At 33.9% G+C, this 144,179-nt stretch overlaps 3 protein-coding genes and 1 non-coding gene across 4 annotated transcripts; 1 reads left to right on the plus strand and 3 right to left on the minus strand.

Moving 5' to 3' along the window:
- Positions 1 to 24,566: 24,566 nt before the first annotated feature.
- On the minus strand, positions 24,567 to 24,672 carry LOC128032209 (small nucleolar RNA R71). The gene has a single exon (XR_008188337.1). It is a non-coding gene; the product is annotated as a small nucleolar RNA R71 (small nucleolar RNA).
- Positions 24,673 to 50,662: 25,990 nt separating this feature from the next.
- LOC105793588 (uncharacterized) lies at positions 50,663 to 51,256 on the minus strand. The gene has a single exon (XM_012622477.2). The coding sequence runs from the start codon at positions 51,254 to 51,256 to the stop codon at positions 50,663 to 50,665; it is 594 nt and encodes a 197-aa protein (XP_012477931.2).
- Positions 51,257 to 71,913: 20,657 nt separating this feature from the next.
- LOC105791047 (egg cell-secreted protein 1.3) lies at positions 71,914 to 72,501 on the minus strand. The gene has a single exon (XM_012618923.2). The coding sequence runs from the start codon at positions 72,499 to 72,501 to the stop codon at positions 71,914 to 71,916; it is 588 nt and encodes a 195-aa protein (XP_012474377.2).
- Positions 72,502 to 89,759: 17,258 nt separating this feature from the next.
- On the plus strand, positions 89,760 to 97,395 carry LOC105791048 (protein S-acyltransferase 24). The gene is made up of 13 exons (XM_012618925.2): positions 89,760 to 90,440; positions 90,723 to 90,863; positions 91,525 to 91,637; positions 91,861 to 91,940; positions 92,081 to 92,244; positions 92,892 to 93,030; positions 93,140 to 93,239; positions 93,953 to 94,010; positions 94,198 to 94,275; positions 94,369 to 94,467; positions 95,069 to 95,147; positions 95,246 to 95,394; positions 96,764 to 97,395. Exons 1-13 carry the CDS (start codon positions 90,141 to 90,143, stop codon positions 97,250 to 97,252), a joined length of 1,989 nt encoding a protein of 662 aa, XP_012474379.1. The 5' UTR covers positions 89,760 to 90,140; the 3' UTR covers positions 97,253 to 97,395.
- Positions 97,396 to 144,179: the final 46,784 nt, after the last annotated feature.

Consider the following 144,179-nt stretch of genomic DNA (forward strand, 5'->3'; position numbering starts at 1 on the left):
TATAACAAATATATCATGTCGTCCCTATAATTCATATATTCATAAAACAACAATCCATGTAAATCATGTAACTTTTAAATCATGTAAATCATATAACATTTATATCAAAATTTTTTCCTAAGAATAACTGAAATTTTCCGTAACAGAAATTTAGTAACTTATACATATCAACGGTAATTCATCCATATAATTACATAGCTTATTCATATAATCAGTAACAATAATTATGCCCGTTGAACCTATTAGAACATCGAGGGATACACGGCTGATACACTATAAGTGTATTTATCAGAAATTCATCAATTCATTGTCATTTTCGCTCTTTCGAGCCATGATCGGTAAGCTCATTCCGAGCTAAATAAACGGTAAGCTCTATTGAGCTGAAACGGTAAGCTCCGTAGAGCTGAAACGGTAAGCTCATACGAGCTGTGGTGAGTCCGCAACAAATGCAGGAGCTCGACCAAATGGTAACCCTAGTGACAGGTCACTCATATCCGTCAATTTTCTAAAGTTCAAACGGGCTTAGTATTATCCAATTTCATCAATTAAGCAATGAAAAAAAATCAATAACTCAATTTCTCAATTCATAGGTGTATATATATATATATATATATATAATATTATTGAGTACATACATTTAAATACTCAAAATTTCATATTAAAAGCCTATTATCATGCTAAATCTATATAACGATATAGTATTTGTAACATTTCATTTGCATTCATGTAAACAATAATATAATAGTATACTTGGTAATTTAAAATTCAAGTATATCATTCATTCAACTTACATACATTCATTTTGGACAATTACAAATATTTAATAATTCAATTCTAGCTACACGAACTTACCTCGTATTTGCTCGAATACTTTCGTCTACCCGTCTAACTTTTGTTTCCAATCAAGTTCCGTATTTGTTTATCTTGATCTATATAAATTCAAATTTAACTCATTTATTCACCAAATCAATCAATTCAATCCATATAAATATATTTTGGCATTTTACAAAATAGCCTTCATATTTTCACATTTTGACACTTTAGTTCCTAATTCACAAATATTATGAAATTTCTTTATACGTATTCTTAGCCAAATAATATATATCTTCTAATCAGCCCATATTTTCATTTATTTCACATTTCTAACATAATATTTTTATTTTTTATTAAATCCCTAAAGCTCATTTTGTCAAAATTTACTTTATAAAACTTGTATATATTTCAATACCCATCAATAATCTAGCATAATACTTCAAAATATACTAGTATTCAATAATGGTATATTTCAAAATCATCAAAATTTTCAGAAATTGAGGTACGGGCTAGCTAGAATACAAAGCAACGATCTCAAAAACGTATAAATTATTAAAAACGAAATAAAAACCATACCCTAATTGAGAATCTAAGCTTGGCCGAATGTAAAAGCCAATACTTTGGCTTTCTAACTTCAAAATTGTGTAGAAAGAAAATGACTGCCACTTTCTGTTTTGTTTTTTTTTTAAACTTTAATTCACTATTAATAACTATTTTACCAAATTAACCTTAATGAAATAAAAGCATAATTCACATATTTTAAGGTCATTTATGACTAGCACCACTATCATTGGTCCAATGACATAATAAGGACCTCTCATTCAACTTATCAGCAAATAAATACTCTTAACTTATAGCATGCTACTTTTACATTTTACGCGATTAAGTCCTTTTTATCAAATTAAGTATTTAAACGGTAAAATTTCTTAATGAAATTTTTATACTATAATTCCATCATGCTGTAAAACTTATTAAAATAATATAATAAATATTTTTAATCGGTTAAGTGGTCCCGAAACCACTGTTCCGATCAGACTCAAAAACGGGTTATTACAAGGCCCCTTGTGTCTCGAGACTCCCCTCACATATTTTACTAATTTAGCTTCAATGTTTGGATGTTCTGAGACAAGGGGTTCTTGTCTTGAGACCTAAAATAAGGCGAAATATATTTTCGGTTCGATGTTTACTTGTCTTGAGATAATGAGATCCTCATCTTAAGACTATGCAACCATGTCTTGAAACATGTTCGTTTAGTCTTGAGACCATTTCCTAGAAATGTACCATTCGCTCATTTTTGTTCTTACTGTCTCGAGATATAACCAATGTATCTAGACACTATACTACCAAAATGTCAAAACATGCAAACTTTCCAACAAGCAAGCGATGCCAAAATACTTCCTAAATCAATCTAAAGTTGCACCAAGCCAAAACATATCCAACTGACATGTAAAAACATAATAAATATCCTAAAATCATGGCGTTTCATGCATCTCATTTTAGTACTAGTAATTAGATAGTTAAGCAAGCTAAATACATACTTTAACTACTTAAACCAAGTAGCAAATTGAACAATTACCAACACAACAACCATTTTAGCATATATCAATCTAAAGCACACCTATTTAACATATCTATATCTATACAACAAAAGATGAGTAAAATCCAAAATCACTCAACCATTCATCAAGGCATGCATCAATAATAACTTTACAAATCAAAATGAGATATGGACTTCAAAACACTTCCTAATGAATTAGGTACATGCCACATATAACTAAACATAGAAAACCATTACAACTGATGACTGAGCTAAGAATTGATGGCTTGGATGCTGACAAGATCACGACACATGAAAAATCTAAGTCAAACCTATGCATAGAAACAAATGAAACCATATGGTGAGTCTTGAATACTTAATGATACTAACATAATTTGAACTCGAACATAAAACTATTAAAATGATTGTTAAATATTAATTGATGATTTGGATTAAATTATAATGTTAGTTAAATTGAAGGTTATGTTTGAAAATGGGAAACTTACATGGTTAAGTAATGGTGATGAGTTAATATGTAAGTAATTACATGATTTGGATAAGAGATGGCCTATTTGAAGCTTTAGAGTGCTTAGGATACAAATGACATGTCATTAGAGGTTATTACAGTCTTAGCTGTTGGTCTTGGATGTCCTATCGATGGATGAGGTCCTGTATTTGTTGTGGATTTTCCATAGATCGTGTGAGTAGCATCATGTAGCCAAACATCCCGACCTATAGCTTATGTGTGCAGACCCATTTTACAGCTCATGTGAGCATTTATAAATACAGCTCATGTAAGTATTTTCCCACGTATCCAATGTTATATCACTGTGGTTCATCCAGTATTAAATGATATACGAATGAGTTATATGAAATGACTATATGTAAATTGACATATGAAAGGAACATTTATGAAATTGCTATATGGTATTAGGCATTGAATGGAATGTGTCATGTAATATAAACATGAGATGGATGATTAAGTTACATTTTTTATTTACGAACATTATGATATGGTTTTAAGTTCTTATGTATGTGAACTCACTAGCTTGTGAGATTTATGATGTGTATAGGAATTGAATGAACTCATGAGCTTGTTAATGAAATTATGCATGAATTGTAAAAATTGATCCTATTCGGTAAGTTTACATTTATGTTTTATACGAACTTACTAAGCATTGATTGCTTATGTTAGTTGCTTTCTTTCCTTGTATATCATCAGAAAACTCAATCGGTTGGAAGTTCAAGTTGGAGCGCACACACTATCCATTCTTCAAATCGGTAGAAGTTTTGGTCATTTTGATGTTGGGTTATAAATGGCATGTAATAGGAGCTTTTAAGTTCTTTTGTTATGATGTTGATTAAACTTTGGTTTAAGCATACTTGTGGATTTGTATATATCTTTTGGTTTTGGCTTATATATTTCCATATATATGTGTCTTTAGTTATTTGTTTTATGCTTCTTGAAAATGGTTGAGATATGGTAAAGTTGTAGGTGAATGGAATGGATGAATTAGTATGCTTGGCATGTGTATAAGGTAAGGGCTTGTGATCTTTGAATGTGAATTTAGTTTGGTGTGTGAATTTAGGTTGAATTTTTTGGTATGTTTTAAGCATGTTTGAGTGTGTTTTAAAGGTGTGGAATTGGTTTAGCTTGGTACTTAAGAAATGAGTGATGATTTTCCTTGTTTTGGAAGTTATTTTGGGTGCATACATCCTCGGACACGGGCTATCACACGACCATGTGGCCTATTTAATTTTTGTAATATCCCTAAATCGAGTCTAGTAGTTTTAGGTATATTTTTCGGGTTACGAGTTTGAAACTAGGAATTTATAGGTTCCTAGTAATTTTTAATTTAATTTAGGAGATTAATTTCATATAAAATCGATTAAAAAATAATCCGAAAAAATAAAAATATTTTTGGAAAATTAATTTTAAAGTAATTAAAGAATTATTAGTGAGAATAATTAATTTGGGTTGAAAAAGAATTTTAAAATAATTTTTATTGGTGGTTAATTTGAGCTAAATTTAAATATTAATTAAATTGGGTTTAATTGTAAAATAAGGGAAATTTTGGAGTACTTATTTGACAAATAAACCTTAAAATTTAGAATTTTGGAGGGAAAGGATCAATTGGTAAAGTAAGGGAAATGTTGGAGTGGTCATTAGGCAAATTCCCCAACGTTTAAATTCTGGTGGGTTATTTTAGTTTTAAACACAATGTATCTAGCCTAGTTTTCACACAATTTACATCAAATTGGAGAGCTATAATTTCGTTTTCTTTGCATGGTTTTAAAGATCTATCATCAAAGAATAGATCCAACTAATTTCCTTCTTAAAATACTTTTTCAATTCACCTGAAATTTGTAACAACCGATTTTCAGTAAAATCAGAACAGTAGTTTTGGGACCATAAATTCAAAGTTAAAAAATTTATTTTATTATTATTTTATTGCTGACAGTATGATAGTCGTACCGTATAAAAATTTCAGTAAGAAATTTTACCGTTTACATGTTTAATTTGATAAAAAGGACTAAATCGCGTAAAGTGTAAAAGTTGAGTTCTAGTAGCTAAAGGTATTAAATAGCTATAGAACCTTACAATAAGAGTCCATATATGGTAATTAGACCACTAATGAAGATAGTGGAATGTGATGGCTTGGCATTTGTGTAAAATTTAAAGTTTTTAAAGGTTATAATTGTAATTTGGTAATTAAATGATAATTAAAATAAGAAAAACGCATTAATCTTCTTCATTCATCAAGCCACCACTGAAATTTCTTGTTCTTCTAAGCTAGGGATTCGACAATCTTCATTGTTGCTAAATTGGTATGAATTTTTGTCCCTTTTCAATTATTTTTATGTTTTCAGGATCGTTGTAACTTAATGTAGCTAACTAGGGGACGAATTTGTGAAACTGTTAAACTATTAGAGTTTTGCAATTATTGAATATGCATGATTTTTGATGAGTTATGGAAGAAAATGGATAGTTATTGTTAGATAAACAACTTTTGTTTAGTGATTTTTGATGAAAATGTCAAATAGGGATTAAATTGAAAAATAGAAAATTTTACATGGTGAAATTATGAAATAAATGAAATATAGGGCTTGCTAGGACCTAATTGATATTTGACTATAGTGGGTTCTGGTGAACTTGCATGAATTTCCATTTTTATGAGCTAGGGACTAAATTGCAAAGAAATTAAAAGTATAGGGGAAAAATAGTAATATTGCGAAAATATGATTTTGGGTTAAATTGATTAAAGTACATAGTAAATTGAGTTAAATTTATCCGTATAGATAAAGACAGACCTTGAACGGCTTTAGATCGGGGCAAAGAGAAAGTCTCAGATTAATTGCCTCCGTATCTACGTATACTCGTGGAGGTAAGTTCGTGCAATTAAATTGTGTATATACGTTTTTAACTGAATTATACTTGTACTTTAAATTGCTATACATACATATCGGTTTCATATCCAATGACGTACGATAACTACCGAGCCCCGTTTGAACCGTAGGAATTCGTAGGATACAAATGACATGTCATTACGGTTTACATGATTCGGGTGCTGGTCCTGAACATCCTATCGATGGATAAGGTCTAGCATATGTTGCGGATACTCCATAACTCGTGTGAGCAGCATCGTGTAGCTACGTTCTGACCCACAGCTCGTGTGAGTAGGCCCATTTTCACAGCTCGTGTGAGCATACTAATTTACAGCTCATGTGAGCATACCGATTCACAGCTCATGTGAGCATACATGTACAGGATTTGACGAATTGTAGTTATATGAGTTAGCGCACTATGTGTGAGCTATCCGGGGTATGCAACTGTATTCTAATGGTTCAACGGGCATTATTCTGATACGAAATGGTAAGGGTTTATTAAGGAATATTACAGGGATACATATGAATTATATGGAAATGTTGTTACATGGTATATGGAAAATTGAATTGGATGATATATGTATATGAAACTTAATCAATTGTTGTGCTCATCCATGATTATTGGTTTGTATATGTATTTATATGGCTAACATGGTTGGTGTACATGTGTTTAGGCATTTGGCCAAATTATGTTGGGGTATGCTATGTTTATCTTATCTATTTTGTGATTAAATGGTAAGTTATGTTTTAAGTTATACGGACTTACTAAGCTTAAATGCTTACTTTGTATTATTTTTCATGTTTTATAGTGTATCAGAAGCTCGTTCGGGTTGAAAGCTTGTCGGAGCTATATCACACAATCCATCGGCTCTTTTGGTACTTTCGACTGCTTAATTTTGGTTATAATGGCATGTATAGGTATTTTGGCTAATGTTGGCCCATGTGTTTTGGTTGTTGAAATGGCCATTTGGTTTGGCTTGTGTTATGGTATTTTTGATGATGAAATGAATTTAGTTTTGGTATGTAAACATTAGCCTTGATAAGGTTAATGTTTGCCTAATGTTGGCCCATGTGTGCCTTGCAATAGGTTGAATATGTGGTGAATTGGTACCTCATTATGTATGATTTATATGGTTATTTGATACTAGTTATAGATTGGCATTTTGGTGCCAAATGGTTTGTGTTTTGGTAAATAAATTTATGGTATGTATTGATGTAAATCTAGTTGGAAGTTAGTTGATCATTTTGGCCAAATTGAGTACATGGGTATACATATTTACGTGTTGTCATTTGAGGTGCCTATGGGCATATTGGTTGTATGTTATTATACCTTGTGTTCATAGCTGGATTTTGTCTGATTTTGGTGCCTTTTTATGGCTTGCATATATGTGTAATTTTAGGTGTAGGTACATGCTAAGATGGGTAAGAAAAATGGCTTGTAAAATGACATATTTTTGTCCACAAGGGTAGAGACATAGGCATATGTCTCAGCCGTGTGTGACATACGGCCAAGCAACACGGTCGTGTGTCCACTATAGCTTTCAAAGGGTTTCAAGTCAGGCTGTTACACAGCCTGACACACGGGCGTGTGGCTTGGCCGTATAACCCAAGTCAGTGAGTTACACGGGCATGGACATGGACATGGGTTGGGACACGACCGTGTGTCCCTACTTCGAATACCCACATGACCTGAGGCATGGGTGTGTCTCTTGGTTATGTGACCCCTGCAGTTTTGAAAATTTTCCTTATTTCCCGAAAAATTCTCTGAGTTTTTGATTTAGTTCTGACTTGTTCCAAAAATATTTGTAGGGCCTCGAGGGATCGTATAAGGGACAATATAAATGTTTTGATTTGGATTGGTTTTAATATGATTATTGATATGATTCTAAATTTTTGAAATTTATGTTTGTTTGTTTTAAAAACTCCAGTAATGCTTCGTAACCATGTTCCAGTGACGGATACGGGTTAGGGGTGTTACAAAATTATTTTCAAAAGTAGCCAAAAATATTATAAAATATCTCAAGCTTCTTAAGTCAAGATTTTCAATCAACAATTTTAAAGCAAATCAAAGGTAATCTTCAATCCTAAACTTGTTTTTATGAAGATTAGAAACATTTTTACATGATTTGAGAGTCAAATAATGTAACGCCCCAGAATTTCTAATTTTGTTATTGTGAAAATATGGCACAAATATCTGTCAGCTTTAGTGGTTATGTGTTCTAGGAGTGTTTGAAAGGTCCCAAGTTAAAGTCTTCGCTTGGGAAAATTTCGGTATTTTGAATGAATTAGGCCTTACTCTTGTTTAGTAGGCTTTTATTTGATTGTTGGGTAAAGTACATAAGAATGGGTTGGCTGGTCTGGTGGTTAAATGATGTGTTATTATGGTGGAGGTCTTGTGCTTGAATCCCTGTGAAGGCAAAGGCATTATTTTTTTGCTCAGATTTCGGGATAGAGTTGTGTAATAGGGGGATTCTAAGTAGTGGATGTGTAGTGGGAATTAGGGGAGAAGATTAAGGGATTTTGGGGGTTATGGGGATTTTTTCACCCATAACCAAATTTTGACTCTCTTTTCCAAAAAAATTTATGCCGTCTATTCTTCTCCCTCTCCTCTTGCCGAAATTCTCTGAGTTTTTCCATCTTTCTCTTCTTTTTCTTCTTCTTGACTTTTCCCTAATCCATTTATTTTCCTTCGTTTTCGCACGCGATTAGTGCTCGCTTAGTTTCGGTAAGTGTTTCTCTTCGTTTCTATCATGAATCTCTTAACGACTGAAGTAGTAATGTTTTTTCTCTACGATTTGGGCATAGGGGGAGGCTCGGACTAGTGAATTCAGTTTTCTCGTCTTAACAATAGTTAAACGGAGGGTTGTTGTTGGTAGTAAGTTGGGTTTCTGTTCGTTCTTAGTTGTTAATTCGCTTGTAAATCTATTAATTTGATGTTAAGTGTCTTTATTATAGGTTTTGGAGTGCTCGGGGACTGTTTTAGCATCAAACAAACCTAGGTGTGTACCCAAAATGCAAAAAAAAGGGATTCGGCGAAAAGCCGAAATTGCTTGCTGTTTGGATAGCAATAGTAGGCTAACTTTGAAAAATCACCATAAATTGTGAAAATCGAATTAGAGTAAATATGGAATTAAAGATTATTGTGTCTAGTTTCTCATAGAAGAAATGGTGTAAGTAATGAAATTATAAATCGTGAGGTATAATAAACTTTGTGAGACAAGGTCAGAATGAATTCGGGTTCCCCTGTTCTGACTTTGGAAAATCATCAAAAATTGGATAAAAATAACTAGGGGTTAGAATTTACATGCTTAAATTATTAATGAGTATATTTTCAATAGAAACAAAGGGAAACATCATCCAAATTTTTTACTAAGAGATGATTAATTTTTACCAAAGAAGGGACGAAACTATCAGACAGCAGATTAGGGGTAAGTTTGAAATTTTACTGTACTTATTCGCTCAACCAAAAATTCTAAAAATTTTATGGTAGAAAGGTATTTGAGTCTAGTTTGAAAGACATCAAGCAGATCTTAATTCGAAACTCTGTAGCTCAAGATATAAATAATTTAGTAATAGTGACTCAAGTAGACAACTTTGAAGACACATATAAGTAAATACTGAAAACATATATGAATAATTAACTAGCACGGGTTACATTAAAAATGGATCACATGGCTAAGGCCAAATTGGGCCGACTGGGCCACATGGGTGTGTGAGCCCATTTTTCTAAAAAGTTCTGTAAGGTTGCATGGGTCGCCCAAGTTGACTGTGGACCTACTGTAGGGTTGGTAAGCTTTACTTAGACCCCTATATGTGTGATCTGTCTGTCTGATTTCTATACCGAGCATGACTTATGATATCTGAATGTATGAACTATTAATTGCATAATGGCATGACATATTTTGTATGTTGCATTGCATCGGGGTGGGTTGATGATATTTGGAGGAAGTGTCTGAAAGGCTATTAAGACTATTATCTGGCAGCTCAGCTACAACCTTCGGATTATGTGCTGAATTTTGGTACAGCATGGTGTGTAGGGATAGGTGGGTTGATTTAATCCCCACATGGTGTGTAGGGTTGGACAGATATGGTGTGTAGAGGTGGAAACACGAAAATTTATGTGTTCTTACATGCCCTTTTTAACTTAAAATCATGCTATTTCGGTTAAATTCTTGTCGAAAAATAATTAAATATTATAAAATAATTAAATTATGTTAAAAATATGAACATGATGAATTTTAATTAATTTTATAGTTAATTTTGATTAATTTTGACTATTTTCGACAAATTTGCACAAAGGGCGAAAATTGGCTCGGCAGACAATGCTCGAAGAATAAAACTGAGAAGCAATTTGAAGCATCGAGGAAAATTTATTTCCAGCCTAAGATGGTCCAAAAATGTGTGTTAATTCATAATATAATTAATTTTAATTTATTCCCAATTTAATTTGGGTTAAATAAATTATTATTAATTAATTACGGAAAAAAAGGTCTAGTTGAACCGCATTGGTTGAACCGAATCTAGTGAACCGAACCAGCCACCAATTGGGCTGTCCAGAACCGTCCATATGCTGACCCAAATCAGCATTTTAGCTGACTAAATAAGCTTGCAAAGAAGCCCTTGAAGAACTTTCAACCTTGCATTCAAACCCCTCCAAAAAATGTGGCTTTATGGATTTGCCCCAGGCTATTTTTAGCAACGTTGAATCTCTCAACTTTTCCATGTGTGTGGCCAGCCAAGGGGGGTCTCTTTGGCTGATGGAATTTGCTATTTTTAGCAGCCACAATTAGCTATAAAAGCCACCCTTGCTGATCTTTCAGCTTATCCCTCACACTCTCATTCTCTCTTCTCCTCTCTCACTTTCTCTCAACTTTTCCTTCCCATTTTTCATTTTGTTCAAGTGTCGATTTTTTCTCTTGGGAAAGAGGTCCTCATCAGCCATTTTTGAGCAGCAATTAAAGTGTTCATAAGCCACCTTGATAGCCGAGGAACGGAGAACGAAGAATGCTTGATTATATTTAAGTGTTGGGTTGATTATATTTTGCCTATTTCAATTATTGAAATTGTGTTTGTGCTATTATAGGCCTTGGTAAGATGCTTGATTAAGTAAAATTATGCCTAAGTTATTCTTGCAATATTGATTGTTAGATAACTAATGAATTAATTATTAAATTGTATTGGAATTGTAATTAGTCGACACAATACTTAATCAATGTCGAAACCACTTTTTTATTTTGGAAAATGGGGATCGACTTTTGAAAATAAAATGGGAGTCGCCACAGATCTTTTATTAAGGTGTGACCGGTTCACCATTAAAATGATTTTTTGGTCTACGAATTTCGAGAAAATAGGTTCGGGAGTCGGTTACGCACGAGGAAGGGTTAGCACCCTCGTAACGCCCAAAATTGGTACCGATTTGATTGTTTAATGTCTTAGTGCCGAGGATTTGAAAAGATTTTAAAATACGATCCTTTTAAAGTTCAAATTTGAATAAACCAAATAGAATAACAGGATGCACTCATTTTGAAGAAATAAATTGCTACACTCAGTGAGTTAGAGTGCAACAATTCAATTGTCAAAATTAAGTATTTTCAAATTTTGAAATTAATTTTGAAGAGGTTGTTCGGTCATTTAAGTCAAAAGAGAAATCAGAATCCAGTAAGTTAGCTTTCGATTTCTCAAGTTCTTAAACACCAAACATTGCCTTTATTTTAAAATCGGGATAATGTAATGTCACATCCAATAAGTTAGGATCCGCATTTTGAAATCCTAAATGCTTAGTTTTAAAATTGTATGGTTTTGCCAAAATAAACATTCGACTTATTCAAATCGTCGAGAAGAATTGCATTGAGAAGTTAGGGCACAATTCTCTCGAAAATTATGAATACCAGACCTTTTGAAAATTATGAAATAGAACGATTTTGACGCTCCAATGAAACACAATTTAAAAGTAAATGCAATATGATTGAGCCAGTAATGTAATATGTAAAAGATACAATTTGTGATTTAAATGTGCACTAAGGGATAATAGACAAATAATGAATAAATTAGACAGAAATAGCAATAACAATTTTAATCATATTGTGTAAATACCAATATTAACGATTGAAAATTAGAAGAAATTAATAATCAATTTCAAAAGACACCTTAAGGTAAAAATATAGCCTAAAAATATTATTTCTACAATGGTTTTAAAAAGTAACAATATATGTGAGTTTAGAAATATATTTAAAATAAAATTAAGAATAATATAAAATAAAATACATTTATTGAATGAATTTTGAAATGAATATTATAAGATGTATAAGCATGGATCTAGAATAAATATTTCATAAGAATATTGTAAATAATAATATATAATAATATACATTGGAATATTTTGCATAAGTAAAATATATAGAAATTGGTATAAAAGAATATAATTTGGAATCATTGATCGATTATACAAAATAAATTATTATATAAATAACATTAAATAATAAAAATGCATGATAAAATACTAATGTATCATAATAAGACAACATTTTAAAAATAATATTTGACAAATTTTAAAACAAATATATGATAATAAATCTAAAATACTAAAATAATGAATTTAATTCACAAATAAAAATACATAAGAAAAATTGAATATCATTATTTACAAAAGATTTAAAATCATAAAATATAATAATAAAATAAATAAATAAACAAAAGGTATAAACAAATAAAAATGTAAGAATAATAGCAGAAAAAAAACGAGAGAGAAAAAAGATTAAAAAGAACAATAAATATAATAGTAAACATAACTAAAAATGATTAAACCAAAATTGAAACATTTAAAGGATTAAAATTGCAATCAATTCAAAATTAGGGGACTAAAACAGCAAATAAACGTACGAATCTGTGTGCTCAAATCTCGTCCGTGAAAACGGCACCGTTCTACCATGGATTTAAATGAAACTAGAATTAAATGCGAGGTAACAATTAAAAAATGAAGAAAAAACTGAATTGAAATGAAAAGAAAATGCGGAGGGGCTTGTTGCGCAATAATCCCATCAAACCCAAAACGCGCGGATCCTTCCCCCGGGTCGGGTCATCGCGAGGGTCAACAGGCCTTTAAACGGTGCCATTTCCTTCGTTATAAAAATAGAACTAAACCCTAAAATTAGCAGCCTATTCTTATTTTGGAGAAAACCTAAAACAAAAATAAAAAAAAGGGCTCCCTGCGCCGCTTCATTCCCCGGCCAGTCGGAAGCTCTCCGATCCATTGCCCCAACTCCGATTAAGACGAAGAGGATGATGATTCGGATTCGCCACAAAGGTAAAACGCTTAACTCTCCATCCATTTCCTTTTCTCAAACAGTGAATAAATGAAAAAGCAATCTAAAAGTCGAAAAAGAAAATCAAGAGGAACGAAAAACTCAAAATCACCTTTTTTCCTCTGAATCTTTTTTTCTATTCAATATTCGTGTAAAAAAAAAGGGGCCCCCTTTACAGAATTTAGAACGGCTTTTATACCCGAAAAAAGAAAAAACTAATAAAAATCCCAATACCGAAAGACTATTTCCCCCGATCCCTTTTTTTACATTTTTCTTGTTTTTTCTATTTTCTCTGATTTGCTGCCAATTTCTGCCCCCCTTTTCGTTCGTTCGTCCTCTATCGCTTTGTGTGTTGCAGGTGTTTGTTGCATTGCAGGTACGGGTACGGAGACGCGTGACGTGGCTCGGTGCGTATGAGGGTAGAGGCTAGCGTGGAGCGGCTACACACGCGCAGGCGTAACACGTGCAAGGAAAAGGCCTGGTGGTTGCGGCGCTGGTTGGGGTTGATGCTAGGGTTTCCCCTTCTGTTGTAACCAGGTCGGGGTTAGGCTAATTTGGGCTTTAGGGTTTTAATTCTTATTGGGCCATTCAAGCCATTGTAATTTTGGGTTTAAATTTTCTATAAATGGACTGTACTAATTGGACCTTTATTTATGTGATATTTTTTCATATATAGGTTTTAATAGTTGGGCTCGGGCCGGGCAAAAATGGGCTCTTATAGCTGCCCCTCTTTGCTCATTGTCGTGTAACGGGAATGAAGCAAAGACTAAAAAGGGCCAATTTTGCCCGGTCGTGCAAGACCTTGGTAGTTCTTTTTCTTCAAGAAACCTCATTCCATCCTACTGCATCTTCAGAGGTATAGGAACTGGTGCTCTTCTTCAAGTAGCCTCATTCCATCCACTACATCTTCAGAGGTATAGGAATTGGTACCTCGATCCATTCTACCGCAACGTCGAGGAGATAGGATTTGTAACTCGTAACTTTAATCTGTTTAACTGTGATGTCGAGGAAGCAAGATTCGCTATTGTAGCTTCAATCTATTCCACTACACCGCCTGAGAAATAAGATTCGCTGTTGTAGCTTTAATCTTTAACTACAATTTCGAGGAAGCAAGATTTGCCATTGTGGCTTTAATCTGTACCACTGCAGCGCCAGGGAAATAAGATTCGCTGTTGTAGCTTTAATCTTTTTAACTGCAATGTCGGGGAACCAAGATTCATCGATGTGGCTTTAATCTGTTCCATCAGTCTGCTCCGCTACAACTTCAGGGAGATAAGACCTGATGCGGTCCACTCTACTGCAACTTCAGAGAGATAAGATCTATTACTTTAATCCGTTCCACTACAACTTCATAAGATTATCGGCTTCAATCTGCTCCACTGCAACCTCTGGGAGATAAGATTTGCTTACTTAGTCTGCTCCGCTGCAACCTCAGGGAGATAGGACCCGATGCGATCCACTCTACTGCAACTTCAGAGAGATAAGGTCTATTACTTTAATCTGCTCCACTACAACTTCAGGGAGATAGGATTATCGACTTCAATCTGCTCCATGTAACCTCAGGGAGATAAGGTTTGCTTTCTTCGATCTGCCCCACTGCAACCTCAGGGGGATAAGACCTGCTTACTCAGTCTGCTCCACTGCAACCTCAGGGAGATAAGACTTGATGCGATCCACTCTACTGCAACTTCAGATAGATAAGATCTATTACTTTAATCCTCTCCACTACAACTTCAGGGAGATAGGATTATCGACTTCAATCTGCTCCCTGCAACCTCAGGGAGACAAGATTTGCTTTCTTCGATCTGCCCCACTGCAACCTCAGGGGGATAAGACTTGCTTACTCAGTCTGCTCCACTGCAACCTCAGGGAGATAAGACTTGATGCGATCCATTCTACTGCAACTTCGGAGAGATAAGATCTATTACTTTAATCCGCTCCACTACAACTTCAGGGAGATAGGATTATCGACTTTAATCTGCTCCCTACAACCTCAGAGAGACAAGATTTGCTTTCTTCGATCTGCCCCACTGTAACTTCAGGGGGATAAGACATGTTTGATAAACTTAATTATGTCTAATTATTAGGATGATATGATCAAAATGAATCCAATGCTCCTAACTAGACATGTGTGAATGGTGTTCGTATGAATGTAGAATGTTATTTTTTTCGAGACTGATCCTGCTTAAGATGTCATTACTCGAAGTTTATTAAGGTTTTAACACTGACGTGCTACAACGCCCTCTTACTTGTTCGGTTTTTCTGAAGAAACATTTAGTCTGGTTGCCTCCCGACTGTAAACCTCAAAGTTTAATCCATTGGGGCACAAAATTGTACTATCATTCTCCCAATGTAATCCACGAGTAGAAATATGGTTTTTCGTCAATCCTCTTTTATCACAATTCAAGGATATAGGATATTAATCTTTCTGGTCCCCTTACACCATTTCCAGGGTGTCGTACCAAAGACTCATGCGCAAATGAAGGCTCTCTTCTCCGAGGTAACCTCTTCCTATTGTCTGGTGATCATTGCTTGCTTGTTTATTTAAGCTTTGTCATTAACCTGACATCTTGTCATTTTGTTCAGTCAATGCATTTGACAACAAAATCCAAAGAGAAAGTCCAAATTTAGACTCTTCCTTCTCAAATTTCCAACCTTAAACTTGGTGCGTTCTAAACAATAGTCCTGTTTCAGGTTCCTGTATTATTTAGAAACTTTTCAGGGTAATATGCAAAACTTCCTTTGTGAAAGTTTTATTAGTCCATTAATCATTATTCCAATGCAACATGCTTGCAAAAAGGGTCATAATAATGGATATGAATAAAGTTGGTTCTGAGCATAGCTCGAAAGAACAAATTATCAAAAATAGTAAAGAAGGATGACAAAGAAGTTGATTGGGAATGTGTATCTTAGAAAAGAATGAAATATTCCAAGAACAACGAATTCAATATAAATAGTATAAAAATTGGGTACCCCAGATATTGCAGCTTGAACTTCTTTGTACAAACTTTTTGAAGACCATTCTGAGTTTGACATGTGTTTAGGAGATCTACAGTCTTTGTCGATGCCCCGAGATGTCGCATACCCTTTCCTATTGATTCAGGTATAACAAGATCACCACATGCCCAAAGATTCAAGTTGTTTTGATCGCTTCATGCCCCATTTTGATCAATATTTGAGCCGCCCTTTTCGGGTTTTCAACTCAAATCCCCTTTGGTCTCAAGGCACCCTTTGCGGGTTTTCACCTTGGCCTCTCTATTTTTACTTTTTTATTTTTTATTTTTCATTCTTCATTTTTTTTTGTTTTTGACTCAAAGTGCCCTCTGCGGGTCTTCACCTTGGTCCTTTTTTCTTCTTTAAACAAAGTATTTCTTGACTGGATCTGAGTTTATAGGATTAGCAATCTCACTCAGGATCAGTGCTCCTCTGAAAAATGTCTTCTTTACAATATAGGGACATTCTTGGTTTGGCATTCATTTCCCTCTAGAATCCTTTCGTTGAGGAATGATCTTTTTCGACATCCAGCCCTCTAGTGGAATTCTCTGAGATGACCCTGTTTATTATGGACTCGTATCATTTGTTTCTAGTATATCCGACCCTGATGAATAGCTTTTAACCCTTTTCCTAGGTCCAACTGATCACATCGCGATTGGATCCCTCCAACTAATACCCGGAGAGAGGGGACTTCAATAGGTAAAACTACCTCAATCCTGTAAACCACAGAGAGAGATGTTGTCCCAGTACAGATGTTCGACAAGCAATGAGGGCATATGGTAATTTCCCATGCCAATCCTTGTAAATCTTAGTCATTTTTCTTCAATTTTCTTGATGTTCATCTCTAGGAAATTCAGTGACGAATCGTGGTGTCTGCTTCTAAATTGATTTCAGACCTCAGTTATCATGCTATTGTTCAAGTTCAATGCATTTTCCAATACCATCTTCTCTGGAATTCTATATAAGCATATGATGACATTGGCGTATGAAACAGCCTCTAATGATCTAAAAAATGAAGCAATGCCCATTAGAAGTCTTCGATAATGGTGATGTCCATGCCCCATTTTGCTTAAAATTTGAGTCGCCCTTTTCGGGTTTTCAACTCAAAACCACCTTTGGTCACAAAGTACCCTTTGCAGGTTTTCGCCTTGACCTCTCCTTTTCTTTTTCCTTTTTCCATTTTCATTTTGACTTTGATTTTGATTTTTCTTTTTCTTATTTTTTTGTTTTTGATCTTGATTTTGATGATTTTTTTTTGAATTGGATCTGAACCCATAGGATTAGGCAAGTCCTTGTTATCCCTTTTGACCAGAACCAATATTTTTCTTGATAAAGTCTCCCACATAAGATCTCTCACTTTCATCTTGTATGCGAAAAACCTTCTTTGGTAACAGATTTCTTTCATAGAGCCTTTTGGGGCACAACTACGACAGAAAACTTTGGATCTTAATCAAAGTAAAATCTAACAACATCTTGAAGGGAAGGAAACTCGACTTTAAATGGGCAAAGCTATGTTGAGTCAGCGAGAAAGGCATTGCCCCAACGAAGAATTGCATCGTTCATACTGCAAATCTCTGACATCGCGCTGTTGTGCAGATTTTATTACTCGTGCTTAACCCAGACATATCCTGGTATGATCATACAAAGACATCCTTGAACTCTAGAATAACTTAATGAGGTCTCACTTCATCTTTGTGGTCATGCCAATTCCAATCTTCACCCAGCTCACAATTTCTAATGGTTCCTCGTGAGGTAGGATCTGCCTGTTCTCTTATTCTACCATCCTCAACAAGTCTACAGATAGGCTACAATCCATGTCATTTTCAAAGTCACAAGATCCCTCTAAAAACATATCTCGCTCAAAAGGAGATTCTAAGTCTGTAGCAGCGTCACTCAAGTCATTGATATCTGGGGACCTATAGTAAGTACCGAAGAATGTATAAATTCATGAATAATTATTTGTACCATATGATTATGAATGAATGAATGATGTGGAAGAAAATCCAAAAGAATGAAATAATCAGAAATAATTATTCAAGAAGAATGAAAGAACATTGGCTCAAAAGTGATCACAAAGATATATTTCATTAAAATAATAACGTTCAGACATTAGCCTATTTCACAAAGAAGTTCTCATTGCTTCTAGGCTAAAAGCAACAACTGTGTTCTGAACATTAATCTAAATAAGCTCTAGATACTACAGGGATTTCTTCCGCAGTCTAATTGCTTAGAACACTCCAGGTTTATAATGACAGATATCTAATAAGGTCCCTTTTCATTCGTGTCTTCATATATGTCACTGGTGTGAACACTTACCAACATTGTGTGTATGTTTTTTCTCACAAAGCTTCATCTCCTTGTCGTCCATTATGCCCTGAACCAAGGCCTTGCATTCCATACTCTCTTGGGTCTCGGACCCCTTCTTATGATGGAACTCACCATGGCTCCTTGTCTTTCCTCGGTTTCCTCCTGAATCAGAAATAACTAATCCCCTTCCTGCCTTCACGTCTACCCCGTTATCAATATGATTGGGTAGTGGATTTTCTATGCTAGACGAGTCATCAAATCTGACAACACCCATGTTAATGAGTCTTTCAACCAGTTTCTTGAAAGCAGTGTAGTTTTCTATCGAATGCCCCGTGATTCCTGTATGATAGTCGCATTGTGCGTTCGCGTCATACCATTTGGGATACGGAGGTTGTATGGGTTTTAAGTAGAAGGGGGCCACTACATGTGCATTAAATAGGCTTTGATATAGCTCTTGATATGACATCGAAATTGGTGTGAACCGGAGCTTCTCAGTACCTGGTTTCACTCCAGATTCTTGTCTCAATGAGCCTTGTTGATTAGCAACCACCTTCCTTGGTTGGTTCACTGTAATTGACTGGTTGTATATACTCACATGGTTCACTTCATTCTCCTTTTTCTTTGGGACTGACCTTCTATTATCCTTCTTATTCCCCATCTTCCTTGGGGCCTTTGTAATACCTGGGTACTCCACCCTAGACTGCTTTATTTCTGCTGGGTTATCAGGAAAATTGTTTCGCAAATTGGATCCTGGGTCTGTCAAGCAACTGATTGGTATCGATGTACCAGTCTGGTATTGTTGTGATCTGATGATAAAGAGTGCCCCTTGTGGACGCCCATCTGGCTGGACCTGGATGCTTGTCGGAGTACAATCTAGGGAATAGGTCAGATCCTCATTATCAACCCTAAAGTGGACCACCGGGTCTTTCCTTTTTTCTAACTTTCCACTAGCAATCGGTTGAACTGGCTCATCATGGTTCTCTATAATTCTAGCATCTAATTTCTCATCTCCTGTTGAAATTCGGTCAATTGCTCCTGCATCTGTATCTACATTCGCTCTAATTTTTCCAACCTTTGTTCCATTTCTCTAGTCTTTGCTTGGATACCGTAAGAGTGTTTGGTTGGTTGGTTTTCCAAATTAGCTGAAATAAATTTACTCAATTAGACTCTTTCAATGGATTTGTGCATGCGATGTCATGTAATGCAAATGCATGAAAAGAATGTCTAAAGAGACATTGATTCTGATTCAATTACATTTAGAAAACTTTACTAGAAGGCAAATTCCTTTACATAAAGCAGATGCATGTACGGCTTCGCCTTTATATTTCACGAGACAACATCGATCTTTTTTCTTCATCCGCATGTTTGAGATAATCTCACCAATTTCCAATAGATGTCACTGCTAGCTCCTTTTCTTGATCTTGGTCGCGATCCATCATCTGCCCATCTTCATAAGGCTCGTCAGCTTCTTTAAGTGAGTTGGAGTGTCGAAGGCTCTTAGACAATCGCCTTGAATCCTCAGGCCACGAAGCAAGCTCACAAACTCTTCCATTGCTCTTCTTGTGTTTCTCAGAATATATTCAGGCAACCGTATTGTTTTCCACTTTATCAAGGAATCCGTATTCCATGACAATCTTTCTAATTTAGTAATTGGATTTGGATCAATATCTCTTTCCTAAGATGCAAATGCAATGCAATGCAATCACAATACAACAAGAGGGGTTAGTACAAAATAGAAGCAAACAAGGAAAACAAAAGTACCTAGTCGGGTAACCGCTAGGGATTTGGAGGGGCTCTACCTAGGATGGGTTCCTAAGGTCTTCTACATGCGGTTTGGCTCTAAAGTCAAGGTACCCGAACCAGCAGATTCCTCGATCTTCACCAATTATAGGCTCATCCAGACCGAGTTCGATTCAGGGGAATACATTTCTCTATGGCTGCACGGAGATGAAAATCTCATGAAGACATAGGTACAGATGTATCCCGAAAGTGATTCACTATCCTGCACGGAGGTAAAAACCTCACGAAGGAGTAGCTTCTCACTCCCACTTAAAAGGACAAGACTAAACAGTCTTATGCAATATGATGCCAAAATATACAACTCAATTTACAATAATCATGCAAACAAGTGCAAAGAAAAGATCGTAATTTTTCAAATCAAATTTTCAATTTTCGACAATAAGACAGAAAACAATCAATTTTACGGCTTGACTCTCTAAAGGTCCCCAGTGGAGTCACCAAGCTGTCGAAACAACTTTTTTATTTTGGAAAATGGGGATCGAATTTTGAAAATAAAATGGGAGTCGCCACCGATATTTTATTAAGGTGTGACCGGTTCAACATTAAAATGATTTCTTGGTCTACAAATTTCGAGAAAATATTTTCGGGAGTCGGTTACACACGAGGAAGGGTTAGCACCCTCGTAACGCCCAAAATTGGTACCGATTTGATTGTTTAATGTCTTAGTGCCGAGGATTTGAAAAGATTTTAAAATACGATCCTTTTAAAGTTCAAATTTGAATAAACCAAATAGAATAACAGGATGCACTCATTTTGAAGAAATAAATTGCTACACTCAGTGAGTTAGAGTGCAACAATTCAATTGTCAAAATTAAGTATTTTCAAATTTTGAAATTAATTTTGAAGAGGTTGTTCGGTCATTTAAGTCAAAAGAGAAATCAGAATCCAGTAAGTTAGCTTTCGATTTCTCGAAGTTCTTAAACACCAAACATTGCCTTTATTTTAAAATCAGGATAACAGAATGTCACATCCAATAAGTTAGGATCCGGCATTTTGAAATCCTAAATGCTTAGTTTTAAAATTGTATGGTTTTGCCAAAATAAACATTCGACTTATTCAAATCCGTCGAGAAGAATTGCAGCCCAGTAAGTTAGGGCACAATTCTCTCGAAAATTATGAATACCAGACCTTTTTGAAAATTATGAAATAGAACGATTTTGACGTTCCAATGAAACACAATTTAAAAGTAAATGCAATATGATTGAGCCGTAATGTAATATGTAAAAGATACAATTTGTGATTTAAATGTGCACTAAGGGATAATAGACAAATAATGAATAAATTAGAATGAAATAGCAATAACAATTTTAATCATATTGTGTAAATACCAATATTAACGATTGAAAATTAGAAGAAATTAATAATCAATTTCAAAAGACACCTTAAGGTAAAAATATAGCCTAAAAATATTATTTCTACAATGGTTTTAAAAAGTAACAATATATGTGAGTTTAGAAATATATTTAAAATAAAATTAAGAATAATATAAAATAAAATACATTTATTCAAATGAATTTTGAAATGAATATTATAAGATGTATAAGCATGGATCTAGAATAAATATTTCATAAGCATATTGTAAATAATAATATATAATAATATACATTGGAATATTTTGCATAAGGAAAATATATAGAAATTGATATAAAAGAATATAATTTGGAATCATTAAATAATAAAAATGCATGATAAAATACTAATGTATCATAATAAGACAACATTTTAAAAATAATATTTGACAAATTTTTAAAACAAATATATGATAATAAATCTAAAATACTAAAATAATGAATTTAATTCACAAATAAAAATACATAAGCAAAATTGAATATCATTATTTACAAAAGATTTAAAATCATAAAATATAAAAATAAAATAAATAAATAAACAAAAGGTATAAACAAATAAAAATGTAAGAAAAATAGCGAGAAAAAAACGAGAGAGAAAAAAGATTAAAAAGAACAATAAATATAATAGTAAACATAACTAAAAACGATTAAACCAAAATTGAAACATTTGAAGGATTAAAATTGCAATCGATTCAAAATTAGGGGACTAAAACAGCAAATAAACACACGAATCTGTGTGCTCAAATCTCGTCCGCGAAAACGGCGCCGTTCTACCATGTATTTAAAAGAAACTAGAATTAAATGCGAGGTAACAATTAAAAAATGAAAAAAAAACTGAATTGAAATGAAAAGAAAATGCGGAGGGGCTTGTTGCGTAATAATCCCATCAAACCCAAAACGCGCGGATCCTTCCCCCAGGTCGGGTCACCGCGCGGGTCAACAGGCCTTTAAACGGCGCCGTTTCCTTCGTTATAAAAACAAAACTAAACCCTAAAATTAGCAGCCTATTCTTATTTTGGGCTCCCTGCGCCGCTTCATGCCCCGGCCAGTCGGAAGTTCTCCGATCCATCAGCCCAACTCCGATTAAGACGAAGAGGACGATGATTCGAGTTCGCCGCAAAGGTAAAACACTTAACTCTCCCTCCATTTCCTTTTCTCAAACAGTGAATAAAAGAAAAAAGCAATCTAAAAGTCGAAAAAGAAAATAAAAAGGAACGAAAAACTCAAAATCACCTTTTTTTTGCTCTGAATCTTTTTTCTATTCAATATTCATGTAAAAAAAGAGGGCCCCCTTTACAGAATTTAGAACGGCTTTTATAGCCGAAAAAATAAAAACTAATAAAAATCCCAATACCGAAAGACTATTTCCCCCGATCCCTTTTTTATATTTTTCTTGTTTTTTTCTATTTTCTCTGATTTGCTGCCGATTTCTGCCCCCCCTTTTCGTTCGTTCATCCTCTGTCGCTTTGTGTGTTGCAGGTGTTTGCTGCATTGCAGGTATGGGTACGGAGACGCGTGACGTGGCTTGGTGCGTACGAGGGCAGAGGCTGGCGTGGAGCGGCTACACGCGCAGCGTAACACGTCTTGAGGAAAAGGCACAGTGGTTCTTGTTGTTGGTTGGGGCTGATGCTAGGGTTTCCCCTTCTGTTGTAATCAGGTTGGGGCTAGGCTAATTTGGGCTTTAGGGTTTTAATTCTTATTGGGCCATTCGGGCCATTGTAATTTTGGGTTTAAATTTTCTGTAAATGGACTGTACTAATTGGACCTTTATTTATGTGATATTTTTTCATATATGGGTTTTAATAGTTGGGCTTGGGCCGGGCAAAAATGGGCTCTTACAATCAGTGCATGTTTATTCTTCTAAGGTAGCTGAAGTTAATTTAGCATTGTATTTGGCGATACATATGTCTTACATAACTTGTAAGATTATTGTGATATATCTGTTTCAAGGTAGAAATACTCTGTTACCTTCCTTGATCTTTTATATGCTTGTGAAGATTGATTAATCGCTTGGATTGACATTGAAAAATGTTCAAGAGATTGATTAATTTAATAAGTATGTATGAGCAGTAGTTAGCAAATTACCGAGTTGCCGTGAATTTTTTCGTAGCAGTATAAACATAAAGTTTAATAACTCTAAGTTGAAGGAATGTAATTAATCCAACACAATTATATCATCTTGATTAAACCTCATTTGAAATCGTGCATTAGAACCTTTTTATTTTTAAATTTTTTTTACTTAGTTTTTAACCCTTAGTTGTTAATCATCTTTAAACCAAAATATTTTCCATCACCAAAGTATTTTAACATTAATTTCATAAATATTCTTTTTTACAGTCCCTGTGGGTACGATAACTTGACATTTACATGTCACTTTATTACTTGTTGCGATTGTGTACACTTGCACATTTTCGTCGTTCCAAGTTTTAAAAAAAAGCCATTATTTGTAAATCTGTTTTTACATTTTAGTTTATTTATTTTCCTGTTTAAATCTTTACTTACTTAATCTTTCTGTGATTATTTTAGGTGTTTAAGAGTATTGACTAGATTATCAACTTACTCTCTATGGACCCTGAAATAGAACGAACCTTTCGACAGCGAAGAAGACAAGCGAACCAGAGAATGACCGAAGAGATAAACTTTGAGAATATGAATCAAAGGAACGGAGCAAACCTTTTTCAGAATCCTATCCTTATTGATGATGATAGGGATAGAGCTTTACGACAGTATGCCGTGCTAGTATTTAATGATCTTAATCCGGGTATTAGGAGACCTGAAATCAAGGCACAACAATTCGAGCTGAAGCCAATCATGTTCTAGATGCTTTAGACTGTGGGCCAATTCAGTGGAATGCCTACTGAAGATCCTCATCTTCACTTAAGACTATTTATGGAAGTGAGCGATTCTTTCAAGTTAGCTGGAGTACCCGAAGATGCATTACGACTGAAGCTATTCCCATATTCGCTAAGGGACAGAGCTAGTGCCTGGTTGAACTCATTGCTACCGAACTCCATTTCTACATGGCAAGAGTTAGCCGAGAGATTCCTCATGAAGTATTTCCTACCGAGCAAGAATGTCAAGTTGAGGAATGAGATCACTGCTTCGAACAAATGGATGATGAGTCCCTGTATGAGGCATGGGAAAGGAACAAAGAGTTATTATGAAAGTGCCATCATCATGGAATCTCAAATTGCAGTCAACTTGAGACATTCTATAATGGTCTCAACGCTCACACGAGGATGGTAGTGGACGCCTCTGCTAATGGTGCTCTCCTTTCTAAGTCTTATAATGAGGCTTATGAAATTATTGAAAGGATTGTCAGCAACAATTATCAATGGCCAACCAATCGAGCAGTGTCAGAAAGATGAGTCACTGGAATACATGAAGTGGACGCTCTCACTTCACTCGCATCTCAGGTATCTTCAAAACCCTCAATGCTTAAGAATCTTACCATTAATGGGTCTAACAGTTTTGCAACCCAACCACCTAACCAATTTGAGAATATAGTCTGTGTGTATTGTGGGGAAGGACATTTGTTTGAAGAATGTCCATCGAACCCCGAATCCATATATTACATGGGTAACCAGAACCAAAACCAAGGGAGGCAAGGACTGCAATCCAACTTTTATAACTCATCGTGGTGAAATCACTCGAATTTTTCCTGGACTAACCAAGGGGCTGGAACCAGTAACACTTACCCCCAACCTAAACCAACTTAGCCGCCTAGTTTCCCTCAACAAGTTTAGAAACCAACCTAAGCAGAACCATGCAATCGCTTAGAGAATCTATTGAAGGCATACATTACGAAATATGACGCCACTCTAAGGAATTTGGAGAATCAAGTGGGCCAGCTTGCTACTAAACTCAGGAACTGACCACAAGGTGCTCTACTTAGTGACTCGGAGAATCCGAGAAATCTGGGGAAGGAACATTGTAAAACATTGAAATTAAGGAGTGGAAAGACAGTAGAGCCCAACACTATCGAAGTTGAAAAGGAGCCATTTGATGCTCAAGATTCAGAAGAAGTTCAACCAAGTGTTGAAATTCCAGTTTCACCAGAACTAGAATCTGTAAAACCCAACAAAGTAACCTCAGGACCAGTTAATTCTGATCAACTGACAATGTCGTTAGATGCAGAATTGCCGCCAAAGATGAATCAACCAGAATCAGTCCCAGTAATGACACCACCACCACCATACCCTCAAAGACTTCAGAAACAGAAGTAGGAGATCCAATTCAAGAAGTTCCTTGACGTACTCAAGCAACTTCACATCAACATCTCATTGGTTGAATCACTTGAGCGAATGCCAAACTACGTCAAGTTCATGAAAGATATCTAGTCTAAGAAACAAAGACTTGGAGAATTTGAGATAGTAGCTCTGACGAAGGAATGCAGTGCATATCTTCAAGACAAACTACCCCTAAAATTGAAAGATCATGAATGTTTTACCATACTGTGCAACATTGGAGCAACATATTGTGGCAAGGCATTATGTGACTTAGGTGTAAGTATCAACTTAATGTCTATGTCAATATTTAGGAAGTTTGGGATAGGAGAAGTTAAACCAACTACAGTTACGCTTCAACTAGCAGATCGATCCTTAGCACATCCAAAAGGAAAAATTGAGGACGTATTGGTACGTGTAGATAAGTTTATCTTTCCTGCTGACTTTGTAATTCTATATTTTGAGGTAGACAAAGAAGTACCAATCATCCTAGGAAGGTCGTTCCTAGCAACTGGAATGACCCTTATTGATGTGCAGACGGGCGAGCTCACTATGTGTGTTCAGGATGATCAGGTAACATTTAACGTCTTTAAGTCTATGCGATTTCCTGACACAATGGATGATTGCTCTGCAGTGTCCGATTTAGAGGATTTAATAGTGGACAAGGAACTCAACTATGTTGAGGACCCACTGGAAAGAATTTTGACATCGGATCCTTCAAATGATGAAGAGGAGGATGAATACTTAGCTTTGCTAGAAGCTAATCAAAGGGGATTTAATCCTCAATCTCATTTTGAATCTTTGGAGTTAGAAAAGAGGGACTATTATCAACCAAAAGCGTCGATCGAGGAGCCACCTAAATTAGAACTCAAGGTATCACCTTCTCATTTAAAATATGTTTATTTAGGTAATGCTTCTACTCTGTCTGTGATTGTTTCAGTAGAATTGACCACTAAGCAAGAAGAGAAACTTATCTTAGTTCTGAAACAATTCAATAAGGCCATCGGATGGACCATAGCCGATATTCACAGCATTAGTCCATCTGTATACATGCACAAGATTATCCTAGAAGATGGAAAAAAAGGGACGATCGATGGACAATGGAGACTGAACCCCATCATGAAGGTCAAAGTAACAAAAGAGATCATCAAGTGGTTAGATGCGGGTATCATCTATCTCATCGTAGACAGTTCATGGGTAAGCCCGGTCCAGTGCGTGCCAAAAAAAGGAGGTATCACGGTCGTAGAGAATGAGAACAACGAGTTGATACCGACTAGAATGGTTACGGGATGGAGAATCTACATCGATTACCGGAAGCTGAACAAGGCGACTAGGAAAGATCACTTCCCTTTGCCGTTCTTGGACCAGATGCTGGATAGACTTGCAGGATGAGATTACTACTATTTTTTGATGGATACTCAGGGTATAATCAGATGACAGTAGCACCGGAAGATCAACACAAAATGACATTCACCTGCCCGTACGGTACGTTTGCATCTAGACGCATGCCATTTGGTTTATGTAATGCACCTGCTATATTTCAAAGATGTATGATGTCTATTTTTACTAACATGGTTGAGAAATATTTGGAAGTTTTTATGAACAATTTTTCAGTATTCGAAGATACTTACGATGATTGCTTAGCCAATCTAACTAAGGTACTAAGGTGATGCGAAAAAACAAATCTCGTACTCAACTAGGAAAAGTGTCATTTTATGGTACGAGAATGAGATGTTCTAGGGCATCAGATAACAAGACATGGGATCGAAGTAGACAAAGCAAAGGTAGATGTTATTAAAAAACTCCCACCTCCAACATCTATAAAGGGTGTTAGGAGCTTTTTGGGCCACACCAGTTTTTATCGAAGATTTATCAAGGACTTCTCCAAATTTGCTAAACCCTTATGTAAATTATTGGAGAAGGACTCTATATTCAAGTTTGATGAGGAATGCTTAAAAGCCTTCAATGATTTGAAGAGTCGATTAGTCATGGCACCTATAATCGTCACACCAGACTGGGATTTGCCATTCATCCCATCTACTACGCAAGTCGAACCCTAACAGGAGCTCAACTGAATTATACGGTAATAGAAAAAGAGTTACTTGCTATTGTGTTTGCTTTCGAAAAGTTTCGATATTATCTGGTAGGACCAAAGTGACTGTCTATACGGACCACTCGGTAATTAAGTATTTACTTGCAAAGAAAGACGTTAAGCTGAGGCTGATCTGATAGGTACTTCTACTTTAAGAGTTCGATCTAGAAATTTAAGATCGAAAGGGAGTCGAAAATCAAGTAGCAGATCACTTGTCCAGATTAGAGCCACAAGAAGGGAATTCTCCTCTTATACCAATTCAGGAGACGTTTCCAGACGAACATATCCTGAAGGTAAATCATGTCCATAATACCCCTTGGTTTGCTGATATTGCTAACTATTTAGCTTGTGGTTTGATGCCAATTGATAAGACGTATCAACAAAGGAAAAAGTTTCTTCACGATGTGAAGTACTATTTTCGGGAAGAGCCATGTGTTTAAAAGTGTGCAAATCAGAAGATCAAGAGATGCATGGCAGAAGATGAAATACCGAAGATTTTATACCACTGTCACTCAGCTCCAAGTGGGGGAAACTTTGGAGCTACACGTACAGCGGCCAAAGTATTGCAAGCCAGATTCTTTTGGCCAACACTATTCAAGGATGCATATGCTTACGTAAAGAGCTGTGATCGATGTCAAAGGGTTGGAAATGTCACCAACAGAAATGAGATGCCTCGAACAAACATCATTGAGGTAGAGTTGTTCGATGTATGGGGTATTGACTTTCTTGGTCCTTTTCCTCCGTGTTGCGGTCACAAGCACATACTAGTAGCAGTAGACTATGTGTCTAAGTGGGTCGAGGTTGAGGCATATCCGACAAACGATGCTAAGGTTGTGATGAAGTTTTTGCAGAAGCATGTGTTCACAAGGTTTGGAACCCCAAGAGCTATCATTAGTGATAAAGTATCCCACTTTAAGAACAAGTGGTTAAAATGGTTATTAGACAAGCACAGTGTAAAACACAAGGTTGCAACAGCTTACCATTCGCAGACAAATGGGCAAGCTGAACTGGCAAATAAGGAGATCAAAAGCATACTTGAGAAGGTAGTCTTCCCGAACCGAAGAGATTGGTCCACAAGATTAGGTGATGCTTTATGGGCTTACAGAACAGCATACAAGACACCGTTAGGGATGTCACCCTATAGGTTGCTCTTTGGGAAAGCCTGCCATCTACCATTGGAGTTAGAGCACAAAGCTTACTAGGCTCTTCAGTAGCTGAATTTGGATCCTAAGCTCGCAAAAGAGAAACGGATGTTCCAACTCAATGAGTTAGAAGAGTTTCGAATGTTCTCATATGAAAATGCCAAATTACTTAAAGAAAGACTCAAGAAATGGCATGACAACCACATTCGAGTTCGAGAATTTGAAGCAGGTCAACAAGTCTTATTGTTCAATTCCAGATTGAAGTTCTTTCCAGGTAAGCTAAAATCATGTTGGTCCGGTCCATTTACGATTCACCAAGTCTATCTATACGGAGTTATTGAACTCCAAGGTAAGGGAGGTAATTTTCGAGTTAATGCTCAGCGCCTGAAACATTATTTGGGAGATAAAATTGAACGGGATAAAACCTCGTACATTTTATTGGATACTTAATTTTTCATTTTTTTGAATAAATGATTTAGGGTATATTTTCGGGTAAAGTATGTTTAAATAAATTCTGTCTAGGAGTTTGGAACTTAAGCGGGACCGTTTGTGACCCCTCTAATCTTCCAAGAAATTATCCCCTAAATGGAAAAATAAATTTTTAGTTTCAAATAAAAGGGTCAATTTTGATCCAAGTTTTAATTTGCAACTCAATTTTAAATTTTCATTAAGTCTAGGGACTTAATTGAATTATTTTTAAAATTTAGTCGCTCTTTTCGTAAATAATAAAAAAAACTAGGTGCCTTTCTTTGTGAATATTTTGAAAAGCATCTAGAATAAATATCTTTAATATTATTAATAATTTGATAAACTTTAATATATAATTATATTATTTATAATTTATATATTAATTTTTATCAACTTAGCTTATAATTAGGATTAATTAGGAATTTTTTTTATTTTTGCACAATAAAATAAGAGATGGGAATCAAAAGTAAATATGGCAAGTAGTAAAGTCTAAAGTGTGGCAATAGGTATATGCATGTCTAGGATTGGATCTAGGAATAGCTCGGTACTTAAGCAGTCAAATTGACTTACCTCCTCTTTTCTGGAATCCTACTTGATGTATAGTATCTATTCACTTTAAATAATGAGAACATTGTTCATTTTAAGTTGGGGGTCTGAAAATTGAAATTATTTCCACTCAGAATAATTTTTTTTCTTTTAATTATGAATATGATATATTTTTGTTCAATAAATTTGAATTTTTTTAAGTATGCTAAATTTAAGTATGAATAAAGTTTGATTATTTCAATAAATTGTTATGTTAGCTTAATAATGACATGAAATGTATTTCTAATAAAGCATGCAAATCATACCATAAAATTTTAGTTCTTTGGGAAAGCTAGGCATGCATGAAAGTTTAAGTCTTTAGAATTGACTTAGTAGTTTCTTGAGGCAAAATCCTAGGAAGCATGGAATGTTGAAAATGATTTAGGCAACTATTGTTTGGACCATTTGAGCCTTTCAAGCCAACCATGATGAAATTTTTATCCTTTGAAACCCAACTTTGAAACTTTATGGCCTAATTTTATTTGAACCCTTACAAAGTTAGCCATCACTTTTCTTAATTATCTTAAAAATGTCTCAAACACTAGACTCAGTACTATTCAAAGTATTCTTTGAAAATAAGTTTGGGAGAGTTGCAAAGAAGTATGAAATGCTCTAAAAATTGTAGTACCTGCAGTAAAATACTCGAAAAAAGAGAGCATATGTACTTGAAGTAAATTGCACTAAAGAACATGTGAAAAGGAAAGAAAATTTGATGTATTGAAGGTAATTATTTCGAAAGGTCCGATACAAGCTGAATCTAGGGTTTTTTTAAACCTAAAATTATCTATCTTTTACCTACACCTAAGCCCAGCCATGTTACAACCTTGTTAAAGACCTATTGATTAAAAGTTCCAATGTTACCTACATTAGTGGAGAGAAATTGCTCTGTTCAACATATGAAGACATTAGTTAAGCTTAATGATTGCAGTTTAATTTTGAATAAGGGATTAAAATCAAATTGGTAGGGATTAACATGTCTTTAAGAAACATTTAGTCTAATTTTTCTATTGTAGTAATTGTTGAGATTAATTTGAACAATATATATACTTGAGTAGCATAATTATCAAATTTCTTGTTTTTGGGCATAAGTATATTGATTTCATGATTTTGGGAAGAATGTTGTTCTGAAGGAGTTTTTCAAAAAGTGCTTCCGAGAAAATTCTTTTCAAATTTTTGCATTACTCGGGACAAGCAATGAATTAAGTTTGGGGGTGTGGAAACACGAAAATTTATGTGTTTTTACATGCCCTTTTTAAACTTAAAATCATGCTATTTTGGTTAAATTCTTGTCGAAAAATAATTAAATATTAAAAAATAATTAAATTATGTTAAAAATATGAACATGATGAATTTTAATTAATTTTATAGTTAATTTTTATTAATTTTGACTATTTTCGACAGATTTGCACAAAGGGCGCAAATTACCTCGGCAAACAATGCTCGAAGAATAAAATCGAGAAGCAATTTGAAGCATCGAGGCAAATTTATTTCCAGCCTAAGATGGTCCAAAAATGTGTGTTAATTCATAATATAATTAATTTTAATTTATTCCCAATTTAATTTGGGCTAAATAAATTATTGTTAATTAATTATGAAAAAAAGGGTCTAGTTGAACCGCATTAGTTGAACCGAATCTAGTGAACCGAACCAGCCACCAATTGCGCTTCCCAGAACCGTCCTTATGCTGACAAAAATCATAATTTTAGCTGACTAAATAAGCTTGCAAAGAAGCACTTGAAGAACTTTCAACCTTGCATTCAAACCCCTCCAAAAAATGTGGCTTTATGGATTTGCCCTAGGCTATTTTTAGCAAAGTTGAATCTCTCAACTTCGCCATGTGTGTGGCCAGCCAAGGGGGGTCTCTTTGGCTGATGGAATTTGCTATTTTTAGCAGCCACAATCAGCTATAAAAGCCACCCCTTGCTGATCATTCAATTCATCCCTCACACCCACATTCTCTCTTCTCCTCTCTCATTTTCTCTCAACTTTTCCTTCTCATTTTTCCTTTTGTTCAAGTGCCGATTTCTCCTCTTGGGAAAAAGGTACTCATCAACCATTTTTGAGAATCAATTTAAGTGTTCATAAGCCTCCTTGATAGTCGAGGACAACAGAGAAGAAGAACGGAGAAATCAGTCAAGCCACGGAGAAACACCGGATTTGCTTCTTGTTCCCTATCTCTTTAAATTTCATTGTTGTTTTGACAAACATGTTTATGAATATTTATGCGATTGAAATGGTTATTTTAATAAATCTAGCTTGAATTTAATCCATGTTGGGTTGTTTATATTTTGCCTGCTTGAATTATTGAAATTGTGTTTGTGCTGTTATAGGCTTCGATAAGATGCTTGATTAAGTAAAATCATGCCTAAGTTATTCTTACAATATTAATTGTTAGATAACTAATGAATTAATTATTAAATCGTATTGAAATTTTAATTAGTCGACACAATACTTAATCAGTGCATGTTTATTCTTCTAAGGTAGCTGAAGTTAATTTAGCATTGCATTTGGCAATACATATGCTTTGCATAACTTGCAAGGTTATTGTGATTAAACTGTTTCAAGGTAGGAATACTCTGTTACCTCACTTGATCTTTTATATGCTTGTGAAGATTGATTAATTGCTGGGATTGACAATGAAAAATATTCAAGAGATTGATTAATTTAATAAGTATGTATGAGCAGTAGTTAGCAAATTATCGAGTTGCCGTGAATTTGTTCGTAGCAGTATAAACTTAAGTTTAATAATTCTAAGTTGAAGGAATGTAATTAATCCAACACAATTGGTGTTTGATTTAATTGGTGTTTGATGTGCATGAAATTAATTGAGGCTTAATTGATATCGATAAATTCAATTGAAGTTGTGTGTATATGTATGTGAGTTAATTGTAGTTAAATCGGGTTAAATTGGTCATTGAAATGTGCAAAATCAGGTTTTAAATAGAGTTTTTCACAAAATTAGGTACAGTGGTTTTCACACGAGCGTGTGTCTGTCCACATGGGTGTGTGGAAACTGGAGCTATCACACACGGGCGTGTAGGATTTCCACATGGGCATGCGCGATCTGCGAAAAAGATTTTCACGACATGAACACGAGCATTTAATGACAGATGGTCTGTGGGACACAGCTGTGTGGGTTTTGGGGGGTTTGAATTTTTATCTTTTTAAATTTGTATTCTAATTTGTTTAAGTTACGATTTAGTCCTGAAAATTGATTAGTCTAATTAGAGCCTTAGATGATAAGAAAACTTGGTAAAATTTTAAGATTAGTCTCATAATAGGTAAAAATCAATAGAAACACACTTAATTTGTAACTCAAAATAGATCTAGTTTGTATTTGTTACAATTTAGTCCATAATAGTAAAACTTGAATTAGACATAGCAAACGAACTCAATTTAAGCTGGAATTTTTATGTTTGCATAATTTTGAATAAAAGAAACTCGATAAAAATTTAGATCTAAAATCGGGTTAGTTTTACCATAGGTGGTAAAATGGCAAAAATGCCTTTAGGTTAAATTACCCAGAAAAAGTGTAAAGTTGGCTCATAGTTTGCTTCCACGTTAATAAATAACTAATATTCAGATAAGATTTAGGTGTTATAAGGTCGGTGTGTGTCTTGAGTGGTCATTAATCAGAGAGTCACTTAAGTGGCTAATGTAACGCTTCTAATTTGGGCCAATCCATCCCAGTCGGGTTTGGGGTGTCACAATTTTGGTACAAGTTTTTCCCACATGGTCACAGGTTGTTTCAAGGCCTAGCGACATGGTCATCTGACCCTATTTTTGAATTGTACATGGTTTGGCCACATGACCATGTTCCTGAGCTACACGGTTTGGGCTCTGTCACACGGCCTGCCCATACGGCTATGTGACCCCTGTTTTCATTTTTTGCTACACTTTTCTGTTTTGTTTTAGATTAGTCCCTAATTGTTTCCAGATTGATTTTTAGGTTCCGTATACTCAACTTAAAGCTCGTTTTTGTATGGATGTTATGAATGGTGATTAGTTATGAATAATTAGTATATAAATTAATATTTGATTGGTTTTATGATGTATGAAGATTAGTTATGTATCGTAATACTCTATAACCTTAATCCGACAATGAAGATGGGTAAGGGGTATTATAGGCCTCTTTAAGCCTTTTTTGGTCTTGTCTCAGGCAATTGATATGTGCTCTAATTGTAGGTTATTGTCCTTCAGTTCCACATTTGGATCCTTCAGAACCCCCTCATAACCATTGATTCCTTAAGTTGTGCTTCAACATTTTCAGCAAGTTTTGCTTACTAATGAAGTTGAGCATTCTCGTTCTAAACCCTCTGTAGTAGGTATTCTTGCTCTTATTGTTTATTTAATAAAGCTACATATTGTTCCCTCATGCTGATGAGCTTATCTTGTTGGAGATGTCCCAACGGCTTGATCACAACCAAGTTAAAGAATGATGGTTTAGGACATGCCTAAAACAACGGTAATTCCTCGACTCAGATCAACAATTGAAAATTTTTAACAAACAAAAAAAAATACCTGAAGGATCGATGGAACCTAAGTTGTCAGCCCTAGGAATCGAGGCTTTTGTTGCAAGAATAAGAGGAACATTCAAGAACACATCATTAGCGGCATCTTGTGGTTCACCTTTAGGAGGGTCACTTAACACTTTCAGAGGCTTGGCATCAGGTAGTGCTGGAGGAAACAAGAGTACCCCTTGATCTTCCATAACTTTATATGGCAAATTAGGCTTTCTTAGTATACTTATTGAGCTTATTCTTAAGCAAAGCAGCGCCTTCGCCGTAGTTTTTTTTTTGTAATTTTTAGATTTTAATTTAATAAGTGGAAATGCCTAACTTTTACTCATTTTAATACCAAAATTGGTCAATAGTGCCAATGGGGGCCCTAACGTATGTTTGAGTGATATAGCGACGTGTTGGAGGTTAAAAACGAGCGAGAACGACACTAAGGGAGAGGGTATTACAGTATCCAAACCTTAGAATCATGATACCTCCAACATACTCGAGATTGGAGACCACTTTTTAGTGGTATCGTGATATCCATTTTGGGCATTGCTGTATCCACCCTCCAAGTGGACCCTCAAGTTCGAAATTGTACGAGGTATCGCGATACCGATATCTTGAGGGGATAAAATTGGAAAAAGGGTAGTTTTTTCCACCCAAAGCACCAATCATTGAAAACCCATTCAAGGGTATTTGGGCACACAAATTGGGTCAAAATAGCTGCTATATTAGCCAAATTTTGGTTGAGTGAAAAAGGAGGCCACATTACCTTAGTTTAGGTTTAGTTTTCCTTAGCTTTTCTCTTAGCTTTTCTTCCTCTTTTTCTTGGGTTTCCTATTTCATTTCCTTAGTTGTAGGTTTTACATTCCCCTACAACTTTTCTTCATGTTTTAGTTGTTTTTAGCATTAGTCAAGTTAGTTATCACTGTAGCTTAGGTTTATTTTTACTTTTTGTCCCTATACCTTGTTGTAAAACATCTCTAGATTTAATCTAATGTATTTCACTTTCTTTTACTTTGAATTTGTTAAAGTTTGTTCCTTTTTTGTTTATTGCTTTAGATTTTCTTATTGAATGCTTCTCTCTATATGCTTTTTAAGTTTTCTTGCATAAAAATATCAACTTTTATATTTTTCTCAAGTTTTGCTTCAATGGCTTCTTTGGTTTCCATTTTCATGGTTGTTAGTTTTATTTCCGGCATGAGTAGCTAAACTTTTAAGGGGTATGGAGATGTGGTGAGCTAATTTTTAGATGAAAAACCAAATCATAATAAATTGGACTAATTTGGATGAACTTAAAAACTTAGGATTGACGACTCTAAGGTAACATTTAGGCAAGTGAGATCGAGAGGAGATTTTGTTAGACACCAATTTATTAGTCTTGGGTTAATCGATATGATCGAAAGATAATTCGAATTAATTTGTCTAACCTGGTAAAGTGGAGGCCGAGAGGTAAAACGGAGCCATTTTGGGAGTTTAAGCAATTTGGATCCTTAATTCAAGGATTATTGAACCACATTAATTTCAATCAATAACTATTTGTTATTTAATTGTTAATTTCATAACTTTACATGTTTTACAATTTAGTCCTTGCTAGTTAGATAGTAAATTAAATTAACTTATGTTGACTTCATGTGTTGCCGTAAAATAATTTTCTACGATTAGTTGGTTAGACCCTTTATTTCACACGCACGTTATTTAGAAATTGTTTAATCTATCATTCTCTTGGTGGGTTCGATCATTGGAATACTCTAGTGTTCCATTGCAACACCACAAATATTAAGAATGACCTGTCACACTTGCAATAAAGTTGTGACTTTTATATCTTATTTTAATTCCCAAGTGTTGACCTTCATATCTCTCTCTATTCGTTCGTGACGATGGAGAGAGAGAGAGAGGGAGGTGCAGTCACCCCTCTTCTGACTCCTACCTGTAGCAACCTTGTCTCGATTAGCAGGAGACACAACACTTGGCTCCTGGATAATGATGCCTCCCGACCTTCACCCTTCAGCAACTGTGGATGTCTTTTGCCTCTAGTCTAGCCTTGAAGGTTCTTTCATTAGACTTTTGTCACCAACTCGAGGAACTATTCGAAAGAATCTGGTTTAAAAATATTTTTTTATCAAAGTGGAAAATTAAAATTTGAAATATTAGTAGGTTTGTAATATTTATAGAAATAAACATTTCCCAAAAATTACCTATGCTTTGTGCGAGACGAATCGTTGACATTCCTGACTTTCAACCAGATAACTTTCTCCGCTATTCTCGTACCACGAATCGCTTCGAGTATGGGTTCAAATAGTCACAAATCAAACACAAAACCAAAAATAATTTTTCTTACTTCTATTAGAAAAGTAAATAATATTTATTTCATAGAAATAACAACATCAATTCAATTCATCATTCCCTTTTTCATCATTCTACACTTCAGGTATGAACTTACTATTTCATTACCTTTCCACACCCGTTTCATATGCATAACACACAAGACATAAGCATATCATTCAATAATAGCCACAAGCTAGTGCATTTAAACATAATTCTTTTTGGAACTAACCCATGATAAACCATTTCAATAGGAACTACATAATTTAAACCTTAACACCCTTTCATGATCACAAGCATATTTCCATTTAGGAATTTACAATTCCAATGCATAACTTATAAGTTTAACGTGGCATAATCCAACCACAACTTGGCCAAAGCCTAAGCATGTACACCAAACATGTTAGCCAAATAAGCATATAACATAAACATTATAAACATGGATGAGCAAAACATTTATTCTTGTATCATATACATATATCATCCATTTCCACTTTCAATAAACCATGTAATACCATTTCAATGAAATTCACATGTATCTATATCTTAGCTCATATCAAACTCCTACCACTTCATATCCGAATAATGCCCATTGAACCATTTAGAATATCTTTGGATACCTGGGATAACTCACACATAGTGTGCTAGCTCATATAATTGTAATCCATCAATTTATGTACATGTATACTCATATGAGCTGTGAATTGATATGCTCACTCGAGTTATAGGTCGGTATGCTGTCACGAGCTATAAATTTGTATGCTCACACGAGTTGTGGGTCGAACCGTAGCTACACAATGCTGCGCATACGAGCTGTGCAGTATCCGCAACACATGCAGGACCTCAGCCATCGCTAGGATGTTCAATACCAGTACCCAAATCATGTAATGACATGTCATTTGTATCCTATGAATTCCTAAGGTTTAAACGGGGCTCGGTAATCATTGTACGTCTTTTCATAACACAGTAAATTGTATACTAATATATATATATTGATTTAATCACAATATAATCACATATTAACATTCAATTTAATCAAAATTATACATAATACAGTTCATAAGAACTTACCTGACTAAATTGTAGAAATACCAAAGTTCAGGGGCATTTTTATAATTTTCCATTTTTCTCAATTTTCCACCTGATCTTCATCTAAATTAATAATCTCATTCAATTTATCAATTTAGGCATTAAAACAATGTATTTCATGAAATTTGGATATATTTCCAATTTTACTTAATTGCCCCTAAAGTTTTAGTTTTATTCGATTTAGTCCCTAAGCCCGAAACATGCAAATTAACCATTTTTTCCCAAAATTGAACTTAGCTGAATTTTTATGCTATCCAAAATAGCCCATTTGTGCAACAATTTCACATTAAATCGATGTACTTTTATTAATTTAACAATTTAGTCCCTAATTGGTAAGTTCATCAAAAATCACTTAATAAAATACTTTTAAATATCAATCAACATTCTAAATTCATCATTTAACATCTAAATCACAAGGTTCATCAAATGGAAACATTCAAAATCTTTAACAGTTTCAAAATCGAAGGTACGGGTTAGTTGGACCTAATTGCAACGATCTCAAAAACATAAAAATTAAAAGTAATAGGGCTAAAATCACATACCATGCAAATATAATACCATGGAAAAAAGCTTCATCACAAAAATGGCCTTTTCCTCCATTAGAATTCAGTGAAGATAGGTTGTAAAAGATGATAATGGATTTTGGTTTTATTTTAATTAATTTAATTACAAAATTACCATTTTGTCCACTTAAATTATCATCCAATTTCATGCTTTTAGTTGCCCAAAACCGTCCACTGACCTCTTGAATGGTCTGATTACCATTTAATTCCCTTTTCCTTTATTCAATTAACAATTTAATCACTCAAATCAAATAATGATCAATTTTTACTTATTTTATGATTTAGTCCTTTTTAATTAATTAACTATCGAAACTTAAAATTTTTCAACAAAACTTTAATACCACCTTAATGACACTCCATAAATATTTATAAAAATATTTAAGCCTCGGTTTTTAGAAACGAGGCCCTGATCCTCATTTTCTAAAACCACTTAACCTTAGGGTCTAACCAATTAAACTTAATAAATCGCTTATAAAACAAAAATCACTATATCAAAAAACTTTTCAAAGTCACAATTAACTTGTAAATAATAAATATAATATTTACAAATTTACTCGTCCGATTTGGTGGCCCCGAAACCACTATTTTCGACACTAGTGAAAAACGGGTTGTTACAAATGGTGTTCGCCTTACATGTCAAGCAACTAAATTGCAAGCTTCCACCTTTAAGCCTACTTATGCTGGTCTATTTGCCTTGCCATGAGAAACTGGATTCTTAATAGCCAAAGGAACATAGTGACAAAAAGAATGGCCACCTTTTTTAGGGAAATCTACAGTACAGAACTATTTTATTTGGGGGAGATCATCTTTTAGGAGATAATCAAGCATGCAGATAGGGTCTACAACAAGTTAAGTCTTCCATTTCCTTCTCTCATTTTTCAGATTTTGTATAATGAAAATTCTAAAGTTGTTTTGGCTACTAAAAAGTATGAGAGAAAGCTTGCGAAGTTGAAGTTCTCCTACAAGTGGGTTGAAGGAAAAAATAAAGTTGTTATACCTAAAACTGGTCTTGAAGCAGTAGAAAAAAAACCAGTGCCAATAGGAGTGGCCACTGAGGAAGGCACTACTATTAATCTCTCAACCTTTGAACAACAAATGCTCCATCACCTTGATGTTGAGATTGCCTCCCAAGAGAAATCCATTCAATAGCTCGAAGCCAATGTTGGTCGTACAATATCCTTGAGAAGTGGCCTGCTTTCCAAGTTGCTTCATTGAAGTTTGGCAAATCTATTGAAGAAATATAGGGAGTATTAGGTAGAAAGAGAGATTTTGAATTGAAGGAAGCATTGATAGGAATGCTATAAATATAATGATTTGATCAGGCTTCCTCTTCTGATTTGGTATGATTATTTTTCTACTTCTAGCCTACAATTCTTTTGTTGATTTTGAGAAGACGACTGGTCAGCTTTCTACTACAACTTGTTGTTGGATTGTATCTTCATACTCTTAACTGTAATTCTGGATGGTTGTTATATTTTGGACCTTATGCTATCAGCTAGAACTATGGTGTGAACCTTAAGTATTGTGATTATTAATGGTGGTTTGTTTCAAAATGCATTAATGGTTATTTTGCTTGGTTATATTAATAGTTGTAGTATGAAGTATTAAGGGTTGTTGCTGAGGGCGAGCATTGTTATGGTTGGTTGAAATGCTCTCCTAATATGTTCTATTAAAAAAATTCTAAATACAGAGATTGTTAAGCCATTTTTCATCTAATGCTTAGAACAGTGTCAACTGCCTCTAGCATTGAGAATCTGGAAAGATACCATGTTTAGATTGGGAAATTTTAGAAAATAATATTTTGGGTTGTGATATACTTGGATGATTATGATTCTTGTCAGCCCATCCTTGATATCTAATCTATTAATTCTTGGTGTTTTGAAGATTTGTTGGGATTGAATCGAACTCAATTTACATCCCTAAAACTATGGATCGAATCAAGTTGAATAATGGGAAGATATCTTTTGCTAAATGAAAGACTTATCTTTTGTGATTTATTTCTTATTTATCTTCCTTACGTTAAAGGATAATTAAATGTATAGATTGGATTATGTTAGTAAGTCTATACTTATAGAAAGCATGTGAAATTGTATAGGTTTTGTATAAAAGAAAAGAGAGCACCTATTTCTTTCAATGAGGAACTTAAAACAAAGAGTTCATTTTTTTGTAATAATCAAGTGTACTACTTGGTTAAAGTGTCCTAAATTTTCAAGGGGAAAACTTAGAGGGGAGATGTTTAGATCTTAGGTACAAAAGCGAGATATTAATACTGGTGAGTGTTAAAGCTTGGATTCAGTTTTTGTACAAAGAGCTAAGATAGTGAATATTCTATCTGGGCAAGGCCACGTAGATGCAACGAAACCGAACTGCATAAACAACTATTCTATTCTTTACTTTTCTGCACTTTACATTTCTGTGCCTAAAGTAGTTGGAACTATTTTTGGCCCTACTTCTACTACTGCTTGTGTCTTGTTCAAATATCAATTTGGACCCAACTAGTTATATTATAAATGTATTAAATAATAATGTTATTTTGAGTTCTAAAGTAAATAATATATATGTTGTAAGTGTCGAAGGCTATTTTTACTTTGGTAAAGTCATATCTAAAGTAATTTTCAATATTTTATTTCAATAATGTTATTAATAAAATAATTATATTTTTTTGTTTTTAATTTAAACATTATATTAAAAATATTTTATCGAAATCAATATAATTTTGGAAAACTATATGCACAATTACATTATACATGTTGTACTTCTAATAGCCATAATTAAAAGTATTAATAATAGTTCATAAAAATACCTAATGTGTAAACTTGTTGAGTTGTTTATTCATGATAATATTTTTACTTCAGTAGAATTGTATCTAAATTAATTTTTAATATATTATTATTATTATTATTATTATTATTATTGTAAGATCCCATTTTTGCCCGGCCCGAGCCCAATTATTAAAGCCCAGATATAAAAAATATCACATAAATAAAGGTCCAATTAGTACAGTCCAGACTACAAAATTTGGCCCAAAATTTGCCTGAAACTCAATTACAAATAGAAATAAAATACCTAACCCGAAATACTAACTAAACCTAACCCGAATTACCCATTAAACCCTAGCCCAATCACCATGCAGCCCAAAACAAAATCAGAGGCAGGGAATCCTAGAAGCTCCTAGCGCCGTTTCCCCACACGCGAGCCTCCACCGCCGCAGCCACCAGAACCCTCCCTGGCACGTGCACTGCCCTCCACGTCACGATACGGCCTCCGTACCCGTACCTGCAATGCAACAAACACCTGCAACACACAAAGCGACAGAGGACGAATGAACGAAAAAAGAGAAATAGCAGCAAAAAAAAAGAAAAAGAAAATAGGAGAAAAACGAAATACATTTTTTGTAATTTCCTTTTTACTTTCGGCTATATAAAGCCATTTTTCAACATTTGTAAGGGGACGCATACTGTATCGAAAGGAGGAAATAAAAAAATTAATTTTTTTATGGTGGTTCTCTTTTTCTTATTTTCTTTCCCTGCGTTTTTTGTGGCTCTTTCATTTTTTTATTATATACATATAGCAACAAGGAAAAGAAAGGAGGAGAGGAGAAGTCTACCTTCTGGAGTACGCCGTTGAAGCCTTTATCCTCTCCAGTTAGAATCGGGGATAGATGGGTAAAGGTTTTGAGTCTGAAACTGCGCATGGGGGGGAAGAGATTATTACTTTTTTTTAGGGTTGATTTGTGAGTCATAAGTGACTGTTAATTTTAGGCTTAATTTAGCCTCTCTCTTTTTTTACGAATGAAATGACGTCGTTCCGAGCCTGTTGCAGTGGCCATGATACGACGCCGTTTAGAGGCTTAGATCCGCGTGGTGACCCGACCCGAGGGCAGGATCTACGCGTTTTGGTTTTTTGGTCTATTTGCGCAGCGAGCCCCTCTGTGTTTTGTATTGTTTCAATTTGATTTCCGTCAATTTTTTAATTTATACCGCATATTTGAGTCGGATTTCACTTGGACCCAAGTTTAAATGGCGTCGTTTTCCACGAGTGATTTTGAGTATTCAGATTTTTGCGTCTAATTTTGTTTTAGTCCCTTAGTTTTAAACCGATAGCCAATTTAGTCCTTTCAAACATTTTAATTTTAATTTAGTCATTTTTAGTTGTTTTTACTATTTTTAATATTCTCTTTAATTTTATTATTTCTATTGCTGTTATTTTTACTTTTTATTTTTATTTTTGATTAAACCTTTTATTCAATTTTTTTGTATACATATATTATTATTCTTCGTGATTTTAAATCTTTTATTAGACATTGATCTTTAATTTTGTTTATATGTTTTATTTGTATTATAAATTCGTCATACTATTATTTTAGAATTATTTATAATGCATTAAATTTAAATTTGTTACATATTATTACCCTTTTTTAAAATATTATTAGTATTATAAGTTTATTACGTATTATGATTTTAAATTCATCATGTACCATTACTTAAAGTTATCACAATTTTACATTTTATGAAAATAATATATTTTAAAATTAACTTATATATTTTAAATTTTAAAACAAGCTATGCAATAATATTCTTATATAGTACCATTACGTATATATGTATGTACAATTTATATTAAATTATCTCTTTGTATACATAGGATATATTGATTTTTTTATCTTTATGTATCTCATTAAAATTTGATAATCGGTTTATTTAGTTTTTGAATATTGGTATTGATATTTGCATAATGTTATTAAGATCGTTGTTGCTATTCTTGTTTGAATTTATCTATTGCTTGTTTATTATTCGTTGGTGTATGTTTAGATTACAAGTTATCCTTTTACTTGTATATTGTCGTTCAATCGCACTACATAGGCTTTAAAAAATCATTATGATGCTTTAAAGTATTAAGATCATTTTATTCCAAAAATTTTCAAAATACTTGGTGTTCACGATTCCCGAGAGGATCGTGCCCTAACTTACTGGGCTTCGATTCTTTTCGTTGAATTTAGATAGCCAAGTATTTCTTTTGCAATAAAATCACACGGGTTCAAAATAAAAGTTCTCTCGGGATTTCAAAATGTTGGATCCTAACTTATTGGATATGGCATTTTGCTACCTTGAGTTCAAGATTTCTAAAAATAAAGGCAATATTCTATATTTAGGAATTTCGGGAAATTGAACCCTAACTTACTAGGTTTTGATTTCTCATTTAACCCAAATAATTGAATATCCTTCTCAAAATGCATAGGTTTTAAAAGTCAAGAGATAAACTTAATTTTGAGGATTTAAAATTTCGCACTCTAACTTACTGAGTGTGACAATTTATTTCTTTGAAATAAGTGAATCTCATCGCCCAATTCATTTTACTCAAGTTTTCTTTTCAAAGGATCGTATTTTAAAATCTTTTCAAAATTTCGACATTAAGACAATAAACAATCGATTCGGTACCAATTTTGGGCGTTACGAGGGTGCTAACCCTTCCTCGTGCGTAACCGACTCCCGAACCTGTTTTCTCAAATTTCGCAGACCAAAATCATTTTCAAGGTGAGCCAATCACACCTTAATAAAGGGTCGGTGGCGACTCCCATTTTATTTTTATTTTTTTTAGTCAACAACAAACTTTTTTGTTTTTCAAAAAAAATAGTTTCGACAATTATTATTATTATTATAACCTTTCTTTAGTCTAAACGTTACATTATGGCATCAAGAATTTAGGTATAAACCAAATTGAAAGGAAGTGAAAATATGAGGACTAAAAGTGTAATTTATTTCACAAAGTGAATTTTGGGGGTAAAGTGAATGTGAGAATTATTAAAGAGGTGCTATAGACTTTTCCTAAAAGATTATACATATAATTTTCAATTAGAAGAGAATTATATCTAGGAAAGTATGGTAGCCATTAGATTTTATTTAAGGTTGACTTTGACCTTTGTGATGGAATAAAAGCAAGAAAAAACATGAGCAAATGGCTATTTCCCCATTTTAGTGGAGAGTAATAATAAAAAAAAGGACACAATCGGTTATTTTGGTTTTGATTTAGGGTGAGTTTGGATGGGCGGTGCGTTTACCTGCGGTTAGTGTAAAAACAGCGGTGGCGGTGAGATTAGATACTATAGCGATACTATAGCGTGAGACAAAAAGTAAGCTAAACGCACCGCACCGCACCGCACCGCACCCAATTGTCCATCCAAACCCACCCTTAGTCGGTGGGGCAGGTTGGTTTGTTTCGACCTTGATTTGATTAATTATTTCGTTTGATTCTCGATTTTTGAATCCCAAAGTCAAACTAAGTAAAAAAAACTAAATTATTTTATATTACTTTTTACTTAGGCTTAAATGTCAAAAAGTCATTTATAAAAAGTAAAAATGCAATTAACCCCTTTAGAGAAAAAGGCTTAATGACAAATTTGGCTACTAACGTTTACATGTTTTTTCAAAATAGCCCTAATTGTATTTTTGAGCCTTTTTTCTCCATCAACATTATTCTTTTTTTTCAAATTGTTTTTTTTGTTACTGATTTGATGAAAATATCGTTAAAAAGTTAACGAGGATGATGTGAAATTTCATATGTGGAATATTTTAATGAGATGTAATTTATTACTTAGACAACCCAATAAATAAATAATTCATGAAGTTAAAAAACTCTTAATTTAAAAAATAAGCGTAATTATCTAAAAAGTTTTTCAAAATGAATGCATACATTTATTATTTTCGGTTTGATTTATTAATTATCTTTTGGAACCTCTCAGTACACAAACATATGTATTCATTTTGAAACTTTTTTAGATAATTACATTTATTTTCTTTAAATTAAGAGTTACTTTTTAATTTCATGTATGTTTTTTAATTTATTATTTTCACATGTAATTATCTTATTGGGTTACCTAAGTAATAAATTACATCTTATTAAAAATATTCCACGTCATATTCATTAAATTTTTTAACGGTAGTTTAATCAAATATGTTAGAAAAAACAGTTTGAAGAAAAAAAACCAAGGTTAATGGCCAAAAAATACAATTAGGGCCATTTTGACAAAACATGTAAACGTTAGTGGTCAAATTTGTCATGAAGCCAAAAAAACAAGGTTCATCCTATTGAGCCCTTAGTGAACCCCAAAAATAATCAACTAGACCCTTCCATTAATGGAAACCATTAGTTAACCTTTTTGACTGTTAACTTTGTTGACATGGCAAATGACGCTGACATGGCATACTGACATGTCAAACAAAGTTGACTTAGCATGCCACATCAAGAATAAAAAATTTAAGAAAATTATGTGTGCGGATGTAGCATGCCTCATCAGCAAAAAATAAAAAAAAATAAAAAAACGTATAAAAATATTTTAAATTAATAAAAATGTATAAACATCTACAATGAACCTAGACAACCATTTGTCCATATTCAAAAAATAGACAACTAGTTGACCAGATTCATTCAAGATGAGTGCAAAACTATCTTTTTAAATTTATAAAATTTGCTAAGTATTATAAAAATTTAAATATGTAAAAATAATAAAAATTACTAAAAATTAAAATCTATAAAAAATCGGTGTTATAAAATAAAAAGATGAAAGTAAAGAACAAAGAAAATAAGAGAGCAAAAGAGAGTATATTTTATTGATCAATCAGAATATTTACAAAGCTTCTCCAAAGTCTCTAGTTATAGGCATAAGAAGTATAAATAAAATACAGATCTACTTCTATTGACTATTAGAATTTAAAGCACTTCAAAACTTATCTTGATCTTGATGGACATCCTCTTAATAAGATATTCATAACACTCCCCCTTGGATGTCCATTGGTAGATAATGTGCTTCGTTAAAACCTTGCTAAGATAAAAACTCTGTAGGAAAAAAATCCTAGTGAAGGAAAAAACAGCACACATATTTATAATACAGATAATATGCTACCTCATTAAAAACATTTCCAAGAAAACCCAATGGGACAAAACCTTGATTAAGGGAAAGAGTACATGTATTTACTCCCCCTTGCTAAAACATCACATACTTTCTCATATTCTACGTATTCAATCTTGAATACTAGTTTTTCAAATGACTATTTGAATGTATTTGTTAATCATTTATATCACCATTCTTTTGAAAGTCATGAGTAAAGGAAATTTTGGGGAAATATATTTAATCTCTTCAGGGTTTCAACAATAATCATAAAAAATTTAATCATAATTCTTCTATAAAAACACAAATAGGTATTTTCGATCATTTTATAATCCTCATTCAACTACTATTCACTAAGTCTACCACATATGTTCACATTATATCAATTCACATAAATGACCAATTTCTCTATAATTTTAATATGCTTCGGCATTCTAAATCCTTCAAGGATTTTAATATAAACCTTACACTATACAATGATTCATAAAAGTTGTAACAACAACCATTAGACATAAGTTAAATCTTTTATGAACTGTCAGTTTAATAATATATCTAAAGGTTATTGTATCCACCACAAAAGAATATTATATCTTTTCATAAACAATTCCAGGGCTTAGCAAAAAACTTCATATTTCTATTCCGCTTTTGCAAAACTACTTCATTTGTACCCTTACTGGCTTTATACCTTTAGATATTTGGACTACTTTTCCAAAAAATCCACGAATTTAATTGTACTTGAGCTACATCTTTCTATTTTGACCAATCTATTCCATATCTATATTTCTCAATAGATTTATTCAAGATTCTCCTCTTATTTCATTAGTTCAACAATAATATTGCATGCAAAACCATTATCGACAATTTTTATTATTCGGCTCCACATTTTCTCAAATTGATATAACTTATCGAGATTTCTTTATTTCCATTACATTAATCTTCAGTTTTAGGTACCTGAAACTCTTCTAGAGTTTTACTTATTAGTTATGTCTTAAGTCTCTTTTGGAGCATCCGCCTTCACTATATGACCATCTAGAAGAATTTTCATCTTTGGAACTGATCAGTCTATTATTTATTCTAATTGATTGCCCTACAGAGACTTTGATTCAAGTTAAAATATTAGATGGTATATAAAACTTAGTTATTCTCATTAAGTTTGTAAATACATCTGACAGTTAACTTGTAATGAGATATCCCTTGTTGAACTTCTGTTTCAAATTACTCTCCCTTTAACTCATTACAAGTTATTATTTCTCTCCCTCTAATGTCAGGAAAACTATCAAATCAAAGTGGTAATAAAAAATCATGTCATAATTGAATCTCCAATACATTCAAAACATCTAATAATACAAAGAGACTTGTAATTGATATATATTCTCAGCTTTCTTTGAGAATTCACTCACTTTTGTGCATTGTGGTGGAGCAATTAGAACATATATGCACATACAAAAATTCAAAGATATGAAATATTTAGCTCTTGATCAAAAATGAATTGTAATAGAGTATTTATAACTTATTGGCTTGATGCGTACAACACGTAAATTAACATAATTTCATGTTGAAAAGGTCAAAATGAATTATAATGGAGAGTATTTATAACTTATTGGCTTGATGCATACAACACGTAAATTAACATAATTTCATGTTAAAAGAGGAAGTTTAGTTCTCATAAGTAATGGTTTAGACATTAATTAGAGGCGTTTAATCAATAATTTCTCTAAACCATTATGCGCATAAATAACAAACTTTTAAAAAATTCAAACTTAATCAATAAAATATTGAGATATAAACTCATTAGTATTAGCAAGATGAATTATCTTAATTGCATGATTTGAAATTAATTATTTAAACAAGCAATCTTGCAAACAACAGGTTACAAGTTGATAACACATACGTGATTATTTTGTAGATGCATTTACCAAAATCATATAATATCAAAACCATCCACATGGCGGATGAATGGGCCCATAAAAATTTTAGAAATTCAATACATTAAATCTCAAATTTAGCCAGTGAGCTTATAGTAATCAATTTTCATTGAGAACAAGCAACAAATGAGAATTCTTTAAATTAAAGAATCTTCTAGTTTTTTAATGAATGTCCATATGAATTCTCAATTAATTTTCGCATCATATTGGATGCAGGATGGTCTGACTGGTCACACCAAGTAGTAAATGCATTTGTATCAGTAAACTTCTGATTTACTTTAACATGCATTTCAATTGTACTAATAATGTCAATATAAATTGTGACAAATTGATCTTTTCATTGTCATTCCTTTTACTTTGTATCCACATATAAGTACTACTGTGACATTTACAACTGGAAATGTCTAAATCAATGTGAAGTTTATAATGCCACTAAGTCATTAAAATAAATTTAATTTCCAAACAATTTTATGCAATATTCACTTAAGGGAATATGCCAAAATCTTCAAATGCAGGGCATTTGGTCTAGTGGTATGATTTTCACTTAGGGTGCGAAAGGTCCAAAGTTCGATTCAAAATATAAATAACCCAATCCTCCTTTGATTCATATGAAATATAATATTTTTCTTCATTCACAATCTCAATTTGGTATCCATTATAATGAATTTATTTTAAATCCAATGGATTAACCATCACAATATATTAATATATTGCTCTTCTACAGCTTTCGACTAATTTTGTACTACCAAATATTGGAATAATATAGATAATTTTTTTCCATCTGTAATGATAGAATTCATTACTACATTCTCATATCATTCCTCAAAGAAGATTAACAGAAACAAAATATTTGGGCATACGCCACATATGTGGCCAATATTCTTTCATATTACATTGATAACATAAGTTATCGTTGACCCTTGAAGAGTTATCTTGAAAACTCTCAGTGTTCTCTTATTTATTACTATGTTCCCACTTTTAGTGGTCCATGATTATATCTTTTATTTTCTTTATGTTTGCATTCACTTCAGGGAATGCAACAAATCTAGTAGGACAGACTTCTAAACACCTCTATTGATTCTTTATTTCATAATCACCATCGCAAAAAAATGTGGATTTCAAAACAAAATCTACCTATTCATGTTTTTCATGATTAGTCTCCAATTATAATAAATATGATATAATAAATAAATCATAGTAAAATATACCTGAAGATCTTTAACACCATCATTGTCACCTTGGCTATTATTACGAGCACCGTTATAAGTACTAAAATTGTAACACCCTAAAATAGGGCCTAGGAGTTTTAGGGGTATTTTAGGAATTTTAGCCTTAGAGTGTTCAAAAGTTAGTAGCATGGTAAATTAGAATTATATTCAACTATGACATCTTAGTTGTTAAATCAAATTCTAAAAATGTGCTTTAGAAACCCTTAATTTTAGAAAAAGGACTGATTTGTAACAAAGTCAAAACTATGAGCATTTATGTTACAATTTTACCAAAATTTTTAAAAACCCGACCTAAAAACCTCGATCCCCAGCATAATTCATGATAGCTTCTTCCATTCTTTTTAAAGTTATCGTCCCTTATTTTTCCCTCACCATTTCGATTGATTTTTGATTCCCAAACCACAATATTTCTAATGACTATAAATGAAGTATAAATGAAGTAGAGATCTACTTCTAATGACTATAAAAACTTAAAGTACAGTAATTATTTTCCTTACATATAGCTTATATTTTGGTTTTTCTTTTTTCTTTCTCTTGTCTTTCTCTCACCTCTCTCCACATGGAAGATTACATTACATCCTATACATCTTGAATTCTATCATAACTTTATTCAACTTTTACAAGCTTTAATAATTTTGAATTCTTTCATAGCACCTTCAGTCGCATTTTATTAATTACATCATGGTGTTATCCGTAATTAGTCAATCCGAGTACTAACACATTTATGCTTCATCTTTAGAAACATTCAGAACATGCTAAAACCATAAAGCAAAAAATTTAAAATTTTAACATATCACATATGGACATGGGGCATATATAATTTATTTCCAATATAAATCCAAAGTTTAAAATTTTCAACATATGAAATTATATCATTCAGTGGTGCTATATAAATTTTATAGCATTATATCATCCTGTGTCTGTATAAATTTATATCATGACAGTATATTAAATATAAAACCATATTTTTATTATCAAGAATCAAAACTTAGCCCTAACACACAAAAAGAAACCATCTTCCTTCTAAATATGTCTTGTAATGTTTTTCTTTTCAATTATAAAATGATATATAGAAGAAGAAAAAAAACTAATCTTGTAGGATTTTCTCTATGTAAGGGCTTGAACTAGTTGAGGATATTTAGTTCATTTAGGTGCTGTTGCCGTTGCCGTCTCACCACAGTAGTTCTTCAAATATGGAGGGAAGTATGGGTAAAAAGGGAACAATATAGGCCAGCAGTCGTCGTTGAGTTTCATTATGGCATTGCAACAAGCAGGACTAATAATAGTAAACATTTGACCACCGAAAAATGAATTAATAATCTCCGTAACACACCCATTAACGTTAGAAAGTGAAGACCAGCATTTATCAACTTCACTTCCAGATTGCAATGGCGATGACACCTTGTTGATGCCATTCAATATCGGTCCTGCAGATGGTGCTGGAGATGAACAAGAAGTCCTGAGAAATGGGGGGGAAAAGGGGTTGAAAGGGAACATTTTAAGCCAACAATCATCACTAATATGAGTGATGGCCTGACAACAATCGGGGCCAATAACACCTATTTCTCCATAGAAAAATGAAGCAGATATCTCCAACATACAACCTTGTATGCTGGTAAGGGCTGACCAACATTTTTGAGCTTCACTAGGCTGAAAAGGTGCCAGGCTTGGCATTGGTGCCAATGGAAATGGATGCAGTAGTTGTTGCGAATTTCCTACAGTGATAAACATAGCCATGAATGCTAAATTTAAAAGAAGAGGCGATGGCTTTCTTGGTACCGACATTATACTAATTTTAGTAGGAAATAATCTATAAGCCTTTGTTATCTTTGTGTTGGCGAGGTGTCTATGGATCAATGGAAAAATATATTATATAGGTGGGAATGTGCAATAATATGTTAGTAATATTGAAACGTTTTTATTTATTAATTTGTGAAACTGTTTTTAACTTGAATGCAACATTTAGTAAAAGATAGTAATTGAACTTTCTGTTTTTAATTTGTAGAAACTTAATATAAGGTTTCAATGAAAGACTAAATTTGGAAAAGTGTATTTTTTGTATATAGCATTTTTCAGTTTGGGTTTAGAAACTAATCTACTGAAGGAACACATCGCAATGTGATAGAGTCGTTATTGTATACATTTTTGAACATGAGGAAGCACCGTTGAACAAATAAAAAAGAATAGGAAAAGATAGCAAATTTTCCCTCTTACCGCGTTCAAAAATTTTCTATTACAATGGACTCGGTATAAGATAAGAGTATTACTCATTTGAAAAAGTGAAACAAAATAGAAAAAAGAATAGCTTAATAATAGGGGTTTACTCCCGTATACTTAACCACGTAAGTAAGTATTCATATCATTTTTTTTGGTAAACTATCTATTTAGTCACCCAAGTTTACACGTATTCCTATTTTGGTCACTCCTTTTAAAAATTATTATTTTAGTCATTCCCATTACGTAAGTTGTCAATTTTTGTCACTCTACAGTTAAATGCATTTGGTCACCAGACGAAAACGTAACAATCTTTTCATTGGTATAATAACAATTTTAGCCCTTAACACTTTGCACATTCTATCAATATGGTCCTAATTCTTAAAATTTTCAAAAATTTAATCTTCATTGTTTGCACATTTTGTCAATTTAGCACAAGTTCTCAAAAATAAAAAAATTATAATTTTAAAAATTTAAAATATATATTATTTATTATAAAAACATAAAAATATTAAATATTAAAATATATATAATTACATTATAACTTTTAAATCATGTTTGGCCATTAAAATTTTAGGCCAATAAGATTGCAAGATGCGTTAAAATTATGTAAATATATTTTAATTTTAAAACCTTTCAATATTTTTATACTCTTAATTAAAATAACAAAACATAAAGAGTTTTGAAACCCAAAAAAGGGTTTCGAAACCCTTCTCTCTCAATTAGTTGTATATATCAAGTTTGTTTTTGGTTCTTTTGCTCAAAGTCTTTGGATTTTTTCCTTAACTTCTCTCTTGAAACCAAAATTTTTAAACTCATAAATTTCTCGACCTCTCCTTTGACAATTTTCATCTTAAAATTTCACCCATACCTTGAAACACGTGAATGATGCAGTTATGAATGAACTAAAAATCTAACTAAGGCAAGTGCACCTATCAATTAATAGTATAGCTATGGTAAGCACAAATATCATTCCCACGAATACTAAAAGTATTAGTAATTACCGTCTTTCTATTATTTAACCGATAAATTTGAATGATTGATTAAAAACTAAAATTAACTAATTTAATTAACTACGAACACAACAAAGAACAAATCAAGAAAATAATCGATTAACACCAAGAAGCGAAACAAAACCCAGGAAAGAATTCGCCTAGATTTCATCTATCATTATCAATCTAAATTACGCATTTTACTCACTTAAAATCATGATCCGTAGAAATTCCTAGATTATGCTAATATCTCTTACGAGAGTAAGAGCAACTGACTCTAAGTTGATTAATTAAAATTTCTTTCTAATTAAAACCCCTATTATCACATTAACTCGATTTATGGATTCCTCTATTAGATTTGACTCTAATCCTATATATTTATGTCGTCTTATTTCTAAGATTGCATGCAACTCCACTCAATTATGTTAGATCTACTCTTAAAAAGACTCTATTCTTCATTTGATTTAAGCACATCAAACATAATGACAGAATCTATCATAGGGTTCATCTCCTCTAGGTATTTAGAAAATTAGTTCATGCTTGAAAATAAAAACACCTTAGAGACAGTATAACCGAAAGAAATAAAGAAACTCATGATAATCTCTTGAGAAATCAACTAGGACTCTTCAATCTTGACGAAATCTGCTTCAGATCGGTTTCAATGGTGTTTTTCAAGTTTTTTTCTTGAATATTCTATGACGACTCTCTCTATCTTCTTATTTTTGTCATATATACGTCTTAGAATGCCTAAAAACTTAAAAACTGCGTTTTCCTACAGTTTAGGGTCCAAATTCGTGAAATTGACATGGCCTACTACATGGTCGTGTGGCAACCAGTGTGGCTCACACGATTGTTTGGAAGGGGTCAGCTCGTGTGGCTCCTGTAACTCACTTCGATTTTTTTATTTTCGCTTGTTTTTCGCTCCCAAATGCTCTCCTAAGTATAAAAACATGAATTTAAAGGATTAGGAGCATAAAATTCACCATTAACATCGAATAATCACCCAAAAACACATTAAGAATGAGATTAAAACATGTTACTTTTAGCACCTATCAAATATCCCCACACTTAAGCGTTTGCTTGTCCTCAAGCAAAATCCTCAACCCACAATCAAGTTAAGTTTTCTCAATTTATTATTCCCACTAAAAATGTCTTAGGATAATTTACAGATAATCATGCATTGGAAATTTACACTAAAATGACACTAAACTATACAAGCAATCCATGTAGAGAATTTTAAGCTTTAAAAACATTAGGAATCTCACTTATCTCAATAATTACCTAAAATTCAAACTCGACATTTACTCAAAGCACTCAAAGTGTTTAAGGTTTAAGTAATATGCACTCAATAGTCGAACAAGAAATGTCATTATCATAGGCTTGCTTGAAAATCAAATCTCCACCACTATATAATGAGACGACACATCAATCAAGAGGTCTTTACAAGGTTGTAATGGGGCTTCGGTTAAAGGTATGGAAAATGTCAGAAAAGTTGGTTAAAATCGAGAATCGAGTTGATGAGTTACCAAACTAGAAAAAATCAGTTTTTGAATTAAATGAATTTACACCAACAAGAAATAAAAATGAAAATGAGCTTTTCAACTGAATATCAAACGAATGATTCAAGCTCAATCAATTTTTTTCTTTTTTTATCACATTTTTTTTTTTTGCAAAAGAAATTCAACAATAGAAATGATGAAACATAGTTAGGGAACTAACCACATCTCAACAAAAAGGGAGTCAATAAAGAGGAAAATTTTACAACATAGATATGGGTTACGAGTTATCATGAACAAGTGATAAAAAATGTGTTAGGTTCAACGGTGTTTTCTAGGGATTAATTCAACGGGTAAGTTATTTAAAGGTTAAATGGGTTAAATCCTAAGTGTCTTTATTATCTCAGTATATCAAATCAATAATATGGTCTCGACATGTATAACCGAAGAAAGTTCTAGAATTACAAATCAAGTTGACATACTCACAACCAAAAATAGAATGAGCACTAAAAATATATATGCTCTACATACTCAAAAGCTCACAAAAAATTTATGGTTTTGATGTCAAACTTGAAAATTTAAAATTTCAGAAAAATATTTCAATTCAGGAGACAATATAAAATAATAATTTCGAAAAATAACTTATCATGCTTGACTCTCTCGTTTCTTAAAGTATAAATAAAAAATGCACAAAATCCACAAATTATTCCAAAAGTAATTAATAAAACTTCAAATTAAAAAAATATTAACTTTCGTGATATGTGTGATAAAATTACTTAAACATGAACAATAATTCAAGGATTTTATCGCATAAATATATAAACAACCTCCCTACACTTAAGATGTACATTATCCTCAATGTACAAACAGATATAAACAGAATAGTACAATATCATAAGAGAAGGAGAGAACTGAAACTACCCTGAATAAGGATGAATTTGCCAGAATAGTGAAAATCGAAATCGTAGGCGAATCTAAATGAAGTACATGTTTCCGAGCAAACTAATAAGAAAATAAACAAAAATAAATAAGATAAAGAGATAACAACTAGAAAAACAACCGACAAAATAATAAAACTAATAGTTCATAATTAAATTAAAAAACAAAAACATATAAGTCTAAAAAATAAAATAAAACAACTAATGAAAAATAAAAGAAAAAATGAAAATAAAAATAAAATAATTAAAACAGAAAATTAAAGTAAATAAATTATTGGCGTCGTGTGAGGTGTCGGGATCGCGAGGCGTATGACCTAGTGGAGAGATTGGGACATGCTGGCATATGTGCTGCAAATACACCTCAATGCCATCGATTAGCGTTGACTGCTGCTGCTGAAAGCGATAGATATCGTCAAGTGTGACCAAATGCAAAGGCGCAGCAATAGAGTGACTGGCAGGATGACTGGGAATGGGTCTCGGTGTTCGTGGAAGGCCATCGTCTAGATGCTCATCGTCCTCATGCTCCTAATTCGGATGAAGCAACACATACTAATCACCGAAGGCCCTGGGCTAGCGAGTGACCATCCTCATATGTTTCATTACACTCAAGCCCCATGGTGTCATATCCCCAACCAAAGTAAAAGTATCAATCTACTCAAGGGTCTCGAGGGCCGAAGTAACGAGCCAAGTATGTTACATCTAGACCCATACATAGAAGCCCTCTCTGTGATCGCTTACTCTGATGACAACAGCATTGGGCTATGAAGTGGGCTAGATTGACTAGATATCGTATGTGCATACTACATAAAAAGTATGTATCAAAAGTGCCCACAACACCTGTCCTCTCCTTTCGGTCAATCAACATGTGAGCTAAGATGACGTTAATGTAGTGTAGGGCCAGAGGTAAGCACCAAGCCTTAAACTGGCTTGGGTTGTACGGAGTGGAAACCTCAGAAATGTCAGCCCAGCAGAGAGAGGTCGATCAATGGATGTGCTGTGGAAGGGTGGAGAACTTGTGCATGGCCAAATCTCATCAGAATATAGGCCGAGAGCGACACCAAATCCCACAATACTGAAATGCCAAATGATACCCCCAAAACGGAATGATATAGCTCGTGGTTCATCCCCCGATAAAAATACTGTTTGTTGAAAAATATAGAGCAAAACTCCAATGTAAGCTCAGCATATGTCGACTGTAACACCCCAAACCCGGCCTAAACGTTATGGCCGAATTTGGTAATGATACAATAAAGGGGTTTTAAAAATAGTGAAAATTCATTGAAGCTTTGTAACCCATTATCATTATTATAACTTTTATTGAAAACGTTATTTAATTAATTTATTTTCCAAATCATAATTTACAGCGGAAGTCTTATAATCGTTATATTTTGGAAATCCAACTTGTCTTTTCAGAAAAATATTTATTTTCGTAAAACTGTGATTTCAGTCAGACATCGCAATAAAAGAATAAAAATGCATCCAAAACCAAATTCCAATAAATACAAAACTCCCAGAAATAGTCCTTAATTTAATTAAAACCAATATTTAAGGTTAGTTTACAATCTCATGGGCACCGTGAGACTCCGTCGCACCGATCCGCCTAAGTCTGTGGATTATGGGCCCATAATCCTTAATGACCTTACAGTAGGCCCATAGTCGATCGAAACGACTCATGCGACCCAAGGGAAAATTATAGAATTATGGGCCCATATACCCGTGTGCCTTGTCCGTGTGGCCCACACGGCTACACTCAAGCCATCACATGGCTGTGTCTTACACATGGCCATGCCTTCGTCAACCACACGGTCGTGTCTCGTACACGGCCAATCACACGGCCAACCACACGTTCGTGTGGTGTTGATAGACTAGTTTTTCAGCTTTTGCCGAAGTTCGATTTTTTGCATTTTTGGTACACACCTAGTTCATTTTTCGTAGCGAAATAATCCCGAAACTCCTGAAACCTAAGAACAACACCAAAAACCTGATCAATTCCAATTATCAAAGCCAATCTATCCCCAAACGACATACTTGAGAAACTACTTCAAACGAAGGATCGATCACTTACCAAAATGGATACGATAGCCCGAACATGCTACACGCTGGAAAACACGTTTTGATCCCCTTAAGCAATACCTATACAAGAAATCACCACTTTACCAAAGAAGGAAGAAATCGAAAAGAAAAGTTTGGAAGAGGAAAATTTGGAGAAGAACATCAAAAATAAAAATTTGGAGAGAGAAACAAAATAAAAATAAAAATTAGTATTTTGACAATATCCCACTAAATCACAACCCCTATTATCCAACTAAACCTTAACCACTTTAGAACTCCAACTCCACCCAAACACTATCAGACAATCGAAGCAAAAATAACATCCACGCTCGCGCAGGGATTCGAACACAAGACCTCCAACACACCAACTCCATTATCACTCGAACTAGCAGGCTCATTCTAATATAGATTAACAAACATTTTTAAATAAGCCCACTAAAAAGGGATAAGGCTCAAATCTAAAATAAAAATATTTTGCCAAAAGGAAGACTTGAACCCAAGACCTCACACACATACCCAGAACACTTAACCACTGTAGCAAATACTTATCTGAGTCAGAATTCAAAGATACAAAAATAAATTTATCAGGGCGTTACGTCGACTCCATGATCACGAAGAACCCTCCAGAAGTTCTTGAAGTTGAGCCTTAAGCTCTGTAAGCTCTTTTGGTGCCATACAGTATGGAGCGATAAACACTGGAGCTGTACTCGGAAGAAGCTCAATGCCAAACTCAACTTCTCGATTCAAAGGTAAACCCGACAACTCCTCAGGAAAAATATCTAAAAAATCTCTCACTGTTCTGATATCCCCGAAAGAAGAGTCACAAAAGCTGAAACACTGATGAAAGCCATATACGCCTCACAACCTTTTCGAACTAATTCCTCAGCTACAAGAGCGGAGATCACATTAGACAAATAATCTTGACACTCACCGATCACAACCACCTCCTTATCATCCTCGGTCCTCAGAACAACCCTTTTAGTCGCGCAATCTAAACTAACTCAGTGCTTAACCAACCAATCCATACCTAGAATCAAGTCAAACTCCCCAACCGATAACTCCATTAGATTTTCCATAAATATGGCCCCTTGCACTCCTATAAATTTTATTAACCCGAACAGATTGCCCCAATGGACTCAATATAGTAATCTCACTAGAAGTGCTCTCAATGGAAATCCCCAGGTTTTGAGAAACAGTACTAGCTACATAGGAGTGTGTAGAATCTATGTCTATCAAAGCAGTATAAGGTACATCGAAAATAAAGAACGTACCCATGATAACGTCAGGAGTGTCTCTATACTCTCAGCGTCGAGCAGCATAAACCAACGCAGGTTGTCTCACCTCAATCTGACTAACACCTCTGTCCGGTGCTCTCTAACCATGACCCTTTTTTTTTATCCACGGCCCTAATCGGGCCACGGCCTCTAGGTGGCTACTGAACTGTCCACTGAAGCTATACAAAACCCGGTCTTGAAGCTTGCATCTGATTTGCCCACTATGGACACTCCCTAATACAGTGCTCCAAAGATCCACACCTTAAACAAACCCCTATCCTCCTCCAACACTAGCCCGGATGGCGCCTACCACAATCTTCACATGGTTGAATCCCAGTAAGAGCAACAAGAACCCCCACTCTAACCGGCCCATCAGATCTGACCTTTTTCTTAGGCCTCTAAATAGAACTAGAGGGCTCTGACTCCCTCTTATTCTTGCCTCTCTCACGGTCCCTATTCTGGCGCTCCACGCGCTTAACTTTCTTGGCAATCTTCGCCTTATCCAAAAGAACAGAAAACTCGCACTCCCTCTGCAGAGCAATCAGAATCCTCAAACTATCTCTGAGATAGTTCTCAAAGTGAACACACTTCTCATACTCAGACACCACCATGCCTCGAGCGTAGCTGTTCAACCTTAGAAACTCAGCCTTATACTTGGCCACTGATCTATCAGTCTATCTGAGATTCATAAACTCACGTTTACGAGAAATAACGTAGCTCGCATCCACATATTTCCCCTAAAAAGTAGTTTTGAAAAAGTTCTAGTTTAGACGATCTGGCTGAGTACCCTCCTCAACCGATAATTACTACTGATACACCTTGTCGCGAAGCAAAAAGACTGCACCCTTAAGTTTCTGCTTAGGAGTATAGTCTATATCGTTCATAATCCTCTTGGTGGCCTCCAACCAATACTCGGCCACAGTAGAGGCAACTCTAGTAACACCCCTAAACAGCTCAGCTCTATTGGACCGGAGTCATTCAATTACCGACCCACGACCCCTAGTTCCAGAATGAGGTCCAGTGACCCTCTCCAATATCCTCATCATGGCTTCGGATAGCTCAGCAGATATTTTATGCGTAACTTATCAGAAGTTCAGAAACTTTTTCAAAGGTTTCAGTTTCTAACTATTTTAGTACATTTTCAGAAAGTACTAACTACAGTGTTTTCAGAATATACTATCTAAATTCAGAAATACTTACAGGATCGGTGCTGGAGACTCAGTGTACCATATACTTTCTCAAAATTATCAAGATTAGTCGAAAACCAATTCTTTTTGAAACCCAATTTTGGAACACAAAATTTACAGCCCGAGTTTTGTAACCTGAATTTGATACCACTAAATTTAACACCCCAAACCCGACCTAGACATTATGGCCGAATCCGGTAATGATACAATAAAGGGGTTTTAAAAACAGTGCAAATTCATTGAAGCTTTGTAACCCATTATCATTATTATAACTTTTATTGAAAACGCTATTTAATTAATTTACTTGCCAAATCATAATTTACAGCGGAAGTCATAAAATCGTTATATTTTGGAAATCCAATTCGTATTTTTAGAAAAATATTTATTTTCATAAAACCGAGGTTTCAGGAAAACATCACAATAAAATAAAAATGCATCCAAAACCAAATTAACAACCAGCAGTCCGGAGAGTCCAATAAATACAAAACTCCTAGAAACAATCCTTAATTTAATTAAAATCAATATTTAAGGTCAGTTTACGACCTCGTGGTCACCGTGAGATTCCATCGCACCGATCTGCCTAAGTCTGTGGATTACCTGAACAGAACAGACAAACAAACATGTGTTTTCGAAAAATCAGTGTGTAACCCAACAGAAATAGACATGCATTACAAACAGATATCACATACACGGTCAGATTTAGATTCAGACTCGGACTAACGTCCTTTACATAAATAGATACAAATACAGATACAGATACAGATATTTCATGCTTGACATGCTTGCATTCAGATATCAGATATATATAAGTAGCAGAATAATAAAACGTGCATATCAGTGTCCTACTCAGAGCAAACTATCAGAATATCAGATTACATAAACTAGGGTTTGGTTAGCCTTTAACGACCCTACAGTAGGCCCACAGTCGATCAAAACGATCCGTACGATCCTAGGGAAAATTTTAGAATTATGGGCCCACATGCACATGCCCGTGTGGTTTGCCCGTGTGGGCCCAAATGGCTTGGCCCAGAACCTACATGCCCATGTAGCATGCCTGTTTGGGCACACACGCTTAACTTGGCCTAGCTCGTGTGGTCCACACGGCCACACTCAAGTGGCTGGGGGGTTATGTGTGAAACAACCGTGTGAAGGCTTGGGGAACAGGAGCGACGCCAACGACGAGAAAAGAAACGGTAATGAGAAGAGACGAGGAAATGAGGGGGGATGGGTTTGGGTGGTGGTGGTGGTTTGAAGGTGAGGGTGGAATCGGTTAAACGAGACAACTGACGACAATAGGAGATCAGCGGTGTAAAGAGAGTAGGAAAGGAGAGGAGAGAAGATCGGGGTTAGGGGAAAAATAACGTATGCGTGGTGGTTAGTGGACGGATCAACGAGTTAGAGGCACACTGATGGTGAAGTGGAGGGACAGTCAATGAAGGACTTAGCTCAACAACGTGAAGGTTTGGGTATGGGGGAACGTGAGGAGCGGCGGTTGATTGAGGAAGATGAGAGTAAAAATTTTAAAGTTTGAGTGTTAAAAATATGGCACGGTCATGTAGTTGGCTCATGTTGGGCCATACAGTCCTGCCTTGAAACTGTGTATGTTCTTTCAGCCCGTGTGTAACACCAAAAATTGAACAAAATGAGCCAAGTTTCCACATGGCCTTGGACATGCCCATGTGTCCAGCCCGTGTGTCACACACGACTGTGTACGATGCTCGTTCGCTTCACCTATGCCCGTATGCGTGGTTGTATAGGTCACATAGTCTATCACACGCTCGTGTGTCAGGCTGTGTGTCCCATACGATTGTGTCTCCAGGTCGTGTGAATCACCCCAGACCGTGTAGAACTTTTTTTTTTAATTTTTTAAAAATTTTTAAAGTAATAAAAATAAAAATAAATGTACTATATATATGTATATATTTTTTTGAATTTTTTAAATAATAAAAATAAATGTACTAATGGTTTTTTTGAAATAACATGGAAGTAAAATAAATATATAAAATAAAAACACTCAGGTTGCCTCTTGAGAAGTGTTTATTTAGAGTCTAAGCTCGACTTCCCTTTTAAGCTAATAGTCAATGAGGATCTTAGAGTCGAAGCTCATCTCTCTCGTTATTAGTATTACCACTAAAATAAAGTTTGAGACGAAGACTGTTTGCTTTGAATGTGTCATAATCAAGGTGTTTTACCTCAATGGTTCCGTATAGAAAAATGTTTTGTACCGCAAATGGGTTCGACCCTCTTGACTTAAGCTATGAAGGGAACATTCGTAGATCTGACTTATCTATCAACACTTGATCCTCAATTTTTAATTGGTTCATCCTCTTTACATACAGATCATAACAATGCTTTGTTACTTCTTTGACCGTTCTTGGGTTCTCATCAGCCTTTTTTCGCCATTCATTTAATTCATCGAGCTGCACCATTCGCTCTCCACTTGTCCCCTAATTTTTATCACCTTAAGATAGATACTATTTGAACACATATTCATGAGTGAATTCCTACAAAGACTGTTGAGTGACATGATTACTAATATTAACAAAATAACGAGTATCATCTTGCTCACTAGGAACTCTAACAAAATCACATGCTTGAAGAGTAACCTTTTCATCACCTACACTTAGCACAAGCTCACCATTACCCACAATTCTAGTCGTGGCTAAAAAGGGTTGAACTAAAATCATGGGTACCTCAATATCCTCGTCCATGTCCAATATAACAAAATCAACAGTGAATATAAATTTACTGACTTTAACAAGTATATCTTTAATAATACCACTAAGATACCTAATTGATATGTTAGCTAATTGAATACTCATCCTAGTAGGTTTTGGTTCCCCGAGACCAAGTTGTTTGAATATTTTATAAGGCATAACATTTATACTAGCCCCTAACTCAACCAAAGCCTTTTCAACATTTAAGCTACCAATAAGATAAGGAAAAGTAAAACTCCCTGGATCCTTAAGTTTGATGGGGAGGTTGTTTGGAGAATGGCCAAGCAATCTTCGTTGAGCTCCATAGTTGACAAGTCATCTAACTTCCTTTTATTTGTTAACAACTCCTTTAAAAATTTTGCTTACTTTGGCAACTGCGAATGGGCTTCAACAAAAGGTAAGTTAATATGCAATTTTTTCAAAAGTTTAAGAAATTTACCATATTGTTCGTTTATGCAGTCTTTCTTCAATGCTGCTAGATATGGAACCTATGGCTTATTTTCTTTAACCACCAACTTTTCTTTTTTCTTGCTTTCCTCACCCCTATCATTTTTCTCAATAGCTTCTAGACTTCTTTTCAGGCTAAACTAACCCTTCCATGCTTCAAACAATGATTGTATAGACTTGTTCCTTTGGGTTAGTTTCAGTGTTACTAGGTAAGCTACCTTGTTGTCTTTTCGAAACCAGTTTAGCAAGCTGTCCAATTTAATTTTCAAGCCCTTGAATCGATGCTTGATCATTTTTCAGAGTTGTCTTAATGTTTTGAAATCGAGTTTCGAAACCAGGTTAGGTTTCTTTTCTTGCTGATAATGTTACTGAAAACTCGGAAGGGGTTGTGACATTTGATTATGTTAATCACCCCAAGAAAAATTTGGATGATTCCTCAATCCTAGATTATAGTTATTGCTATAGAGGTTATTTTAGGGTCTAGAATTGTTACCCATAAATTTGACTTGCTCATGTTCCATGTTAGAATCAAAGGGTAAACATTCCAGATTGATTATCCCTACTCTAGTTGCATCACATTGCATTATCAGATTCATCGTGTTATTGCAACTCAAACCATCAATCTTTTTACCTAGTACTTCCACCTGAATTACCAATATAGCAACTACATCTATATTAAAAGCACCGGTTGCTTTAATCGATTTTGTTCTCATGACTTGCCATTGATAGTTATCCAATGTTATCTCCTCAATAAACCTTTGAGTTGCCTTAGGTGTTTTATTATTCAATGTTCCGTCAGCTACTGAAATAATTAGTTGTCTAGTCGAGGGATTCAAACTATTGTAAAAGGTTTGATTTTGTAACAATTTGAGAAAGTACTTCAACATATCCTTAAATCTTTCTCATGCATCATATAATGTCTCCAACTCAATTTGAGAAAAAGAAGAGATGTTGTTTCTCAACTTAGTTGTTTTAGCTGCTGGGAAGTACTTTTATAGAAACTTCTCAGTCATCTAACCCCAAGTTGTGATAAAACCCCGTGGAATTGAATTCAACCACTATTTTACCTTGCTCCTCAAAGAGAATGGGACCAACTGTAAGCATATGAAATCATCAGTAACACCATTAATCTTGAATGTGTCGCAAATCTCAAGAAAGTTAGCCAAATGAGTATTTGGGTCTTGATTTTGTAACCCATCAAACTGGACATATTGTTGTACCATCCGAATTGTTTTTAGTTTCAGATCCAAATTGTTTATAGCAATAGTTGGTCTGATGATACTGAATTTAACCCCAATCAAAGTGGGCTTAGCATAGTCAAACAAAGTAGGAGGAGCAGGATGTGTAGGAGGTTGCTGATTATTTTCATTATCTTCCATCTCCACAGTAATATCCTTTTCGTCTTGATTGTCTATTAAAATATGTTGACATTGCCTTGTTTCTCTAACCTCTCTACAATTTATGCGAGCAGTTCTTTCAATCTCACTGTAAAAAATTATTGGTTCTAACGGGTTGCCTCTAGTCATAAACTAAAAAAACTAGTAAGAATCAAACAAAAGAAAAAAAAATTGAATGTAAAAATTAAATTAAAAATAAAAATATTAAAATAAAAATAAAAAAATTGCCAAAATTAATAGAAATAAAGTTTTCCTAATATTCTAGTTCCCCAACAACGACACCAAAAACTTGATGCAGTTGTGAACTAACTAAAAATTTGACTAAGGCAAGTGCACCTATCAATTAATAGTATGGCTACAGTGAGCATAGATATCATTCCCACGAAGACTAAAAGTATTAGTAATTACTGTATTTCTATTATTTAACCGATAAATTTGAGTGATTGATTTAAAAATAAAAATTAATAATTTAATTAACTACGAACACTACAAAGAACAAATCAGGAAAATAAATGATTAACACCAAGAGGCGAAACAATACCCAGGAAAGAATTCACCTAGATTTTATCTGTCATTATCAATCTAAATTACGCAATGTACTCACTTAATATCTTGATCCGTAGAAATCCCTAAATTATGCTAATATCTCTTTCGAGAGTAAGAGCAACTGACTCTAAGTTGATTAATTGAAATTTCTTTCTAATTAAAACCCCTATTATTGCATTAACTTGAATTATGGATTCCCCTATTAGATTTGAGTCTAATTAGGTAGATTTATATTGTCCTATTTCTAGGATTGCATGTAACTCCACTCAATTACGCTAGATCTACTCTTAAATAGAGTCTATTTCTTATTTGATTTAAGCACATCAAACATGAATCAATAATCTAGAAATATTAAACCAAGAATTAAGCACACATAATTGAGAATAAAAAAACTTAGAATTTATTGTGTAAAATAAAAATCAATAGGGTTCATCTCCTCTAGGTATTTAGAAAATTAGTTCATGCTTGAAAATTAAAACACCCTAGAGACAATATAACCGAAAGAAATAAAGGAACTCATGATAATCTCTTGAGAAATCAACCGAGAGTCCTCAAGCTTGACAGAAATCTACTTTAGAATCAGCTTCAATGGTATTTTCGAGTTGTTTTCTTGAATATTCTATGACAACTCTCTCTTATCTTCTTATTTTTGTCATATATATGTCTTAGAATGCCTAAAAATTTTAAAATTGTGTTTTTCTGCAGTTTAGGGTCCAGATTCGTGAAATTGACACGGCCAGCAACATGGTTGTGTGGCAGCCCGTGTAACTCTTATAAGTCGCTCTTATTTTCTGATATTCGCTCATTTTTCACTCGTTTTGCTCCCAAATGCTCTCTTAGGTATAAAAACATGAATTTAAAGTATCAGGAGCATAAAACCCATAGTTTTTGTTTAAAGGTTTTAAAACCTATTGTTGAACGAAGTAGAAAACCTAAGAACTATTTTGTTTCAAACTCATGTCTTCTCCAGAATTATTTTGAAGTTATAAAACATGTTAATCAAAAAGGGTTTTTTGAAGAAATTGAAAGTTTCAAACTATAGAAAGAGATTAAAATAATATTTGACTTACTGATTCTTTGCTAATCGAAGAGAGGTTTTTGAAGAAATTAAAAAGGTCTTCAACTGAAGAAATGGGTCTGGACATAGGATTTCTTATTTTTTATGGATTCATAAAAAAAGTGAAAATAAATGAAATAGAGGTGAAATTATTTTTGTAAAGGAAATGGGGATTAAGCGTTGGATAATTGATTTTCCCATTTTAAGCATAATTAGTAGTTAAAAATTAGTAGAGTATTTTAAATAGAGTGTTAGGACAACACTTTTTGAATATTACAAAGTTAATTTCACTTAAAGTTTTAAATCTTACAATCTTAAATGCATCCAATCATAACGAGCTTTAGGTAGAATTTATATATTGTGATGGTTATTGTACCATTACCATTGTGCCCTACACCTACAATGTGTCTTTTTGAGGTTCAAAATTGATCCGAAGGTTTATGGCCTCTTTCATGGAAATTGTTGAGTGAGTTTTTCAGTAGTTAGAGAGTATGCCTGCTACAAGTTTAATATGTGTAGTTTCTTTATTGAAAGAAGAAGCGTATCAGTGGTGGCTCACTATAACTCATTCTATCCCAACTAAATGGTTTACTTGGACTTTCTTTCGAAATGAATTTAAGAAAAACTATATGGGTGAGTCGTATCTAGAATATCAGAAGCAAGGGTTTGTCACATTGACTCAGGGAAAATTAATGATGGTAGGTTATGAACGGGAATTTATATGCCAAAGAAGTTATGCGCTGGCAATGGTTCCTACCAAGAAGGGGAGTTGCCAACATTTCCTTTGTGGGTTGAGAGACGAGATTAGAGTTCCCTTAGTTACACTTCGATTCCCTGAATTTGTCAATCTAGCTGAACGAGAAAAAATGGTGGAACAAACTATGGGTTTAGATAAGGAGTCCGATACTGACCATGTCCATGGTAAAAAAACAAATGTATAAATTCTCATTCTTTTACTCTAATGGCATTACAATCCTAAAGTATATCGAACTTTTGATCCTAATAGACATCCACTTTATTATAAAATATTTATAAAAAATACATCAAAATATCAAGTTTATCTTTTTTTTCTAATTTATATAAAAAAATATCAAATACATCTTGATAAGGCGCACCTACGACTTAAGAAAATAACACTTTTACTTCAAATTTCAAATCTTCTCCAAATTGTGTTCAAACTCTTCAACAATTTTTGCTTTCTAATCTTCAATCTATCCCATAGATAGAAAATTAAAATATAAGTCAAAATCTTAAAATTAAGCATTTAAAGCCATTAATCTTAAGGAAAAATTAACAATTTAATTTGAATTTATGCATTATATTTAAATATTTATTGCTACATACTAAAAGTCAATAAGGCAACAACGGATCTCCCTAATGCAAATCTCAGTTTGGCAACAATTTGACCGCCGCCCAAACGTGTGAACATCTGGATTAAAAATACTGCAACAAAAGACATAAAATAATAGTGGTGTCCGCAAGTATATGGGTCAGGTTGTAATATAATTAAGTTTACAATGAAACACTTGGGAAGTATTTTGAGGATCGTTCCCAAAGGTGGCTAAATTAAACTAAAGGCTAATTTCTACATTAACAAGTCTACACTGTAAAACCCTTGCTTGATCCAGTCACCAGACCCAAGCAAGATGGTGTTAGTATCGAATACTTAAATGATTTTGTGACATTCAACTTACTAGAATGTGCAATAACATGAGTTGTCAACTTTTTCATTTTTGATGCATACTTAAAAGTTTACAAAATGCATATTTAATCCAACCATACATACTATCTTGTGTTTAAAAGAGTTTCAGCTAAATACAATAAAACCATATTCTTAGTTTACTAGCCTGCGGACTACCCCGACATGTGCATGTTACAAAAATACAATGAAGAAGCTTGCAACTAAATCAGCAGTACCTGGTTTAGTCCATTTCCCATAGTTCAAAACAACTTTTGATACCTAAAAGAAATAAATCAAGAAACATGGTAAGTTCAAGATGAACTTAGTGAGTTCACATGATGTTTAATCGCCCACACATACAACTTGCGTGGAATGTAAGTCACGCATAAGGAAAACTAATATGTTAAATAGTTCACGTAAGAATATAAGCAACAAGCATGCTATTAAAAAATTGAACATGGAAAGAAAATATATTATGGGCAGGGGAGAAGAAAAATTCACTAATGTCGAATTCGAATAATACAAGAGGAGTTTTGACTACATCTATTTATAGGTTGAAAAAAAACTAACTCTAATCAATGTCAAATATATTATGCTAACAAATGCTAAATATATTATACTAATAAATACTAATTCTTCTAGAAAGAAAATATATTTTGTTTAACTTGACTTGCAAGCAATCTCTTAGAATTTGGGTCATACAACTCTAACAATCTCCACCTTGACACGAATTTTCAACAAACAAGTTTTTGACCACAAACTCTCAACGAACAAGTTCTCCACCTCTTCCACGAAACCCCTTAAGGGTTTTCTTCAACAATGAACACCAACCAAGTCCAAGCAATGTTCAAACTTGGTTATAAGAAGTGACTTACTCATCATATCTGTAGCATTATCATGAGTACTAACTTTACTCACAACAATATCACCACGAGCAATAATATCAGGCACAAAATGATACCAAACGTCAATGTGTTTTGTTCTCTCATGAAACATTTGATCCTTTGTAAGGAAAATGGCACTCTGGCTATCACAAAATATTGTATTGATCTGAAGGTCTTTACTGAGTTTACGAAAGAGTCCCTTCAACCAAATAGCTTCTTTACAAGCCTCAGTAATCGCCATGTACTCAGCTTTAGTAGTAGACAAAGCAACTGTAGTATACAAAGTGGCTTTCCAACTGATTGCGCAACCTCTAATAGTAAAGACATACCTAGTGAGAGATCTTCTTTTATTAAGGTCTCTAGCAAAATTAGAATCAACATACCCAATGACTCTATTTCTAGTTCTTCCAAACTGTAAGCAAACATCTGTAGTACCTCGTAAGTATCTGAAAATCCACTGAATTATTTTCTAGTGTTTTTTACAGGATTCGCCATGTATCTACTAACTGCACTAATTGCATATGATAAATATTGACGTGAGCAAACCATAGAATACAATAGAGATCTCACTACAATAGAATATGGAACATGTTACATGTAGTCAATCTCATTATCTGATTGTAAAGACAAAGCCAATGAAAGTTTGAAGTGGGCTGCTAATGGAGTACTAACAGGCTTGACATTATGCATATTGAACCTGCGAAGAACTTTCTCAATGTACTCTTTCTGACTTAGGTACAATTTGCATGCTTTTATATCTCCCATTCATCTTTGCCTGCTATCAACATGTCATCGACATATAGGAGTAGATACACAAAAGAACCATCATTGTTTTTCTTAAAATATACGATTCGACCACGTAATATCGCTTAGTATTAGTTTAAACATTAGACAACCAATGAGTAACATTTGCTTCCATTTTTTTTACGTGCAAAAACCATCTGAGGACAATATACAAAGTATTAATGCAATTCATTAAATTTTATTAACCAATATGTTTGAAAAAATTACAACTGTAATTTAGACGAAAATACGACACTTAGGGCACCAAATCCAACACATACTCACTCAAAGTTCTTTCTTGTCAAGCCATAGGTGACTCTATTCAGATTTTTGCTGGTGGCGGTGGTTCAATTGTATCTTCAAATAGCGGATTTTCTCGAAGCAGATCAACTACCACTGGTGGATTATTCTACATATGTTGTTGTCATCAGTTACGTCTTAAAGCTCTCTTTGGTTTAGGATTTGGCTCAATTGGGATGCCCCCACTCCGAGTCATACACTGTAATCAAAGACACAAAAAATTATATTAGCGAACCAAAATAAAATTAAAAATATAAAAATTAACTTGAAATTTTCCTATTTATCCTATTAAATATAGAATTTAAAATTTAGCCTAATGTAAAAGCCTCCCCGACAACGAAACTTGACCACCCACCAGATGTGCGAACATCTTGACTAAAAATATTGCAACAAAAGATATAAAATAGCAGTGGTGTTCTCAAGTATATGGGTAAGATTGTAATATAGTTAAGTTTACAACGAAACACTTGGAAAGTATTCTAAGTATTGTACCCAAGGGAGGTTAAATTAAACTAAAGGTTATTCTACTCTAACAAGTCTAAACAGTAATCACCTAATAGTATGATAAACCAAAATAAAATTAAGAAGCAAAATATCATAAATTTAAGAAAATTAAACAAACAATTGAATTCACTCAATATGTTGAAAGAAGATTAACTCACATTAGTGTTCATAATTAACCTCATATTTAGGCTTTTGATGAATTAGCTAATAATTAACCTAGTTATTACCTTTTAGCCTCTAACTAAATCAACTAATCGACAGAAACTACTTATCTTTCGACATCGTAGTTTAAACCGGGCTTAATTAAAATATACTTGGTAAACTATTCTTTCGACCTAATCTACCTAAAAAACTTCATGGGGTAGTCAATCCTAGGGTTTAATCGCTCTTAATTTAATCCAACTAATTCTAAAGTAAACTCTAATTCCTCAATTAATTAATTCCACCTCCGACCATTAATCTCCCTAAGGGTTTAGTTCCTCATAAATCTAGATGCAATTTTCCCTAAGTTAAATTCAGACATTCAAACAAATATCAAATTAAAGAGAAGGGAAATGAAAATTTTGATTCGTTGTGCTATCAATTGAGCACCGAAGCTGAAAACCCAATTAACAGTTGTCGAGGGAACAACGATTGGAAGACAAAGAACCAAAAATCTAAAGATTAATTGTAGAAAATAAAGCTTGAATTAAAATCGAATCCAAGTTGAAAGCAAAAGCCAAAAATCCCCAAAATTCAAAACCTAAACTAAAAATTAAGAATTAAACTAAGGAAAAAGCTCCCCAAAATTAACCTTAAACATTACTATGTATAGTTCTGGTGTTTTATGACCATATTATGTCAAATACAGGTGATTAAATGACTTAATACGCATTGTGCAGACGAAAACTCCCTCAACAATAATTTAACCCTCGACATTGGACATCAAATGGGTATGGATGTCGCGACATTGGACATCGAATGGGACTACTGTTGGCTCAATGTTGGGTGTTGCGACATCATATGCTGATGTCGTGACACCGAAGTCGTCCCTTGTGTTCCTTGGCCTAAAACGGTGTCCTGCACACTTGATAAACTAATTAGTCCTTCCCTAGGCCCAGATTGGCCTAACGGATCACTGAAACACTTAGAAACATGTAAAAATGTTTGTTTTATTAAAATTAATCATAAATTGCTAAAACAGAAAATTACTAAAAATATAATCAAATTACTCGAAATCAAGCTCAATAAATATCGAAAAATACATATCAATAAAAACAGCTCAGAATGAACCTATCATTTTTCTTTTCAAGAATCAACCTTATTAACAACAGTAAAATAGGAAACAATAGATATGCAATTTGTGATCAAAGCAACCCACTTTATATGGAACTCGATCTTTAATCATCATGGCATCGAGAAAACTCCATTCAACATAGTTATTGGCCTTACTAATACCCAATTTGAAAGGAAAAATATCCCCTTTTTAAAACTATCATTTAATTCGTATGCATTAAAGGCGTTATCCGTAACTAGTTAATACGAGGACAAATGCATTTGGGCTTTATCTTCACAAACATTGAAAACATGCTTAAAATCAGAAAGCAAATAATTAAAAATTTTAACATATAACATTATAATTATTGACATGGGTGCTTATATCATTTATTGCCAATATAAATCCAAAAGTTAAAATTTTAACATTATACATACTGTGACTGTATATAAAATTTTATAATGACATTAAATTAAATATAAAACCATATTTTTATTATCAAGAATCAAAAGTCAGCCCTAACCCCCCAAAAAAAAAATCCTCATTCTGATATTTCTAGTAATGTTTTTTTTTTCTTCAAATCTATAATGATATATAGAAGAAAAAGAAACAATCTAATCTTGTAGGATTTTCTCTATGTAAGGGCTTGAACTAGTTGAGGATATTTAGTTCATTTAGGTGCTTCTGTCGTGCCACCACAGTAGTTCTTCAAATATGGAGAGAAGTTCGGGTAAAAAGGGAACAATTTAGGCCAGCAAACGTCGTTGAGTTTCATTATGGCATTGCAACAAGCAGGACTAATAAGAGTAAACATTTGACCAACGGAAAGTGAATTAAAAATCTCCATAATACACCTATTAACGTTAGAAAGTGAAGACCAGCATTTATCAACTTCACTTCCATATTGCAATGGCGACGACACCTTGTTGATGCCATTTAATATCGGTCCTACAGGTGGTGTTGGAGACGAACAAGAAATCCTGAGAAATGGGGGGAAAAAGGGGTTGAAAGGGAACATTTTAAGCCAACAATCATCACTAATATGAGTGATGGCCTGACAACAAGCGGGGCCAATAACCCCTATTTGTCCATAGAAAAAAGAAGTAGATATCTGCAATATACAACCTTGAATGCTGGAAAGGGCTGACCAACACTTTTGAGCTTCACCAGGCTGAAAGGATGCCAGGCCTGTTGTTGGAGCAAATGCAAATGGTGGCAACAGCTTCTGTGTGTTTCCTGCAGTGATAAACATAGCCATGAATGCTAAATTTAAAAGTAGAGGCGATGGCTTTCTCAATACTAGCATTATACTAGATTTTAGTAGGAAATAATCTATAAGCCTTTGTTTTCTTTGTGTTGGCAGCTGTTTATGGATCAATGGAAAGAGATATATTATATAGGCGGGAATGTGCAATAATAGTGTTATTAATATTGAAAGGTTTTTATTTATTAATTTGTGAAACTACTTTTAACTTGAATGCAACATTTGGTAATAGATAGTAAACGTTTGGTTTTAATTTTTAGAAACTTAAGATAGGGTTTCAATGAGGTTCCCTTAATAAAAGATAAAATTAAGACTAAATTGGCAAAAATATATTCTTTTGTATATAGCATGTTCAATTTGAGTTTAGAAGCTATTCTATTGAAGGAACGCATCGCGATGTGATCCAGTTTGAACATGAGGAAGGGCCATTGAAGAAATAAAAAAGATTAGGAAAGAGAGTAATGTTTTCATCTTACTGCGTTCAAAAATTTTGTGTTATAATGGATGGGGTGGGGTATAAGATAGACTATTACCCATTTGATAAAGTGAAACAAACTAGAAAATAGAAAAGGAATAGCTAATAAATAGCTACTCATATCAATTATTTTTTAGGGCAAACAACTTATTTACTCACTCGAGTTTACTCGCTTTTCTATTTTGGTCATCCAATTCAAAATTTTGTTATTTAATTATGGTTGTTAGATAAGTTGTTAATTTTAGTCGCTGCCTTTAGTCACCAAATAGAATGCTGATGTGACAGTATCTTGATTGGTATAATAAAAAATTTAGTCTTCCACAGTTTTCACATTCTATCAATTTTGTCCTAATTCTAAAAAATTTAACAAATTTAACCCTAATTGTTTTCACATTTTGTCAATTTAATTTAAAATTTTAAAAAATTATAATTTTAAAACTTGAAAATATACATTATTTATTATAAAAGACATAAAAGTATAATTATCTTTGGCTATTAAAATTTAAAGCCTATAAGATTACAACACGCGTTAAAATTATGTAAATATATTTTAATTTTTATATTTTTAATTAAAATAACAAAAAAAAGGATTTCGAAACCGAGAAAAAAGGGTTTAGTTGAATAGATCAAGTTTGTTTTGGTTCTTTTGCTCAAAGCGTATGGATATTTTTCACAACCTCTCCGCCAAAATTTCTAAACTCATAAATTTCTCAACTTCTCCACTATCATTTTTTTTCTTAAAATTTCACCCATAAACTTATTTTTGTAAAACCCATAATTTTTTTAAAGGTTTTAAAATCCATTGTTGAACGAAGTAAAAAACCCAAGAACTATTTTGCTTGAAACTCATGTCTTCTCCGGAATTATTTTGAAGCTATAAAACGTGTTAATCGAAAAGGGCTTTTGAAGAAATTGGAAGTTTCAAACCATAAAAAGAGATTAAAATAATATTTGACTTACTAATTCTTCACTAATCGAAGAGAGGTTTTTGAAGAAATTGAAATGATCTTCAACTGAAGAAATGGTTTTTTTTTTTTTTGTTATCTGAAAACTTAAAATTCTTTTTCTTTTCTGAAAATTATTTTACTCAATTAAACATACATTTGAGGTTAAGACTTTTATATATTTTTAAATATTTTATATTAGTATGTGTTTTATAATAAATAATATGTTTTCTCATTTTTTAAAATTTTTGAAATTTTAGAATTTGAACTAAATTAGCAAAACGTGCAAGGTGTTAAGGGTGAAGTTTGTTATTATACCAATCAAAAGATCGCCACGTCAGCATTCCGTTTAGTGACCAAAGGTATTTAACAATAGAGAGACTAAAATTGACAACATGCCTTATGGGAGTGACTAAAATAACTAATTTTTGAAACGGGTGACCAAAATAGGAATGCACGTAAACTTGAGTGATTAAATAGGTAGTTTACCATAATTTTATATATTTTTATTTCATTTGTTTTAATTTTCTATCCAAGTTCCAAATTTTGTATGTTATTTGAACTAAACTAGTGAGTTGGATTGAGAATCGACACAAGTATCGATCCAATTAAAGGGGTTAGATCAATGACATGCAAATCAATACGGATTGGTTGAACTGGACTAAAAAGCTTATTGAATTAATTTTTTTTTATTTTTAAATATTTTTTTTTATGAATCTTTAATGATTTATTTAATCAAACTGAGAATTTCAATAAAGATTAAGAGGTTTGATCAAGAAAAATAATGGAGAAAGAAACCAAATTTGAATGAATGAACAATGGTAACATGGTGTTGGCTAAGTGGTGTAGATTGTAACCTCCCTAATCCGGCTTAAACGTTACTTCCAGATTCTAAAGGTCATATGGGTCATAGTAATGGCCTAGTAAAATAATCAGATTCAGAAGTTTACTTTTGAAATCATTTGTTGATCCTACAGAAAATACATTTGTGTAATTTTCTTAGTTTGATAAAAATTATTAGGCTTTAAGCTAAATTTGGTTAGGATTATCTTGTAAAACTCTTATATCCTTTGAAAAACTTAGTTGATCTTAAATTTTACAAAAAACTAGTTTAAAGTCTAGAGACTAATTTGTAATTTATAAAAGTTTTTTGTTTTTGAAAACTTTGCAAATTTCTTGATTAAAACATCCTTTCGTAAATCCAATTTCAATGTTTTTAATCAATTTTATATTTAAAACCGTGTTTCATGCATATTTAAGGATAATCATAAATTTGTTCAGTTTCAAACGTTTTTGCATATAATGCAAACTAAAATCAACCAAAAATAACTCATGTTGCAATCCAAATAAATTATCAAAGTCCCCAAATAAAAATTGATAAATTAAAGTAAAAATACTCTTTAAGTAAAATAAAAAGTCTAAGACGATCCTCTGTATGTCGAGTCCAAATCGTAACCTCGTGGATTCTCTATAAAAACAATAAACTAAATAGTGAGTTATAGATCTCAGTGTGAGTCTTAACACATAAGATTTTTAATTGCAGTAAGACAAAATAGCAATCAAGCTAATAGTAACACAATATAACATATAACTTAAATTATATCATGTATGTACATGCTCATGTTTAACAGTGTATTTTTTTTTCAATTTTAGAGAAAATTCCTACCCATCATCTGTTACACACCACAATAAGAGTTCCCTAGAACTTGTCCATCCCTACACACCGCATTGTAGACATGCCACTAGTATTTGTAGATAAACTGTCATAAATATGTGGATAGACAACCAGAATTGTAGATAAACTACATGAATTCCTCCTTACATATCATCCTAATCCCCATGCAATGCATTATGGCATAATAGAATCAAAATCAGTACAGTAGGCATGCTTTAACATGCAATCAGTTTTAGCAGAAACAATGGGCATGCTTTTCATCATGCGTTCAAGAAAATGGTGACAGTAATTGTGTTTTAACATGTGATCAGAATATTGGTAATAGTATTATGTCATAATATCACAAAACATATGTGTCGAAACCATTTTTTTTGAAAACAAAAATTAGTAGTCGACTTAAAACGAAAATTGGAGTAGCCACCGATCCTTTATTGGGGTGTGATCGGCTCACCTTGAAAACAATTTTGGTCAGCGAAATTTGAGGAAATAGGTTCGGGAGTCGGTTACGCACGAGGAAGGGTTAGCACCCTCGCAACGCCCAAAAATTGGTATCGAATTGATTGTTTAATGTCTTAGTGTTGAAAATTTGAAAAGATTTTAAAATACGATCCTTTGAAAAGAACACTTGCATAAACTGCAATGGATGAAAAAACACTTTTATTTTGAAGGAATAAACTGTCACACTCAGTGAGTTAGGGTGCAACAATTTAATCTTCAAAATTAAGTTTATCTTTTAACTTCATGCATTTTGAGAAGGATATTTGATTATTTGGGTCAAACGAGAAATCAAAATCCAGTAAGTTAGGGTTCAATTTCTCGAGATTCCTAAACACCGAATATTGCCTTTATTTTAAAATCCTTAACTCGAGGTAACAAAATGTCATATCCAGTGAGTTAGGATCCGACATTTTGAAATCCCGAAAAAACTCTATTTAGAATTTGTATGTTTTTATTACAAAATAAATATTTGGCTATCTAAATTCATCGAAAAGAATCGAACCCAGTAAATTAGGGCGCAATCTTCTCAAGAATAGTGAATACCGATGATTTTGAAAATTTACGAAATAAGATGATTTTAATGCTTTAATGAAACAATTTTTTTTCACAAATGTAGGGTGATTGAACGACAATGTACAATATAAAAGGATAACTTGAAAATAAAATGTACACTAATGAATAACAAATAACCAATAAACAAATGCAAACAAGCATGGCAACAAAAATCTCATGTAAATACCAACATGGGCTAATAAGAGGAACTAATTAAAACAAGCGAATTTACATAAACACAAATAAAGTGTACCATTTCAAAATATAATTTAAGAAACAAATGACATGAATTAATAAATTATATGTATGAATAACATGTATAAAAGTTTGAAATAGATTAAGAAATAGATTTTACATGAATTGTAATATGCAAATGAATTCTAAAGTAAATATGGCATGAGTAGAAAACTAAAATTTATAATATACAAAACAATACATATATTAATTTAAATAAATAATACATATTAAATGAAGAGCTTAATAATAACAATAATAATATATACATAATAATAATACAAAAGGTTGAAATAAACAAAGCATGTAAGTAGGGTTAAAAAAATTAAAAGTAACTTATCTAAAAGAAAGCTAAAAGACAGTAATTATAATAATAGAAAATCAATAATATGTTCATAAAATAAAAAATGAAAATTACGTGTATATATATATGATAGTATGGTATGAAAGTATGTTGTAACTTTTAGAATATAAGAATATAAAAGAGAATTTAAAAATAAAGATTATAAAACTATAACAAAAGAATATACAAATCATGTTAAGTTAATCATAAAAATAAATGTTAAATTTAAGTAATAATAGATGAAAACTTAAAATTATAGTATATAATAAATTTAAAACCAACCACAAGATGAATATAAATAATGTTAATGATATTAGTGATAATTAAAAATAATATTAAGCTAAATCATATAGAAATATTAGATTTAAAACTAAGTACATAAAAAAATGAAGTAATATACATCCAATCAAATAAAATAAACTCTAAACTAAAATAAATAAGATTAAATTGGATTTAAAAGTAGAATGGAGGGAAAATTCGTAAATAAAATAGAATAAAGGATCCAATTACGAAGCGTGAATAACTCAGAGGGATTGAATGAGGAAATGTCCCTACCCTCTGAAACGCATTACTTTAACTAGGATCAAATTGGAAACCGAATAAAAATTGCAGTATCAATTAAAGAAAATAAAAAAGAAATAAAAATAATTGCAAATGAAGAGGGATCGAATTCGAAAATTTCCCTTTTTACCGTAGAAAGACGCGGATCATATAGGCAAACGGGTCGGATCTTCGGTTCTAGGCCAATACGGCGTCGTTTTAAAGCCACTGACATAGACTTAAAACGGCACCGTTTCTCGAGCTATATAAAAGGGTAAATAAACCCTAAAATTTGATTCAAACAACCTTCCACCATTTCAATCTCAGCCGCAAGCAACAAAACATCCTCTTCTCCGCCATTTCGAACTTTATCGATTTGTACTCTCAAAACCTCTGCCCCAAACTTCGATCAAGGCGAAGAGAGCAGAGATCCGACGGCGTGCTTCGAGAAGGTAAACTCCCTCTCCTTCCTCTTTTCCTTTTTTTGTTATTTCGCATATAGAGAAAACATAAATTAAAAGAAACGGAGAAAAAAAATTTTGCAATCACCTTTCAAATCTTTTTTTTTTTTTGTTTCAATTCCTCTTAATATTTTTTCTTCTATTCAATATGTGTGTGTGTAATCATTTTACAGTTTGTCAGACGGCCTTTTATAGCCAAAAACTAAAAATAAAAAATCAAGAAAATTTACAGAATCCTCTTTTTTTCTATCGTTTTCTGTTATTTTCTTTGTTACTGCTTGTTGCTTGTTTGTTGCACAGGTATGACCAGCCTGGAGGGAACGCGCGTGGATCTGGTGTGCGAGGAGTTGAAGGCGCGTGCATGTGCTTGGATGCTAGAGTTGCTGACTGTTGCGGCGCCAGAAGGATCTAGAAACCATAAGGGTTTCTGGAAAAATTTGGGTCGTTTGGGCCATTATAGCTGGGTCAAATTGGGTTAATTTTGGGTAGTTTAGGTTAGAATGACTTAGGTTATGTATTTGGTATTTGTAATTCGGGTTTGGGCTGATTGGGCCGTGAGTCCGTAAATGGACATTTATTTAATTAAATTTTTGGTTTAATTTTAATATTTGTAAAAACTAGGCTGTTAATAGTGGATATTTTAATTTAATTTATTTGTTTTTCTTTTTTAGTATTTATTGGGCCGGGCAAAATGGGTTATTACAATATGAATTGGAGCAAAAACATACAATAACAATATACACAATTTCGGTCAACACAGAAGCCATAGTCAGAAACACTTACATTCGGCCAACCCCAGTAAAGGGCTCAACTCTCATTCAGCTAACACTATGATACATGCGCGATTGAAGTGCACTCGAGCTTATCAAGTGGACCAGACTCCAAGCTACTAAGGGTGTTCATTCGGTTAACCGACCGGTTAACCGACCCGAAATAACATTAATCGAATTAACCGACCTTTTAAAATCTTTAACCGTTAACCGAACCGAAATTTTTTTCAAAAAAATTAACCGAACCGAAATTTTTTCGGTTAATTCGGTTGGTTAACCGAATTAACCGAAAATTATATGTTTTTTTATTTTTGGTTAAAAATTAACCGAATTACCCGAATTAACCAAATTACCCGAATTACCCGAATTAACCGAATTACCCGAATTAACCAAATTAACCAAATTGAATCACTACATAATTAAATTACTTTTAGACTTTAGTTTTAGTCTTAGTTTTAAAATTTTATTTTTATTTATTAAATTATTTGTAATTTAATTTTATGATTGGGTTGGGTTGGGTTGAATACTTGAGTTTAGATTGGGTTTAGGTGAATAATGGGCCTATTTATATATTATAATTTTATTTATTAATTTTTTGGTTAATCGAAAAAATTGATTAACAAACGGTTTGAACCGAATTAACCGTTAACCGAAAAATCAAAAATAATTAATCGACCTCGATCGAAAAATTGGTTAATCGACCGATTAATCGAATTCGGTCGGTTAACCGAATTTTTTCGGTTTTACCCGAATTTTGCACACCCTTACAAGCTACCCATTTCAAGAGAGGATCCAAATGAAATTCCCAAGTGGACCAAACTCCAAGTGCACTCGGGCCTATAATGCGTGTTAGATCCAAGAAGCTTATATAGGCAATGATGGGTCTGATTCAGCAATTTTGGGCTGAACATGAGATGTCCAACCGTTATTGGACCCAAAATAATATTCCAAGTCCATGCAATGTTTTGCATGTGGCTGTTTGTTTAGTTTAATTAATTCTATAGTTTTTAATTATGTCTTGATCATTAAGTGTTTGCATCTTTTAATTATGACATGCATTATGTGTTTTGCATTAAATAAAGTCATGCATTATATAACTCTCATGTTAGTTAAGTTTGCATTATAAATTATGACATTTAACTCTCATGTTAGTTAAAGTTTGCATCATTAAATTAAGTCATGCATTAAGTAACTTATTTGTTCATTTAGTTTACATCTTAATTAAGTCTTGCATTTAAGCATCTTGTTTGTTCATTTAGTTTAAAGCATGAGTTAGTAAGTATGTGAAGTGTGTTTAATTTGGTTGTTACTTTTAATGTATAGAATGATAATTATCATTATGAATAAGGTGTTAATAAAGTATGGATTTGAGTTGCATGTTCATTAAGAAATTCGTGTGTGAGTGTTTATAGTATGCTAATTTTTAAGAGTGTCATCAATACTTAAGTATCTATCTTGTAGGTGACTATTCATATGGCTAATTGACTCTTCAAGTTTGGACATTTTTCAAGCCTTCAAAGATCATCATGGTGCCTGTTCAAATGGTTCAAGAGTGGCTCTTCAAATCTATTCAGTTTTAAAGCACTCAAAGTTAGTTAAAGAGTCAATTAAAGAGATGAACGCACAAGTCTTTTGACATTCTATTTAAGGGAGATGAAAGGACACCAAACAACACATTAAGGTTTCATTAAGTCATCAATAAAGTGAAGAGACATGCATTTTCATCTACACCAGCATCAAGTGAAAAGACATGACTATTGGCTTCCCTACATAAGTTTAAAACAAAATTAATGCTTGTAATAACCTTACTTAATTGCTAAAGATGAAAGGTCTCACATAGGCGTTAGAATAGTCACAATACTACCTATAAATAGTTTGTAAAGAGGACATTGTTTTGGTTAGACTCTGATGAATGAATATTTTTGAGTTATTGCGAGAATTCTATCTCATTGTTCTTGAAAGAACTTACTTAGACTTATCAAGGTACTCCTTGTGGCGTCAAACTTTTTTTTTTTGAACTTATCACTTCCTTTCTTTATTTGTTCTGAAGTGTGGCATTCTAACATACTGATGGTTCCTATTTTGCTAAATAGCATGTCATAGTTTACTTCTTCTTCTTCTTCAAAGACTTGTTTGTTATTTCACTTTACAGAAATCGGGTCACGAACTTTCATATCGTTGGTTCATTTCTAAGTGTCCATTTCGTGCAAGTTATCCATCCAACACCATTTCCATCTTTTCCATTGAATCAATAACCATTAATCCCATTTTCACCTTAAAGTCTATTTCGAAATGGTATAGCATTAGACAATTGGGCAACTCAACGTCTTGTTATCGAACTCACGATTACGAGCACGGATCACACTAAAGGCACCATGCATTCGGTTAGTCACAATTAAGGCATAGATTCATACGAGTACTACCAAACACACGTAAAACACTTATGGACAATATATGCAAATTACATTTGGTTAAAACCCACACCATAATTTGTATGTCCAAACAACATTAGATTTAATCCACTCCACTCCTTTGCTACAGATTTGATCAGATCTTGTCTAGATCTAAACTTTGAATGAATAAAACACACAAAACACACCATATTAGATTTGGTTATGCTAGATCTGGGAAAAGATTTATAGATCCAATTACTTAATAGAAAAAGAACACTTACTCTTTTCTCCGATTTACAAATCTAAAACAATAACACTCCTACAGATCAGATCTGGTCTGACGCGTCTAGACCTATACCTTAAATAATGAACAACACACTTATCAGAATTGTTATTGTCAGACCTAGAAAGGAAGAAGTGAGTGATGCATCGTAAACTAACTAAAAATTTGACCAAGGCAAGTGCACCTATCAATTAATAGTATAGCTACTGTGAGCAAAAATATCATTCCCACGAAGACTAAAACTACTAGTAATTACCGTCTTTCTATTATTTAACCGATAAATTCGAATGATTGATTTAAAACTAAAATTAACTAAATTAATTGCTAATGAACACAACAAAGAACAAATCAGGAAAATAAACGAGTAACAACTAAGAAGCGAAACAATATCTAGGAAAAAATCCACCTAGATTTCATTTGTCATTATGAGCACTCCTCGTTCAATTCCACAGTGAACAGCTCTTCTAACTTCCTTTTATTTGTTAACAGTTCCTTTAAAAATTTTGCATATTTGGGCATCTACGGAAGAGCTTCAACAAAAGGTAAGTCAATATGTAATTGTTTAAAAAGTTTAAGAAATTTACCAAATTGTTCGTCCATGCGGTCTTTCTTCAAGTTTGTTGGATATGAAATTGATGGTTTGTATTTTCTAAGTACCTGTAACACCCTTAACCCCTCTCCGTCATCATATTAGGGTCATGGGCATTTCTAACCAATTAGAACATTTAATTACGTCGTAAGCAATAGTGCAAACTAAATATTAGCATCACATGATACAGGGCTAATATATGCTAATCTAATTCTTTCATACTAGAGTCTTATACAATTGAATAACGAATCATGGTATTTCATTCAAAATCACAGTAAAAATTTCCTATACAGCCCTAAATACAAGTTTACGAGACTCTAAAAATAATCTAAGAACAATTCGGGATAATTTGAAACAATTTAGAAAGTTTAAGGTAAATTTCATAAATACCTAAAAACAGGGGACACGCGACTATGTGGCCAGGCCATGTGAAACACCCCAGACTGTACGACTTTTGAAGTTGGGACACACGACCGTGTCCCAGCCCCTGTCTTTGCCTGTATAACTCACTGACTTGAGACACACGGTCGTGCCTTTACCCGTGTAACTCACTGACTTGGGTCACACGGTCGTGTCGCAGCTCTTGTGGGAACTACACTTATATAGTTTTACAACATGTTCAGGGCACACGCCCATGTGGTTGCCCGTGTGTGTCACACGGCCATGTGACAGACCATGTCCCAAGTCGTGTATACCTAAATGTACCTTAAAACTTAAGTTTACCAAAAAAAATTTATTTGGACATTAAGAAACCAATTCACCAGTCATTTAACCTATTTGAAACACGATTGAACATGCTCAAAACAAGCCAAAACAACCATCCTAAGTGCCTAACCAATGTACCCTCATTGGTACCACATTTTATATCTTCAACAATTAGACAAAGCATCAACCATTCATAACTTTCATTCATACCAAGTTTTGTGTTTTATTTGGAAAACTTATTTTTGTCTCCAAAAACCTTCTCTGCATTTTCTCGAAAAAGCCAAGAGTTAAGACTTTCTTGAAGGATTGAGTTCGTTGTATTCAGCAAACTCCACTAATGTTGGTACCTGGTAAATACCAATGAAACTCAAGTTATTTTCATGGTTATTTACAGGGCCCTAGGGTTTTATGCTTTAGGGTTAGTTTAAGGGAAACAATGAGAAAACTTTCAGATTTTGAGTTTCCTATTAACACTCTAGTTAAACATGTTTAGTTTATGGTAAAATGATTTGATAAGATAACTCTTCATGTTATAGCTTAAGAAACTCCTAAAAACTCCCAAGATAAGGGCAAGGATCCTGTTGTTTGAGCTTTTTTGCAACTTGTCTGGTGAGTTCCTTTATACTCTATGAGTGTGTTATGTTTTTGTTCATGTCTGGTATAAGATAAGTTTACCTGTTCTGTAAAGGTAAAATGCTTGCACCAAAGTAATGAATGCTTATTGTGAAAAGTCTGGTCTGGAAAAATTAATATGATATTTTTGAAAATTAATTTTCAAGTCAGACAATTGGCCTAATGGGTTTGAACATGAAAATTAGACCTGAGATTGTAAATTGATCTCGAGAGCCCAAAACCGAGACCAAGACCCAAAAACTGATCGAACCGGGCCTGGTATATGAAATCGAGTCGATGGTCCAATCGGTTGCTAGACCAAACCAATCGGGTCGTCATTGGCTCGGACTAAATTGGTAGAAATCGAACCAGCTTGGGTTGCTGGCGACTGTGACCGCGGTATTCTAGTGGCTGAAAAATGGTTGGAAGTGGTGGTTCTTCGATGGTTGAGCAATGAAAGAATTACACTCCTACTAGGACTCTACTAGAGAATTTTATTTTAGATTAACTATTCCAAAAATAATATTATTTTAATATATTTAATATTAAATTAAATTTAGTACTTATCTTAATAGTATTTTATTAATTTAATATTAAAGTGGTTATCTTAATATTAAATTTAATTTAATGTGATTAAAGTGATTAAGTTTAATCATAGTTGAACCTTCTAAACTCTCCTTGTATAAAGAGAGCCTTAGGTCATTATTTACACACACTTGAATTCACGAAAAAGTTGTAGAGAGAAAATTCTCTAAAGAATTATTTCAGAAATTTTCTAGAGATATTTTTTTATTTACAACTTGGCCAAAAATTTAGAGAAATTGTGAAATTATCTCACTGGTAATTTTTGTGAAAATTTTTTTCATTCGAAGTGAGCTCATGTTTAGCAAACGTGAGCTTGAGGATAGCGGAGAAGACTACTCAGTCGAAGCGTTCATCCTAAATGAATCGAAAAGGTCTAATTTTGATTAAGTGTTTATTACTTTAGATATCATAACCAAGTTCTTGTTTTGGAAAAAAAAAATTAAAATTCTGGTTTTTCCCTAAATTTATTTTCTGTTGCATTTTCCAAACACGATTTTCCATCACTTGTCCAACCTCAACCCCAATCAAAATTAGATGTTTAAGGGTATTTTGGTCAAAAATTGGGTTTGTAATCAAATGTTAAAGCCATTTTTTAGTTGAGAAAAAAGTGGATTCACTTTTACACTTTTCTATCATCTTTTTAGCTTAGCTTTAGTTGTCTTCTTCTTCAATTCTAGGTTTTAGGCTTTAGTTTAGTGCTTTTCTGGTTTTAGTGGTAGTTGGTAGTTAGTTGTTACTGTAGCTTGGCTTTATTTACTTTTTGGTGCTTCAAACTCTTTTATATTTTTAGTTTAATCCCTAGACTTAATATAGCTGAACTTTGTTTTATAGCTCAACTTTGTTTTACTTGCTCTGATAAAAAAATTGATATTTTGTGTTTATTTTCATTACCATTGTTACCATTTTTATTTTCATCAAGCAATTCTCAAGAAAACTTCAAGCTTTCTTAAAATCGCTGTTGTGCTTATTTTGGATGTATGTTTGGTTCGTTTATTGTGTTATTATTTGTTTAGAAATGATTATAAGTAACTAAAGCTTTGGTGGTTGGTTGATGGAAGTGTTGTATAGTTAGTTTTTGGTATAATGACTAAACCGTAAAAATTGGACTAAAAGAATAGACCTCAAAACTTAAGATTGACTCCCTTAAGGGAAAATTCAGATAAGTGAGGCCGAGAGGAGATCTTATTTAGCACCAATTCTATAGTCTCTGGTTAGTTCGGTGAGGCTGAGAGATAAATCAGACTAATTTGTCTAAGTGGTAAAGTGGAGACTAAGAGCTAAAATTGAACCAAATTAGGAGTTAAGTGATTTAGATACCTAATCCAAAGATTGATTAGCAACATGGAAGTCAGCCAACCACTTTTTATTATCAAATTTGTTAACTGCGTAATTTTACTTATTTTACAATTTAGTCCTTTTTAGCGCTCGGTAGCTAATTAGCATAATTAATCTTGGTCATGAATTGCCGCATTATGAAATTAGTGAGTAGTTAGCTAGTATCTTTATTTGTATGCTTTTCATTTAGAAATCACCCAGTTTCGGAACTCTCTTGTATTCTATCCTTAGAACACTCGAAGTGTTCCATTGTACACTTATTAATATTACAACTAACCTGTCACACTTGCAGCATACCATATTATTATTGATTGTTTTAGTATTGATTCTCAGCCCTGGTGCATGCACGTTGGGGCATGATCATAGTGGCATAACACCATGATTTAAATTATCAATTCATATTATAATGGTTTATGCCATCAATATTGGTATAGAGCTATAATTTGATTTAAACATGAGTTTATTTATATTCTGAAAACCTTGAAACAAGTCTCTAGCAGCTTAGATAAATAGTTAGGATACAATTGGCTTGCCAATAGGGGACTCTTGATTTGTACTTCGACACTTCTGTTACTTGCACTTCGTTGCTCCTATTCCTATCACTACAATGCGGGCTTGATCTAGTCTTTGGTTACCTGCGCTTTAGCGTTCCTGTTATTATGGTTATAACATATCCCTAGTATCCTTTCTTTAATTTTCTTGGCTTACTAAGGGTTTAACTCAAACTGATTTTGTCATTATATGAGTGAATTCTTGAAATTGTTAGATGATATTAACACTACTTTTAAATGCTATATAGACCATTGTACAAAGTTCGAATTACCGTTTAAAAATGTATTAATTGCAAAGAAACAAACATGAAAAAGTAAGCCTTCAAAAAAGTGATGTAATAAAACATCTAAACAAATTGTGAGCTAATTGAAACCCTTATGCATTATTAAGGTGAGCTAATAATTGTGTAAGTCCTTAGGGATGGAAATTGAAATTGAAAGGGGAGATTCATAAATGAATCAAATGTCAAAATTGGGAACACATGCATAATGAGAATTATTAATGAATCATCAAACTATAAGTTGAGGCTTAACTTGCAAACTCACATGAAAAGGTTAAAATAGTAACAATGTGGCTTAATTAAACTTAAAAAATGATGCTCCAACTAAAGGGGCTTGAGATTAATAAAGACTTATGATAAAGTTTGATTATCCTTGTTACTTAATGAGCTTTATAGTTCACGTGTTAGTTGTTTAAAACGCTTAGATACGAACTTGCTAAGAAGTTGCTATAATAGCTAGGGAGCATTGCATCACCTGGCGATCCTTTAAGGTGTTTTTCAAATATTAAAATGTAATTTGTAATAAGTTAGTGACAAGTATACTAAGTCTCATATTGAATATAAAAATGGTAATGTGGATGCCTTGTTTTAGATTCCTCTTAAATTTTGTTTAGCAAAAAATTATGCCATTCCAATTTGAATGTATTTATGCCATGTTTTTTGCCTAAATGAGCTTAAATGTTTATTTGTAATGCTTTTATTCATGTTGAGATGATATGATGATGTTTGGGCATGTTTTTGAGTGTTTTTTAGTCATTTTTTGCTCTAAGGGTCATGGCTTCAGAACTTGGGCTTAGGGGTATCGACACAAGTGAGGCAGAATGCCTCAATATGCTGTCTAAAGCATTTATATTGGTACATCTAGGCACTTCTACTGCAACAATGCCCAAAAATCAAGCAATTATATTTTTTTGAGTCATTCTAACTTTTCAGGGTCCGTTTTGGGTTTCGAGCACTTACGACAACCCCCGTGCATCTTCAAAATGATTTTAAATTGTCTCTAAAGACTTTTAATTATCCTAAACTTGGATTAATGATTTTATAAAAATGTTTTAAAGTTTTAAGATTAGTAAAACCCCTATTTCTATAAACCCGAAATACCCTAATTTAAGCCGATAAGCCTTAAACATTTGGTTTATGATCTAAATGGGTCCTAATATGTATTCAATGACCTAAAATGATTTCAAAATTTTTTGAATTTGGGAATTTTTTAAATAAAATCTATAATAAAAGAAATTTTTGACTAAGGTTTGCAAAGTACTCTGGTAGCACCTCTCAATCATACTATACGTTGCGACGGGTGAGGGTTGTTACAAAGGATGCAACTACCCTATTCAAAGTATTATTTCTTCTATTGATTTTTGTGTTTTAGGGTAATAAAAATGTTCAAACTGATCATTGGAAGAATTCAATTGAATGTATGTTTTATTCTTCCTTTGCACTATGATTTGATGAATGTTTGTTTACTTTAATTTTATTTTTCAGACTCGTAATCGGATTCTAACAACAAGTTGTGTTACCACACATTTAAAGATCTTACTAAGGCAGAAATCTATTTGTCATAGGTGGAGTAATTGGCATTCTCTCTTGTATTAAAATGGCTCCAACACCAACATTGAAGCATTGCATTTTACCTTAAAAGTGTTATTAAAATCTGGAAGTTTAAGAATAGGTGCACCACAATACTTATCTTTCAAATTTTGAAAGGCCTTCTCTTGCGTGTTGTCCTACTTAAATCCCATATTCTTTTTGATGATTTTGATTAGTAGGGCAACGAGTGTGGAGAAATATTTCACAAAATGTTTATACAAACTAGCAAGTCTATAGTCAAAATTTGATTTAGGAGTAGACCATTCTTAAATGATTCTCACCTTTTCTTTATCAAATTCAATCCCTTTTGCACTAACTATAAATCCTAGAATGATCAACTTGTCTATGAAAAAGTATGCTTCTCAATGTAAGAATAAAAATGTTCCTAACAAAAAAATTTCAAAACTAATCTAACATTCTTAACATGGTCATTAATTATGCAATATAGATTAAAATTTCATGAAAGTAAACAACAACGAATTTACCTAAATATTGTCTCAAAATGTGATTCATCACTTTCATGAAAACACTAGGTGCATCAGTTAAACTAAAAGTCATTACCAACCACTCATGAAGTCTATATTTGGTTTTAAAGTCCTTGTTCTATTTATCATCACCTTTCATTAGAATTTGATGATAACTCCTTTTGAGATAAATTTTAATTAATATGGATGCACCATGTGATTCATCAAGCATATCGTCAAGTCTAGGAATTTGATGCTTATATTTAATGGTAAGACTATTAATAGCTCTACAATCAACATACATTCTAAAACTACCAACTTTAGGCACTAAAATTATCGAAACCATGCAAGGACTAAGGGATTCTTGAACATGTCCCTTTTTCTATAGTTCTTGCACTTACATTTGCAACTCCTTTATATATTTAGGATTACTCTAATAAGCTAGTCGATTAAAAATTATGAAACTCAACAAAAAGTTGGTTTAATACTCAATGCCTCAAAAAATTAGTAAACTTGTAGGCATCTCATTTGGAAAACATCTTCAAATTTGTACAAATAAGAAACAAACATAGTAGGCAATTCTTGTCAAGGTTGGATGAACATAGTAGGCAAATTTTGTGAAGGTCAAACCAACCTAACAGTGAACTCGGATCAACCAAGAAACTACTGCTAAGAGTCCCAAGGGACCCACCGCATCAGTGATGCACAAAAGGCCAAGTCTGAGATAGTCTATCCTCTTCATCATCATCTCAGATTCTAATTTTACAAACACTATCACTATACTCTATCATGATAAGGCCATTTGAGAATAGTTTCCAATAGATCTATTGGGTGGTACCCTTACCTTGTCAAATCTCATATATACACTAGAAATAACTAGAGATTGAAAACTAAAAACTAAAACTAAAACTAAAACTAAAACTAAAATTAAAACTAAAACTGCAATTGCTTTCAGAAAAGGGTTGAATGGACAAGATAAAAATCCACGAAAGTGTGGAGAAAAATCATGATAATGTGGACTGAGATTAAGAAAAATTAAAATAGAAGGTGTGACTAGCAGACAATACCAAAATTGACCCACTTCTGAAAAAAAATTTGATTTAAAAAAGTTGAATAACTAAAATATTATGAGATGAATTTTGTTATTGACGTTGTAGAAGGTTTTATTTATTTATAATAAATCCCTTCTTCTTGTAATAAAACTTTCCAAAGCCCGTCTCCTAGATGATTTGGATGGTGGGTTTTTCTGTAAAAATATTTTTATAACACTAAGGAGTATAAATATAAATAAGAAATACAAAGTTGCGTTGATGAAAAATGAGTAAAATAAGAAATAAATACAAGTTGACAAAAGGAAAGGAACATGTTGAATGATGTAAATAGGTAAAGTTGACGGGGTCAATGAGCAAACATTAGAAAGAAAAGAGAGAAACAATCGGCAATGGATCTTCCTTCCCTTGTCTCTGAAATTGACTTTCATTCCTACGGATAATCGCTTTGGCTTTCGATTGGTTTCGGCCTCTTTAGTCAAAACGGAAAGGACGCCAAAGCGCAACCACATTCCTCCCCCCCTTCCCCTTCTCCTTCTTTCCTCGAAAAACCCTAACCGGCCCCACTATTTTTCATTTTTTTTCCAATTTAAGAGAAAACTAAAAAAAATTATTCAGAAACAAAGTCAACCGGAGATAATTGAAAAGGAGATTTCGATTTTTCCTTCTTAGGACTGTTTTGGTTGTTGGGTTTTTTTGGAGAGATGTCGTCGGAGATCGAGGTTGTTGAAGACGTTCAACCCTTGAAGCAATCGGATGGCGTTGTGGGGAATGGAAATGGATATTATGGGGGAGGGAACAATGGGGTTGTTGGTGGTTTCGTTGATGATGAGAGCTTGAGGAATGATGTCTACACGGTTGCTGCTTATGGGGATTTGGAGAAGCTCCAAAGGTTGGTTGAGTACGAGGGTCGCTCTCTTTCCGAGCCTGATGGCCTTGGTTACTATGCCCTCCAATGGGCTGCTTTGAATAATAGAACAGCTGCTGCTCAGTACATCATCGAGGTCTTTTATCCTTCTTTTTATGGTTGTTTTGATGGATTTTCTGAATTGCCTTTTATTGTCAGAGTTTGGAGTTGATTGTATTTATTATTCAACTGGGTTTATTTGGTATCTGGTTTATGGATTCCTTATCTTTAAAAAGTTTGCTTGATCAGGCTTTTAATGGGTTTACTGAAATGGTTTTTGGGAATCCATGCTTTTGAGCTGTGTCATGTTGGTATTGAAGTTTTCATTAGATTAAATTCGGTTGAAGTGACTGGTTTTTGGGTTTTCTTTATTTGCTAGCATGGTGGAGATATACATGCGGCAGATCACAATGGGCAGACAGCCTTGCATTGGAGTGCAGTCCGAGGTGCGATACAAGTTGCTGATATTTTACTCCAAGAGGGTGCTCGGGTGCATGCTGCTGACATCTATGGCTACCAGGTGAAATTATATGGTTCTTGTCAAATGGATTTGGGAATGTGATCAGTGATGTAAATAAATGTCTAAACAGTGCTGGCTGTTTAGACATTCTTCTCTGCTTGAAGTTGGTTTTATACCAGCATAAGCATCATTTATATATGTTTTAGGAGCAGTAGAACTCAGCAGTATATGGTTTTCATTACATCATATTGATCTTTTGAGGCTTAAAGAAGATATATTTTTGCTATGCATTTTAGTCAAGACTGTTGCTGCAGATGATATTTGTTCCCTTTCTCTCCTAGTTTAGGACCTCAAAAAATGTTGAAGTGATATGCATTCTTGTTTACTCTGGCTTGCTAACCTATTAAATCCCCCTTATATTTCCTCTCTAATTTTTCTCCTTTTAGTATCGTCTCTATCATATTCTAATTTATGCAGCTGTTCTTCACTGCTGTTGGTGATACACTTTCTTTTCCCTTTTCTCGTGGTTGTGTTTTTTTTTCTTGGTCTTGAAGTTTATAATGCAAGTGTGGGCTTATGCTTCTTAAGTTGATGCACAAACTTATGCTTTCATTTTTTCTGTTTACAATTTGTTTGTGGGATGATAATGTAATACATGTACTTATTGCTCTCATTCCAACCTCCAGATGGATTCACGTTTATTTAATGTAATTTGATGCAGGTAACACATGTTGCCACCCAGTATGGTCAGACTGCTTTCCTGTACCATATTGTTTCAAAATGGAATGCTGACCCTGACATTCCAGATTATAGTGGGAGTAGTCCTTTGCACTGGTAAGAGGAAGTTCATTTACCTTACTCTTTATTCACTTGAATGGTCCAAGATATGTCTGCATAATGTGAAGTCAGATCTGTTATATTTATTTCTTTGCACTGCTTAAATATTGTAACTATTTTGTTCATTTCTTTCGTACAAATTGCTTGATTGCAAATGCAGTTTACAAGAATCAGATCTGTTATATTTATTCTAACTTCCTTGCAATATGTATAATACTAGGGCCGCTTATAAAGGTTTTGCCGATTGCATACGTCTTCTTTTATTTCTCGATGCTGATAGAGGGCGTCAGGACAAAGAGGGTAATTTTCTTATTCTTAGATTTAAAGTGCCATTTCTATGTAATTTCATCTGTTAATCTAGTATAGACAATATGTACCTGTGAAATATTTAATTGCATGCATAATTTTGCTTGACTAACCATGCTTCATCTTTTAATTAGGTTGCACTCCTCTCCATTGGGCAGCTATTAAGGGTAATCTAGAAGCTTGCACTGTCTTAGTACAAGCTGGCAAGAAGGAGGACTTGATGATCACTGATAATTCTGGCCTTACACCTGCACAGCTTGCTTCTGAAAAAAATCACAGACAAGTTGCTTTTTTCCTTGTAGGTTCCATAGCATCTAGCTTGGTTAATGATTGTTCTTATGGTAACAGTTTAATATATATATTTGTTTTTGTCTTTAATCTTACGCAATTCAAGCCCTTTGTTGCTAATTATAACTGAATGCCTTGGGCTAAATGACAGATGTTTCTTGCTTCCTCTTCTGCCCTACGTTAAGATTGTTAACGACTGATAAGAATACAATTAAAAAGTACTTGAATTCAAACATTACATAAAAGGTTAAAAATGTATTTTTAATTTCTTGAATACATGTTGAAATAGTTAAAGCTTTATGTATTTGGAAATCAAGCTACTTTTCTCTATGCTTAGGCTGCATTCAGGTTTTTGAACCAGGGGGCTTTCAAATAACTGGCTTTTTGTTGTCGGATATCCCAAATATTTCCTTGTATAGGCTTAGCAGGTTTTCTGGATTTGTGACGTTACCATGAGAAATATTTAGGATAGCAGTATAATAGATTTTTGCTTGTCTTGTTAGAGTCTGCTAAGAAGCTGTAAAAAATTTCATAAGTGGCATTTTGTCTCCTAGCTTTATTCTCTTTTAATTGTTAAGATGCTGTAATATTGTAATTAAAAACTCAGCTGAGTTATATCCCCACCTATTTATATTTCTTATACACCCGTTTCTGCAGGGAAATGCTAGAAGGTTGCTTGAAAAGAGATGTGATGGGAACAGCCGTCTTGGACGCCTTTCTAAATTAAGCCTTGCCCCAGTTCTTTTGTTTATTATCTTGGTAATGCTGGTGACCTATACTCAATCTGTCATAACGGGTGTGTCTCTTGATCTCTTCTTGAAAGTTAATTGTGCCATATCATCAAGAAGTACCTATACTTGTCTCTTTATTACCAATTTATTTGTGGCTTTTGACATACGTTGCAGCATCAAATCTGCCAAAGTTGACAGCTGGTTTTGGCCTTCTGGCATGGATGGGTGTTTTCCTAGCATCTGCCGGTTTGGTTATGTTTTATAGGTGTAGCAGGTACAGTCTTTGACGTGGATTTATTATTATTCTTATTATTGTTCTGAAAGTTTTTTGTCGGTGGCACTGATTTCATTTGTTTTGGACACTGCCTAGCTGTGTGTTTATTAGTTTGTTTGCCTCATTTTTCCCCTTTGGGAAAATTTCAGAGTATTGCAGCTGTCAAAAATTGTTTTTGGAATCATTGTAGGGCTGGAGATGTAATAAGGGGATTTTCTGTAACATTTGATTAGTTCCCTTTCCAGTTTGCAGAAACAATTTAAGGACAGAAATATGATATTTGATACCTTTTGATTGTTTTTTCATGCGATGGTTTCAACTATCTAGCAAATAGATCGTTGATGTTTCCTCATGTTTATTTATGTTAGAAGGTGGGGAATCTTCTTTTGAAGAGATTGGAAAGGGATGGTTTACAGTGGTAGTGAGTTATTATTTTATTCTTCAGAAAGATCCTATTGACATGTTCTCAAACATTTACAATGACAGTGTCTATGATCTGTAAGATAATACATTATCAAAATTGAAGTACATTTTATCATTCATTTTTTGTGTTTCCAGTTTAATTTGGGTATTCCACTATATGAGAAGCAGGCTGAGTGTATATCATGCCTAGTTGTGCTCTAAGCAGGATCTCTACTTCTCTTGCATGTATTTGCCAGTAATTAGATTTCTTGAAGAGTACTTATTTATTTCCTTCTTAAATTTCTTTGCAGCAAGGACCCAGGTTATATCAAGATGAATGCCCTTGATCCTCAAAATATGAAAGACAGTGTGCGTTGTTTTTCCGTATAAAGCCTAACTGGTTTTTGTTTGATTTGTCAATCTTTAGTCTTCCTGAAATTTTGCTGTTGTCGGTCGTATGTATTTTGTTCCTTTCTATCACCGTATGAATCTTACCTTTTAAATGATTGATGTAGTTTCTCACCATACAGCATATCTATCCTTTATCTTCTGCCAGGAACGCTTATTGAAGATTGAAATAAATAATCCTATTTTGCTAGCAGGCAATTGGTCTCAGCTTTGTGCAACATGCAAGGTGCTCACCTAATCTAGCTGATATTGCCTGTATGTGACTCATTTTATTATTTGTTTATTCTGACTGTTTTGCCATTTTAATTTGTAACATCAGATTGTCAGGCCCCTTCGTGCAAAACACTGCTCCACTTGTGATCGTTGTGTTGAACAATTTGACCATCACTGCCCTTGGGTATCAAATTGTATTGGCAAGGTGCTTTGTTACTGATGAGTCAGACACATTTTTTCCCCTCATCATTTTTATGTTTCATCAGCTTGTTCTTCAATTATACAATCAACTTAAAGGACTTCAGTGCTCTTGTACATGACTTTGCTTTTGAAAATATAGACAAGGTTAAAATATGCCATAGGTCCCTGTACTCTTCCCAAATTTATAATTTAGTCCTTGTACTTCTATTTCCAAGAATTTAATCTCTCTACTTTTTAGATTTTAAAATTCAAGTCAAATTGTTAGCTCTGTTAAATTAATTGGTATGACTTTTGAAATAAAATAAAAAATACTTGGTAGCAATGTAACTAAGAAAATGATGTAATGAATTTGAATTTAACAAAATAATTTTAGTAGTGTTAATCTGAAAAGTAGAGGACTAAGTTTCCTAGAACTAGAAGTACAGGGGCTAAATTTCAAATTTATGAAGAGTACAGGGACTTATAGACAAGTGTGGCTATGTGCCATTGCTTGTTGGTTATTATATTAAATGGCCAATTTCCTTTGTGGAAAGAAAAAATTTGAATTATTTGATTGAGTAGGCATGGTATCTGTCGATTAACCAATTACGAATCTTGTGATGCAGAGAAACAAATGGGATTTTTTCCTTTTCCTTGTTTTAGAAGTTTCAGCGATGTTGAGTACTGGTGCGGTAGCTATTACAAGTATGTGGTTTAATCAGTTCCAAGTTCAAACTACATTCCATAGTTAGCAATTTTTTTCCACCCTGAAAGTCCTACAAATGCTTTCTTGTGATTTACAGGAATCGTGACAGATCCACTGGCTCCATCTCCATTTTTTCCATGGATTAACCATGCTTTTACTCATCACATTGGTGCTATAACATTTTTGATTGTGGATTTTTTCCTCTTCTTTGGTGTGGCAGCTTTAACTGTTGTACAGGCTTCTCAGGTATGATTTAAGATTTTGTGACATTTAGTTGTATTCGGTTCTTTTTGGAGTTACCTTTTATGGTTCTGACCCGAGTCCCAGGTGATAACAGAAAATTGTGTGCTTCAGTAGTACACTTACTCTCTTGGTTAGTTATGCACCGTTGAGTTTTGGGGGTAAATTTGCCGTACTAAACTAGATTAGGGCTGGTGAACATGTAGTAATGGCAAGGGGGCAGGGCAGGTTGGATTTTTGCTCGCCGTGACCCCGACCTAAAAAAAGTAGCCCACCCCGAAATTTTATAGAAAACCCAACCCAGTCTGCCCCGAGTTTTATTTCAGTTTATCTTCAAAGCATTTAGTTGATATTAGAGCTTGTCTCAATTAAGCAAACACCATTTCGAAAGCAAATCCCAATCAGCTTGCTTCATAAAATTTCATTCCAAATTCAAAATCCCAGTTGACCCTCTTATATATTAAAAGTATACGTATATTAGTTTACCATAAATTTTTGAGTTGATATTGCGGCAGATTTTGCCAACACTAGTTGCTTGCTTGCAAACATATATAATATATGTATTTTAGTTTCTCATAATTTGAGTTTTTATCAAGAACATTAAAGCTAGAACAGGATTAGGAGATGAGACTGCTTGAACAAAACTGGAGACTGCAATAACTTAGGGATTTAACCTAACTTTATATATATGCAGGGGTAATTTTGCAAATATCTCGGGGCGGGTTTACCTCAAACCCGACCCTGACCTGACTCCACCTATCTTTTATAATTAACCCGACCCGACTCAAACCTGATTTCAAAAAAAAAAAAAAAAGAAAAGAAAAGATCTGACCCTAAAGGATCAGGTTGGGTCGGAACATCTTAAATGCAAGGTTCAGCTGCTTCATCATATATCTTGATCTATGTTATGAGAGTTTATTAGTGATAATGGATTCAGTGAATGCATCCTTGCTTGCATTACTTGCGTGATATTGTTTAAAATGGTTTACTTTCTCCATATATTATCACTGCAATGATAGTTACAATTAAGGCTCCTTTACCCAATGTAAAATCTCAAGCAACCGACTGCAATCAAGGTATAGCTTTGTTCATGTGATATTTTTCTTGGCACACCATTTTTTGGGACTTAATCCGGACTTTTGTCAATACACATGCGTTGAACAGCTTTTTATGCATGCTTTTATGGTTCTCACATCACTACAAGCTTCTCTTTTGGGGCATAATTATTTATTTTGTTTGTAGCACCTGGAACGGTGCTTGTGTTTTGGTTCCTAGACGTATATATAACTCATTTTCATGGAACATGAATGATTTTGAAAACTAGAGAATACCTGTTTTTCTGGTTGAATACTGATCTTTCTTTTTCTTTCTACAGATAGCCCGCAATATAACAACAAATGAAATGGCCAATGTGATGCGCTATAGCTACCTCAGGAGTGCTACTGGGCGATTTAGAAACCCATATGATCACGGATGCCGTAAGAACTGCTCAGATTTCCTGATCAATGGCTACAATGAAGATGTGCAAATTAGTGAAGAACCAGCACATTTTGAAGGAATTGGGATGGTACAAATGGGGAGGGATTTGAACTTGGAAAATGGTGATTTGGAAACTGCGGCAAACAGAAATGGCCATATTGCTATAAATGTGAATTCTAGTGATGCCAATGCACATCATCATGGCCATGGCCACAGCCACAGCCACAGCCACAGCCACGGCCACAGTCGTGGCCACGTTCATTCTTCCCAGTGTAACCATAGTAAGCCAAGCAAGCCAAAAAATGAGAGCGTGCCGTTGGGGTTGGGAATTGGACTTGGACTTGGACATGGACGTAGTAATGGCCGTTCAGTGGCGACATCATGATGTTCTTCATATATTTATCCAGTACAAGTACACACTGACATGCATTGTATTATAAGTATACATCCTTAAGAGCTCAGCTATTTTTTATCGAGTGGCTGCTCCTTTAATTATTATTTAATTAATTGATTTTTGTTTCTTTCCTATTTGTATGTTGTTTTTAGCATTTGTTATGCTTGAAGAGGGAAGTTTGTAATTGATTGGGGGATTAAATAAATGCAAGGTTTTCCAAATGGCCGGCAAATGGTAGGAAAAGATACTGCTTTGCATTGCCATCGATATATAAAAAAATATAAAAATAATGGGATTTTTTATCTAAAAAATACAAAAATAATTAGAAAATACAAAAATTATGTGAATACCATTATTTATGTTGAGGGAGTGGCGGATAGGCAGCACCACTCTTATCTCTGACACCAATCATTTGACTGTTATTAAGTGTTATATATATATTTAACGGACGGAGGATAATACTAGGGCCGCACCGATATTGGACGTTTATGGGTTAAATGTGGGTTTTATACAGGTTTAGGGGTAATTAATGTTTTAATAGGTGGAGGTGGCTTTGTAGGCGACACCAATAGGAATGGTTGCCTTTTCGTCAAGCGGCATTGGTGGAGGGCCGCGGCAGGCGGCACCGCTGGTCGAACTGATCGGACAGTCAGAGGAATAATTTTTCCCGACCACCGATCAGGAACCTGATTTCGGGCCTCGTTTTTTGAGGCTTAAAATTTCCCCATATAAGGCATGGGTGAAAGAAAAAAAGAAAGAAAGGAGAAGAGGAGAAAAGAAGAGGGGTGTTTGGAGGAGGCAGCAGCAGCAAAGGGGTTCGAAAGGTATTTTTTTTTTATCATTTATTTGTTTTGGTTTAGGGTTTATTATGTGTTAAAACTAAAACTAATATAAATGTTTATATTTTCTGTTTTAAGGTATTAGGAGGCAGGCAGCAACCATTTTAGGGGTTAAAGTTTAATTTTGATAATTTGTTTGCAAATATTAATTTTTTTGTTTATTTTTTTATTCTAACATATTGATTTATTTTGTGATTCTGGAAGGAAAGGCGACCGCAATAGATTAAGATTTAAAGGTACATTACATTTATATATATTTTTTGTAATTACGTTATTATTTAATTGTTTTGTAATCCTTATTGTCTGTCTGGATTTATTAGTTGTGTTATATGTTGTTACGTTAGTATACATTTTTTTATTTGTTCAACATTATTACTTTATAGTTATTATTTATTTCTTTGTTTGCATCAGAAGAGAAGAAACTGTGGGGTACAAAATTTTTACTTTAATGATCTGAAAAAATAATACCAAAACGGATCAGCTTACAAATTAATTACCGGAATGAATTGTTTGCTACAAACATTAAATTTCGAAGTGGTCGTTTGCTACAAATTGGTAGGGTGTTCCATTTTTGTAATTTATTATGTTTTTTGGATTATTGGGGTAAAAAGGTCAAGAAACAGTGTATGGTACAACATTTTTACCTAGGTAATATTAAAAAAATAATTAAATACGGAAATGGGTAACCTTACAAATTAAGTACTGAAATGGATCGTTTGTTACAAATTGGTAGGTGACCCATTTTGGTATTTTATTATTATTTTTTAGATTATTGGGGTAAATAGGTCAAGAAACGGTGTATGGTACAATAATTTTACCTAAATAATATAAAAAATAATTAAATACAAAAATGGGCAACCGTACAGATTAAGTACCGAAATGGGTCATTTGTTACAAATTGGTAGGGTGACCCATTTTGGTATTTTATTATGTTTTTTGGATTATTGGGGTAAATAGGTCAAGACACGATATATGATACAACAATTTTACTTAAATAATATAAAAAAATTAAATGGACGACATTACAAAAAAGTATCGAAATGGGTCATTTGTTACAATTTGGTAGGGTGACCTATTTTGGTATATATCATTACGTAACAAAAATGATAAAAAATTAAATGAATGTTTGAGCGACTTACATTATATTAAAATATTAGATGGTTTCTAAAAATATTGTTAATTATTCCAAAAATAACAAATGGTACAAAATTCATTTTCGTTATTTGTATATTTTTATTTGTTCAGCGAAGATTAAATTTTTATTTGAAACTGCAAATATCGAAATGACATCTTTGATTACAAAAATGGATAACACATCAGATACTATTAATAATGTGATACTAAAACTGTTATTTATTCTTCACGTGTCCCTTTATAAAGTTCAACATCATTTTTTATTTAATTTGGATATATTAACTATTGCGGTAATTTAACATGGTCAGGGTCCGTACCGCATACTGAGGGGCAGTGTCAATGGTGTAGGTTATCTGTTGAATCCCTGTCTTATACTATACTTGAAGGCATCCGGATTCGGATCGGCTGCAATGATCCACATGTTTGATTTGAAGTACGACTTGATATCGACTTTGGTTGAGCAATGGCGCTTGGAGACCCACACATTTCGTTTGTCCTGTGGGGAGTGCACCATCACTTTGGAAGATGTTGCACAGCAACCCGGGCTCCCAATTGATGGTAGTGTGGTCACGAGTGTAAGTACAGTGTCTGAACCTGCGACCCTTTGCTATGACTTACTAGGACACTCACCCGGTGACGGTGGTGAAAAATTTACGAGTTTAAGATTTTCATGGTTGAAGGTGAAATTTAAGTACTGCCACTAAACGTGAGGTGATTTGCGTCGCTCGAGCATAAATAATGTATATGATAGGGGGTGTGGTGTACTCATGCTAGATGTAAACAACAATAAGGTCTACTTAATGTCTATTATCTGATTTATACGCTGTATGTTTCTATAGTTAGGGCTCAGCAGTACTAGCTACAATGTATCGCAAGCTTTGTTGGATGACAAAGTGCCGTGCCGTGGACATAGGCGGGTGCTTGGTATTGCTGTAGCCCTAGGCACTATACAAGATCCCATTCTTGGCATCAGTTACTCACCAAACATATTCTTACTAGTAGTGAATAACTGATAAAATTTAACCATTATAACAAGAATTTTGTTTTATTTATGAAAATTTGTTTATCAAGTTTACTTTTTTCGTAGATGGAGTTCTTCTCTAGGTATCGGGTGGTCATATACACTTCTGATTTACTGCTAGATGATTGAGACATACGTCGGGGAAGGGGTAATTTATACTAATATTCATTACATGTAATTACTTTATTTGTTTAATTTAACTCGTGATACTATAAAAATGTTATTAATTGTGCAGTTCATCTGGATGCCATATTCTTTCCCAAACATTGCGGCTATTATTCCCTTGTCTGCTCACACCTGTGGTGCATTAACGCACCCCTACTAAATTTCTCAACAGTCGAGTGGTATAATGAGGATTGAGTATTACGATAGTTCGGGTGCATCCAACATGGAGTCGTGGGAATTCTTCCTTACGAGCTTGCGGCGGTATGTTATTAGTAACAATAATATTTGCATCATCTCCGATAGAGGTAAATGATTAATTGCAGCCATTAGGCGTTTCGATGTGCCATGGAGATCCGTTTATTGCATCTAGCATATCGCGACTAACTTCCATTGAGATTATAAGAATGCAAAAAAGCGGAGACAAGTTATGAGAATAGGTAAAGAATAACCTTATCTTTTTAATATATAACCTAATGTTTTAGGGAAAGATTGTAACTTATATTTTCTTAATACATACACAACATACGAGCTAAAGCCATACATTTTTTGGCAAATGATGACTCGACTTGAGAGTGACATGGAGGGTCACACGAACACACCTTTTCGACAATGGTTGGGTACCATAGAGCCATGGCAATGGGCTCAAAGTTTCAACAAGGCCTTTCATTATGATCATATGACCACTAAATTGACGGAGGGTTGTGTTGATGAAAACACTACATCTTTCGATTCCATTTGTCTTCTCAACTACATTCTACATAGGAGAACTAGTTCTACATCTTGCCTGACCTATCTACATGGGAGGTGCCTCCGACGACTTTCGAGCTTGTCCTAAACAAAGGGTTACGTAGGAATCCGAAAGGTCATCCGCAATCATCTAGAATCCATAATGAAATGGACATTAGGGAGAAATTTGACGATAAGCTGTGTGGCGTATGTAGATTAGCCGGTCATAATCAGAGTAAATGCCCGCATCGAAACTACCACATTAGACAATCGTCGTGATCGGGTAGGAATTGAGATGTTGTTAAAGCCCTATTAATTACATTCACTACATGTAGAGAGGATTGGATCTAAAATTTGTCTAAAATTTGTTGCAATTAATCGAATTTGAATTACAAAGTTAGTCTAAAGTTTGTTGTGTTTATATTTTTATTGAATTAAATAATGTTTTTTTACGTAAATAATATAAAAAAACCCTAAAATTAATAACTGAAATGACAAAAAAGTCATTACATAAATACAAACTTGACTATTTAAATTGCAAAAACCCTAAAAATTAATAACTGAAATGGGAAAAAAGTCATTATATAACTACAAAGTTGACTATTTAAATTGCAAAAACCCCTAAAATTGATGGTTTAATGGTGTTGTCCTAGGGGTATATTTTTGTGGAGATCGACGCTTACGTTGTGGGTGATTGCAGCGATCAATGTTCTCTTCACCGACATGTAGGGGTGTGCGAAACATAGATGAAAAACCATATACCTCAAATGCCATTGATACTGCGGTGGATATGGGCCGGGAGAAGTGGAGTACTGCAGTGGATACGAGCCGGTAGGAGTGGAGTACTAAGGTGGTAGTGGGCTGAAGATATCAAACTCTAAATGATATCTGTGGCTTGATGAGCTCGGGAAATAGTCATTATAGCAGCCTGATTTTTAGTGGTGTCAGAAACAGTGGTTCGAGACCACTAAATCTGACGAGTAAGCTCGTAAATTTTATTATTTAGTATTTACGAGTCAAATGTGATTTTAGAAAGATTTTTACATTAGTAATTTGTGTTTTATAAGGATTTATTGGGTCAAGTGGTTTAGAAAATGAGGTATCGAGACCTTGTTTCTATAAATCGAGTAGTAATTATTTTTATAAATATTTACAAAGTGTCATTAAGGTAGTATTGAAGTTTCGTCAGAAAATTTTAACGTTTTGATAGTTAATTAATTGTAAAGGACTAAATTGAAAAAGGTGCAAAACTTGCTAATTAAAGAAATAATGATTAAATAACCTAATTGGTAAATAAGGGAGGACTTAAAGTGTAAATTAGCCTAAAAGAAGTGGTTGAGGCGGCATAAGTAGAAAAAAAAAATAAAATCATGAGTTTTAAGGGCAAAATTGGAAATAAAATAAAATTAAATAGCCAAAATGATATTTTTAAGAGTTTCTAGACAATTTCTTCTCTAATTTTCTATCCAAAAACACCATTGAAGAGCTCTAAAAGTTGGTTTTCATATTTTAGCTTCATATCAAGAGCCTGTAGACACTCGTGAAAAGAGAAAACTAACAGTATAGTCCCTGAATTTCTACAAATTTTACAATTAAAATCAGGTAAGTTTGTACTGTTAAACTTTAATATATATAAATATAAATATATATATGTATATTGAATTGATGAATGGTATTGTGTATTTATTCATATTTATTGTTGAAAATGAAATATTGTTAAAGTTATAAAATTAATTTGAATGTTCGAAACGAGTGGAATGCGGGATATGAGTACATTCAGCAATAGATGAATTGACGGCATTGGAGGAACGTGACAGCAAATTACCCAAGTAAACCAAGGTTTAGCATTTGTTGCGAACTTTCGTGTTTACTTTGCGTTCAGCTCTTATGAGCTTCCGTTTAACCCTTATGGGTTTTTGTTTAGCTATCATGAGCTTCTGTTCAGCCTTCAGGCTTCTGAAAACGATGTACTCTTATCCGTAAGCCGTTCTCCGATTTGGTAAGACCTGGTAAGTGACTTATGTAATTGAAATGGAAAGACTGATTGTTTATTATTGATATTGATTTGAAAAAAGTGTGTTCATCAATTAAGGTTGTGATTGATAGAGAGATTGCATGAATAATTTGCTTATTTGATTTGTTATATTAGGTTCGGTAAGATTTATGTTTAACCTATCGAACTTACTAAGCCTCATTAAGCTTACTTGTGTTGTTTAATGTACTTGTAGATTTACGTGAGGTCAGAAGATTGGATCAGCACATCAAGCCACACTAACCAACTTGTTCTAGTAGTTTTTGCAACATTTACTATGGTTTATATGGCATGTATAGGGTTGGAATGGTTTTGAGTAAAATTGGTTTGTGTAAATATCATGAATTACATTTTGTTTAAATTTCTAATCAACTTATATATGTATGTGTAGTCTTATCTTGCTTGATATATGTTTGGGTGTGATTAATTGATGGATAATTTATGGGCATGTTGGTGAATGTGTTGGTAAAATATGGTTGTTATAAGTAATCAAATGTGTGAATTGATTAATGTGGCAAATTAGAATGTTAGGATATATGTGATAATATGACATTTTTAAAGCTAAGAATTAGTTGTATTGAAGGTCTTGTTATGGCCTATGAGTATGAAATTTGAAGTGTTTAGGTTGAAATAAAAAATGGGTGAGAAATGTGGCCTTAAAATGGTCAATTTTCGTCCATACGGGCAGAGACACGGGCATGTGGTCTGGCTGTGTGTCCCTTGCATGATTAAAATTGAGAAACATAATGCCCAAGTATTTTCACACGGCCTAACACACGGGCGTGTGGCTTGGCCGTGTAACTCTTTCACCTTAATTTCACAAATTAATATGCTCACATGGACTAGCACACGGGCGTGTGGCTTGGCCGTGTGACCCAAGTCAGAGAGTTACACGGGCATAGACACAGGCTGGGACACGATCGTGTGCCCCAAATTGAATGCCCAAACGGCCTAAGACAAGGGCATTGTTTTAAATTGAATGCCTGGCCACACGAGCATGTGTCCCTTGTTTTAAAATTTTGCAAAAAATTCTCTGAGTTTTCAGTTTAGTCCTGATTCATTTCTAACGTAAATTTTGGGCCTCGAGGGCTCATATAAAGGATAATATGAGTGATTATGGTTAGTTTCTAACATGTATGGTAAATGATATAAAATGTTCATATTTGATCTGAAAAGTTCGGTAATGCTCCGTAACCTTGTTCCGGCAACAGATTAGGGTTAGGGGTGTTACAGTCATTGCCCCCCAAATCTGGATGATAAGAACTATCCCCAGAGTATAGCTCTTGCTCTGCCTTTAGCTCTGCCTCTAGCTCGGGTGCATGAGGTGGATGTGGAAGGGGATGGGAGGGCTGCCCAAGTCGTGTCATGTGTGTGGAGACTACCATCGATCGCCCACCAAATAAAAATGGTTTCCCAATCTCAGGGTACCACTGTGTGTAATCTAACGAGGGCTACAGATCCAAAGCACGATCCATCTAAGAAACCCGCCCCAACTGGTTGTTCCACATTGCAATATATTCATTATACACTTCCGCCCAATCATTTCCATGTTTCCCTCTTTTCTTAATCCCATGAATGTCCCCCAACCGTACTGGCAGTGTTTAGATATACTGTATGCAACCGAACTGCCGGAGTACTCGATTACCATGATACCGCTCCACTATTTGAAAATTGATAACGGGTGCGCTAATACACCATAGGTTTGAGTGGATATGGGCAGACGAGGGAACAAAATACGACATCCAAATGAATTGCAGAGTTAACAACATAGTTCTATTAACGCGGGTTGAGTGATATAAAATAATAAAATGAAGTTGATATTGGAAAAACTTACCCTCTTTCCAGTATGATTCTCGATCATCAAATAGTATATCAGAACCGTGTATAACCTCCCGATACCCGAATTAGTGCTCCATCTACAAAAACAAATTGTTAAAACAATATAATCCGAAAAAAGTCAACTAATTGTTATAATGAGTAAAAATTCATCACCTATTAATGAGTGAAAATACATATGATTGGTGACTAATCGATGCCAAGAATGACATCCGGTAAACCACCTACGACTGCAGCAATATGAGGCATCTGACATGAGTACACCCCCTATAAGGTGCATAATGTAAGCTCAAACGACGTGCGTCACCTCCCATTCACCGATAGTACTTGACAAATGCTCGAAATTGGCCTCTAGCCACGAAAAATTCAAACTCGTAAATTTTCCCTCATTGGGCGAGCATTCAAGTAAGTCATAACAAAGGGTGGTCGGCCTAGAGATCGAAATTACGCCCGTGACCGCGTTCCCGTCAATGGGGAGCCCGAGCTGCAGTGCAACATCCTGTAGAATGATGGTGCACTCTCCGCACGACAAATGAAATGTGTGGGTCATCGGACACTATCACTCAACTAAAGCGGATATTAAGTCGTATCGCAGATCAAAGCTCCGGATCAATACTGCTGATCCGAATCCGGCTAATTCCAGGTATGAAATTAGGTGTTCATCTGGTAGAAACCCTACACTATTAAAACGACCCCTCAATGCACGGTAAGGGCCCTGACATTATTAAATTAGTAAAATAGTTAATACAATCTAATTTAATTCTGCAAATGACGTGAGTATCAAATAATAATTTCATTACCATCTCATTAATAGTACTTGATATGTGATTATCATTATTAATGAAAGAACCCATTTTTTACAAATTTGCAATTAAAAAATGAATTCATTTAATTTGTTGCAAAAACATAGTAAATAATTTGGAATTTGAGAAGCAGAAAAATACAATAAATATCTCATAATTTCCCATATTTTGCCCACAATAAAATAATTTATGTTAGTTTACAATAATAATATAATTAAAATAAATATAAACTATCTAAACATAAAAAATACGAATAAAAAATAAAATAGAAACATACATGTTTAGTTTCTTTCAAACAACCTATAAAATTATATAAAACAAATTTAATCAACATTTCAATAAATCAATAAAAAATTCAAATAAATAAAAATCAAATAAAATTACATTATAAAAATTACATTACTAAAAAATCACAAAAATACTAAACTAAACACTAACAATTTATAACTTAATCATAAATTACAAACAAAATAACTATAATTTTTTAAAAAAATAAAAATTTACATTACTAAAAATTACAAAACACTAAACTAAACACTAACAGTTTGTAACCTAATCATAAATTACTAACAAAACAACTATAAAATTATTTTTTTAAAATTTACATTACTAAAAAAATCAAAAATACTAAACTAAACACTAAAAATTTTATAACCTAATCATAAATTACTAACAAAATAACTATAAAATTATTTTTTAAAATTTACATTACTAAAAAAATAAAAAATACTAAACTAAACACTAAAAATTTTATAACCTAATCATAAATTACTAACAAAATAACTATAAAATTATTTAAAAAAAATTACATTACTAAAAAATCACAAAGCACTAAACTAAAACTAACAATTTATAACCTAATCATAAATTACTAACAAAATAATTTTACATTAATAAAAATCACAAAACACTAAATGAACACAACAATTTATAACATAATCCTAAATTACTAACAAAATAATTTTAAAATAATTATAAAAAATTTACATTCATAAAAAGTTAAACCATAAACACTAAACACAAACAATTTGTAGATAATAATTAATAACAAAAAATTCACAACATATTAACTAAACTCTTTAAATTAAAAAAAATTATTTACTAAAATAATACATACCTTTTTTTTCTTCCTTTCTTTCTTCTTCTTTTTTTCTTCTCCTTTCTCTCCTTTCTTTCCCTCTTTTTTTCTTCACTCCTGTACCCTTCACCTTAAGGGGGACCATGCTTATAAGGTCCCCTATTTCAATTTTTTTCCCTTTTGAAGGGACTAAACACTGCTTAGAAGCAGTATGCAGGGGCATGTAGGGGAGGGGCTAAGGGCATGCAAGGGGTTTGGTGCAGGGGGAATCAGAGCAAGGTGATGGGACTGGGCAGCACCAATGTTGCCTATCTGATAGGCGCGACTGGTGTCGCCAGTCCAAGTGGCATCACATGGCAATCACAGGTATTTTAACCCGTTGACTGTATTTTGACCTGGTATATATATATTTTTAAATAATAAAATAATAATATTTAAAAAAGTTAAAATTTATTAAAAAATAGGTAGTGCCGCCTATGAGAAAGCCACCACCCAAAAAACATACTATTTTAATTATTAATCCTGCTGACACCCCATTTCATAAAGTTAATTTTTTTTATATTATTTGGGTAAATTAACCTATATACTACAAGAAAAAAGTATTTAAAAAATATTTTTTTTATAAATGCTTTTTGGCAGCTTAACGAGATCACTCTAAGTATTTTAGAAAAGAAATTGACTGACACAAAAATGGTTGCTAGAAAAGAAAGAAAGAAAGAAAGAAAGTGAAAAGTGGGCTAATTTACACAAATAATATAAAAATTAATTTCTGAAATGGGCTGTCAGTGGGATTAATAACCAAAATAGTATGTTTTTTGGGTGGTGCCTTTCTCATAGGCAGCACACACCACCTATTTATTTAATAATTTCTTTTTTTGTTTTTTTAAAAAATATTATTTTTATTTTAAAAATATATATATCGGGTCAAAATACGACCAACATGTCAAAATACTCATGACGTAGTGTGATGCCACCTGAACTGGCGGCACTAGTCGTGCCTGTTAGATAGGCGGCATTGGTGCTGACCAGTCCCATCACCCTGCGCCGAACGCCCCAACCCCCTACCCCTTACATCCCTTTGCCCTTTGCTGTGTACATTGCTTATAAGCAGTGTTTAGTCCCTTCAAAAGGGAAAAAAAGTTTGGAATGGGGGACCTTATAAGCATGGTCCCCCTTAAGATGAAAGAGCGGGAGTGGGGGAAAAAAGAGGGAAAGAAAGGAGAGAAAAGAGAAGAAAAGAAGAAGAAGAGGAAGAAGAAAGAAAGAAAGAAAGAAAGAAAGAAAGAAAGAAAAAATGTATGCATTATTTTAGTAAATAATTTTTTAATTTAAAGAGTTTAATTAATATGTTGTGAAATTTTTTTGTTATTAATTATTATCTATAAATTGTTTATGTTTAGTGTTTATGGTTTAATTTTTTATGAATGCAAATTTTTATAATTATTTTAAAATTATTCATTAGTAATTTGAGATTATATTATAAATTGTTGGGTTTAGTTTAGTGTTTTGTGATTTTTTATTAATGTAAAATTATTTTGTTAATTATTTTGTTAGTAATTTATGGTTAGGTTATAAATTGTTAGTGTTTAGTTTAGTGTTTTGTGATTTTTAGTAATGTAATTTTTAAAATAATTTTATAGTTATTTTGTTAGCAATTTATGATTAGGTTATAAATTGTTAGTGTTTAGTTTAGTGTTTTGTGATTTTTAGTAATGTAAAATTTTATAATGTAATTTTATTTGATTTTATTTATTTGACAATTTTATTAATTTATTGAAATGTTGACTAAATTTGTTGTTATATAATTTTATAGGTTCTTTGAAAGAAACTAAATGTATGTTTCTATTTTTTTTGATTCGTATGTTTTTATGTTTAGATAGTTTATATTTATTTTAATTACATTATTATTGTAAACTAACATAATTTTTATTGTAGGTCAAATATGAGAAATTATGGGATATTTTGTGTTTTTCATTTCTCAAATTCCAAATTATTTATTGTATTTTTGCAACAAATTAAATGAATTCATTTTTTAATTGCGATTTGTAGCAAATGGGTTCTTTGATTAATAATGATAATCACATATCAAGTACTATTAATGAGATGGTAATGAAATTGTCATTTGATACTCACGTCATTTGCAGAATTAAATTAGACAGTATTAACTATTTTGCTAATTTAATAATGTCAGGGCTCGTACCGCGCATTGAGAGGCTGTGTTAATAGTGTAGCGTTTCTGCTAGATGAACGCCTAATGCCATACTTGGAGTTAGTCAGATTCAGATTAGCGAGGTTGATCCGGACCTTTGATCTGCGATACGACTTAATTTCGCTTTAGTCGAGCGATGGCATCCCGAGACCTACACATTTTATTTGCTTTGCGAGGAGTGCACCATCACTCTACAGGATGTTGCACTGTAGCTTGGGCTTCCCATCAATGGGAATGCAGTCACGGGTGTAAGTTTGATCTCTAGGCCGACCGCCCTTTGCTATGACTTACTTGGACGCTCGCCCGGTGAGGGACAATTTATGGGTTTGAAGTTTTGATGGCTAAAAGAAAATTTCGAGCATTTGCCGAGTACTACCGGTGAATGAGAGGTGATGCACGTTGTTCGAGCTTACATTATGCAATTCTCATGCCAGATGCAAACGATAACAGGGTCCACTTGATGTACTTGTCCTTATTATCTAATTTGCATAACATAGTTTGTACATTTGGAGGTCTGCAGTGTTAACCATGTTGTATAGTGAACTTTTTCGGACTACAGATCTTTCTGCAGTGGACATAGACGGATGCCTCATATTGTTGCAGTTGTGGGCGCTTTACTAGATGCCATTCTTGGCATCGATTAGTCACCAATCATATGTATTTCCACTTGTTAATAAGTGATGAATTATAGTATTCTAGCAATTTGTTTTCATAGATGGAGCACTAATCCGGGTATCGGGAGGTCATACATGGTTTCGATATACCGTCTGATGGTCGAGAATCATGCTAAAGGGGGAAAGTTTTTTCAATATCAACTTAATTTTATTATTTATCTCACTCGATCTGCATTAATATAACCATGTTATTAACTGTACAGTTCATTTGGATATCGTATTTTCTATTCCAGAAATTATGGCGGTTATTCCATCGTCTGCCCACATCCACTCAAACCTATGGTGCATTAGCGCACCCGTTATCAATTTTCAGACAGTGGAGTGGTATCATAGTGATCGAGTGCTTTAGTAGTTCGGTTTCATACAGTATATTCCGACATTGCCAGTACGATTGGGGGACATCTATGGGATTAACAAGAGGAGGAAACATGGAAATGATTGGGCGAAAGTGTATGAAGAATATATTGCAATGTGGAACAACCGATTAGGGCGGGTACCTCAGATGGATCGTGCTTTGGATCTATAGCCCTCGTTAGAGTACATACAGTGTTACTCTAAGATGGGGAAACCATTTTTGTTTGGTGTGCGGTCGATGGTAGTTCCCCCACACATGACACGACTTGGGCAACCCTCTCATCCCGTTCCACATCTGCCTCATGCACCCGAGCCAGAGGCAGAGCTAGAGGTAGAGCTAGAGCTACACTTTGGTGATAGTTCTTAACATTCAGTTTGGGGGGTGATGATTATTTCCCGGGCTCGTCAGGCCACGAATATTATTTAGAGTTTGATATCTTCAGCCTACTACCACCTCAGTACTCCACTCCTCCCGACTCGTATCCACCTTAGTACTCCACTCCTCCCGGCTTGTATCCACAACAATACTCCACTCTTCCTGGCTTGTATCCACCTAAGCACTCCACTCATCTTGGCCTATATCCACAGTGGTACTCCACTCCTTCCGGCCCGTATCCACCACAGTACTCCACTCCTCCCGGTTCAAGTTCATCAATGGCATTTGGGACATATGATTTTTCATTTATGTTTCGTACACCCTCACATGCGAGTTAAGAGAATGTTGATTGCTGCAATTACCTACAACGTGAACGTCGACCTCCACAAAAATATACCCCTAGGACCACACCATCAAACCATCAATTTTAGGGGGTTTTGCAATTTAAATAGTCAACTTTGTATTTATGTAATGACTTTTTTGTCATTTCAGTTATTAATTTTAGGGTTTTTGCAATTTAAATAGTCAAGTTTGCATTTATGCAATGACTTTTTTTCTATTTAAGTTGTTAATTTTAGGGTTTTTTTGTATTATTTACATAAAAAAGCATTATTTAATTCAAAAAAATATAAACGAAACAAACTTTAGACTAACTTTGTAATTCAAATTAGATTAATTGTAACAAATTTTAGAAAAATTTAGATCCAATCCTCTCTACATGTAATGAATGTAATTAATAGGGCTTGAACAACATATCAATTCCTACCCGATATGGTTGTATGGTAGTTTCAAAGTGGGCATTTGCTCCGATTATAACCGGTTAATTTACATACGCTACACAGCTTTCCGTCAAATTTCTCCCTAATGTCCATTTCAGTATAGATTGTGGATGATTGTGGATGACCTTTTAGATTCTTACGCAACCCTTTGTCTAGGACAAGCTTCAAAGTCGTCAAAGGTTCTCCCATGTAGATAGGTTAGGTATCTCGGGTAACTTGTTCTCCCATACACGCAACGTACGTTCGAGGGTGTTCATTTCATCGATAAATTGTTCAACATTGAGCGAGACTTTAGCACAAGCTGCCATGACATGTGCACAAGGATAATGAAGTGTCTGAACCTTCTACAACCGTACCGTTTGTTTAAGAGATCAACTTCGTAGGACCTAGGTGGTATATCGGGTCGACATTCATCAACTCTGTAATTTGAAACGTTTCATTACATCATGAATATACTTCTACATTCATCAACTTTTCCATCTGCCGGTTTGCAACCATTGCATTCCTGACATATTCGACAAACATGTATCCCTCATCCATCTGGTTGACTTGGTGCTACCCCATTCTTGGCATCAAGGTAACCAACCTGTAGAATGTAGCCAAGAAGGTAGATGAAATCAGAAGATGTCGTGTTTTCATCAAAACAGAGTTAACCCTCTCCGCCAATTTAGTGGTCATATGACTATAGTGAAAAGCCTCGTCGAAACTTTGAGCCCATTGCCACGACTCCATGGTACCCAAAAATTGTCGGAAAGGTGTGTTTGTGTGACCCTCCATGTCACTCTCAAGTCGAGTAATCCTATGCCGAAAAATGTGTGGCTCTAGCTCGTGTGTTGTGTATGTATTAAGAAAATATACAGTCTCACCCTAAAACATTAGGTTATATATTAAAAAGATAAGGTTATTCTTTACCCATTCTCACAACTTGTCTCTGCCAGTCTGCATTCTTATAATCTCGGTGAAAGTTAGCCACGATATACCGGATACAGTAAATGGATCTCCATGGCATATTAGAACGCCTAATGGCCACAATTAATCCTTTACCTCTATTGAAGATGATGCAAATATTATCGTTATTAATAACATACTGCCGCATGTTCGTAAGGAAGAATTCCCATGACTTCATGTTCTCCTTATCTACAATGGCAAACGCTATCGGGAACACGTTCTTGTTTTCGTCTTGAGCAATTACAAGAAGTAGGATCTATTTATATTTACCGTATAGCCAGGTCCCATCTACTTGTACAAACAGCTTGTAGTGGGGAAATGTATGCACGCATGAATCAAACATCCAGAACATCCGTTAGAAAATTCTTTTTCCCGGTTGTAGTTGGTCATTTGGGCCGTATAAGGTTGTGTCTGCAACTCAATAATAGTCCCCGGCACATGCTCTCATATAGCGGCTATCCATCCCTGTAACTTGTTGTACGACGCATCAAAATCTCCGTACAATTACTCAATTATCATCTATTTAGCTATCCAAGCCTTTCTGTATGATACTCGATACTGGAATTATGCCTGTATTTTGGTATTCAGTACCGAAACTGTAATGGTCGGCATGTCTTTCATCATTGGCATGATGCATGTACAGATAGTTTTGGAATTAAGTTTTCGATGATCTTCTGTTATACGTGTTGAAGTGCATATGTGAGGCCCACCAAATTTTTGTATCTCCCATATCTGCGACTTTTGGATAAATGTGGCTCGTGCCTGCCAATTACAGCCTTCCGCTGACCTCCAACACTGTCCAATATATAATGTCGGTTTAGACACGACGAATTTGTAGTCCACTGATATATTCATACTATATTGCTTAATGGAAAATACCCATTCTTCCTTACTTTTGAATCTCTAGGCCACGAACAACTCCTCATGACCGGTATCTACGGCCAACCGGTAGCAGGTAGTATTTCAGGGTTCTCTGGGAACTTGGTCGCGTGCGCCGCATAAGGGTCTATCCGTGACATGTATGCCCCAAGATTATTGGGTATCACAATACGACGAATCTCGTTCCCGACTAAAGACGCGTTAACGTTTCCATCGTTATTCACGCATTCGTCGTCAATATCATTTGGAACCTCGTCCATGGCGGGATGACTATCACTATCGACCTCGTGATCAGAAGGATCACTACTATTGTATACATCATCACCAACCACATCAGTCTCGGGTGCAGCATTAAGATCGATGTCGATCCCATGTACAGTTGAATGACTATCAACGTACGATATTAGAACCACCATACACGACTCTTGAGCTCCATGTTCTTCACCTAATGGAGTGGGATCTTCAGTTGGCTCCACACCAACTAGCTCAGAAAATAACTGAATCGGTGTATTTTGGTTACTTCGATTCCCACAATAAAGAACGACCACTATCTCCACATCTTTATCGTCTACAAGTTTCATTTCGGTGAATTTTATGGGATCCGTTGAAACTGGAAACTTGTAGAAAAGTTTCGAGATCCTTCTCCCACAACGTTTATCAATTTTTGCACAAATCTTTTCCTTCATATCATCAAACGAGATATTTCTATTAAATCTCATTACTATTTTTTGGTGACATTCAAATATACATCCCACAGTTGTTGTAAGAATTACTCCATCGAAATAAACGCATACGAAAAACTGATATTCCATCTTTAATACTAGATCTGTTAAAAAAAATCAAAATTCTCAAAACAATTTGAATAGCAAAAATTTACTTGCATAAAAATTTTAATGAATAAAAAGAGACAAAAATTATAACATTATGCAAAAATTTTCATTCGAAGCTAACAAAATTAATAATCGACAAAATAACTTTCAAATAACAAAATTACTAACAAAACTCTCCATTTTATTTAAAAGAAATAAACAAAAATACCTTATCCTTCTTTTGTTCTCCTTTCTTTCTTTGTTCTCCTTATCTTTTTCCTTCTGTTCTGCTAATTTTTTTTAGATTTCTCCTACTCATCTCATATTCAGATGTGTTTAAATAGGCGAAAAATTAACTACTGGTGCCGCTTATTATATAAGGGTCACCAGTGACGCCTACCAGATAGGCACCACCTCTCTTATACCATTTTCGTATTTCTATACAAGCCATGTATTAGATTTAGAAAAATAATACATAGTGGTGCTGCCTATAAAAAAGGCATCGCTAATAAAATAATATTAAAAAAATAAAAAATTATTATAAAAAATAGGTGGTGCCTATGAGGAAGACACCACCTAAAAAACATATTATTTGTATAAATTAACCTGAAAAGTGATATTTTGATAAAAAAACTCTTCCCCAATCTCCATTCGTCTGTCAAAGAGAAGCTTAAAAAAAAAGTGGTATTTCCAATGCTATGTCCAGAGGTAGAAAAGATAGCAAGTTAATAAGCTCGTCGAACAGTTTAAAGCAAACCTTTGCAGGTTTTATGTCATAATTCTTTTTTTAAATTGAAGTGGTGCCGTCGGGTCAGACAAAAGCTATAAAAAAATTATTGTTTTTGTATTGATGTGTTAAGTGACACTGATATCCATTATAACCAACAATTTATTCTTGTAATTAATTTTTTTTCTATTACATTTTGTAATTAATTAATTTTTATCTTATTTTTATAAAAAAACTTATCACCGGCTCTTTAAACAAGGTAAACTGACCATTTTAGTCACCAACCTAACTTTTTTTCAACCAATATCATCCTTAAAACTAATAGCGATTCTAAATTTAGGGTGAGTTTAGATGGACAGTACGTTTATCTGTGGTTAGTGTAAAAACAGCGGTGCCGGTGAGATTAGATACTGTAGTGATACTGTAGCGTGAGACAAAAAGTAAGCTAAACGCACCGCACCGCACCCAATCGCCCATCCAAACTCACCCTTAAGCTGGTCAATTTCTTTTCCTCCTTTATTTGATACACGACATAAAAACTTTCTCGACAAGGTACTGTATATCTGCATTTTTAAAAGACCCATTCATCATGACTTCAATGGGCAGCAACTCATCCCAGATGATTATCCCCACCTTGTGAGCTAAATATTAGCTCCGCTAAAATTAGCTTCACTGTGCGAGTTAGAAATGTATATAGCTCCAATGTTAGCCCTAGCTACATTACGAGCAATGTTTGTGTATGTATAATATGTGTAATCGCTGCATGTGATATTCATAAAAAAAAAACCACCTCGCGTTTAATGGTCAGCATCCTTCGTCAACTTATATATTCTTAGTGAGCAGTATATATAGGTATGTTTTTAGCGAGCTGTAAAGTAGTATATATATGCTCTTAGTGAGCAGTATATACTGTTGAAACCATTTTTTTGAAAAAAAAAAAATTAGTTTGGAGTCGCCACCGATCTATTAATGAGGTGTGATCGGATTACCTTGAAAACGATTTTAGGTCTACGAATTTTGAGAAAAGAGGTTCGGGAGTCGGTTACGCACGAGGAAGGGTTAGCACCCTCGTAAAGCCCAGAATTGGTACCGAATTGATTGTTTAATGTCTTAGTGTCGAGAATTTGAAAAGATTTTAAAATACGATCCTTTGAAAATAAAATTTGAATAAAATGAATTAGATGATGAGACTCGCTTATTTCAAAGAAATAAATTGTCACACTCAGTAAGTTAGAGTGCAACATTTTAAATCCTCAAAATTAAGTTTATCTTTTGACTTTTAAAACCTATGCATTTTGAGTAGGATATCTGATTATTTGGGTCAGATGAGAAAATCAAAACTCAGTAAGTTAGGGTTCGATTTCACAAAATTCCTAAATATTGAACAGTGCCTTTATTTTTATTTAGAAAAAATCCTCATCTCGAGGAAACGACATGTCAGGTCCAATGCGTTAGGACCCCACGTATCGAATTCTTGAGAATGAATTTCTTATTCATGCGTTTTGATTAAAGAATATTCTCGATTATTTAGATTCGACGAAGAAAATTGGAACCCACTACGTTAGGGCTCAATCTTCTCGAAGATTCCAAATGTTGAGTATTTGCATTATTTACGAATAAAACGATTTTAATGCTCAAATAAAATGGAATCCCTTTTTAAAAAAAATGATGGAATGATAATGTAACGCAAAATGATAATTCATGGACCAAAATATACACTAATGAATACAAATAATCAAATAATATGAACAAGTAACACAATACGCGTAATAGCAATCGTCTCACATCATACAACATTCAAAAATTAAGCAATTATTAACCAATTTTTTAAAGATATACTACATAAATAATAATATTTAGATGAACTTTGAAGCAAATGTTATGAAAATTAAGGTACATAATAATATACATATGTTAATTTAAACAAGTAATGCATAAGGATTGAAAAACTTCATAGAATAGTATATATGATAGTACATATGAAAAGGTTGAGATAAATGAAGTATATAATGGAGTATTTTAAAAGATATAAGTTATATATGAAATAAGTAAAAAAAAACGTAAACGTGAAATCAATGATATATTAGGTATATATATGTATCATAATCGAAAATAACTTAATACAAATTATATATCTATAAAATAGCATTATATAAAAATATTATTGATTTTAAAAGCACAAAAGTATATATACATAAAAATTTAAAAATGTATCATAAAAATAAAATTATTAAAATATATAGATAATATTAGATTAACATACTAATATATTAGATAAGAAAAGAATTAAAATAACAGTATATAATAAAGTAATTTACATATATAAAAAGAGTAAATATGTGAACTAATGTAATAGTAATACCAATATAACAAAAGTAATAATAATGAACTAAATAATTTTATAGCAATAATAACAAAACAGAGGACTAAATTGGGATTACAACAGTAATTCAGGGGAGGAATCTAAAATAAATAAAAGGAAAAGTTCAAATTACAAAACGCGAATAACATGGGCGACTGAAAGGGAAATATTCGCAATCCCTCTCAAAACGCAGTGTTGCATATGGACCTAGATGAAATCCGCATCAAATTATGCTGCCCAAAATTAAAGAAACTTAAAGGATTGAATTGGAACACAACACAAAGTAAGAAGGACTGAGCACGAATTATCCCTCCCCATACCAAAACGTGCGGATCTAGCCGCGGTTGGATCGGGTCATCGGGTATGGTCACTAAACGGCGTTGTTTGGGCGCTAGGAACCCTAGCTCAAAACGGCGCCGTATTGTGTCATTATTTAAACTAAAATTTATAAAAAAATAATTTTGCAGCTTATACATTTTAAAAAAAATGCTGCTCCTCTGCTAGGGTTTTGAAACCCATCCCTCTGCCGCCGCTGGCCCGCTACTCCACCATAGCTCCGCCATAGACGGCGATTTGAGCCGACGAGGAGTCCACGAACCACTAGGTAAGTCCCCTTCTCTCTTTCTTTTTTATTACACAAGATTAATAATAAAGAAAAAACAGAAAAAAAAACGCAGAGAGAAAAAGACGAAAAGAACACCTTCAAAACTTAGTCTATTCTTTTTTTGATTCTTTTTTATGTATTGATATTGTGTCTGTAAAAAAATACAAAATGTTTTCTCTCTGATCTTATAGCCGAATATTCAGAATGAAAATAAATAAATAAAAAAATACAATATTTGTTCTCTCTGCTGTGTTGCATTGTTGCGTTGCAGGTACGGGTACAGAGACCTACGTGGAGGTACGGAGGTGGCCGTACGGAGGCATGTGTGGCGGTGTGTGGAGGCTACTGTTGTGGCGACTGGAGGGCAGTGATGCTAGGGTTTTCTGATTCTCTTTGTGTTGGGCTACGTTGGGCCATTAGATTTGGGTTTATTTGGGCCATTGAGCCCGTTGCATGTAAATGGACACTTAAAATTGGACTACTGTTGTATATTTATACTTCATATATTGGTTTATCATTTGTGTTTGGGGCTGGACGGATATTGGGCCATTACAGCTGCCCCTCTTTGCTCGTTGTCGTGTAACGGGAACGGAGCAAAGAATCTAGAAATGGCCAATTTTTCCCGGTCATACTGGGACCTTGGTGCTCACACTCTTCAAGTAGCCTCATTCCAACGTACTGCATCTTCAGAGGTATAGGAATCAGTGTTTCGACCACTCCACTGTAACATCGGGGAGATACAACTTGTAGCTTCAATCTCCTCTACTGCGATTCTAGGGAGATAGGACCGGCGGCTTAAATCTACTTATCTACTGCCCTGGGAAGATGAGATTCACCGTCTTTAATCTGTTCCACTACTGTTTAGGGAGACATGATCTACAATCTTCAACCTATTCCACTGCTATCCAGGGAGACAGAACTGGTATCTTCGATCTGCTTTGCTGTCAATACAGGAAGGCAAGATTTGTTATTTTTAGTCTGTTCCGTTGCAAACTCAGGGAGGCAAGGTTGGTGTCTTTGATTTGCTTCGCTGTTAGCACAGGAAGGCAAGATTTGCTATCTTGACCGCTCATTGCCAACCTGTGGAGGCATGGTGGTGTCTTCGATCCGCTTTCTTTGGCGAGACAGAAGGCAAGATCTGCTATCTTGATCTGCTTCCTGTTAACCTGGGGAGGCAAGGTGGTGTTTTCGATCTGCTTATTGTTAGTGCAGAAGGCAAGATCGCTATCTTCGATCTTCTCATTGTCGACAGGAGGCAAGACTGGTGTCTTCGATCTGCTTCACTGTCAGTACAGGAAGGCAAGATCTGCTATCTTCAGTCTGCTCCACTATCAACCCAGGGAGGCAAGGCTGGTGTCTTCGATCTGCTTCGCTGTCAGTATAGGAAGGCAAGATCTGCTACCTTCAGTCTACTCCGCTGTCAACCCAGGGAAGCGAGGCTGGTGTCTTCGATCTGCTTCGCTGTCAGTATAGGAAGGCAATATCTGCTATCTTCAGTCTGCTTCGCTGTTAACCCAGGGAGGCAAGGCTGGTGTCTTCGATCTGCTTCGCTGTCAGTAAAGGAAGGCAAGATCTGCTATCTTCAGTCTTCTTTGCTGTCAGTACAAGGAGGCAAGGCTGGTGTCTTCGATCTGCTTCGCTGTCAGTACAGGAAGGAAAGATTTGCTATCTTCAGTCTGCTCCGCTGTCAAACTAGGGAGGCAAGGCTGGTGTCTTCGATCTGCTTCGCTATCAGTATAGGAAGGCAATATTTGCTATCTTCAGTATGCTCCGTTGTCAACCCAGGGAGGCAAGGCTGGTGTCTTTGACCTGCTTCACTGTTAGTACAGGAAGGCAAGATCCGCTATCTTCACTGATCTGTTCTTTGGGGAACATGACCTGTATAATCCATTTTATGAACCTAATTATGCCTATTGATTAGGATGACATGATCAGAATGAATCAAATGCTCCTAACTAGACGTGTATGACATCTGAATGAATGTAGAATGTTTTTTTTTAGAATGACCCTTCTTTATCACTTAGGTTATCATTACTCAAATTTTATTAAGGCTCTATCACTGACGTGCTACAACGTCTTCTTGCTCAGCTGGCTTTTCTGAAGAAACACTTAGTCAGATTGCCCCTACTATAAACCTCCAAGTTCAATCAACTGAGACGTAAAATTTGTACCATCATTCTCTCACTGTAACCCAATGGTAGAAAGATATGACTTTTTCTCAATCTTCTCCTCTTGTAATTCAAGGATACAGAATGTGAAGCTCTTTGGTCCTTTATACCATTCCGAGGGTGTCATACCAAATGCTCATGTAAAAATGAAGACTTTCTTCTCCAAGGAAACCTCTTCCTATTGCCTGATGATCATTGCTTGCTTGTTTATTGAAGCTTTGTTATAAACACGACATCTTATCATTTTGCTCAATCAATGTTTTTGACAACAAAATCCAAAGAGAAAGTCCAAATTTAGACTCTTCCTTCTCAAACTTCCAACTTTTAAACTTGGTGCGTTCTAAACAATAGTCCTATTTCAGGTTCCTGTATTATTTAGAAACTTCAAGAGTAATATGCAAAACTTTCATTGTGAAAGTTTTATTAGTCCATTAATCATTATTCCAATGCAACATACTTGCAAAAGATCATAATAATGGATAAGAATAAAGTTGGTTCTGAGCATAGCTCGAAAGGAATAAATTATCAAAAATAGTAAAGAAGGATAACAAAGAAATTGGTTGGGAATATGTATCTTGGAAAAGAATGAAGTATTCCAAGAACAACAAATTTAATATAAATAGTATGAAAATTGGGTGCTCCAGATATCGCAGCTTGAACTTCTCTGTACAAACTTTCTAAAGACCTTTTTGAGGTTGACATGTGTTTAGGAGATCTACAGTGTTCTGTCGATGCCCCAAGATGTCGCCTACCCTTTCCTGTTGATTCAGGTATAACAAGATCATCACATGCTCCAATTTGGTCAAAATTCGTGTTGCTCTGATTACCTTGTGCCCCATTCTGATCAATACTTGAGCCGCCCTTTTCGGGTTTTCAACTTAAATCCCCTTTGGACTCAAGGCGCTCATTGCGGGTTTTCACCTTGGCCTCTCCATTTTCTTTTTATTTTTCTTTGCTATTTTTTTCAATTTTCATTTTTTGGACTCAAAGCGCCCTTTAAGGGTTTTCACCCCTTTTTTTTAGGACTCAAAGCACCCTCTGCGGGTTTTCGCCTTGATCCTTTCTCTTTTTTCAAGTTAAGTACTTCTTGACTGAATCTGAGTTTACAAGATTTGGTAGGTTTTCCATCCATCTCGCTTAAAATTAAAGCTCTTCTGGAGAAGGCCTTCTTTATGACATGAGGATCTTCCCAATTTGGCATCCATTTCCCTCTAAAATCCTTTTGTAGAGGAAGGATCTTTTTCAATACCAGGTCTCCCTCGTAGAATTCTCTGAGACGAACCTTTTCGTTGTAAACTCACATCATCTATTTTTGGTACATCTGACCGTGACGAATAGCTTTTAGCCTTTTTCCTTAAATTAGATTCAACTGATCGTATCGAGATTGGATCTTCATCCTACTTCAGCTTAGCCAATACCCGAAGAGAAAAAATTTCAACTTCAATGGAAAAAACCAGGATAAGCTAAAGAGAAAATGCATTGCCCCTGTAGAGGTTTTTGTTTGTTTTTTGTTCCTATTTTTTGCTTTTGTTTTTTGTTTTTTTGTTTTTTTTGATCGAATCTGCACTCATAGGATTAGGCAAGTCCTGGTCATCCCTTTCGATCAGAATCAATATTATTCTAGATAAGGTCTTCCACATAAGATCTTCCACTTTCATTTTGTATGCGAAATATCTTCTTTGGTATCAGGTTTCTTTCATAGAGCCTTTTGGGGCGAAACTTAACTATGACGAAAGAAATTGGATCTTCCTCTTCAATTAGGATGAAATCCAACAAAAATGCAGAGAAATGACAACTTGACTTCAACAGGAAAAACTATGATAAGCCAAAGAAAAAGGCATTGCCCCGGCAAAGAATTTTCATTGCATCGTTTATAATGTTAATCTTGAACATACTGCGAATTTCTGGCATCTTGCTGTTGTTCAGATTACAATATCAGTGTTTAACCCGGGCATATCCTAGTATGACCATGTGAAGACATCTTTGAACCCTTAAGGAACTCAACAAGGTCTTGCTTTGTTTCTCCGGTTATGCACGTTCCCTTAAGGTCACAATATGCATTGTCTCCTCAGGAGGTAAAATTTGTTTCTCTTCCTGTTCTACCATCCTCAACAAGTCCGGATATAGGCCACGATCTATGTCATCTTTAAAGTCATGAGATCCCTATAAACACGTGTCTTACTCAAAAGGAACTTCTGAGTCTGTAGCAGCGTCACTCATGTCATTGATATCTGGGGACCCTTAGTAGGTACCAAAGAATATACAAAGAATGTATGAGTTTATAAATACTTATTTATACAATACGATTATGAATGAATGAAAGAATGATTTGGAAGAAAATCTAAATGAATGAAAGAATCTAGAATTATTCGTAAAAAATGAAAATATTGGCTCAAAATAATCACAAAGATGTATTTCATTAAAATAATAACATTCAGACATGAGCCTATTCCACAAAGGTATTCTTATCACTTCTAGGCTAAAAGTAATAAGAGCGTTCTAAACATTTCTTTGAGTAAGCTCTAAAAATTATATTTCCTTCGCAGTCCAATTATTTAGAACACCTCCAAGTTGATAAGGGCGAATATCTAACAAGGACCCTTTTTAATTGCCTCTTCCTATATGTCGTTGATGTGAACACTTCCCACCTTCTTTATACATTGCATTCATTCCATTATTAATTATGATTGGGTAGTGGATTTTCTGTACTAGATGAGTCATCCAATTTGACAACTCCCATACTGATAAGCCTTTCAATCACTTTTTTAAAGGCAATGCAATTTTCTATGGAATGCCCCGTAATTCCCGCATGATAATCGCATTGTGCATTCACTTCGTACCATTTAGGGTACGGAGGCTATGGGGGTTTTGAATAGAAAGGGGCAACAATGTACGCGTTGAATAAGCTTTGATACAGCTCCTTATATGACATCGGAATTGGTGTGAACTGGAGCTTCTCAGTGCCTTGTTTCACACTAGATTCTTATTTTGATGAACCTTGTTGGCTAGCAATCACTTTTCTTGGCTGATTCACTATAATCTATTTGTTGTATGTGTTCACATTGTTCACATTGTTTTCTTTTTTCTTTAAGGTCGACTTTCTATTATTCTCCCAAGCATCAATCTTTCCGCTTCTTACGGCACTTTCAATCATTTCACCGTTCATGACTATGTCAGAAAGGCTTTTTGTAGCACTTCCTAACATATGTGTGATGAACGGGGCTTTCAATGTATTGATAAAGCATCGTAGTTTCTTTTTCTAGGAGCGGCAGCTGAACTTGGATAGCGACTTCCCTCCATCCTTGTGCATATTGCCTGAAACTCTCACTCGGTTTCTTCTCCATATTTTGTAACGTAATTCTATCAGGGGTCATATCCGTTACATAACTGTACTGTTTCATGAATGCCTGTGCTTGGTCCCTCCATGAACCAATCTCGATACAGCTCAATTGATTGTACCATTTAGACGCTGCCCCTACCAAACTGTCTTGGAAGCAGTGTATTAGCAGTTGATCATTATTGACGTAGCCAGTCATCCTTCTGCAGAACATGGTGATATGAGCCTCGGGGTAACTAGTTCCATTGTATTTTTTGAATTCAGGCATTTTGAACTTGTGAAGGAGTACTAAGTCTGGAACCAAGCTTAGATCTTTAGCGTTGATTCCATGATGACTATCAGCGCTTTCCAGGGCTTTAAATTTTTCCTCCAACCATTTACACCTTTCTTCTAGCTGCTTTGGCAATTCTACCCTTATTTTTTCCTTTTCAGCCACTTCGTCGAAATCAAGGACGACGAGGTTAATAGGGTTATCTCCGGGGTTAGAGCCTGATCCAGCTTGAAAGTTCGTTGAGGCAATAGCCTGAAACTGCTGAGGCCTGATTGTGACAGAGGATTTGTGCGGGTGCACCTCAGCTTGGGTCTGCCCATGCGGATGGGTAAAGCCAGGGGGATAGAGGGGTTCGTCATTGTCTCCTTCTTCAGCATTAGCCATAGGGTTCTTTCTTTTATCATTTCCCCCAGTCAATAGTTGAGTCAACTGATTCATCATGTCTCTTTGGGACTCTCGCATTTCTTCCGTAATATCTTGTTGAATCTTAGCTAGCTGCACTCGCACTTGCACCTGAATTTGGTCTTGCATCTCCTTCTGAAATTGTTCCCGTCTTTCCAATCTTTATCCATGTTTCTTGACTTTGCACGGGTACCGTAAGGGTGTTTGGTTGGTTGGTTTTTCCAGATTAACTAAAATAAATTTACTCAATTAGACTCTTTCAATGGATTTTAATGCATATGATGTTATGTAATGTAGATGCATGAAATGAATGCCTAGAGAGACATTGATTCTAATTCAATTACATTTAAAAAACTTTACTAGAAAGCAAATTTCTTTACGTAAAGCGAATATATATACGGCCTCGCCTTCATATTCCAAGAGACGACATCGATCCCTTCCTTCATCCGTGTGCTAAGATAAACCTCGCGAATTCTTCAAAAGGGGTGCCTTCTCTATCTCTTTTTGCTTGATCTTGGTCGCAATCCATTGTCTGCCTATCCTCGTAATGCTGATTAGCTCCTTTTTAGAATGTCGATGGCTCTTAGATAATCATCTTGAATCTTCGCGCCATGAGGTAAAGTCACGAACTCTTCCATCACCCTTCTTGTGTTTCTCAGAATTTATTCAGGAAGTCATATTATTTTCCACTTTATCAAGAAATCCGTATTCCATGACAAGCTTTCTAATTTATTAACTGGACTCGAATCAACATCTCTTTCCTAAGATGCAAATGCAATGCAATCATAGTCAAAGCAAAACAAAACGGGCTAGTACACACTACAAGCAAACAAAAGAATACCTAGTCGGGAAACCACTAGGGGTTTGGAGTAGTTCTGCCTAAGGTGGGCTCCTAAGGTCTTTTACATGCGGTTTGGATCTAAAGTCAAGGTACCCAAACCAGCAAATTCCTCGATCCTCACCCATGATAGGCTCATACGGACAGAGTTCGGTTCAAGGGAATACATTTGCCTATGGCTGCACGGAGATGAAAATCTCACGAAGACATAGGTGCAGATGTATCCCGAAAGCGATCCACTATCCTGCACGGAGGTGAAAACCTCACGAAGGAGTAGTTTCTCACTTCCACTTAAAGGGTAAGACTAAACAGTCTTTATACAATATGATGCCAAAATATAGAACTCAATCCATAGTAATCAATCACAAACAATAATGAGAGGATCGTAATTTTTCAAATCAAAATTTCAATTTTCAATAATAAGACAAAAAATAATCAATTTTATGGTTTGACTCTCTAATGTCCCCAGTGGAGTCGCCAAGCTGTCGAAACCATTTTTTTGAAAACAAAAAAAAATTAGTTTGGAGTCGCCACCGATCTTTTAATGAGGTGTGATCGGATCACCTTGAAAACGATTTTAGGTCTACAAATTTTGACAAAATAGGTTCGGGAGTAGGTTACGCATGAAGAAGGGTTAGCACCCTCGTAACGCCCAGAATTGGTACCGAATTGATTGTTTAATGTCTTAGTGTCGAGAATTTGAAAAGATTTTAAAATACGATCCTTTGAAAAGAAAATTTGAATAAAATGAATTAGATGATGAGACTCGCTTATTTCAAAGAAATAAATTGTCACACTCAGTAAGTTAGAGTGCAACATTTTAAATCCTCAAAATTAAGTTTATCTTTTGACTTTTAAAACCTATGCATTTTGAGTAGGATATCTGATTATTTGGGTCAGATGAGAAAATCAAAACTCAGTAAGTTAGGGTTCGATTTCATAAAATTCCTAAATATTGAGCAGTGCCTTTATTTTTATTTAGAAAAATCCTCATCTCGAGGAAGCGACATGTCGTGTCCAATGCGTTAGGACCCCACGATCAATTCACGAGAATGAATTTCTTATTCATGCGTTTTGATTAAAGAATATTCTCGATTATTTAGATTCGACGAAGAAAATTGGAACCCACTACGTTAGGGCTCAATCTTCTCGAAGATTCCAAATGTTGAGTATTTGCATTATTTACGAATAAAACGATTTTAATGCTCAAATAAAATGGAATCCCTTTTTAAAAAAAATGATGGAATGATAATGTAACGCGAAATGATAATTCATGGACCAAAATATACACTAATGAATACAAATAATCAAATAATATGAACAAGTAACACAATACGCGTAATAACAATCGTCTCACATCATACAACATTCAAAAATTAAACGAATTATTAACCAATTTTTTAAAGATATACTACATAAATAATAATATTTAGATGAATTTTGAAGCAAATGTTATGAAAATTAAGGTACATAATAATATACATATGTTAATTTAAACAAGTAATGCATAAGGATTGAAAAACTTCATAGAATAGTATATATGATAGTACATATGAAAAGGTTGAGATAAATGAAGTATATAATGGAGTATTTTAAAAGATATAAGTTATATATGAAATAAGTAAAAAAAAAACGTAAACGTGAAATCAATGATATATTAGGTATATATATGTATCATAATCGAAAATAACTTAATACAAATTATATATCTATAAAATAGCATTATATAAAAATATTATTGATTTTAAAAGCACAAAAGTATATATACATAAAAATTTAAAAATATATCATAAAAATAAAATTATTAAAATATATAGATAATATTAGATTAACATACTAATATATTAGATAAGAAAAATAATTAAAATAACAGTATATAATAAAGTAATCTACGATATAAAAAGAGTAAATATGTGAACTAATGTAATAGTAATACCAATATAACAAAAGTAATAATAATGAACTAAATAATTTTATAGAAATAATAACAAAACAGAGGACTAAATTGGGATTACAACAGTAATTCAGGGGAGGAATCTAAAATAAATAAAAGGAAAAGTTCAAATTACAAAACGCGAATAACATGGGGGCTGAAAGGGAAATATTCCCAATCCCTCTCAAAACGCAGTGTTGCATATAGACCTAGATGAAATCCGCAAAAAAATTATGCTGCCCAAAATTAAAGAAACTTAAAGGATCGAATTGGAACACAGCGCAAAGTAAGAAGGACTGAGCGCGAATTATCCCTCCCCATACCAAAACGAGCGGATCTAGCCGCGGTTGGATCGGGTCATCGGGTATGGTTACTAAACGGCGTTGTTTGGGCGCTAGGAACCCTAGCTCAAAACGGCGCCGTATTGTGTCATTATTTAAACTAAAATTTCTAAAAAATTTTTTTACAGCTTATACATTTAAAAAAAATGTTGCTCCTCTGCTAGGGTTTTGAAACCCATCCCCCTGCCGCCGCTGGCTCGTTACTCTTCCGCCATAGCTCCGCCACAGATGGCGATTTGAGCTGACGAGGAGTCCACGGACCACTAGGTAAGTCCCCTTCTCTCTTTTTTTTATTACACAAGATTAATAATAAAGAAAAAACAGAAAAGAAAAAAACGCAGAGAGAAAAAGACGAAAAGAACACCTTCAAAACTCAATCTATTCTTTTTTTTATTCTTTTTTGTGTATTGATATTGTGTCTGTAAAAAAATACAAAATGTTTTCTCTCTGATCTTATAGCCGAATATTCAGAATGTAAAGAAATAAATAAAAAATACAATATTTGTTCTCTCTGCTGCGTTGCATTTGTTGCGTTGCAGGTATGAGTACGGAGACCTACGTGGAGGTACGGAGGTGGCCGTACGGAGGCATGCGTGGCGGTGTGTGGAGGCTACTGTTGTGGCGGCTGGAGGGCAGTGATGCTAGGGTTTTCTGATTCTCTTTGTGTTGGGCTACGTTAGGCCATTAGATTTGGGTTTATTTGGGCCATTGAGCCTGTTGCATGTAAATGGACACTTAAAATTGGGCTACTGTTGTATATGTATACTTCTAGAGGTGCTCATGGTAGGGTAGGGTTGGTAGGCCCATAAAAATTTTGGCCCAGTCCTAGGCAGGGCCCGGCCTGAAATATGGGCCTAAGATTTTGCCTAGGCAGGCAGAAAAAATCATAAGCAGGCCCGACTGCCCTACCATTTTATTTTAAAATTTTAAAAATTTAAAAAGTATTTTAAAATATTTTAAAATATTTTTAAAATATTTTAAAATTAAAAAATTTTAAAAAGTATGTAAAAATATTTTAAAATTAAAAAATAAATATATTTATTAAATCGGTAGGGCAGTAGAAAAAGTGGTGCCGAGGTCGCCCGCTTTCTAAACGGCCTCGTTTTTTGCCCAAGCCCATATTTGGGCCTATATTTTTACCCAAACCCTCCCATATTTGGCGGGCCGTCGGTCGTGAGTCCGCCGACCCATGAGCACCTCTATATACTTCATATATTGGTTTATCATTTGTGTTTGCGGCCGGGCGAATATTGGGCCATTACATATACATTTTTAGCAAATAGCAGTAGAGTTGATGCTAAGAACAGACAAGCTGGAGAAGATAGTGGCCAAGTGGTATTGGGCGGTTCGCCTTGCTTAGAGGAAGGCAAAGAGAAATTGTAGGGGTGCTTGGATTATGGCGGTGGATGAATCGGGTATCGAGGAAAATGTTAAAAAATCAATTTAAAAAATAATGTTTTTAGGTAAAACAAAAGTTTAAAATTTTTCTTAAAATCCAACCTTTTGATATTTATAAGAATAAATATTTAATTAAAATTATATATGTGCTTTGTACGAGGCGATTAAGTCAATCCGAACAATATTTTTTACTATTTTCAAACTACGATATGCTTTTGATATGAGCTCAAAGAATACGAACCAAACATATAAAATTAGAATTTTAATTAACTTTCAATAAGAAAGTTGGGCAAAATACCAAAAAAAGCCCTTTTTTTTAAATTTACCGAAATGGGCCCGGTATTTTATTATTTACCGGAATTGGCCATTTTTCCCGAAAACATGTCCCCGTCAGCGCGATGTCAGTTTTTATTAACATGCTAAAAAAATGAACTAAATGTCTTATCCTAGTTAATGTGTATGTAGTTTTTTTCAATCAGTTTTTATTTCCCTTAATTAAGCTAAGTGGTAATCCTGAGGTTAAAATTATGCCTTCCTATGTTGAATTCAATAATTTCTCTCCACTAATGTAGCAGGCATAACAATTAAAATCAATAGGTCTTTTGAAAGGTTGTAATGGGGATAGGTTTTAAGGTAGGACAAAGAGATTGACATTTTAGGCTAAATACCTTTAAACTCAGCTTACCTTAGGCCTCGGAAACTACACAATCATCCCTTTGACTACCCAATTCCTTTTTTCTCAATTTTGGAATAATATTCTCATTTTGCCTCTTTTCACAACAATTGAGGTTTTTTTTTCAAGCAATACGATAAGGGTACTTTTTCTTTGATCACCCTTCACATTTTAGGTACCCAATACTCTTTCTCGAACTCCCCAAACTTAAAGATAGAAAATATCCTTAAATAAATTGAGTCTAAGGTTTGGTGAGAAAAAGCAATATGAGTACTTCTAACAAGGGATGATTCATTTTTAATGTAAGGACTAAAAATAATAGGTCATTTGGCTCAAAAGTGGGTTTCAATGGATAAATTTTAATAAGGTAGGCTCGAAAGGCTCAAATGATCCAAACAAAAATTTGCCTAAATCATTTTTAAACTACTATGCCTCCTAGGATTTCACCTCAAGAAATTTATTAAATCAATTCTAAAGGTTTAAACCTTCATGCATACCTAGTTTTTTTAAGGGAATAATATTTGATGGTTGATTTATAAACATTTACTAAGATAAGCTTTTTTGTCAAAATTAAGCTAACATAAAAATAATTGAAATAATAATTTTTTTATATACGAAAGCTAACATAATTAGAAAAAAATTTAAATTTTTGAGCTAAATTTACTTAACCATAACTTGATAGAAAAAATTAATTTTTGTCAAAAATCTTAGAAAAAGTTGTTGATACTCCACAATGGAATGGAGTTTCTGAGAGAAGAAATCGAACAGTGTTAGGCATGGTTTGATCAATGATGAGTCATGATGATCTTCTTACTTCCTTTTGGGGGACATGCACTTGAAGCAGCTACATTTACATTAAATCATGTTCCATCTAAATCGGTTCAAAAGACACCGTATGAGATGTGGACTGGGAAACATCTTAGTATACCTTTTATTAAGATTTAGGGTTGTGAAGCTTATGTTAAATGTTAGATGTCTAGAAAGCTCGAACCCAAATCTCAGAAGTGCATCTTTATGGGATACCTTAAGGAAACTAAAGGATATTATTTCTTTAATACTACTGAGAAAAAAGTGTTTGCTGCTCCAACATGAGTATTCCTTGAGAGAGAATTTGTCTCTAGAAAAGGAAGTGGTAGAAAAATTGAATTTGGAGAAATTTGAGAACAACAACAGAGCACTAAACCAAAGATTGAACAACAACAGGTTCCACAAGTTGTTGCGGAACAATCAACTGTTCTGGAAACACAACTATCGCAAATTTTACTTATGGATTTCTCATTACAACACATGGTGATATTCTACTTATGGATCAAGATGAGCCTAGGATTTATCAAGAAGTGGTGACGAGCCTAGATTCTGAGAAATGGCTTGAGGCCTTGAGGTTTGAGATGGATTCCATGTCAGAAAAACTAGGATGGATCTTAGTTGACCCACCTAAAGGGGTTAAACCCATAGGGTACAAGTGGATTTTCAAAAGGAAAATTGATATGGATGGTAATGTACAAACATACAAAAGGCGATTAGTCGCTAAAGGTTTTCAACAAGTTCATGGTGTCGACTATGACGAAACTTTTTCTCCTGTTGCTATGTTTAAATCCATCCAGATCTTACTTGCAATAGTTACATTTCATGATTATGAAATCTGGCAGATGGACGTCAAAACAACTTTCTTTAATGGGAAACTAGATGAGGATGTGTAAATTACACAACCTGAAGGTTTTGTTGATCCGAAAGATGTTAAAAAGGTATGCAAGATGTAAAGATCCATTTATGGATTGAAGCAAGCTTCTTGAAGTTGGAATCTTTGTTTTAATGAAGCAATCAAAGTGTTTGGTTTTATCAAAAATGAAGATGAGCTTTGTGTTTACAAGAAAATTAGTTGGAGCACTATTGCATTTTTGGTACTATATGTAGATGACATGCTTATTATAGGAAATGACATACCTACACTACAATCTATTAAAAATTGGTTAAGAAGTTGTTTTCTACGAAGGACTTGGGTGAGGCTACATACGCATTAGGAGTCAAAATCTATAGAGATAGATCAAGACAACTCCTAGGTCTAAGCTGAAATACATACATAGATAAAGTACTGAAAAGGTTTAGCATGGTATTTCACTTTCGAAGGAAATGTGTCCTTCAACTCCAAAAGAGAGAGAATGTATGAGTAAGATTCCATATGCTTTGGCTATTGGGTGTATCATGTATGTCATGCTATGTACTCATCTAGATGTATCGTATGCTTTAAGCATGACAAGCTGGTCCAAGTAAATCCCGGTAAATGTCATTGGGTTGTAGTAAAAAATATCCTTATGTACTTAATAAGGACTAAGGATACATTCCTTATATATAGAGGTGAAAAAGAGCTAAGTGTTAAAGGTTACACTGATGCTAGCTTCCAAACTGAAAAGGATGATTCACGATCGCAATTGGGTTTTATGTTTTACCTTCATGGTGGCATTGTAAGCTGGAAAAGTTCAAAGCAAGATATATTAGCTGATTCTACAATTGAGGCCGAGTACATTGCAGCCAGTGAGGTTACAAAAGAAGCTGTTTGGATCAAGAAGTTCATAACTGAACTAGGAGTTGTGCCTAGCATATCAGATGCTATAGTACTTCATTGTAACAACGATGGAGCCATTGCACAAGCAAAGGAACCCAAATCTAACCAATGCTCCAAACACATACTTAGGTGCTTTCATCTCATTTGAGAAATCATTGATCGAGGAGATGTGGAAATATGCAGAGTACCAATAGATGGAAACATCGCTGGTTCACTGTTGAAGCCTTTGACATAGTAGAAGCATGATCATCACACTAAGTGACTTGGTATTAGAAATATGATTGATTGGTCTTAGAGCTAGTGGGAAATTGTTGTAATTGCATACTTGTTGTACCTTTGTTATTATATAAGGCATTTTCATTATTATTTCAGTTTTTTTCTATGTGTATAAATAAAATGATTAATAATTAAGTCATGAGAATAATATGATAATTCTTAAAAGGTCCTTAGTCAAGTATTATTAGGCTTGGACAATAATAATGCATTAAGACTAATGTGTAGTTAATTGATGACAAAGTATTGTCATTGACATACAAAATCAATACATGATTATATCTAGAGAACAACATCTTGGACTAACTTGCCATGAGTCTTTCTTGGATTATCATATTATAGTCATAAAAATTACTCATAGTGATAACTATGTATATGATCTTCAGACTTGAGATCATCATTGTCCCAACATCATGAGTTGTATATTTTGATATAGTCAAATGTCTACCGTAACAAGTTATACTATAAAGCCTGATGTTGGATATACCATAATCCATGTAGTGAGATATGATTGATCAAGATTGGATTTATCCCTCTTACATAATGGGAGCGATATCTTGGTCACTTGATGGATTGAGACTAGAAATGCATTGGCCATGCTTAAATAAGTTGATATGATAAATCACACTTATTTGTTTATTGTAGTCTACTCAGAATATCAAGAAATATGAGGTTAGATTATACAAGTGTGACTGTACCATGACTTGTTCCCAATCTAGATATAAAGGGTAAAATGATATAATACATGAAAAGTTTACCACAGAAAGGTTATGTCGGGTCACGACTTCTTGTAACTTGGGTAGCAATGATACATTCCTAGATGTCACTCATTGCTTGTAACATTAGAAATGTTCTCGTGTTACTACTAATGTTACAAGAACCTACAGGGTCACACCCTATTGTTAAAACGAATAGACTTCACATAAATATGTTGGGCGTATACCCTCCTACAAACATCTTTGGTGAATTGTATCACCTGACGGCTAGTATCTTCTGGCAGACTGTATCGCCTGGCGGACAATATCGCCTAGCGGATACGATTCGTAACTACTTTCCAGAGTTAATATTTATGAAATTTGATTTTCTTTTTGTAACCCCCTAAACCTGACCTAGACGTTACGGCCGAATCTCGAAGATCACATTGGCCATATTGATGGCATAGAAAATAATTTAGCTATTTCCTCTTAAAAATCATTGTTGCTAAAAATGTCCTTGTAACTTGTTTGAATTTTTTTTGTTTGAAATTTTTTATCTATAGAAAACTCAAATATTGATATTTTTCAGAAAATGTCGTACTTCAATTAAAACATCGTAGCGGATAAGTTGCATATTTAAAACTCGTTTGTCAAATTTAAAACGTAAATTTAAAAAATATCTTGTAAAATATCAATTTTGTGAGAAGATAGTGTTGAGTTTCAAAAAATAAAGTATTGAATTTTGAAAACACCCTTGTTGGGCCTTGTTTGACTTAGTTATGAAAACTCCATCATAAATTTTCAATTTTACAATCTTTTAAGTGATAATTTTAAAACCTAAATCATGCAGACAAATCCAAAACCAAAATAATTCAAAGTCCAAAAGAAAATTCCAAGCAAAAGTCACAGTAATGAAAACACATCCCCAAAATATCGAGTACAAAAATGATATATTTTTCTGAAAATGATCGGGAGCACCTCTATAAGTGATACGATCACGCCCTGCGAACGATCTTGGTCAAGTTTTCCAAGCGGGCGTTGCAATCGTTTTCTAGCTGTTCAACTTGGTCCTAGTTTATTGAGCTTGAATCATTTCGTGTTTCAGTTCTTTGAGCTCAATTCAGCTCAATCTTAGCTTATTAAGCTCGATGCTATTATTATTATTTTTAGTTTATGCATTCATATAGCTGTTGGAATAAATTAATGAGTTAGTTAAATTAGTTAGTTCAGCTCAAATAATTGTTAAGTATTTAATTTGTTAAAATCTAGAAATTTTAATTATGTGTGTTAAATATGTTTTATTTTAATGCATGTTTTAAATATGTCTTAGTTAATACATAGCATAAATGTGTTCAGCTCATTACATCAAATTAATGTGTCTTGATGTCGATTTAATATGTCCTAGTCCAACTGAATTTAAAGAGAATTTAAATATGTCTTTGCTGTTGCCAAATTTAATTTGTCCTAAGTGATTTAATATGCTGAATTTATTTGGTGCAGGTATCATGCATGGACGGCATTTAAAGATGTGTGCTGCTGATTGCTTTTCCTAAGCAAACTCTCGGTCATTGCAAAAGTAAGCAATTAAGAAGGCATGCATGGACGGCATTAATATTGCTGCTGACTTCTCCCTTTTCAAGCATGGGACAACATTAAAGGAGTGTTGATTCCTCCTTCCCATGATCCTCTTTTGTGGAGCTCAATGGACAATGAATGTCATTAAACCAGCTACTATTTCCTCTTTTCTATGTGCTATTTTTTGGTCAACTCAACAACCATCAATGTGCCGCCCAATGGAGGAAGTGTATGAGCAGCATTTAAAGAAGACTTGCATTTAAGATAAAGGCTGCTAGTTGCTATCTCCTAAACAACCTATCGTGCATTGCAAGGTTCACCAAAGCTTTCACATTTGTTTAATTCAGCTGAAGGTTCTTTTCACACCTTGAGACCATTCAGCTTTGAGCTTTCACACCTAAAGGGCTGTTCAATATTGGCTGTTCACATTGGTGACTTTCCAACGCCATAAGCTACCATTAAAGCTTACAAGACTATTTAGCTAATTAAATGAATCTTTTAATAGCTCATCAAAGTATTGGCTGAACCTACCAAGTTCCAATAAGCTCTCAAGGCACTTCCATTAATCTCAGCCGATTCCAAGGTCTCTAGAAGCTGGCTGTTGACGTCTACAAAGCACAAGGAAGCTACCTAGAATTTTCCTTTAACTTTCAGCTCATTAAAGCTAAATCGAATTGTCTATTCATGTGCTTAAATGTCCATTCGACTACCATTGTATTTGAGTTATAAATATGAAGCTCCTTAGTTGTATTTTGGGACTTTTGCCATTTTGTTTGAATGAAACTTTGTTTCTTTGAGGTTAACTTCCTCTCCAATTTTGTATGAGTCTCGAGTGACTTATCTAGTGTGCTAGTGATGTCATCCCGAACTTGTTTCCGAACTTATCACCAACCCTGGTGTGGTGTTCGTCTATCTACATATACCTTCAGTTCTTTCTTTTCTAAGTAACGGATAGAGGTCTATCAACCTATTCCCATATTTCACCTTAAGTCATATAAGTTTCAGGGCGATACTCGCTATAGTATCGAATCAATCTTGAAGCTTGAGTTCGTTTAACCATTCACCTTCTATCTTATCTATCTTTCTTTATTTTTTAAATCGAGCCCATCAAATTATCTATCTTATTTTCTTGTAGCCGAACCTATCCATATCATACTTAACCTATTGTAAACCTATTTCCATCACTTTACTTCACATTTAGCCGATTACAAACAAAGCATTGTTTTGGAACGATACTTTCTCGTCGACGATCGGGCAAACAAAGACGACTCGACTCAACCTATTGACCCGGATTGTATCATTTGGTATTAGACCTTTAAATCAAGAAGTACCGACGTTCATAGCAATCCGGAGTAGGTTCGTAAAAAAATTGAAAAAAATTGAAAAAATTTCGAAAAGAAAGAGGTATATTTCGTGAATTCAAGTATTTCCATTGTAATTAGTATTTTGTAATTGAAAAAAAAAGAAAAACAAAATTTAAAAAAAAAAGACGAGAAGTATTGAAAGATTTTTAATTGTATTCTTGTTTCCCGATCCAGCAAGTTTGACTTCTCTATCCTTTCCCATCAATTACCCTTCCCAACACTACACTCAAACCCTAAATTTTCTTTTGGTTCAACCTACCTACACCGAAACATCTCATCCTTTGAAATCGATTTGAAACCGACCTCGAAGTAAGCAATAGGTCCTTTGAGACAAAATACGAAATTGTGAGACAAGGTCGAGTGGAAAAAGGCAAAGAGACTGTAGGCGCAAAAGAGTGCTAAGAAAAAGCCTTAAAATGAGCGTAAACATGAGATAAATAATCATGTCTTGAGAAGAATTTTTAGCCAATGAATTTCAATATTTGTTGAAAGAAATAGAGAACATGCTCGACCGAAAAATTAAACCCATTCAAGATAAGCTAGAACCTCGAGCAACATCCCAATGGAAGCAAACCCCACCAAGTCAGAAAACGGAGTCACGATCATCACGAAGAAGTCAGAAAATAGATTCTTGTCGGGATTCCTACTCGTCAAGGAATTTGAGACATAAAGGAGAAAGCTTCGAGTCTGAAATCTTTCGAGATGACGAATGAAAAATACCGAGTTATTCTTCGTATACCTCAAAGAAGTCCTTTCCGGAGAATCATTCACGAAGACTTGATCGAGATACCTTTGAGAATACTTTCTCTTTATTTGAGCAAAACACTTATCTTTTTTATTCTTTTGTATCGTCCTCATGTTGTAATGAAAAGGAAAAAGAGATTGAAAAAGATGATAAAATTGAAAGAGAGAAAAGAATCGAAAAAGATTGTGAAAAAGAAAACGAAAAATAAATTGAAAAAGAAAGTGAGAGTGAGAGTGAGAAAAAGAAAGACAAAATTGAGATTGAACAAAAATGTGTAGAGAAAATTGAAAAAGAAATAGAAACGAGAAAAAAAGAGGCAAGCAAACAAGAAAAAGTGAGGAATCTATTTACTAACCCAGATATGAAATTGTCTCGTTGTGTTTCTTTTTAGGTTTTCGAAAGATCGAAAACTAATTTTCAACTTCAATACCTTCCTGACGAGTGATGCTTTCGCATGACCGAAGAAAGTAAGGTTGAAGATGAAATCACACCACACGAGCCCAAAGGTAATGAAATTTTAACAACCAAGTCACGAAAATCATGTTTGAAAGTTATCGATAACATTTTCGATGACTTAGTTTTTAAAAGATTCCCTTATCTTCATCCGATTAGTTTCTATTCCTTGATTGTGGTTAATGAACTCGTTCCAAAGAAAAGCACAATGAGTTTTACTCTTGATTGGACTTGTGAAGGAAACTTTGTTGATGTTGTTCGGTTTGATCAACAAACCATGAATTTAATCTTGCGTGATAATGAGTTTTCACAAAAAAACACATAATTTGTTTGAATATGATATTAACATGTATTCACTAAAGTTTTTTGTGAAATCTTTGAATTTGGGCAAATCTGTTTTGATGATGGCAAAGAGTTTTGATTGTTTGTTCCTGTGTATGCAAAAATCCTTCCGGTTTGACATGTTTGATTTACTGAACCCTTTGCTACATTTGGCATAAGTAATCAAACTCATGTTTTAAACCCGAAATATGTTTTGATTTGTTTTGCGGGAAAAACCAACATCTTAAAGTTTCTGCGAATAATTTCTATTTGTTTGATACTTGGTTTTTGAATAATTTAATTTTACTTGATCAAAATTAATTTTTCCAAAAATCACTTAGATTTTTCCAAATTAATTTTTCAAGAAAATTTTTTAATCAAAATCTCTAGTTGAACAATTCTTATGACCACCTAATTTAATTCCATATCGAATAAATCGACTCAATTCAATTATTCCCAAAGTCGTAGAATTTTCTTTTGATTCAAATGCAGTCTGATCGAGTTTTTGTTGAGCTAGCAGAGGGATCAATAGAGCATATACAATTAGGCTCTAGTTATTACAATTATGTCCAGAAGCATCGTTCTAATAATTCACAATTACTTAATCATGGAGTCAGTCCACAAGAAGTACCATGATTGAAAACTCCTTATTGTATACTCTTTATGAAAGCAATTCATCTAATTACTTTGTCCAATGACCTCATCATGTGTGTGTTACCCTCATATGATATCCTTGATTCTTTTGAGTTAAACTCGTTTACTCAATACAATCCTATTTTATCTCATTGTAAACATTGTGTCTTCTTAATGATTAATATGATTAATGTCAACAAATGACTGTGATAAATTGCTTATTCGAGAACAAACAACCCATGGCCACTTTGCATATTTATCAATCCACACAATGTCAATGAGATGATATTATTAACTCTTTAATTGAGCTATGAATTCCACTGTTACTAGTAAAGCCATGCCATACAAAAGTCATGTACCCAACATACTGGCTATGGGCTCAATCATCTTTAAAGCATAAGCCTCCACTTTTATCAAAGCACATGAGTTGCATACGCATGGTTAGTGACTAACTCAGGACTTAGGTAAATCAGTTTAATTCACAAACGGATTAAGAATTAATTCATCTTGGGTCCAGTCCAATGTATCATTCTACCAATAAATACATCTATGTCTCTAATCGTGGAGTCAACTGCTTCAATAGCCAAGATTAGCCATCTCCCCAATTGGAATTGTAGACGACATAATAATCCTTCTCAATATTTGATTCAAATGCTCAGTTTGATTCTTTTACGAGATTACGAACTTATCTAGATTATCTACTGAAGTAAGTCGTCTTTCTTGCAATTTAAACAATCTTTACAATGCCACTTATCTTCAGTTTGAACTTTAGATAGTTAAGGAGCTAATATTTGCTTGTCACAATTTCCCTATACATGCAAAATTTAAAAGATAGAAAATACAAAAGACATAATAGTGAAATATGAAATTAAATTTATTTATTTATTCATCATTCAAATAAATAGAAAACAATTACATGTTTACTACAATATAAGCACATTTCCCAATAATCTCCCACTTGGGCTAGTGAATTAAATGTAACACCTAAACCCGGCCTAAACATTAGGGCCGAATCTGGTGATGTCACATTGTAACACCCCTTACCCGTATTCTACGCTGGAATAATGTACGAGGCATTACCAGAATAAATACAGTTATAAACATATTAAACCGAGTTACAAAATTTCATCCAAATTAAAAACTTTCAAATTATTATCTTCGAGTCGCTAATTAGGGTTTATGAGGCCCAATTCATACCTATTCATATGCTCAATATATCTGTTAAATCAATCCAATATTGAAGAATCCACTTTAAGTCAGAATCAATATTAATCACAATCATAAATCTTTTCATGTTATTTTCATATATCACTAACTGAACTTTGAATGTCAATTTACGAATATGTAATTCACTAACACATTCTGGTATACACAATGTTTAATTGATGAAATCATTTAATTGAGCTAAATTTCATATTCACTCCAAATTTTCTTCTATATCCATAAATGCTTTCACTTACCATTTACCTAACAAATTTCTCGAACCAAGCTATCACACAACAATAATACATCACCTGTGCTTCATGAATTCAATGTTCGAATCTTATCACCATCAAATCCATGTCATTCGAATACTTAAAGTTTATTCAAGCATATATTATTACGTTTCATATACCAAGCATATGTCAAAATTACAAATACGTAATAAATTCATTTGTCATTTATTTGACTAGCAAATTAATCTCAAAATTCATAACATTCCATTACTTAAGATATGCCATAAAACACTCCTTTAACATAAACTAGCACCATGGCCGAATTTTCAGTATGCTATTTATTCCCCTTTTTCCGAATCACATAGCAAAATATTACAAATATGTATATATTTGAATACTATAATTATGCATCAACTTACCAACATGAGTTAATTCATAAGCCACTCATGACATCATTTCATGCCAAATATACCACACGCATAGGCTATGAAACTTTATTTTCTCTCATAAGCTTACCATGACCAGTAATGCACCAATATAAGCATCACTCCTATTTCAACATTTATGGATTATAGTCAGACATTTAACCAATTATACACAATTCATTCATATAATTTATTTTCCTCCTCCTCCTCTCCATCCCACATCATTTATGTATATAACACGCTTAAATAGCATTATACATAATTTCACTATTCACTTTTATTTAAATTCAAATTTGTCTAGTCTAGTTATAGTCACTAAAATATTTTTATCCAGAGATACAAAGCTCTAAATTAAGTTCTACTAATTTTCCCTGAAACTAGACTCAAATATCTTCTTACCATAAAATTTTTAGAATTTTTGGCTTAGCCAATTAGTACAGTTTATTCTTTAAAGTCACCCCTATTTCACTACTCAACATCTCGACCTCTCTTCACTAAAAATGAATTATCTTATTGTATAGAATTTAGATGATATTTTTGTTTATTTACTTTGAAAATAGACTCATTAAGGATTTTAAGAATATAAATTATAACTCATAATTAATTTTTTACAATTTTTAATTATTTTCCAAAGTCAGAATAGGGGATTCCGAAATCAATCTGACCCTGCCTCACTAAAATTCAAATATCTCAAAATATATAACTCTTTTGCTTGCTCTGTTTCTTTTATTAAAAGTAGACTCATTAAGATTTCATTTCATATCTTAGTCACTCTGTAATTCAATTTCCATCATTTTTGGTGATTTTTCAAAGTTACACTATTGTTACTGTCCAAAACTGTTTTGTTGCTAATTTTACTTTTTCATAATCTCACTTTTTCACTTTCAATCATTATTCAATTCAATTCCACATATATATTCATCATTCAATCACAATTAATAATTACATGATCTCATGTATTTTCACTTAGTCAATTTCTCGATGAACACTTCGAAATAATAACAGATACACGGTGGATTCAGCACACAGCAACAACCCTTTGTAATCAATGATATCCGGTGGGATCAACACATTACAACCACCTTATAATTAATGATACCGGTTCATATAGTAGCCTGCACATAGTACTACACATGTGACCATCACTATCCGATAAATGTAGTAGCCTACACATAGTACTACACACGTGATCGAAGCTATCCGGTACGCATAGTAGCCTGCACATAGTACTACACATGCGACCTATCATTCTGGTACAAGTAGTAGCCTGTACATAGTACTACACACGTGACCATCACTTTCACTTTCACATAGTGGCCAACACACAGTCCATGCCACACATGTGATCATTTCTGTCACTTCATTCATATCTTTTTTTATTCCGAATGTTCAATCGGGAAATTTCTCACTTTTTCTCACTTTTTCCTTTTTCACTAATCAAAGTCAATTCATTGTCTTTCTTGACTTATAATAACACGGTTAACTTATTTAACATTCACATTATTCAATCCAGTCCAAAAATCACATTTTGGAAAAATTACATTTTTGCCCCTAAAGTTTTACAAAATTATGACTCTCCCCTAGGCTCGAAAATTAAACTTTATTCCTTTTTCTTATGTTTTGTGACATGCTGAACATTTTTCCCTTATATGGCAACATCAAATTCTCACTCTAACACTTACTTATGAACATTAGGTATTTTTACCGATTATGTCAATTTACTCGTTTTCACTTAAAATCGGCTAGCAAAAGTTATTTAACATAATTTCAAGCTTCATATTCTACCATAAAACATCAAAATAAACATATTTCACCTATCGGTATTTTTCCAAAATAAGCCGTGGATCAAGTTATCGGGACTCTAAAAACGTAAAGAACATTAAAAACGGGGCTTGGAATCACTTACTATGGAGCTTGAAAGCTTGAAAACCCTAAATATCCCCCTTGAAGATTTCGTTCACCATGGAGAAGATGGACAAATTTTTGGCTATTTTGGCCTTTTTAATTCTTTTAATTACTAAATGACCAAAATGCCCCTAACTTAAAAATTTCCTATTTCACTTATCTCTTGTCTATTTTTGTCCAACAAGTTAACCAATGGTCTAATTACCATTTAAGGACCTCCAATTTAAAATTTCATAACAATTGGACACTTCTAACATGTAGAACTCAACTTTTGCACTTTTTACAATTTAGTCCTTTTGACTAAATTGAGTGCCCAAACGTCAAAATTTTCGAACGAAATCATTTTGTGAAATCGTAGGCCATAAAAATATAATGAAAATATTTTTTTTTCTCATCGAATTTGTGGTCTCGAAACCACTATTCTGACTAGCGCAAAATTCGGGCTGTTACATTAAATGTGTCATGTTTCGCATTCCCATATCCTTGATGTGTTTGTTAAAACTCCTAGTTATAAGAGTATTAGTAAACGAATTTGCAAGGTTATCTTCAGAAGCTACTTTCATCACATTTACAATTCCTTCGACTACTGCCTCTCGTATCAAGTGATACTTCCGATCAATGTGTTTCGGCCTCTTGTGACTTCTCATGTTCTTGGTATTTGCTAATGCAACACTGTTATCATAATATAATGTTATAGATTTTTTCTATACCAAGAATAACTTCAAGTTCGGTTAAGAACTTTTGAAGCCATATTACTTCTTTCGTTGCCTTAGAAGCAGCTACATACTCGGCCTCCATAGTAGAGCCAGCAGTGCAAGTTTGTTTTACACTTCTCCAAACTCTGGCTCTATGACCTAGAACGAATACATTTCCCGACGTTGATTTCTTTGAATCTTTACAGGTTTGGAAGTCTGAGTCTGTGTATCCAACATGAGTAAGGTCCTCCCCAGAATACACAAGCATATAATCCCTAGTTCTTTTAAGATACCTTAATATATACTTTACAGCTTACCAATGCCTGAGACCTGGGTTCGCCTGTTATTGACTAACCATTCCTACTACGAAACAAATATTTGGATGTGTGTAAACCATTGCATACATAAGGTTTCCAATTGCCAAAGCATATGGAACCTTACTCATATGCTCTCTTTCTTCCACTATCTTAGGACAGTCATCTAAAAAAAGATGAAAACCTGATGCAGTCGGCTGAATGCCTGGATTTGCACTGGTCGTTCCAAAATGTTCCAGTATCTTATCGGTGTATGAAGCTTGAGATAGAGCTATCGTTTTATTCTTTCGATACCTAAGGATTCGAATTCCAAGAATATATCTAGCTTCACCCAAGTCTTTAATGCTAAACTGTTGAGCTAACCACAGTTTAACTGATAACTATTCTCATACATCGTTTCTGATAAGTAGAATATCATCGATATAGAAAACAAGGAATACCATATTTCTCTCCTTTATACGCTTATAAACATAAGGTTCATCAACATTTTGCTCAAATCCAAAAGTCTTAATCATTTGATCAAATCTTTTATTCCATGAATGGACGCCTGCTTAAGTCCATAAATGGATCTTAAAAGTTTGCAAACATTTTGCTCCTTTCCTTTGACAACATAGCTAGTGGGTTAAGCCATGTAAATGGTCTCATCAAGATAGCCATTCAAGAATGTTGTCTTGACATCCATTTGATAGATCTTGTAACCAAGAACAGTGACAATGGATAAGAGTATGTTGATAGACTTGAGCATGGCTACCGGAGAAAAGGTCTCATTGTAATCGATTTCTTATTTCTATGTGTAGCCTATCCTTTCAGGTCTAGCTTTGTGTGTTTCCATTTTCCCTTCCCCATTTCTCTTTTTCTTGTAGATCCACTTACACCCTATGGGTTTTGTAACAGCCCAGTTTTAGCTAAATTAGAACAGTGGTTTTGAAACCATAAATCTGAAGTCGTAAAGTTTATTTTTTTATTATAATATTTACAACATGATATTAGAGTTGTGTGAAATTTTTGAAAAGAAATTTTATCGTTTAAGTGTTTAATTCAGTAAAGAGGACTAAATTGCGTAAAGCGTAAAAGTTGTGTTCTATAAGATAAATGTATCAAATAGCTATAGAACTTAAAATTAAAGGTCCTTATGTAGTAAATATCCCATTTATGAGTTATTGGATGATAGTGGAGTGGCATTTGGTGTAATTACTAATGTTTTTAAAGGTTAATTAGTAATTCACTAATTAAAGTTAAATTAAAATAAAACAAATTAGGTTATCATCTTTCTTTCATCATTTTGAATCGAAAGGTAAAGCTTGGGAAGCCATTTTTGGAGTTTTTGCATTCCGCAATCTTGCATGCTTGATTAGGGTATGTTTTGAGATCGGTTTTTGATTTTTTTACGTTTTTGAGATCGTTGCTTCATATACTAGCTAGCCCGTGTTTTAATTTTTGAAATTTTGGATGATTTTGTGAAATTCCATTGATGAATATTCAAGCTTTTTAATGTTTGATGATGAAAAATGGATATTTGTTGATAGATTATCATATTTTGTTAAGTGATTTTTGACAAAAAAGTCAAATAGGGATTTATTTGTGAAAATGTGTGGTTAAATGTGTGAATAATTAATAAATATAGGCTGATACATGCACTAGGAAAATTCTTCTAGCTTAAGAAGGTATTAAATTGCATGAATTTTGTGTATTTGTGAAATAGGGACTAAATTGTAAAAATGTGAAATTTTCAGGGAAAAGTGTAAACGTACCCAAATGTGTGTTTTGGATTAAATTGAATAAACTGGTGATTGAATAAGCTGAAT

This window comes from Gossypium raimondii, chromosome 8 (assembly GCF_025698545.1).
Source record: "Gossypium raimondii isolate GPD5lz chromosome 8, ASM2569854v1, whole genome shotgun sequence".
NCBI lineage: Eukaryota > Viridiplantae > Streptophyta > Magnoliopsida > Malvales > Malvaceae > Gossypium > Gossypium raimondii.

Bases quoted from the DNA above. Each gene is read 5' to 3' on its own strand.
- LOC105793588 (XM_012622477.2), bottom strand. From the start codon at position 51,256: ATGGCTATGTTTATCACTGTAGGAAATTCGCAACAACTACTGCATCCA.
- LOC105791047 (XM_012618923.2), bottom strand. From the start codon at position 72,501: ATGGCTATGTTTATCACTGCAGGAAACACACAGAAGCTGTTGCCACCA.
- LOC105791048 (XM_012618925.2), top strand. From the start codon at position 90,141: ATGTCGTCGGAGATCGAGGTTGTTGAAGACGTTCAACCCTTGAAGCAA. The intron at 90,441-90,722 runs GTCTTTTATCCT...TTTATTTGCTAG, and splicing joins CTGCTCAGTACATCATCGAG to CATGGTGGAGATATACATGC. The intron at 93,031-93,139 runs GTGTGTCTCTTG...CATACGTTGCAG, and splicing joins TACTCAATCTGTCATAACGG to CATCAAATCTGCCAAAGTTG.